Raw genomic sequence first — 144,179 nt, 5'->3', positions numbered from 1 at the left:
GCGGTAAATTACCACGCGTTTACGTATTGAAGTAGAATAAATTTTAGTTCCTATATTTCCACGCCTATTTACTGTTATTCTGTATCGTCAACCTGAGCTTTATTTACGTGAAAAGCCTTCAAAATTACTTGCATCATTGTAGTTAACAGAACGCACATGAAAACTTAACGAAACTATTACCGTATTTTTCTTTCGATTTTAGGGTGAATTTCTCTTCATTGCCGCCTTCTTCAGAATAAAGGTAAGCATGCAGAGAGCTAGAGAGAACGGAGAAGAATTTACCGAATCGATGGGAGAGTTCGCATTTTCCCTCCTCTCGTTGTCGATCGGCAGAAAAGCTGGCGGTGGGAAAAGCTTCCTTTCGGGCAGCCGTTCCGAGCCAGATACTACTCCATCGCAGTCTGAGATAAACTTTGATCGTGCTCGGTTGGAAAATTCACGTCGCTCCGTACTAGACCTTTTAAATAGGCGTTGAACATACACACAGGCAGTCACGCAGACACACGGTTTGAGCGGGTCTTCAGGTGGACTACTACTACAGGCATTCCGCTGCCCGTTTCCGTCCGCCACACCTCAGCCGAACCCGTGGCCACGTGTTGGCTGGCTCACAGCAGGCCATTCCCGGAGGTTGGACGAATCTCGGTATCCTGTGGATTGTTCGGAGTAAATTGAATGCATTCTCGTGTCTCTAGGGGAAGTTGGGGCGCGTTGTCTGGTCAGTCGTGTAGCTGCTGCAATATTTGGCATGGTAAATTTAATCTCGGAGTGAGTTTTATTGTAGAGTCGCGTGGATACTTCAAGTGAAAATGAAATTATGAAAAGATGCGGTTGGTTTACCGGTTTCGCAGTTCTTTTGCAGTAAAGGAATGTGATGTGAAATATAGTTAAATAGTGCCGTTTATTTGCATCGCTTCTTGCAAGCAGCTCGGCTGCAGGAGACTGAATGTCAACTTCAGTGACAAGAAATGAAATGATTACAGCGAGGAAGTGTGAACTACGAATGGATTTCCATGCGATGTTATTATGTTGAAAATAGCTCAATTGTGAGGTGTCAGATCAGAAAGGGGTAGCAGAAAAGTGTGCAAAGAATTTAATTATTAAGTGGATACTGCATATATGCATTATTTCATTAGTGACATGTGTTCCTATTTCAAGTGAAAATAGTGAGAAGGAATTGAAATTAGTATCAACAACTATACGGTAAACAGCATTGCACGCACAGCCACTGAATAACGTACACATCTTATAGGTAAATAATTTGGCAGCTATGGCGTTAATACATGTTTGTATGTTTTATTGTAGTTTGTTTATAATTCTGCAGATTACGCTATCTGCACTATATTTCTTTTCGAGGGTTGGCAATCCGGCTCTAATTAAAAACGGCTAGCAGCAGCAATACTTGTAAACAGACTCTGCCATACTGTTGATTTTAGCTGTTAAATTAAATAATTCTCGGATTTTACTACAACACCCGGTGCTTGCGTTCACTCTCGGAGGGGGAAGCTTTATAATACTTTTATTGGCAGTTTATCTGGAATGATATAATAAAATTAGGATGCCGACATGGTGATTATTCTACATTTGTTTCACACTGTCTTGGATATTGGAATGTTTGTTGGATTTGGAAATTCAAAACGAAACTAGCTCCGAATGCTACAAGTTCATATTTATTCTTTGTATAGTATATAGAAACTGATAATATAATTTATTACTGAGAATGTACAATGACTAAGTGTTTTATTCAGTAATTCAGTAACGATTTAGTAACGAATAATGATTTTAATTTTGAAAATTTCCCGATTTATGTAGTGAATACACATCTTTGTGTATCGTGTCTGATCTAAATATATGTAATTAATTTTGATTTTATACACGTGATTTGGAAATTAATGGATATTTTTTTATGATGATCTATATTCGTCAAGAGAATTTGTAAACTGTCAGTTGTCAGCAATATCTGCAACAATATAGTTAAATAGTTCGAAGTTTCTCCAATGTAGGTCGTGCTCTTCTGAGGTTTGAAAGGACGAATAATGTTTTCTTTTCATCAGCTCTACTAGAGAAGATACTTGTTGAAATATTCGATAAACTAACATTATCATTAACTAACTCCAACGAAGATTTCTCAATGCAAGACATGCTACAAATCGGAACTATACATATTCCTATCTTGAATTGATGTGGATTCTACACAAATGCTGCAATAGGATCAGCCAGAATATGGGATGGCTTTTCTAAAATAAATTAAAGCGAAACAAGAGCTAATGTGGGTTTTGTTCAGTACCATGCGTCTCCATTTCATTATCGAAACGTTATTTTAAAAAATGTGCATTGTACATTTTGCTATTTTATGTCAAAAGATATTAGGTTTCCAAAAAAATCTAAAAAGTAGCAGCTCTTTGCACCTTGTACCTTTGCAATACGAAACAATTATTTATTTAAATATTTTGTAATTAAGCCTAAATGATAATAAGGGGTTAGTCCCGGCGTAGTGGTTAGCATTCACGCCTCTCACGCCGAGGACCCGGGTTCAAATCCCAGCCCCGCAAAAGTCCCGAATGACTTAAGCTGTTAAAGTGACTATAATCTAACAAAAAAAAAAAAAAATTTTGGTATAACTCTAAACCAAAAGGGGGCACCAAAGTGCCAAATGAAAAAAATATGGGTCTGAAATTCCGAACAGCGACAGTTGCACAAGGTTTTAAGATGGTAAAAATAGAATTGCAGTTAAAAGTTGGATTTAAGCATAAGTTTCACCCTAAGAAATTAAACTGGAAACTAGGGCCGGAACTAAAAGAACTTAAAATCGAACTCTACAGACAGATCTACAGATGATTTTGTTGGTAAATTGAACAATTGATATTCCTGCCATAAGCATCTTATTAGAATCAGTAAAATTCTCCCTTTCAATGGTATTATTTATTTACCTATTTATTATTTTACCTGCCATTCTACCTCTGCCTTACAAGGTTCTGTATCTGTTTTGAACTAGTCAGTCAGCAGCTAGTAAAAATGGAAACAAAAGTTTCATCTTTCTTTATAGACTACAAGTTGCTTTTAAAAAATATCTATAACTACAGGTTGAGTAGTAATAACTCCCAGTAAAGCAAATGGTACCAAAAATAAGACGTTAATGAGAAATTTGAGTGTATTTGGTGTAAAGTATATCCATAATCTTTGTTTCAAAATTAGTCCTACTCAAATCTTTCTTCCTTTGATTGCTTTGATTACCAGTCGCAATCGTTGTTGAAAAGTTTTATAGCGGGTACGCACTATATCTTGTGGCATTTCATTCCAAATCTTTTCCAAACGTTGCTTGAAAGTATCCACAGTCAATCATTTAGCGCTCCCTAGTTTGGCTAGCATGTAACCCCATGCATAAGATGTTTGCATCTGCATGCATCTGTTTTTTCCTGTATGGACTCCTCACTGCGACCAGTATCGTTTGATCTATTGTGATATCGCCCGGGTGTTTGCTGTATAACCCGCACTGCATTTATTTTTGCTATAATCGCTATTGAGTGAGCGATATGCTTATTGAATTTTATGCGTGCTTGTGTGTAATTGGTTACCCTTCCTTCAATGCTTTTCTCTACTTTACCCACGTCGTTCCACATGACAGCACTGTCCCCAATTATAGCCTTGGCAGGGTATCATTTTTGCACTGTCAATAGGCCATATCGGGATAACATCGAATTCAGCATGAAGGAGGGGCCTGAGAATAAACCCATGTAACCCATGCTAAAGTTACTTTGACATCGAATGGCCTGATTCTACTAAGATTCGAACCCATGACCATTCGCTTGTCTTAGATAGAATTTATATCAGGCGAAGAGGCAGGCCACTTTCGAATATATAAAATCCGGTGAATTGTCTTCACACCAAGCCTGTGTAGTTTCGCCTGGTGAGACGGTGCAGAAACTTGTTGGAAGCAGTATGGTGCATTCTTGTAGAGTTTTTTCACGATGGGAAGCAAACGGTTCTTCAAAACACTATGGACGTAATATTTAATTGATTGATTTCAGCACCAGGTTCAATGAACAGCAATGGAATCCCCATATAATCACCCTGGAAATATTGTAGAAACTTTGAGCAGCCAGTTTGCCCAGAGAAATATCAGAAAGATGTGCTATATGTGTCCGATCATTTTGTTGGTTGTGGTGATCCTGTAGCAGGAACATTTTTTCATCTGAAAGTAGAATTTCACAATCACCTTGAGCCTTCATCTTTCGACTCTCGAAATTTTCTGCTTTTCAGTCAAACCGTGCACCCATTGTTTTTTTTGTATGGAATCAATCGAAGATCATCTTTCAGGAATATTTCATGATTGACAGCAAAATTCCCAGTTTCTTGGCGACTTTACGTCCATCTGGTTTCCGTCGAATTCGTTCTCTTACTCATTTGATGGCTTCCGGTGTCCTTACATGGCGTTTACGGCCAGACTTGGGGAGTATTTTTCAAGAACCGGTTTTCTTGTATCGCTTGATAGTCCGAAATATGAATCTTTTGTTTATTCCGAGTGGCCAACGTTTCTTTAAAATATCACAAGGTCGAAAGTTTTTCAAAAACGGTCTCACCACAGGTTCCCTTTTTGCGTCCATGATTATCACGACTTAAAAATGAATGGAAATTCAAAACAAAGTTGCAAGCTGTGTTGACATTTGAATACACTCTAAACGAAAAATATGTAGACACATCTCTGATCAACCCATTGTAAAACAGGTCCAAAGAATACTGACAGTTATTACTACTCACCCTGTATTTCAGGTTACTCAGATTTCAGTGCAAGTTGTAGGGTAAAACAAGGTAAAACATTCCCTTGCACGCCATTTTAGTGAAAAACTTGAATATCAAAACGCCTTAACTGTAGCTCATAAAAAAGAAAGAAAAATCATTAGTAGGTATATTAACGGGTGACAACAAAAATTTTGGAATTTTTTCGCGGCCCTTATGCTCAACAACAAAGGAGCTCAGAGTGAAATGAGAGTATGTATGTGTTAGCTCTCTCTCTGTTTTGTTTCTGCTTGCCCAGTTTTGCTAAAAATGGCATCGAAACAAGAAGCATTTCGGGGGTACGTTGTACACTTCTTCGAACTGCAACAGAAATCTCGGCAAAAAGTATACGGTACAACATTAAAAAAGCAAATATGTTGCAGCTTCGACTGTTTACCATATCCTAAGATGCCCAGCAACTATTCGCAAGCAAGGTAGTGGAAGACCAGCCAAAATTATGGACGCAGAAGGACATCGTTCTCTTTCTCGTTTCTTCAACAACAAGCCCTCTGGTTTAACTATCAATTAAGATGCACCAGACAAATGTTTGGAGAAAATTTTGATCCCGTTTCTACAAACACATCATGCAGATGGACAATACGTGTTTTGGCCGGATAGAGCATCATCGCATTACGCCAAAAAACACAATCGTTCCTGAATACCCATTCAATCCCATTTTTACCCAAGAACCACGACCCGAAAAATCTGTCTCAGTGTGCCCAATCGAAGATTTCTTCGGGATTTTGAGTTCCTTGGTGTACAAAAATAACTGTAGAACCACGAATTGCAAACAGTAGATTGGTAGAATCAAGAGATGCATTCGCCGCAAAGTTGACATGAAGGCCGTACAACGCTCCTGTTTCGACGTCAAACGAAAGCTTCACCGAACAGTCGCTTACGGACCGTTTTCAAATGTACACTAATTTTTTTTCAACAATGGATAATGTATCTTTAATTTCGGTAAATCAGATTTTCTTCATGTATCTCTGTCTTTTTTTGACAGCTTGAGAAAAAAATTCCAAAATTGTTGTTGCCGCCCGTTATTTAATACAATAATGAATCATGTGATTCCGTTTGCCTAAACTACATTTGTAGAACTTCTTAGCTGGGTTACTCCATTTCAAAGATGGAGCATTATCGGGTATGGCCGCGTGGAGGCGCTAGGTAGGACATTGGGACGGCCAGAGCTATGTTGAACGTTTTGTTATGTTGCCTTTCCCATTTCATACCCCGAATCGGTATTTTGACTGTAGTACAAAATCCTTGAATAAAATGGGGCAAATCAGACTTCTAGATGATGTTGTATTAAATAAAATTGTTTATAAAAACCTTTTTCCTAAAATTCTTCTGCTTTCCTTACCATAGAATCTTTATTAGAGAAAGTATATGAATGATTCTTTTCAAACTATTGAGAATAGAGGTGAATGGGGTAAAATGGTTTACTTCTCGTCATTTCCGCACGTTGAAACCATTACCAATCGATTTCTCGTGATTTTTTACGTAAAAAATGTCACTTTTTACCCCTTGAAAATAGCGGCAACAAAAAGTTTCGTTTTTTCGGTCGATTCTGCCCACTGTGCGCCGCCTTGTCTTAACCTTCGTCGGGTGAGTGTCCCCGAGATACGCACGAAAGACATCACTCAATCCAATGTCAATCGTGTCAGTTTATGAAGAAAGCCATGTTCGTGGATTATGTACTATAGCTGGACTCGATCGACTGTATCGTATGCTGTTTTGAAATCAATAAAGATGTGACAACGTGGGCACTCTAAATATTTCTGCAACATCTGTCGAATGGTAAAAATCTGCACGAGTCCCGTCTAATAATTCAGTCTAGCTCGTAATTCAGGATTCAGGATAGCAGGATCTGGGAGTGCAAATTGTCGGCGGCGTTTACCAGTGTTATGCCGCGATAGTTGCAGCCACCGAGCCGATCATCCTTTTTTGTAGATAGGACAAACGAGTCCTTCCATCCATTCCTCCGGTAACGCTCCTCCCAAATCTTGGAAATAATCGAGTTTAGAGCCGTTACCTGTATTTCTCGGCAATGTTTATAAAGCTCTGCTGGTCTTTACTAGCGGCTTTGTTAGTTATCAGCAACCCGATTTCCCTTTTGACTCCTTGGAGATCGCTGCTAGAGCGGTGCTGGGACATTGCTATCTTCCATGGGCACTTCTAGGTTAACTTCCGTTCCGCCTCCTTCTGCAACTTCGCCATTGAGGTGTTCGCCAAAGAACTGCTTCCACCTGTCGACCATCTGGCGCTCGTTTGTGATTAGATTCCCTCCCTCGTCTCTTTACATCTTCGGTTTCGGTAGCCCTTACGAAATTGGTTCATTGTTTCGTAAAACTTGCCCGTGTCATTAGCTCGGAATAGCTGTTCTAATTCTTCCCGATCTCTGTCCTTCTTTTGGCGCTTTTTACACCGTAGGATCGCGGTCTACTAGTTCCCTGTTCGTCGGTATTTGAACAATTTCCTAGTTTCACTGCTCAGATAATTTTCTGCTTCCCATGTTGGTATTCCCCATCAAACCAATCATTTTGTATACTCTGGGGCTCTCCACCTACCCATAATTTCTCGGAAGAAGGCAATGCCAGTATTCGCGCGTACTTCTCGGCGGATTGCGGGTTATCTAGCTGCCTGATGTTCAGCCGAGAAGGTCGGCTTTGACGTGTCTAGTATACGGTTGACAGTGAATGTTTGACAGGAGATGGTCAGAATCAATTTTCGCATTCCGTAGGGAACGTATGTTCGTGATGGTAGAGAAGAACCGGCAATTTATGAGAACTTGTTCAATCTAGATCATGTCAGGTGATCGCTAGGTGACTTCGTGGATATCTTTGCGTGGAAAAAGGTGCTTCGGATCACCAGGCCTCGAGAAGCTGCGAAGTTTATCGTTGTTGGCCGTTATGGTTCGTTCCGGTGTGTAGGCTATGACTTTCACCGGAATATACATTTCTTGGCGTTCATATCCCCGATAACGATCTTGATGTTGCGTGGCGCGCAGCTGTCGTACGTTGCCTCCAGCTTTCGCAATTCCGTAGTAGTTTGAGTAGTTAAGTTTCCATGCTTGGGTCAGGCTACCAAGTCTCGTGAAGGGGCTACCATATTTCATGCCGAGGCAACCCGGTGCCTCCTTCCCTGATGGTATGCGACCTTAGTTTCCACCAGAGTTGGCTATCCCTTTCTCCGCTAAGGTTGCTCGAATCCCAGGATTCCTAGGTGGTACTGCGAGAAGGTAGGGATAGGAATTGGGTTGGGAATTAGTAGACAGAGGTGGTAAATTTGCACATGTTCACGCTTTGCCAGCCGCTTACTGATTGCCTAGGAGGACTTACATTGTTTTGCATTTAAATACAGTTGTAAAAGTGTTCTGGTTAAAATTTAATTTTGAGGGATTTAAATACATTTATGATATTCAAAAATAGTATAATCCAGGTGCTAAATTCAGTTTTCGGAACGTGAACTTCTGATATTTTGTACGACATACTCGTTACCAACTGTTAGAGTACAGGATAATTGAGGGGCTAATACCTCGTTTTATTTTCTATACTATGGTAACATTTCAATTATGTATTCAGTACTCTTTCAATTCAATTTTTATTTCAATTTGACAGTTTTAAATAGAATCACCATCTTTTTTGCTTTACCATCAATCGTGTCGAAATAAGCTTCTTTCTGTCAATTACCGTAGCCAAAATTGAAACAGACACCGACTGCAGGAGGAATACAGTCATTTTTTTAGTCTGGTGGTTTAGTGGGGAAGAAAAATATAAACACGTTCTATAATCTTCTACTGTGGTTCTTGTCTCGCTTTCTATTTGAAATTTCTTTCAAACACGAATTATGAGATCATGTAGTTGTATGTCTGAACATTCGAAACTGGGAACTTATCATTTGTTTTTTGGTATGTGACCTGTGTCACAAGACAAAAAAAATCGCTCTCCGGATGTCTTGTAGATACTCTCGAGTTGGAACACGTTTTGAATAGTCTTGGCCATGAAAAGCAGAATTTTTTTAAGCGTCGAATTGGAAAAAATACCTGCAATTAGCTTTTTGCTTACCGAAAGAGTAGCCATTCAGACATTCCGGTGTATGGAAATGGTACGTTGCTACTTGCTCTCTATCAAGCTAGGTTTCAACAGTCCACTGAAGACCGACATATAGGTATGTGAGCAAACTAGTTGACCAGTTGCAGTCGAACGATGTCGCTTTGCGGCAAACGGTGTGATGCGTTCTATTTTTCCTTTTTTTCAAGAAATCTGAATTGATTCACAGAAGAAGACGATTTAGTCGACATTGAATGCGGACACTTTTCATCTCTCTTTTCACTCGTCGTTGTACGAGGTTCATGTTTATGGAAAGAAAAACTAAACATCAGCTGGAAAGAGATCAGATCTCAAAGTGCAGAAATCCAAACGCCGGCCGCTCGGGGGATTTCGCCCGTCGGCGCTGTTTTTGCTGCTGTGGCTTGCACTCTCCCAAACTGCGAGTTGTTTAGCCAAGTGAGATTGGATTACCGGATGTTTTGAAGAATACTGAATTACATCTGTTCGGATGGATTGAAATTTTGCTCCCAGCACAAGCATGGCTATCCATCCTGGTTTTTTGCTCGTCGAACTAGTCTGCGAGAGCTAGTCAGATGAGCATGAATAAACATCGGGACCTTTGCATGATAAAAGCTACTTTATTAGTCTGCTCTAGCGGAATTCGTAATTCAACACAGCTGAACGAATTGAATTCTTCTGGAGAATTGAAATTGAATTGATCTGTATATCACACACAGTCATTGCTCAATTGCATTTGACTTTTTCCAACCAATTTTAATCGATTTATTCTTATAATAATATCGATCAAATATATTACGTAGTTGTAGCTGATTCAAACTTTTTTGGTGTCATCACGCGATGCATTTCAAATATAAAAGTTTTGTCATATATCTTCCACATGCTTGTTTTTCAAGCGAAGAAATTTATCATTTTCCGCTTTCATGCTTTCTGTCGGAAATAAAGGTGATAAATGGTCATATAAACTATCACTCTTTAAAAAGTTTTAAATATTTTTACACACAAATCACAAGCTACTAGTTAGTAGATCCATCAGAAGTGATGTTTGCCACAATTTTATTTGCATTTTATTCTAACTTTTTGCTTGCAATAAGTTCGTAATCAATCGCCATGGAATCAGCACATCACCAGATTAAGGTACTCCACTTGACATAATTCAATTTGATAGCGTAATATTTACATATATGTATGACTATGACTCCTGGTGTCAACTCAAACAACATTCCCGAGTGACGATAGTATCGATTTTTAGATTTGTTTGTGCGAGATATCATGTTATCATTACTCTCTTACCGTATCATTTCAATTCCCTAGACAGAGAAGCGCCTATCCTAGCCAGAGGACTTTCACCACTTTGCCCTCACTCCGCTCGATTGGCAGTTTACTATTAACATGATATTATCTTGTGCATCATGCCGCGACAGGCAAACGATGGCACTTCGTGCGGAAAGTGCCAGCAAAGATTATCTTCAAATTAAATTAATTGATGATACGTGCCGAATACTAAGTCGACGTTGGATTGGCTGTAGTGCTCATTTTTTTATCGAGTTTGTTTTTCGTGAGGCCTGTTGAACCAACCGAATAAGCTGAAAGCGAACAAAAAAGCAAATAAAATTGATATTTCAATTGGCTTGGTGACAAGCATTGCCGATAACTGTTGGTGCCATCCATGTGAGTCCTCTATCATCTATCGCTAATGTCAATTTGATATTTTAGATGGATTGCTCTTTGTAGGTACGTTTGTTGTGTGTCGCGTGTGCTCGACAGCATAATGACAAGTACAAGTCTCATCGCATAAAAGATGTGATAGGTTTCCATCAGATACAAGTGATAGCAAGTATCATACGATTGTTATCTGTTGAAATATTGCTATGAGCAATTACATTGCCATTGTGACATTATACCCTTCGTATAGCTTTAAATCATATATGCCAATCATTTGTGTTATGTCATAAGTGTATTCAACCGCATGACTGGAACATTGTGATTAAATTGAAATTACTCAAACTGATATTACGCTATGAATATTGGTTTCGACGTCAGCTAACATCTAACTTTAAAGGATTAAATTGCAAATTTCGCCTGCAAGCAAACGACGTTTTTATGCAAAATATTGAATATCCAAGACTTTACCAGATTTTAAAATTAAATAATCTCTCCCATCGGAAGTTGCAAGGCAGAGTTAATGCAAAAACGCAAGTTAATAAAAACACCGTCTTTACAATTTGGAAAGTGTTTTTCAAATAATAAAAGTTCAATTTAGACGACTACCCAATTTGAGCTTTATTGTACTTTTATAAAGGCATTTATGACCAATTTTGGTTACGAAAACCATCATAAGGGTGTAATAAAACCTTCAATGTTACTTGAGTAGTCTTTCTCGAAATTATGACCAAAGTTCTAAATGAAACGATGCAAAAGGGGGCGGCTTGTTAACCATACGATTACAATGAATAACCTTGAACCAAACTACACTCGTAAACTGCTTATTGACATTAATTACCAAAAATTACAACAATAGATCTCAATTTGCTGGCTGCAGTGGTCTCGTCTCCTATAAACAAAAAACACTTTCAAATAAAAAAAGTCAGCGAATCGGTTGAGCCGTTCTTGAGATACTTGAGTCATCCTCCTCCTTCGAAAGCCTTGTGCCGAAGGTCGCAGAGTGTTTCGGTATTCGCAAGTCGACTTCAACCTGGTCGAGTTATCTATCACGTTGGGCTCCACCGTTTCCGGTGCCTGTGAGGTTTTTGAAGAGAATAGAGTCCACTGGACAGACGTTCGGCATCCTTGCGACGTGGCTAGCCCACTGTAGCCTACCGATTTTCGCGAGGTGTGCGATGGAAATCTTTCCGGCAGTAATTCCGGCAGTTCGTGGTTCATACGCCTACGCCTTTCTCCACTTTCGATTTACATTCCGCCAAAAATAGTCCGCAACACTTTTCGTTCAAATACGGCAAGTATAGGTTTGTCTTCCGTAAGCAAAGCTTCTGGCTCAAGTCCGTAGAGGACTACCGGTCTAATTAGCGTTTTGTACATCGCCAGCTTTATGTGACGTCTTGCAGAGGGAAAAGTAGGCTCGACTTCCATCTTGAATGCGTCGTTAAATCTCCTTATTCGTATTATTATCGCCGGTGATCAGAGATCCCAAATATATGAACTCCTCGACTACTTCCAGTTCATCGCCGGTAATAGTCACTGTCCATGGGAAGCGAACGTTGTTTTTTCTGAAGCCTCCTTCTACCATTTATTCGGTTTTCGAAGCATTGATTTGTAACCCAATTCTAGCCTCCATTTTTAGTTTGACGTATATTGCCTCCGCCATTCCAAGTTTTCTAGTAATGATGTCGAAGTCGTTTGTGAAAGCTAGGAGTTGACCACTTTTGCTGGGGGTCGTTCCTCTCGTTTCGATGCCCGCTCGCCGGATCATAACTATGTTCTATAATGTACAGGACAGTCCATTCCATTACCATAACCCTTTGCGCGATTCGAAAGGGCTCAAGAGTACCTTCGAAACACGGACGTAGCACAGCATTCGCTTCAGGGTAGGTTTGATCAGCCGCGTCGGTCCAGAAGACTGTTCTCGTGTATTACCTGCCACAGCTATTCGCGGTCAACTGTATCGCATGCTGCCCTGAAATCCAATCCAAATCCAAATTCAAATTTGTCATAGTGTGAATATTTTATCCGCAGAACCACGGGTCCTAATAAAACCTACATGACATGCTCTACAAAATATTAGGGATACATGACGTAGCAAGATTTGGAAGAATACCTTGTAAACGGCATTGATCAGTGTAATGTAGCGGTAATTACAGCATTGGAACCGATCGTCGGTTTTGTGGGCAGGAAATACCACACCTTCCAGCCACTGCTCTGGAGTTTCTCTTTTCCCATTATACAGTAAAATTATATAGTGGGGTCAATCCCAGCGTAGTGGTTAGCATTCACGCCGAGGACCCGCGTTCAAATCCCAACCCACAGTGGGACCATTCTGGAAAAAGGTGGTCAAAAGTCTTTCCTCGCTTTTCCAGACGTTTTTGAGCTTAGGTGTCTTCAGAGAAGTTCCTTAAAAAAGTATTCTGCATCTGTTGACATTTTTATACAATTGATTATTAAGGGGATAACACATTTGAAAAAATTAACTTTTTATTGGAACTAGATAGCATATTCATGTGTTCGGTAGATATTTGCAGATCTTTGAATTTCATTAAACTTTGCCGAAGATACTAAGTATCTGCATTATACGGTTTGCGAGATATAATTGACTTTCTGTCGTGACCCCCTTAAAATCAGTTTATTAAACTTTTTGTATACAAAACCTCATCTAACGGGTTTGACATGTTCTACAAACTTTATGATAGTATCAAAATACGTAACTTTCTATATGGTTTAAAAATTGTATGTTGCTTTATTTGCTTTAAAAATTGATTTGAAACATAAAATAGGCACCTACTGGCAGCTAAAGTTAGCACCGCTTGAACCGCCATAGAATATAGTATAAGTGTGCCAAAAATCACGGCCGGGTCTGCTCGGGCATTTTAAGTTTTCCTTTAATCGTTTTAGTTATTTAAATTATGAATTTACATATGAGTTGACCGGATTTATTTGAAAATATAATTGCACCGAGCTTTCAGTTCGCTTGGATAGGTCGGTCGGGAGTCGGTCCTTTCCGGCTCTATTAGTGTTTAGCTAACCGATTTTTCGTCGGATCTGTTCGAGGTCATGAACCGGGTCCCTATTATCGTTTGTAGCCACTCCTAGGTTAACTTCCGTTCCACCTTCTTCTGTTCTATCGCCATTGAGTTGTCCATCGAAAAACAGCTTCCACCTGGCGACCGCCTCACGGTCGTTTGTGATAAAAGGTGGTCGTTCCCTCTTCGGCCCTACATATATCAGGCTTCGGTGTGCATCGTTTACGAGATTGATTCACCTTATCATTGGGCTTGCGGGTGTTATTAGCCCGGAAACGTTGTTTTAGTTCTTCGCGATTTCTGTACTTCTTCTGGCGCCTTTTCTCTTCAGGATCATCAATACTTGGCCAAATTCTTCTTTGTGGTAATGTTTAAATAGTTTTTCCTAACTTTTTCTTCTTCTCCAGCACTTACTGGCAATACTCGTGAAACAGATTATTTCATGCGCTCGAGGTATCTTCACCTAGCACCGTGGTTGCGGCCTCATTGATGGCCGAGCGTATTCTGTCGCCGCGTACGAAATTCAGCGATCGGCAGTTCCAGGTACCAAGCATCCATTCCAAGCCCTTATTTCGTCACCTTTGTTCATGCCAAATGTTTCGGATCGAATTTTCTTGACTGTTGATACACTTAAGTACTTTTTTTACACGTTTTGTTTTTTCGAATATTAAGAACTTGGGTAACTTAGGAACCATTCTTTTATTTCTCAATGCTTTTGGAAGAGGCCCAACATTCGTCAAATATTTTGTAAATGGTCCCTATGCACCGTTCTTGAGTAATCGAAAAAAAAACGTGTAAAAAAGACCTGAGTGTAGTAACTTTAATTAGATAGATTGCGTTACGAAGATCACGGTACCTAGTTTCATGGTGGGACTGCTATATTACCTTTAGTGCCGAGGCAACATGTTTCTACATTCAGCCGTCCGCTCCTGATCAGACGGTGCTGTGAGCTGCTCCATACCTAGGCACCCACCTGGTTGAGAAAGCATCAATCTGCCAAGAGCCGCAATCGCCTCCCGTACCCTTCCATTCGAGAAATATATTTGATAAAATACACCATTTGAATGGGCTCTATCGACCAAGCGTAAACAAAGCGCGTGATAGTTATTCGCTGCCTGACTAACATAAGGAAATAAACTATCATGCACGTAGTTTGTTTACGTTTGGTCGATAGGATCTATTAAAAATCAGGCCACAGTTCATTAACTAATATTTAAAACATTGCAACGCATTGCTTCAATTTATTATTGTCATAAAAACCCAATAACAGCGTAATAAAATTCAAATTGCTACTTCAGTGTTGTAAATCAAAACTGTAAAGTGTAATGAACTTTAACACATATTTTTCGTTAATAATACAAACGATGAATATGTTTGGAAAAACGTCATTGTTAACGACAAGGTCGTCAGAGTCCATTTATGGTAGTCAGTATGGCACCGAATATCACCCTTCCCTTCCCTTCTTCAGTGTACCGACATATCAGAGTCCATTTATGGCAGTCAGTATGGTACCGAATATCACCCTTCCTTTCCCTTCTTCAGTGTACGAACATGCTTCCATAGACTCGAGAAACTATCACAAAAAAATAAAATTAGTTCAACTAACCTGCTAACCGTAATAAGATCTTGCTACTCGAAGCACTAAACATTGCATTCTATAGGTTCTGTTTTTTGGGGCATAAATTACACTAAATACTGAGATTTCTACCCAATTAAAATTCATCGCTATATTTTCACTTTTGCACCGTCGATTTTTCAATAATTTTTTTCAGCCGTTCCAGTCGTCACATCACTCGCGAAACTTAACTTGAGACACAGAAAACTTTAATTTACCAACCGAACAGTTATTTGGTAAGATATTACAATGATTTTGTCTAAACTGTTCACTTGAATTGACATGAAAAACTTTACTTCGTTTCGACTGCAATTCCGAATCCGCGACTGTCGTTGTTGTACGTTACCAAGGAAACGGGTGTATATGTGGAGTGATGCCATATTTACGTTGAGCATGAAATTGACCAATAATTTTCGCTATTAAATTAACGGTCGTAGAGTGTCGAAAACATACTTATAAAATTCACTGATAATAAAATTCACCATAAACAGCATTTTATGTGATAGAATTACTGTCGGATCTCGTTCAACAGCAAAAATAGTTACGCGATTCTACGTTTCATAATTGTTCATAATTGTTCATGTTCATGTTCATAACATTTATTACCTACTACTAGCAACTCTGTTCTCGTCGTGAAAGTACTGAAATCAGTAAAAAATGCAACTGGACTCTGACGACCTTCACCTTAAGTGCTTTGATAATTTTTATTATAAAACGCATTAAGGTTTTTTTGTAGTGTCTTAAGGACGCGTCGTTCTGTTTCCAATGCGAATGCGATTATATTTGGCAATGTTTGTGCTGATAGACTGATTGAAATACCGATCCAGTAAATGCAATATGTATAGATCAATGTAGTTCTAATGAATATAAATTTATTTGATTAGAATAAAGTGCTAACGATCAATATGTCGCCTATCATCAATTTCGCTAAGCAAATCTTATGACAACAGAAAGGTATACGTAAAGTTTGTTTTCGCAATATACCATTAATCGTGGATCGTGGGGATCGTCCATTATTCCTGGAAACGAATATGAAATCCCCACGACCATCCAGCGCGGAAAATGCATTCAATCCGTTGGAAAACAAAATTCTTTTATTTGCACTCCATAAATTGCATTACTTTGCCTGTTTTCTTCCATCATGTACCGCAGGCTCATCAATATGCAAACATTGAAAGAATGGTGTGAATTTGCAATGCTTTACTCCATCAGCGGTATTATTTTTCAACACGTTCACTCTGCGTGATACCGGCTGCATCGTAACTTGGAACAATTCCATGCAAGTATGGAGCTGAATAATGGCAACCTCACTGAATCATAAAATAGTAATAAAATCACAAAAAGTTATGAATTTTTGAAATTCTGAATACCAGATCGTCTCCCACGAGTTTTAATGTTTGAGCTCTTCTGCCATTTGCAACTGTAAAATCTGATATTTCGCGAAACTGGTCAATTTAATTTCGCATAATGCAATATTACTTACAAAGAGGACCCGCCGGAGGCTATGAAAGTTGTGGCAAAATTTGCTCGCTCCTCAAGTGCTCTTCATATGCTAAGAGCCCGAGTGTGGGTCGTTGCCGCCACGAGGCTTCTGCTGCGTGTTCCGCCGACCGGCATAAATATGCTTCCCCCTGATTGCAGCGAACCGGAGGATGTGTGTTTGCTCATGTGATGCACTTACCGAGTGGTGGCTGCTTGACTGCACTACGCTGTGGTAGAAAAAGTTTCTCCATTATGAGTATCACCGGTTGCAGCAGCCAGCCCGGTACGGTATGTTTGTAGGACGCTCAAGCATGTGTGACACTGACAATGTTTCTCCAATGTGGTGGTGGTACTACTGCTACTGCTGCTACTGCATACTAGCGATCAGACTGTCAGTTAGCGTTATTTATACCACTCTACCTGACCTCACTCCTGAGAGGCTTTTAAGCGAACAGGAGTAACAATTTTGGCAACCAACTTAGCTAAAATGTCTGTACCAGGACTAACTACATAAAGTTTAATGTCAATTAGAGTCAGACGGGTTGACTTAATGGCGACCTACTCTACTTACTTTTAGATAATAATTTAGATGCTTTACTGATTTCAAAAAAGTTTCGTTTGCAATTACCTTCCTAGATTTAGTTAGGTTTGCTTCAATCCGGACGATTCGTTATAATGTGTTTCAAAAAATACAGTTGAAACCATTGAGAAACATTTAAAATTTCAACTAAATTCCATGAATAACATTTTCATTTCCAAGAATGCATCTGCTGCGTATTTTTCATTATGGAAAATTGTAAGGTACAGCATAGATTGCGTTATGAAATATTATTAATTGCGAATTTTATTCAAGCTCATAAAATCTGATCCCGTCAGTCAGTGGTACATGCTGTTAGCTCACCATGAAAAATAATCCTGTATTCAAAAGTTATTAGTAAAAATCAAAACTATTCGACCGGATTCTGGATGCATTTTTAAATATGCTGCCTCTTAGTCTCAGCGTTTCATCATTCCTGTTCGTCTACTCCTATCATATGCAAGCAAAATAAAATCCAAAATGCTGGCACTAAAAGTTATTATATTAACGCACGGTATAAAACATTCCTGGGCAAGTAAATCGTTTTCGCAAAGTTTGCTCGCAGCTGGGTGCGACCCGGTACGGTTATCAAAACAGTCCTTCGAGTGAGTTTCATACATATATGGATCCTGTTTCGTGCGCCTGGAAATCGACTCAGCCATGTGAGGTAATGAATGACGTGTGGAACCGTGTTTGAAAGGGCTCTGCGGTGTCATTCATATGAATTAATTTTTCCGCTCTTGAGCACAGTACCTACACACTTGAAAATTACTGCCAGTGCTCGGTTAAATTATGCAATGGATGCCGGAGAATGCTAGCGTGTCGAATTGTGGACGGTAAAATTTAAAATTCGAATTGCTGTTGAACCCGGTCTCGGGTATTTTTAATTTGTTTTCATTTTATTGCTTATATGCTTTTCTCTTAATGTCTTTTCAACCGAGAACGTTAATGAATTAACGATTTAATGACTATTAAAGTAATCTGTTTCTTCAAATTTTATATCATTTAACCAACCGCCGAAGTTCGTAACGTAATAAATACCACAAAAAATCACCACATGTATTCATTTCACTTTAGTGACTGCGGCCGATTATCGATCCTGCACCGAACGAATTATGGTCCTCCAGGCTCCAATACTGTCGGTCCTTGGCTGGCGTTCTCCAATCCCCTTGAACACCAGCTGAACCTGCATCGTCCTTGACAGCGCACATTCATCGGGTGCGAGGTCTGCCTCGAAATCAATGGCTTCTTTCAGGTTCTCTACTGAAAATAGTTTTGGCCTCTTCCGTCGGGCAACCTGCCACATTGTACTAACTTTACTATATTAGCATATTTGTATACTTGATATAGCTTGAAACAGTGGTTCATGCGTCTGCGACACACTCCGTTTTCCATTTAACCACCGAGTATTAATCGCAGAATTTTACGATCAAAAACCCCAAGCACTCGTCGGAAAACTTCCATGATTCATGTCCGTAAAAAGGCCATCGAGAATGTTCACTACCTCATATCGTTTCCCGTTTGCAGGTCCACCTCGGGACCAACACTACTTGAACTCCCACGTTTCCAGCTGGTAACCATATACTTAGTTTTCCCGGCGTTAACAATAACTCCCAATCTCACTGCTACCCATTTAAAAGGCCTCTTCCACTGCTCTACGGTTGATTCCGATGATATCGACGTCATCCACCTCTACGGGTCTCCTCCGGTTAACTCATTGCTTTTGTTTTTTGAACACTACGATACCGACTCCACGTTCTGCACGTTTTATCCGAAAAACCTTTTCGCGAAAAGTTCAATTTAGCGGGTGTGGTTCGGACCCAATTGAAGGAAAGTAATAGAGATTAGTAGACCTAGGAAAACAAATAAACCAAGACAGAAGAGATATCTGTGGGGGATGCCCTCCCGCAGTGGCTGGCGCTTTCGACGCGACGGCGGGTCACTGGAAATACTCGCGGCCTGTTGCCGTATCATCCTGAATCATCTGGTGTTACCATAGGTAATTTTTGATGGTCTCGTTGTTAACGAATATTTTATGGAAGAGTCTAAAATTTCTCGAGTTTGATTTGTTTTTGAGTTATGTAAAAATTTCTGCTTTATTAGTATGAGAGCCTCCCATTCCAGAAAAGGGAGGAGTCTGAAACCATCATAGGAAAAAATCCTACTAAATTTGGTTTCATCTACTTGATTAGTTCTTGAGGTATGCGGAAATTTGTGTTTCATTTGTATGGGAGGCTCCTCTCTCAGGGAGGTTAGGGGTCTCAAACCATTATCAAAAAAATTCATGCCTCCTATATCCCCCACTTGCCAAATTTGGTTCCACTTGCTTGAAGCGATCTCTGACCACCATGGAAAAAAGAAAATCATAGAAAAAATGTCTGACTGCAAAAACCCCCAATTTGCTAAATTTTGTTCCATTTGCTTGATTAGTAGAGTAAGGAGGGGTAAAAGTACGATGCGGGTAAAAGTGCGATTCAATGATTTATCAGTGCGGATTCCGAGTAAATTGACTACATTGGCATGGATGGGTGAGTACTTTGACAGCTTAAATCCATCATAAACATTTGTTGTTTACGAATCATAGTTGCTGAGTTATGGGTAAAAGTTATTTTAGAACGGTTTTGATGTAATATTTCGTTGTACGGCAAATACGATATCAACAGGAGGTTATTACTTATTCACAAATTGTAGCAGCGTTTTACATCACTCAGATATCTCTCTTGAAATTGCGGTGAGAAGAATTTACAAAATATATGTTGCTTTTCCATAATTTAATTAAACCCCGTCAAGCGCCTAGCGGGGCAAAAGTTCGATTTATTGACGGGGTAAAAGTTCGATTCATGGATCGAGAATCTAACTCATTTTACTGACGGGACGACGATACTATGCAAGTCCTTGCGACTTGTAAGGTACTGCGGGCGACGCTGTTCGTCCGTCAGCGTTATAGCTGCGATTCTCAACGGGGTTGTTCGGGGAAAGGAGTTCTAGTTCTATCACGGAGCGAAAAAATTCGTTTGTTTCAAACGAAATTTTTATAACAACCGAAAAATATTTTTGTTTCGAAACGAAATTCTATTTGAATCAAGAAAATAACAGTTTCGCTTTTCCATAATTTAATCAAACCCCGTCAAGCGCCTAGCGGAGTAAAGGTGCGATTCACGGACGGGGCAAAAATGTATAGCTTATATACAGCTTTTGGCACTATATTACAGGTACTAGAAATGGAAGATCTGCAGAAAACTGTGTTCTACAGATGTTGGTCGAAGGAAAACAATGTTTTTCCGCTGATGAAACATAAAACAAACGTTTGGGAAAGTTTCGATCTGTCGTAGGCTGCAATACACCAGCGGAAAATAGGAAAGGTGTAAATTGAGAATATTCCTTACCGAAACATACCGCAGATTGACGATAATATGGTTTTGTTAGCTACTGCTGTGCTAATTTCATGAATTCGAGCTTCGCACTTTTGCCCCGCGGTAATCGAACTTTTACCCCGCTAGTGGGGTAAAAGTGCGAATCGGCACTTGTTCAGAAGAATGAAGAATTTATTTTCAATAACACTATTATTCCAGATGATTTATAGTTGAATGTAAAGACATTGAGTAGCTGCATCACTATAAAATATATTTTGTTGTTGTTCTTCTTTATATCTCGCGAAAATTGATGACAACTTCAAACATCGCACTTATGCCCCGCCCTACTCTATTCGGTTCAGTAGTTTCCGAGTCTATAAGGTATATACAGACAGACAGACAGACATTCATTTTTACTTATATAGATATAGGGTAAATCGCCAATTGTTGCACAGCTAAGCACTCGTCTTCAGCAATTTGAAGATTTTGAACAAATAAATGCAGATTTTTTGGCAAACCCGCTTACTATCCCGGTAGACTAATAAAAAATGAGTTCCCAAGCCACCTGTGTGGAATTCCTTACAAAAACGGGTAAAATACATTTTTGCATAGCAACTCTGCACCCAATTATTGCATACCAAAATAATCTTCCAATCTTATTATTGTACGTCTCACGCCTAATTATTGCACAGCTTTTGTTTTCACTTTTCCTCCTTATTACTGTGGCATTATTGCCGCATTGTTTTATTTGGGGACAGAGCCACTTACATATACATAGTTTTGGATTACACTAGTTAACAGCATTTATGAACTCAGTAAGCTGAAGGTGATTTTTCATGTAAAATTGGCCGCTGAATCCGAAAATGAGGTCAGAAAACTTCAAAGTAGGATAATTTTTGAGATACGCATTAAAGTTTAAATTTTGCTTAAGGAAAGAAAGTACATGCACATAAATACAAATTACTCCGACTGCGGTGCACTAATTTCAAATATCTTTTTTCCATATTAAAGAGAATAATAGTTGCTACCGATTAGTTGAACTTCATTTTTCTATAAGAATAATAGTACTGTAAATATTTGTGAATTTGTTCACAACAAAGCAAAAAGGAACGCATTTTTTTGGAATAATTTCAACTTTATCAAAGATTTTAGACAAGATTAACGCATTTTCAAAATTTCAGTTCATGTGGGTCTTAAAGACCGATAATTACCGTACCATCGATTATGGACCTGGAAACATCGCTGTTATTATGGAAAAAATCGTGATACGGCAAACTACGGTTCCCACTGCTTGCGTTGATGAACAAAAAGCAATACCGCAGAGAAGTGAGCTGTCAAATGTGCGTTGCAGAAACATAGAGCTTAGGACAACAAAAACAGATGTGCAATAAAATTGGAAGGAGTGTCGTACGTTGTTCCAATTATTGAACTTACGAATTTATTGGCAATTTATGTTATAAATAGCCAATCTTATCTCTTATTGAGTATACAGTGGTAACCCGATTTTGTCACTCCCCGATTTTGTCACTCCCCGATTTTGTCACGTTTTTGACCCGATTTTGTCACCCCCGATTTTGTCACGTTTTTTACCCGATTTTGTCACGCTTTTGATTTATCAAAAGCTTAGTTTGAAAATCATTTTCAAACATGTCAAATGTGTTAAAACACTGTGAAAAGAACTGTGCTGATTATCGTGGAGTTTCCACAAAAGTTGTTTCATATCTCCACAACTATAATAGCAAGAAGGTCATTTTCTTTGGCAAAGTTCTTTATAATAATCTTCTCAACAATTTTGTAGAACATTGTTTTGCTCTATATCTTACTACTTGAAAAATAAATTTTGTACCTTACTTTTTGGGGGGTTAATCAAAGAATCGTTCATACCATAAGAAAGAGCTTTTTACGCTGTGAAATTTCTCAGAACATAGTTAACCAGTATAATCAACCATTTCGGCGCAATTAAAAAATGCGTGTTTTCATACCTGTGGGCTGTGCTGTGAACAGGTGACAAATGTCCACAGAGAGGTAGAAGGAAGTGCGAAATGTCCTAAAAGTGATCAGAATGAAATATATGTAGTTCGTTCTAAGTTATCTGCAAAAAAATTAAAATTGAAAATATACCTGATTTTGTCACTGTCCCGTTTTAGTCACCCCTAAATTCATCATGGGGGTGACAAAATCGGGTCATTACTGTAGTAAGTTTATAGCAATGCTACGAAACCCCCCAGCAAACCACAAATCCTATATATAAAAATAGATTTCTGTCTGTGTGCCTGTCTGTCGGGATGTTCCTTATAGAATCAAAAACTGCTGAACCAATCGGCGTGAAAATGTGCATGTAGAGGTTTTTGGGGCTCGGAAAGGTTTTAGTGATGGTTAGAGACCCCTTCCCCCACTAAGAGGGAGGGCTCCCATACAAATGAAACACAGATTTCTGCATAACTCGAGAACTAATGAAGCAAATAGAGCAAAATTTGGCATGTGGGTGTTTTTGGTGACAAGAATTTATTCTACGGTAAATTGAGACCCCTCTCCTCTTTAGAAGGGGAATACTCTCCTCTTTAAGAGGCGGGCTTCCATACAAATGAAATACAAATTTCCTCATAACTCGAGAACTAATCAAGCAAATGGAACCAAATTTGGCATGTGGGTGTATTTGGAGATAAAATTTTTTTCTATGATGAATTGGGACCCCTCCCCACTTTAGGAGGGGGGCTCCTATACAGATGAAATATAAATTTCCTCACAACTCGAGAACTAATCAAGCAAATGGAACAAAATTTGGCATGTGAAAGTTTTCGAGGGCAAGAATATTTTATATGGTAAATTAGGACCCTTCCTCACTTTAGAAGGGGGGGCTCCTGAACAAGTGAAAAACAAATTTCCTCATAACTCGAGAACTAATCAAGCAAATGGAACCAAATTTGGCATGTGGGTGTTTTTGGAGACACACTTTTTTCTATGATGAATTAGGACCCCTCCCCACTTTAGGACGGGGGGCTCTTTTACAGATGAAATACAAATTTCCTCATAACTCGAGAACTAATCAAGCAAATGGAATCAAATTTGGCATGTGGGTGTATTTGGAGATAAAATTTTTTTCTATGATGAATTGGGACCCCTCCCCACTTTAGGAGGAGGGCTCCTATACAGATGAAATACAAATTTCCTCATAACTCGAGAACTAATCAAGCAAATAGAACAAAATTTGGCATGTGAAAGTTTTCGAGGGCAAGAATATTTTATATGGTAAATTAGGACCCTTCCTCACTTTAGAAGGGGGGGCTCCTGTACAAGTGAAAAACAAATTTCCTCATAACTCGAGAACTAATCAAGCAAATGGAACCAAATTTGGCATGTGGCTGTTTTTGGAGACACATTTTTTTTCTATGATGAATTAGGACCCCTCCCCACTTTAGGACGGGGGGCTCCTGTACAGATGAAAAACAAATTTCCTCATAACTCGAGAACTAATCAAGCAAATGGAACCAAATTTAGCATGTGGGTGTTTTTGTAGGCAAGAATATTTTCTATGGTGAATTAGGACCCCTATCCACTTTAGGAGGGGGGGGGGCTCCTATACAAATGGTTATACAATCTTCCTCATAAGTCGAGAATTAATCAATCAAATGGAACCAAATTTGATACGTAAGTGGTTTTGGAGGCAAGATTTTTTTCTATGGTGAATTGAGACCCCTCTCCTCTTTAGAAAGCGAGTTATGACCCATCTCCCTTTTAAGGGGGTGGGCTTCCATACAAATGAAATGCAAATTTCCTCTTATTTCGAGAACTAATCAAGCAAATGGAACTAAATTTGGCATGTGGGTGTTTTAGATGGCAGAAATTTTTTCTATGGTGAATTACGACTCCTCCCCCTTTTGAGAGGGGTGCTCCTATACAAATGAAATACAAATTTTCTTATAACTTGAGTACAAATCAAGCAAATGGAACCAAATTTGGCGAATTTATTTTATGATAGTTAGAGACCTCTCACCCCTGTGGTAGGGGGATATGGACTCTCATACAAATAAAACAGATTTTTTTGCGAAACTCAAAAACTAATCGAACTCGAGAAATTCGAGACTCTTCCATAAAACATTAGTCAATAACAAGACCACAAAAACTATCTATAGTAACACTAGATCATTCAGTACGAGACGGCCGCGAGTGTTGCCGACGACCCGCCGTCGGAAGCGCCGCCCACTGAGGGGAGGCAACTCCCCGCAGAAATCACTACTGTCTAGGATTATTTGTTTTCCTATGTCTACCTGGGTTTCCTGGAACGAGCGACAGCGAGTAAGGAGAGGATCGCGAAATGGTACTATCCACAAAAAAGAGGACAGGGGAGTTGTTTTCTACTTTACTGTGAGGAAAAATTGCAAATTTGTATATTAAGCTACCCATTCCTGGTAACTAATAAGCATTAACATAAGCAGCAAATCAGCGTATCTGGCATTTTATACTGCACGTTGTTGTATATTAGCTTTTTGGCTGCATAGGTGTTGTAAATTGGCATCCAAAATTGTATTCAAATTCTTTGTGTCGGTAATTAGCTGTAAATTAGCATTGTCAGCACTATAAGAAGGTTATCAGTAAAGTAGCTGTACATTTTGCCAAAATAGCATTTAAGTAGCATTTAAGGCGACTTAAATGCTTATTGGCCTACATTTGAATAGCATTGGTGATGTTTATTGGTTATCTGGGATGCTTTCAAAGTTACGTAAATCATCTAAGGTAGAACTCCTCAGAAACTTGCAAAACTCGAGATTGTGACAAAGTTCATCCGAGATTCATGATTTATGTACCACACAGGTTAATTTGTGGCAATACGAAGTTTGTCGGGCCAGCTAGTGAATCTATAAAAATCATCCGAAATATCTCTAAACCAAGCCGAAATCATACACAAAGATAATTTAAACGCACCTTAGTTTATTTTGATTTGAAAATGGTTACAACTGATTTACAAACGATTTTCATCACAGAATTGTATAGCATTATGGAACTAATCATGTAGAGTCTCATCGTATACAAATACTTATGAATGCGAATTGTTTACGTATAATTTGTAGTACGCATATAGCCTCCAAAATAGTACGTACGCATATGCTGGACTCGTGCATCGATTTTTCTAGATATATATCGGTACATATTTCTCATTTGTTACTTTGAAATACGTATGAAAATGTTTCTGGGTCATAGAATATGTTTATTTACATCTAAGATTCGGTGAAAGTGAAAACTTATTTTGTGAATCAACTTTCTGAATAATTTAGACAATAAAATCGTTTGGTGAAGGCGAAATTAGGACACATGTAAGAAAATTCATGTTTATTATTAAAAATCACGTTGATTTACAGGAAAAATCGTGACTTCGGTGGATAATGAAATAGTATATGTGATGTTGCTGTTGCTGTCAAATTACATTTAACATAATAAACTGTCGATAAAAGGCGCAAACACTACGAAGTGTGCAATAATTGGGTGGAGTGCAATCATTGGCAAATTATCCTATTTCTACAAGTTACTACCTTTGTCCCAGCAGATTTATTTTTTCCTTAATTGAAACATATGTATTCTAACGCAAATTCCATTTACAGCTGTATTTTGAAATTATCGAAATGACCTAACATTACTACTAATTTACACTCATTTCCCGGTTCAGCGAACTCAATCAGCGTGCATGGCTCATAAATAGATTAGTCTACCCTCCGTTACATCCAATCAAAGGTAAACTTCGAACAATCATAATTGGCCCATTATAGCCATTTGCATGTGTTTCACAAATACGCCTGGGTAACGAACGCATACCGACACGGTCGGCAGTCGGCCGATGAAAGTTGAGAATCGATTATTAAGCACGGTACCACTGTCTGATAGGCTTCAGGGACATTTCACTGTCCATTGGTGACAATTCAATCCAATTTCACCAGAACGGGTGACATTTAATCTACAACCGACGAAACCACAGACAGGTCAGCAGAGACCGGCCGGGTTTTGTTCGTTTCAAACGTCAACATGTGTTTGCAGTCGGAAAGGGACTGTTTGATAATTACTCGACAGATTGGGCAGTTTTGTATTGCTGGATCAATATGTATAAACCGACGATGGGAAAGCTATGAAACGACGTAGCTCTGGTGGTAAACCGTAACCAACATGAAACTAAGTTTAGCAACTAGCTACATAGTTGATTGAAGAATATAATTAAATTGACGATTGCCGAATTTGTAATTTTACAAATACTTATGCAACGTGGAAAAGAAATATTAATCTTATAGAAAAACGTTATCTTCGATGTATGTATGCATTGGATGATAAGCATATGGTAAGAAGATTGACAGATGAAAAATATATCAAAAAATATATTTAACGGTTAAGACAAAATACTTTTGCATTCCCGATTCAAGTAACATATAATTTTACCGATGTTCACAGAATTTTCAATATCAACATACCACAGATCATTAAACACGCTTTCTTACATAGTCATTTACATGCTAAGTATCATAGAAACAGCGTTTCACGTTAAAACTTAAACTGACTTAGCAACAAAAACACTGTCTTTTTAAATTATCTCTATTCACCATCTTAGACGACAAAAAATTCCTCATTTCCTGTTGAGTCTGCTTCTCTATGATGTAAGTTTCTTTACTTCAGTTGAGGAAAATGCTCCTCCCAGAGCCGAGACAAGCTTCGAAGAACAATGAAAAACTGCGAGGAAAAAAGTTCACTCCGCCTGGTAAAGAGAAGATTGTTCTTCATCACCGAAAAAGAAACCACTCAAATATGTACACTCTCGCCCACCTACCGCCAATGCAAATCGGCAAGCGCCGTGGAACCCAGTCGGTTGCCAAGACCGAACTGTTTACGTTTCACGTTCTGGGAGAATGCTGATCCTTTTTGAGCTTTTACGTTCGAGTCGAGTCAATCTTCGTCCTTTTTGCGAACGTAGTAGGTACCTACTACTAGGCACCTTCTTGCGAACGTCCTTTTTGTCGATAGTATCGACAAAAGACCAACCTGAATTTCCATTTTCACCTGTGCATGTTTTCACTTTGTATTTTATATTAATCGAATATTGATGTGTAACCCAACGGCAGACAATGTAGCCTTTTATTTCGGGCTGAAAAGGCGGGAAAAGCTTGCAGATGGTGTTGAGCTTGTGTTTCGGTATTTTAGCGATAGCGAAAACGGGGTGACTTTTTCGTCAGCGACACTTGAGCTGTTGAGACGTGAATTATGCTGTTTGTTTTGGTTTACTCGGAATACACACCATAGCGCTTTGCAATTCATATATGTATAGTTTCTTGAAAGATTGAGCAGCCGTGATGAGAACTAGAACTAGAGTTTAACTAGAATTGAGAGTACTACAGAGTGAGCCATTAAATCAGTGAAATCATTATGCAACGTTAAATGGTTGTATTAGTTATTTCAGTATTGACTTATTCTTAAATATCATGGACGCCTGTCTTCCCTACAGAATTCAAGGCTTCGCCTGATCGTAGGTATGAACGATGAAGCTATAACTCCTCTAATCGGTGTTAACGTGAAAGTATTTCTATGTTTTGTTTACCACTCCCTTGCTGTAGGGTTTTTTTTCGTGGAAAGGATAATATTATTCTGAACCACAGCATTTTCACCGAAGGCTCTGGCTCTGGTTGCGAATCGATGTTGGCTGTATTTTCGTATTCATGGTTGATAATTGATTTTTCTCCAGAAGCTTGAAAGGGCCCCAGAGGAATATACTTTCGCTACACCAGCGGTTTATTTTACGACCACCGCCGAATACTTTAAGCAGTTACCCGGATCGCCGAGAGTTTTATTGATAAAGAAAGTCAAACAATGCTAGTCATGCTACATATTTCAACCGTGATCCAGATGCTTGGAATATTCCATGAATAAACAATAAGAGCGCGCGGCTTGCGTTTGTATGAGTCCTAACGATTATTTTCAGGCATAAAGTATTTTATCCCGTGGGATTTCAATGTCAGGTATAATTCCCGTTCCAGCTGGGGATTTACTCTGTCCACAGAATTACCTGGATATCATTAAACGTAACTCATGTCTCAGCAAAAATCATTTATTTTTCATCAGATAGACAGCATAAACCACAGCTATAGTTTTTCAGGTTGTCTCTTAACGTTAACATTACATTTCATTTTAGTTTTTCTGAACGAAGGCCGTAAAATCGCTCACCAGAAAAAGCCCATTTAGTTGTAACGCTACACAATCTCAGTGCCTTTTTGGCAACATTCCGCAGTAGTCTGTTAAAAGCAGAGAGTCATCTCTTAATTGATTTACTATCCCGGGGTGATAGCAGACTTTCTTTTCTGAAAGCTGAGTTATTTACTGACGAGCGTCCTGTTGCGTGCACTGGTACCCGTAGAATGACGTTAAGTTTATTATAATCAGGAGTGAAAATTCTGAACAAAAACATTTTCCCCATTGTCCCCAAATAACTTTTAGCGATAAAGTCGCCCCTTTCGGTAGCCGCACGACCGTTATAATGTTGGTAAAATTAACGTCGACTCAGGCAAGGATGACGATGACAATCATAGAACTTGACTCCAACTAATGGCATATTGAAAGTGATAAAGGCGGCTGGTACCTCCTGGAGTCACGAAACTAATTGATGACTAAAGTTTCCCCTTCCCTGGCCGACCGCTTCGAAGAGCCCCGAAACAAATTGAACGATAAAAGTTTCCATTACAGGTCATCTCTAGGAAAAAAATTAAGCTTAGCTTATCGGGGAGATAAGCCGCAATTGAAAGTCGAATAAGTAAAAAATGTAAACCTGATAGAAACTTGCTCTTCAGCGAACGAATGCAAAATTATATTTTTTTTATCAATTAGGAGTACACTCAAGTCTTTTTTTACACGGTTTGTTTTTTTTTTGATTACTCAAGAACGGTGTAACTTAGGGACCATTTACAAACTACGTGACGAATGTCGAGCCGCTCCCAAATGTATTGAGAAATGGATGAATGGTCCCTGTGTTGCCCCGTTCTTAATAATCGAAAAAACAAACCGTGTAAAAAAGTACTTGAGTGTAATTCAGTATATTTTGTATATTCTTTAGTCTAAAACTCAAATATTTCATCAGTAGATTCGACGAAATCCAAGAAAATAATCCGAACATAACTTCAAATTTCTAGTTTCCATAATTTTAAATAATGTTTTGGCCCTTAAAACAAGTTCCCTTCTAATATCAAATTTGCAATCAATTTCGCGTTCAACGCTTTCCCCCACAGCTCTACCGAGAAAATAGCGTTCAATACGAGGCGTCTCCACCAAAACGAATCTATTATGGAGTTGCATGGTTATCTTTGATAGTCAATCAATCAGCAGTCATTGAAAAATTACATATCAAAATTTAAAAATGCTCCGATCTAGTGGTTTTTCTTTCTATAAAGCCCGTAAAAATGTCTTTTGAGACCGTCCAAACTCAGACCGCCAAATAAAAAATACACCAAATAAAAAAATTTTTATCTAAAATTTTCACACAAAAGTCATACAAACTGTGTGTAACTAAAGAGACCCTATTTTTTATATTCTGTTTCTCAAAAATAGAAAACTTCTTCAAATAGCATAACAAAAACTTTTATTTTAAGAAATAAATCTCCGAGAATGCAATGAAGACGCATGGTGTTTTGTTTTCATGTGTAAAAAAATGTACACATATGTCCCGTATGTCTTCCGTAGGGGGTTCCATAGTCGCAAGGTTACCGAGTCTGCTTTGACAAGCGGGTGGTGATGGGTTCGAATCTTAGTAGAATCAGACCACTCGTTGTCAAATGACTTTACAACGTCAAATGACGTTGTGCTGACTTCTATATTACCCGCTGAAGTCTCTTGACAGTGCAAAAGTCCCTCCTATAGTTAAGTGTACTGGTTAGAGGAAGGAATGAGTCCTCACCAGGGACGGCTATAATATGGGATAGTACTGGCAGCGAGGAACGACTGGGTAAAGTAGAGCCAGCTTTGAAGGAAGGGTAAAACCCCAGTACATACAAGCACGCATAAAAATTAATAAGCATATCGCTCACTCAATAGCGATTATAGCAAAAAAAAGATGCAGTGCGGGTCATACAATAAACACCCGGTCGATATCACAATAGATCAATGATGCTGGTCGCAGTGATGCGTCCACACATGGAAAACAATGTTTTGCGTAAGCAAAGTTACAGTCTCAAGTCCGTAGAGGACTACCAGTCTTATTATAGAGTTTTGTATATTGTGCTCATTAATCGAAGTGTCTTGCGGAGGGAAATGTAGGCCCAACTTCCTGCTTGAAGGCGTTGTTGAATTGTATTATTGTCAGCGGTGACTAGAGATCTCAAATATATGAACTCTTCAGACACTTCCAGCACATCGCCGTCAATAGTCACTGTCCGTGGAAGGCGTTCCTTCTCCGCCTACGTCATCCGAAAGTTTTTAGTAATGATGCCGAGGTCGTTTGCAAAGGCAAGGAATTGGATACTTTTGCTGAAGATCGTTTCTCTCATTTCGATGAACGCTCGCCGGATCACACCTCTAATTGCGATATTGAATAACATACGGGAAAGTTCATCCAATAACATACACGGTAGTACAGCAACACTCTGCGCGATTCGAAGGGACTCGATGGTACTCCCGGAACACGCACGTAGTACATCACCCACTCCAAGATAACTTTGATAGGCCGGGTTAGTTTTGTTGGAAAACCGAACTCGTGCATTTTCTGTCACAGCTGTTCGCGCTCAACTGTATCGTATGCTGCCCTGAAATCCATTACAATATGATGTTTGAGCACGTTATATTCCCGACGTTTCTGAGGGATTTATCGGAGAGTGAAAATTTGACCACCTGCCTGATAATGTCTGATATGCTTGGGTATCGAAGATGTAATAAACTCTGGGAGAGCACCTTTTAGGCGGTGTTGATCAGCGTAGGCTGTGGTAATTACAGTAACTGAGCCGATTGCCTGTTTTATAGGGGAAATCCATACCTTCTACAGTTGTTTCTCCTCTTCTAAAACATTTGAAATTATCCAGTAAAGTGCCGTTGCTAGTGGTTCTTTGTCATTTCATGCAATTCATATTGCACAGGAAAGCGCATGTTCCGAACATTCTAGAATGGGCGCGCAGTATTTTTCCGTAATGAACGTCATCAAGCCACCATTCATTCATCACGCTTGTGCTGTGCGAGCCACACACGCACACTAATACAACGCCACACCGCAACTAACGGGTGGCAACTAAAATTTTGAAATTTTTTTCTCAAGCTATCAAAATAAGACAAAGATACATGAAGAAGATCTGATTTACCGAAATTGAAGAATCATTATCCATTGTGGAAAAAAAAGTAGTGTACATATGAAAACGGTCCGTAATCGGCTGTTCGGCGAAGCTTCCGTTTGATGTCCGAACAGGAGCGTTGTATGGCCGTCAATCAACTATTTGCAATTCGTGGCTCTCCAGTTATTTTTGTACACCAAGAAACTAAAAATCCCGAAGAAATCTTCGATTGGGCGCACTGCGACAGATTTTTCGGGTCGTGGTTTTTGGGTACAAATGGGATCGAATAGGTATTCAGGAACGATTGTGTTTTTTGGCGTAATGCGATGATCCGGCCAAGGGCCAACACATGTATTGTCCATCTGCATGATGTTTTTGTAGAAATAGGATCAAAATTTTCTTCAAACATTCGTCTGGCACATCGTAATTGATAGCCAAACCAGAGGGCTTGTTGTTGATGGCATGAGAAAGGGAACGATGTCCTTCTGCGTCCACAATTTTGGCTGGTCTACCACTACATTGCTTGCGAATAGTTGTTGGGCATCTTAGGATATGGTAAACAGTCGATGCCGCAACATATTCGCTTTTTAATTGTTGTACCGTACACTTTTTACCGAGAACTTCTGTTCCTGCTTCATAAAGCATGGTTTAACCCTTTATAAGGCCGAGGCAATTATTTTGCCACCAAAGAAAAATATTTGTTTTGCGTCTATAATGACATCAATATAATTATAGAAGCAAAATAAAAATTTTTTGTTGGTGGCAATATAATTGCCACTGCCTTATAAAGGGTTAAGGTTTCGGGGAGGTCTTCCGGTTGACCTCGAAATACGACACTGGTCTAACAAGCCAGACGTTTAACAGACTGTTATGATCAATATATTTGGAGCTTTAGCTTTGAAATTATCCTGTACACTGACAGTTGGGTGTGCTGTTATATATTTTTTTGGTTTGCTAAGGTTTCTGGAGATAATATTGGCTAAATTAAGGCAATGAAACACCCGTTCACCCGATAAAATATATTTTAATTTTTTAAAGGGGCTCTACTCTGGAAAGCCGGAAAAATCGAATTTTACTTTTTTACATTTTCGAGACGCTTATACTTTCAGAAATGTCATGCCAAAAGGATTTTTTGATATCTGATCTCGTTGAAAACTTACGGCAAATCTTGTGGAGTCACCTCAAGGGAAATCCATTGCTGTACGAAACTTTTGAACGCGTTTTCCCCGTTCCATGTCCTATGGCCATGTTCCTTTGGCTGGCGGTACGTGTATCTCAGAATCTAGTGGACCGATTTGGCTGAAATTTTTTTTCAGCATGTAAAAATGAATTATCTATATTATAACGTAGTCGTTTTATGATATCTCAATTTTTCAATTCTTTATGAGCTCTTAATTGGTGATTTTTGACGAAAAAACACCCATTCTTTTGGAAAAATTGCCGCCGTTTTGGGAATTTTTCAAATTTTTAAAAACCGCTACGTAACATTTTAGGTATTGACCTAAAGCTTAAAAATCATCCTTGCAATCCGTTCTACGATACTCCGGTGGTTCCCGGCATGTACCGCCAGCAAGGTACTATTTTCTAGAGGGCATACACTTGCCACTAGCATAATATAAAAACCCGATTTAATCCACCTAGTGGTGAAAGGAACCTTTGTTATACGGTCTTACTTGCTATTTGAGATAGAAATCGACACGTCTTCGAAACATAATTCATCTATTGGTTAACGTTGCGTGGTGCGTTGGTTTTCATTAAATTTTTGGAAATTTAATAAGTTTACAAAATTTGAACAAAATAGCAGCACCTATAAATTTTGATAGATCCTTTTTTCATGAAATTACTGAGTAAGGGTAAGCTGGTTGTTTCTAATTTGAGTAAGTGCAAGTAAAAGCAAGTTATAAGAGGAAATATTATTCTTTAACATATACATTGCGTAGTAAAAGTCTAGTTCATAGGTTTTTGAACTACGCATAAATTTCTGTAACGCCATTATTTTTGATTGACATTAATAAAGTTTTCTTGAATAAATTTCATCAATTTCTATTAACCTTCGATTACTCACGCTGTTGCATTTTGTACAACACGTGTAGGTTTTTGAATGCCATATTGTTATAAAGTTATAAATCTCTGCTTAACTAACGTATGTTCTTCAATTACCTTGTTATGAGCAAAATGTCATAATTATGCATTAATACTTTAAATTGTTGGGCAAATAGATCAGCATAAACTGACATCACAGAAACGAAGCAATCAGCATGTGAGTTGTACCGCGATTGGCCCTGGAAGTTTCTCTCGTTTCTTCATATGTAAAAATGGTGTCTGTATGCAGCAACATAATTAGCAAATATAAAATGTTTAAAATGTATCTGTTGGTAGTCGAGTCATTCTGGGTCAAAATTAAGGCTTTTTTTTAATCAAAGTTCTACAGTACCTAAACAAACAAACATAGAGGTATACTATATTAATCAAAGTTGTGTATTTTTACTATTTATACAATTTTGTAATACATGAAAAAGGAATGCAGCAATTACAAAAAGAGCTAAAATAGAAAAAACTGATCTTACAAATTCATATACAATTAATAAGATTTTTCTCTCTTCGCTTAATAGATAGAAGGTTACTGTATTCAACAAAATTTCTTGTAATAATATGCTCTAAAACTTTGCAGAACACATCAATGTGTTATATTGAAACTGAAGAAAAATAATTTTTTTATTTCACTTATAGGGGGATTAATCAAAATTTAAATTGCACCAGACGATAGAACTTTCAATTTCAAGAAATTCTTCCGAAGGTTCCATAAACCTAAAACCAAGTTTTCCCAGTCAAAATTCTAATGCGCATGTCTTTTTGGCTTTGGACCATTGTGCGCACGAGTAACCGAATTACAAAAGTCGGCGCGAGTGTTGGAGGGTTAATATCTTTTGATCGGCAAAACCGATTCTTCTGAAATTTTGCAGATATATTTGTAGCATTAAAATCTCTAATTTGATGCCAAAATAATTCAAACTAGATAAATCATCTTAGATGAAATCGTTATAAATTATTGTAAACTTTAATGTGTTGTATTCAATTGATCATAACTCTCAAATTAAACGTCCAATCAAAAAACAAATCAATAGTGATCTATTAGGTTATGTTACCTGTCAAATGAGACTAATAGCGTCTAAATCGCTTTAGTCATTTCTAAGAAACAGGCGATAATTATTACCTTGTCAAAACAGGTTTTTTAAGCATAACTTTTAAACTACTTGTTTGTTTTCAATAAAATTTATCCGAAAAATTTAGTGTTAACAAGAGCTTTCATTCGATACCAAGATCGTTGAAATCGGTCATTTGGGTACGGAGAAAATCGTGTCACGTAATTTTTACATTTTTACTTATAACTTTTAAACGAAATGTCGCACCTCGAAACAATTCAATAGTGATATACTAGGCAATAATACCTTTCAAACAAAAGTAATAGCGAACAAATCGGTTCAGCCATCTCCGAGAAACAGGCGATAGAAAAGTTGCGCTCCGCACATACATACACACATACACACACACACACACACAGACATTGCTCAGTTCGTCGAACCCTGTCGATTGGTATATGTGGCTCGGCCCTCCGGGCCTCGGATCAATTTCATGTTTTTCGACCAATTCCTAAACCTTTGTTATAGTATAACAAAGGTAAAAATACAATAAATATCTTCAAATATACCTTAACCAATACCCAAAATACCCCAACACTTAACTATAATTCTAAAATCTGAAAAAAATTACGAAAACCTATTATTTTTCGGCCTTGCAAAGGAGGATCCCCCTTAAATGCGGTATATTTGGAGCCAAAAACCCAATGTTGTCAACTAATGACTAATGAGTACACAATTATGATATTTACCGTAGTTTAACATTGTTGCATTTGGCATTGAAGTTTGATTTTTTTTCACGCATAATTCGAATAATTTTAACGAATTTTCTTCCTATAATGGTACATTTCACTTAAACACAATAATAATATCACTCACCAGGACTGCTCTATCCGAGTGCTTGTTATATCTGACAATGATGCTCTTGGTTTATTTTCTTTCTTAGCATGTCATTCAGCAGAATTGATTCCCCCCCGTGTTCGATAGCAATCGCGATACGAATTTAAGCAAGAAAGTATCTACTTGAGCACGTTCCATTTGAATGGTGTATAAACACGAATCTCTTTTTCCCCACAAATTGCCTAACCCGTATCTACTACCAACGGCTTGATTGGGGAAATGTAAAGAGATACAGCTTGGAAACGGCGCTACGCAGTTAGTTTTTATTGATTTTATTCACGTGAAAAAAAAGCGAGCCAAATACAAAATAAATGGTCACAATTTTAGCAGGTGGCATTTAAATAGTGTGAGGCGCCAATTGTTTATCAAATCATTCACTCATTTATCAAAAATTTCTCCACTCGTCAGTGCATTGTTTGCTTCCTTTCCACACTCCTGTCATGATGTATTTTGTTATGGCATGTGGTAGCCTCGTAACGTACAGAATATATACTATTTTTTTCTTGCAATTCTTTTCGATGTCGAATACTTGCATGTTTACGCATGGGAAATGCGAATGGGAAAATAAACACATCCATTTCGATGCCGTGCAGTGTTTACTGCCGCCGATTGATACGAATTTGAATTGGAATTATGAAGAGAATCGACAATTAGTGGCATTCCGGTGTGTTTACTCTCACATTGAATTTTTGTATTTTTAGAATATTGTAAGTGGCAGCTATTGTGGGGTAAGTGTGTCGGTCTTACACTGTTACTAGCTCGGGCTCAATTCCGGTCCACTGTAGTCAGATGATTGCAACGAGCACCGAACTATAGCTAATAGTCCAATGATTTTGATTTAAAATTTGGACTTGAGTATGTATGTTCATACAAAAGACGCCATACTAACGAAGATAAATCGCTTGCACATAACATGAAGGCTTTAACATTATGGTATTCGCTGTGCGAGCCGTATCCAGTGTGCGTATTAAAACACGCGAGGAATCTTGGAAAACTATCAAAGCCAACATTAATTACTTTTTCGCTTATCTGCTTTAGCTACATGTCAGATAAAAGGATTTGCCTGTAAATTCCAATGTACTGTGGAAAGCGAGACGAGCCGCCGTTCGGTGGCTGTTAATAGTGGTAAAAGTTTTCTTGTTTTTCAACTCTAATGGAAATTGATGATGCTCCTGCTCTGGTGGGGGCAGTCGATCACGCGCCGAGTGTGAAAGCAAATATGCTGAATGTAGTGAACTGATAGCAGACAGGCAAAGCTCCGGGTCTGCCGTATTTTGCTGTATGAAAAGGAAGTGTAGTGGGAGTGTTGGGTCGGAAAAAAAAGTTAGCTCAACTGGAGAGGAATGAATTTTTTAACCATCAACTATGTATACTGCATTAATTTGGAATGATAAAGAATAAAAATTTGTTGGCTGAGGAAAAAAAGAATTTTAGTACGTGAAATTACATTAAAATTTTCAACCAAAACCAAATTTCCAACCAAATTGACCAACCACAAAAATTCCAAGTTAGTTATAATAAAGGAATGAGTTCAACAGTTGATCCAATGGATCAAACAATCATTAATTTTTTTACTTCATGGGACCCTAACCTTTCCATGGGACGGTGCTGTTGCCTCTTCCATCACTTGGCGTGTTATTGTCGATCTTTTATCGTGCGGTTTAGTCTAATCTTGCAATAAATTAAAAGCGTTTTCCCTACCGTATCCTATCGAGCAGTGAGGGCAATTTCATATTATCCATTTTTTAACTGTGTTATGTAACATGATTACAAACATGGTGAAACAGCAGAACATATTGGTCCTGGCAGGTATGATATTCGGTCGCACTATCAATGTAATGTTCGACAAGCTGTTCCCGATACTCCAACAACACTGGCTTCAAACAAAGCCGAAGGGTATTATTGTTGCTCGATTCCTAGTATTCCCCAGCATCAGTAAACTCAGTGGTGAGCCACCGTCGGGGAAGGAGAAAGAATTCCGCTGAGCTCCGGTACGTTGAAGGTATAAAGTACACGGCAATGGTGAAGCAATTATTAATCGTCCTTACTTCATCCATCATGCTCCAGCTTCTGTTGATGTCGCTGGCACCCCTTAGTCACGAATAGACGGACGTTTTAGCCCGGAGCCTGTAAGCCAGACAACCGAGTGATCCGCAAGATTTTTACTATTCGATTTCTCCTTTTCTCCGCATGCTATTATTATAACTGTTGTGAGAAGGATAAAATGCCCGAGGATAAAGAAAGTCAAAACAATCTTACCGAGCTTTGGTAGCGAATGCGGTGGGAAAACTTTGCGGAAGCTCTGAATAAATAAAAATAGCACCATTGGATATAATCTTTATCATCGATTATTTAACATTTTAAAGGTTTTTTTTTCAAGGTAGTTCTGCTTGTTATTGTGGTAAAATTTATGAACTTTGATTACGCTCTAAGTCTATGAATTTTGTTTTTTAGAAGAAACTTATATTTTTAGTCTTTAAAACCTAATCGTAAGCCGATTACTTTAATAACTCCAACGAGAATCTCCAGTATCATCATATCTATCCTAGCTTCACATTCATTGCAATGGCAATTTGTTTATTAAACAGATCCCAACCAGGCAAGCATCAGTTGATGACAGTTGATGCGATGGAGAAGGTGCCTCAAGTGGAATGGGTTTGGTTATCCATTAAGACACCTTTTACACCGTGACTGGCATTGCTTCATGACACATTCCATCAGCGCTAGGACACACGGTTTACGGCAAAGGCAACGGTAAAGCATAACAAATTCCATTCATTTCCGGTTCGAATTACAACACCCCAACCGATCCGTGATGCGCCATTGAAACATCCCAAATGTGTTATGCAATACTGATGGTAAAATTCAATTATGGTTTATCGTTGAAATGTTTGGAATGCAACACACCGGGAGAGGCGGTTGGTCATTGAATTATAATATTATGATCTATTTTAAAATCGATTTGGAAATTATCCTTGTAATCGTCCTACAATTTAACCCACTTAAACGTTTGTTATCGTCTGACGGAACAAAGAAGTTTATTCACAGCGGATTGTGAAATTCCTCCCTACAGAGCGCGGGCCTCGCCCACTGCAAGCGGGGATAACTGTGCGGGTGGGAAACCCATTCAGTCGATTAAATTGCCATTCTCTTTACTGTACAACCTCCTGCTCGTTTTTCTTCATGTCCGTTTAGTTGAACGAGCTTTGGCGGAATGGTTCAGTACACTGTCTACTAACGAATTATCCACGCCTACAAAATAAAGACAGTTCTGGGTGGTCTTTAATTGACCTTATTGTTTAATTAACACCGATTAAGAGAATTATAATTGACTGTCTCCTCAGATATCCCGGATATTGCTAATATTTATCGACTTACTTGAAGCAACAAAGTATCGCAGATGGTTAAGGAACTGCGGTGGATAATTTGTGCAATTATTTTGCGTCTGGGGGTGGCAATTTACGCTCCTCGTCGTGGGACGACTATAATTGCTCGGAAAATGAGCTTTTCAACTGCAGCTGGAAGAATAAAGTTGCTTATGGTGGATTAGATTAGAATAGAGCAAATACTTGTGAGAAATGTGAGAAGTTAGCTAGATTTTCTAAAAAACTGTTTGAATATTTCAAGCACTTTTTGTTGGAATAAATCGCTTCAATTTGTCGTTCAGTGAACAGGGAAACTTTCATACTTTTCCAGCAGAACATCAGCTGTTAGAACGATCGTCAACGACTCAACGCAGTGACATGTGTTTAGGTTTTTAAGTAGCTATTGTTTACTTTAAGTCAATTCTTAACTATCGCTAACAGAATGTAACCTAAAACCTGACCTCTCAATACCTATTGTCAATAAAACTTATTACTCAGGCTTATAGTAAATAGCAGTCTTTTTATTATTATACAGCCAAGATTCAACAGGTTATGGGCCCAGCCGTACCTAGTGATCACTCTAGTGGAGACTAGATTTTTGGACGATTAGAGTAACTAATCCTAGGAGTAAAATTCCTTATCTGAAGTAATCACCCAGCTAGCTATTTGTAGCTATTTGTATATAAACGTTAAAAATCAGCATTACGTACATATACAAAAAGCAAATCAAAGACTAGGTGCTACATTCGTTATAGAAACTTGACATTCCATTTTCATACGACAGATTTCGCAGCCAGCTGTTAGAATATAGGACAGTTGCAGGGCCAGTTGCTACGATCCTATTGACTCTAACAGCCTCTTCCAGCCGAGACTCGAACATATGATGACTGATTTATTAGGCCAGCATCTTACCTCGAGGCCAACTTGGAGGTTACGTATATACACTCAAGTCGCTTTTTACGCGAAGGATACGTCCCGGGTAAATCAAAACCGCGTAAAATCCGAAATTCACCTAAAAAAATAAAATTTCGCGTAAAAAAACTTTGTGGATTTCCACATTACGCGAGAAAGTAGACGTTTTGAAAGTCGTGTAAAAAACCGCGTAAATGCCGAAATTCGCGTAAAAACGCGTAAATTCTCAAATTCGCGTAAAAAAACGCGGAAATTCCGAAATTCACGTAAAAATGGTCCGTAAAAACAAACCGCGTAAAAGCGACTTCAGTGTATATACATGCTAACAAACCGTATTTGATGCGCGAAATTGCCATATTCGTGGTATTTTGGAGGCGATATACGTGATAAGGAATAAACATACGCGTTTCATCGAAATAAGTATATATACGATAATATTCGATTAAGCCCGACCCGCTCCGTACTGCTATACGATTGTATGCTAAATTCGTACGTATGTCAGCTATTATCATTCATTATACACGACTGAAAATCAGCTTGGGCGCACTTTATTAAGCATTAGTTACGATTCCGAGTTTATTAAGAGATATTTTCGATAATTTTTGTACTTTGATATACGAGTTGGTGCCGGCTGGGATCACACATACTTGTAACTCTAAACATGACTCAAAAAAAAAAAGATTTTTGGTGTGCTTAAACCTTTTTTATTTTTCCTTATTTATATAGTGTATAAAACTCTGTGCTGGGCCCTTTTGTGAAGTCAATAAACTGTCAGGGAGACCTCAAACATTAGTTTTATCTGACGAGACAAGCAATGTCGCCTTCAAAAACACAGGTAGAGCCCCAAGCATAGCCGTCACGCCTATGCCCGCAGGTGGATGCGTTCCGGCCCTACATGGACTCTACGAACTGACTCTAAGATCTATCTGCCAAAGGCCGGAATGTCATATTTTAAATATAATGATGATGATGATGATGATGAGAAGAAAAATGATAAATCGAATTTGTAAATGTGCTTTGCCCTGGACTTTGTGTACTAATTGAGTTGTAAAATGTAGTATAGTGAAGAAGTGGAGGGTTCGTCAGCCCCGCCTAACACCGGTTCTAACAACCACAAATGAACTAATACGAAAGACAAATTTTGGACCCTTAGTGGTTGTTAACTTATCAGGGCAAGTTTAATCTTTCATCCGCCCAGCATTTATGCACTGTCCCAAGATACAAAGTAAATTGAGCGCAGTACAACCTGGACGTTCGCGGTAGTCGACAGGAGCTTTAAAATATAGAGACGCACCCGCCTCCTTACCCAAAGAGACCAAAGAGCTAGTGCAGTAAAGCTGTGAGCTTAAACGTCTCTCTAAGACTCTATCCTTCTCTATGGACAGAGCTCGCGGCCGGCTATCAGAGTACAGGACAGCCACGGGGCCAATGCAAAAATCCTACCGTCTCAATCGAGCAGCACCGCCATGCCGAGACTCGAGCATACGACGACTGGCCCGTCAGACCAGCATCGTACCTCGAAGCAAATGGGCGGCAGCTAGTGCAGTATTTATAACGGAAATCTGTCGCCAAACTCCGTATAGCGACCGCTAGAAACACTATTATTGTGAATTAAATGTAATATAGTATAAGAATCGACCTTATTTTCCCATCTACTACCTAAGCACCTCTATTATTACCCGTCATCATTGTAGAGTTCTCCTTCGAAATCGACTAACTAACTCTACTAACTCTAAGCCCCGGCCGACCCAATCAATCCGACATTTTTCGGAGATATTTGTGACAGCTGTGATAAATAGGGATAAACCCCAGAAACATTCATCTATTAAATATCAGAGATCTCCGTGCTGGCTGTATTCCTAAATGGAATAAAAGCACTTTCTGAACAACGCAACAATCACATTTGGTAAATGTTTACCCCGAGTCCCACTTGAAATCACATGCAGAAGTAAACGTGACCGCTGTTTATTTACTGAGTAGTTAAAAAGCCCTACACCACGACAAGGTTCAGTTTTACCGTAGGGAAGATTTTTGGTGTACTTAAACTTTAACTAAAAGGCTATTACGGCAAGGTCCAAAACAGTTTGTTTCTTCTAGAGTGTACCAATTTAATAAAATAATTCCGTCAGCCTCGTATACCACCTATTGTTATCATGAATAAAATGTATTTGTTTTACAATGATGTTATTCACGCTTCGGTTCTTTGGAACCGATCATCCACCACATCAAACCGACGTTATGATTTGTTCTTTTGCCGGGCAGTAGAGCAATAAAAAAGTAGTCTCTCTATATATATTTATTTCAACAAACTGCCGAGAAATAAAAAATATTGCTTCCTGCTGCGGTAAAATTTTTTATCAAGCAAAAAAATATACTATAGGTACCACTTTATACTACTTTTTGGAAGTAAATTTTTGTTTTGTTATGGGTATAATTTTTTTTCATGTAATCGAAAAATTTCTAATAGAAAGGTCACGAAAACAGGTGAACTGACAACGATGGAATATAAATTAAACTAAAAGATGTGTTGACTATTGATTTTTTTCGAAGGCGGATATATTACATAACCGTGAATGCCTTTAACGCAATGCTCACCTAAAAAAAGGATGGTCGTGAAAATGCCGCAAGTCCGGAAGGGGGCACATTGTTTTCCCGTAAAATACGTAGTGGCAAAAGGAAATTTATAATACTTCCGGTAAAAGTTCCGGTGCCGTGTTGTGAAGCTTGTATACGTCCCACAAAATAGGGTTCCTTGGTTCAAGCTATGAGTGAGTGAGCGAGCAGAATCACCGATTTGTGTTCGGAGGGAGGAAGATGTGAAAAGTCATCTTTCGAATAAGTACGCTTTAGCTCCCGTTCGGAGCTTTGGATTAACAACTAACTTTACTTAGTTATGTTCAAATCAGTCGTATTTAGTAATTTCTTAACGATAATATTATAGACGGATTTCACGCCAATTCGACCAAAGGTTGGCGCGACCCTCTCAGAATTCAATTACACTTCGTGTGTGTACATTCAAGTCTTTTTTTACACGGTTTATTTTTACGAATTTTGAATTAACCCGTTTTTTTATGACGATTTTTGAATCAACACGGTTTTTATGACGATTTTTGAATTAACGCGATTTTTTTACATCATTTTTCGAATTAACGCGTCTTTTCAGCGATTTTTAAATTCGGGCGGTTTTTTTGGTAGTTTTGAATTAACGCGTTTTTTTTAAACGGTTTTATTTTATACGGCACGTATCCCCCGTGTAAAAAAAGACTTGAGTGTATAGAGTTCATGTACATAAGCAACTTTGCATACTTAGTGTTTGCAAAATTGGTCTAGACTAACTTTTGGAAAAGGCTTAATTTTTTTTTCCTTTTCTTAATAAAAAATGTAACTCGAAAATTATAGCACCTACAAAAGAAATATGAGTGACTTTTAGGAAATTTTCTGAATTTTCATAAAAAATGCTCATTTTAGTGTAAAAATTCATTTTAATTTTTTCAGTATTTTTTTATGAAAATTCAGAAAATATAAAAGTCACTCATAGATCATTTTTATGTAGTTGCTATAATTTTCGGAAATACTGAAATACCATTTTTTCCGGTAAGGACTTGAAAAAGTTTTTGTCAGAAAAACTTTTTTCCCTTCAATTGAACCTTCTTGTATGCAATGTATGGAAGATTTGTAGGCCACATAATTGTCTATTTTTTTGGATGCCAGAAGGGCATTGGGTTAAAAGGCCACTGCGACAGTCTTAATGATCGATAATGAAAGCTAATGACCGTTTTGGGATTAAGGCTCCATACCTGATATGGAGTAAGAAGGAAACTTCCGTAGAAGTTGTGTCTTTTGTTAAACCATCATATCACTGCAATTTTTTATCTAATAACTTTTTTGAAATCATTCCAAGAAAATTCAAAATTGTGCAAATTTGATTTACGACATATAAAACAGACGACGAGATAGACGAAACTGTGTAATTTAATACACTTAGGATATAAGATGATATCTATTGCGATTGCGTTTGAATAGATGACATAACCTTGATCTATCTATCTTTCTTTAATATATTTCCTTAAACTCTAAAACTATTAAAACAGTCAAAGAGGCGAAGGTAGAGCTAACTTACTTTCAATTTTATTAAACCAATTACAACGACACATTAATATTAAGATAGAATCTTAACTACTGAAGTATTTCCCATGCTGCAAATTTTCCTTTTTTTTACTGGTAGGCTAGTGGATTTTTTATATCCGACAAATTTTAGCACTAAATTATGATGATACCAATGAAATAAACAGTCGCATTTATCGGAAAATTACTGGTGCCATTATCAATAATGACGTGGTGCCTGTCCTGGTATAGTTCGTCTTTGCTTTGTAGAATTTCATTCGAGGGTTGGTTCGTCTCAAGTTTGTCTGTTCAAACAATGACTACGGGATTTCTTTAATGGCTATCGTCGTTAGTGTCAGGTGTGTGATGGAAAGCTGCACTTAGCCACAGTCGAAAGTACCCTTGAGGGGAAAACAAGGCAGGTTTACAATATATTTTAAAAGCATACTCAATAACATATCGATCAAGCAAAGGAGCCACCTAATTATTTAGTATCGTAGCTGTGAAAGCTTGTAGGTTGACACTGATGGAAGCAGTGACCATGCGTCCCCATTCTCGTTTAAACCGAAGGAGTCACTTTACTAAAAACTGTTGAAGTGTATATTTTATTGTATATTTTACCCGTTTTGCTGCAATAAATGAAAGTACATGTTGTTTTGGATTTTGCATTTATCATTTTTCCTAAAAAACATTAAATAAATTTGTTTTCTATCACTTTTTACCATCGGACGTTACATTATTTGCGTACTTCTGTAACTGAAACTTACATTGTGCCTTTGATTCAAATTCCCTCAACGGCTTACCACAATATCGTGCCAATAAAAGCGAACTCTAAAGTATCCTATTTTCGTTCTCTCGTCTGACGTTCACAGGTTCAGCTGCAATCCAATGCAACACCATCATCATCAGTATGGCCATCGTAGGAATCGAGTGGACTGAGTGGCACATATTGGTGCCAAGTGGAACAGGAAAAGAGCAAAACGCGACCAGTAGTAGCTAAATGTACCTATTCCAACTCGACTCACTCACACCGAGAAAACCGGGCTGTAAGCACCCACCAGGCTTCCACCGAATAACGAGCTTTTCCGGGCACTTTTAACGGATTGCTCCTTCTTATGCCGACGGCACCATAAGCCTCCAGAGTGGTAGAAGAAGCAGAAGGAACATTGTACAGTGAGGCAAGAGAAAAAAATCGCCTGTTGAACGCCTGTGCTCGTGAGACCGTTATATATCGAGCTGCAAGCCACCTGTAGCCGAAGTAAAAGTGTGAAGTTGGGTGTATACCGTAAAACTACACAGTACGGTTACTGGGCGGAAAAGCAAATGTAAAGCTCCCTACCTACCGGCTACCGACAACGTCGTTCACATAACACATAGAAACAGTGGTGGAAGGCAGCATTTGCGTGCGGAAACAACAGACTAACCATGGCCGTTTCCGTCGAAGAAGCGATTTTCAACGCACTGCGAGGGCATCACAACGAGAAAACGAAGCTACCGGCACCGCGCATTATAAAGATTTATGTTGCAAGTTTGAAGGAAGGTAAGCCATTACTCACACATTGGTTGGATTTTGCTACACCGGCCGGTCTGTTCTAGCACCTGGCGCAATAACGTAGCTGCGCTTCGGCTCGTGTGTTTCGTTCGTGTTGGGTTTTATTAGATGACTATCCGGTGAGGAAATGTGATATTTTACTTGGCCAGGTTTCTACAGCAGGCGCAAATATTCTTTTCTTGTGGAACGGTGCCATAAGCTCAGCTAAACTCATAAAGTGTGGTTCGTTTTGCTCACTTGATATTTTATAAATGGATATGCTGAGAAGGGTTCCGGCAAATTGATAGGTATATTATCGTCGGTAGTTGTTGCCCCATTGCAGAATTAATTCCCGGCTTAATACTGTTTGAGATTGTCGAGTAACATGATATTTTCATTATAACAACGAACTGGGGAGGATCAGCGAACGATGATGGGTTTCTTCCGGCAGAAATATGGTTTGCAACGAAATGGATCGGTAATTCTTGCATTGAGCTGCACTTATCTGATCCTGTCCTGTCAATTTAGGATGTACCACTTATTAACATATTCTCAAAGCCTCAGAAAACCTTCACAAAAAATAAAATATGGTTCAACTAACCTGCCAATATTAAGACTATTTTGCAACTCAGAGCATTAAACAATATATTCTATAAGTTTTATTACTGTTTGGGTTATAAATTTCACTACATACCTACTGAGATTTGTTCACAATTACAATTCACCAATATATTTTCAGTTTATCTCGATCGATTTTTCGATTTCTTTCCGGCTATTACACTCATCGGAACACTTGCCAAAGTTAACTTGATGCATATGAAATTTTGACTTTCCTTCCGGAGAGTTATTTCGAAAGATATTATAATGATATTACCTAAACTGTTCACTTTAATTGATTGGAAAAATTTCAAATCGTTTCAATTATAATCGCGAATCCACTGCAGTCGTTTGTCGACAAGTAACCAAGGCAATGGCGCATAGCCCTGACGGTGACCTAAATAATTGAGCATAAAATTAACTAGATCCTGTGCAGCGATTAAAGAAGACCACGCAAAACTAGATATTTTCTATTATTTTAGAATAACGACCTTTGCTGTTACTACCAACTCTTCTCTCTCTCTCTCTCTCTCTCTCTCTCTCTCTCTCTCTCTCTCTCTCTCTCTCAAAAAACAAAGCCATTCAAACTGTTTCATTCGAAATGTTGCCAAAAAATGAAAACAGAACAACATTATTCCTTTTGGGTGTAAATTCTGTAATAGCATACTATTCCAATACTACTATTATTGTATGTGTTTTGAATGTGTTTGTGTTATCATAGCAGGTCTCTGTAGATCTTAACGACATCGTGTTATCTGTTACTGGTTGCAAAATATGATGATTTGTTCAAAAAGAGTATTTAAAAATCAATTATGTTCAATAACAAAAAATAATCTTTCATTAATGGCACTCCGGAGGAACTTCGGAAAAAATCAATTGAATAGAGTGTTACTTTTTGATAAAATATTCTATAACTCATTAAAGATGTTAAAACTTTTTTGAAACGATGGTTCTACAATTGATGGAGGGACGGTAGGGGAAAGTAATGAAAATTTTTGGGAAAGAGAGGAAAGGAAGGGGGGGGGGGTGGTAATTGGTAGCTACGTTTAACAAGCTGTCGTTGTGACTCCTACCTTTTGTCCAATGCTGCAAGGTGAATGGGTCGAACCAAGCTATAATCAGAGATTATGTCCGGATTCGAACCCACGGCACCCGCCAGGGCGTGTGGCTCGCTTGTACCCGTGTACCTTTGAATCATAGAGGCGCTGGACAAAAGGAGACTGCGCAACCCCCCTTATTAATGTAGCGACGTATCTGGTTTCGGGTTATTTTTAGACACACAAATTGTACCTCTTCCTCCTTCTACTGTAGAAACCACCGACCGAGAAGTTTTAATCTAACTTGTTTTTACTTTCAGGACAACGACACTATGCAGGCCCTTACGACTTGCAAGATAGTGCGCATGACGCTGTTCGTCTGTCAGTGTGTTAGACGCGATTCTCTGCGCGGGTTTTCGGAGAAAGGCTCCGTTCCTAAGAAATTGGCCAAACTCGTGTTTTTAGTCTTTGACCTTGAAATGCGGTCAGGCATTAATATTAATATTCTTATTTTTTTGGTGGGTGTTGTGGGTTCGAATTCGGTTATAATTTTTCCAGTCTTTCCCAAAATTTGCATTACTTTCCCTTACAGTTCCTGCATCAATTGTAGAACCATCGTTTCAAAAAAATATTAATACATACATATTAATGCCTGACCGCATTTCAAGGTCAAAGACTAAAACACGAGTTTGACCATTAAAGATGCATTTTAGTGATAAATAGTCTTCAAAGAAACTGTGTATTTTAATCTACTAAATAACTAAATAGAACATCTAAAAGCAATAAAAATAATCGTGTGTACAGCAATAACTTGCAAAATGAGCAGAATTGATTTTTACATGCTCTTTTTAAACAACTCATTGTGTTTCGCAACCTGTAAGAGATAAATAGTTACAATAACCAGTAAAGTTGCTTATTTTAGTATGCTCTGCAACTTTTCTGGATGATTTTTTTTTTGCAAAATGCAAAATGGATGCAAAACAATGACAAAACTTTTGTAGTAAGGGGATATCGTTGTGGTTGGGTTACCTGTCAGCATTCGCCTACAGCTTCCATTTCAAAAGGAATTTTGAAAATCTAAAATATTTTTAAACAATCTCGTACTGATTTCTTGAAAAATCATAAAGTTATAAACATTTACGTAAAGACAAAAAAGTTGTCAAAGTAGGGCCATGTTTTACCGTTTGAATCACTTATGAAAATCGAAGAAATATGTATTCAAACTCAATGTTGAATGAATTCCGTAAAAATAGTATATGGGCTCTACATTTCTACAAATATTTTATTTTTAATAACAATTTTTACCGAAATTTTTACAAGATCATGATCTGTACGTGTGGCGAAACTCACAGATTTGTTCAAAATCACTGATTTTCCATCCCCGGTGATGTATTTGAATTGCGAACAAACAGCAATAGACCTTGTAGAATGCAATGTTTAGTACTTTGATCCCTCGGATCCCTCAGCTTGGGTAAATAGGAACGTTATACAAATTTAATAAGCATTGCTTCAATCACACTCCCTTACCTAATTTTTCCCTCTTTTCTACTCATATCTTGTCTCACCCTGAGATACTATTAACACTTTTATTTCATTACATTCTTCGTCCGTTCTCCGCTTATTGACTACCGATATACAGTGTGACACATATATATTCGAACAAAAACAAAGCCATATATTTTTGCAAATAAAGGCTCTATCTCGAATTTTAGTTTCATAATTTGTTTACCCATAGATACATACGGCAACAAACAATCAATGCTTTATTAAATCGTTTTTTGCCTGGATAACATGCTTCAAACGCTTTTTGAAGTCGTTACATGCGGCACGCACTACTTCCATCGGAATATCATCCCATATCTCGTTGATAACTAACTTAACTAACTAACTTAATATTTATAATCCTTGAGCTTCTGCTGCATGTACTCCCATATACAAAATTCCAGTGGGTTCAAATCAGAAGATCTTGAAAGTCATTCCTTTTTCGATATGAAATCCGTCAGATTGGCTTTGCACCATGTCTGCACAAGATTTGCAGTCTAGGCTGGAGCTCCATCCTGTTGAAAGCAGTAATATTCGTTACCATACATTTCCCGAACGTAAGACACCAAATTTTGTTCTAAGACCATTTCTAGATAGTATTTTGCATTAACTTTCACATCCTTGTCATTAAATACAAGAGGAAGTTTCCCTTTCTTTTACATGCCTGCCCATACTATGAACGCTGATGAATTTTGGTATCGTGGTACATTACGTTTGTGCTTTGGATCGTTTTCCTTTTTGAACAACCTTTTTAACTTCTGCAGTTCGAACGCTTCGTTTTCTTCCGTTTTTTTCGGTTTACAACAGATCCCGTCTCGACAAATCTTTTTAGTGTATAGTATACAAATCCTCTTTTTATGTCGAGATGTGTGAGGACACGGAAAATAGTGCCGCATGTAGCACTGTTTCAGAATTTATTACCAACGACCGTAACTCAAACATGGTACGTGCACACCGAACGATACAAAATACGAAATTGAAACTACGTCAAGTAAAACTTTAGTCATGATGACACACGCATGGTATTAGTTTGATTGTAATAATTGTATATGCTGTTGCAAGCATAAACTGGTTTTGTTCGAATATATACGACGGATTTCACGCCAACTCGTGTATGGAGTTGGTAGCACCCTCTCAGAATTCAATGAAACTTTGTGTGTGTGTGTATAGAGTTCATGTAAATAAGCAACTTTGCATACTTAGTTTTTCCAAAATTGGTCTAGACTAACTTTTGGAAAGGACTTAATTTTTTTCTGTTTTTTGTATAACAAATTTAAATCATTTATTTTAATTTAGCACCTGCAAATTTTTTTTCTGAATTTTCGTAAAAAAATACCGAAAAAAATAAAAATGAATTTCTACCTTAAAAAAGCATTTTAAAACTTCGATTCCCCAAAAAACGCCATCTCAGAAATTGATAAAAAATTTTTGAAGATAAACAATTATGTGGCTTACAAATCTTTCATACATCGCAAGATGGTCAAATTGAAGAAAAAAAAGTTTTTCTAACAAAAACTTTTCCAGGTACATAGAAATTATCTATGAATGACTTTTAGGAAATTTTCCGAATTTTCATAAAAATGTACTAGAAAAAACGAAAATTATTTCCTACACTAAAAAAAAGCATCTCAGAAATTGATGAACTTTTTTCTGAAGATAGATATATGTGGCCTACAAGTCTTCCATACATTGCAAAATGGTCATATTTAAGAGAAAAAGGTTTTCTCAACAAAAACGTATAGTTATTTGTAGGTATTTGTTGGTTATTATAGGTATTTCTTTTTTCAGTGTGTATATAAAAAAGCTTTTGTTAGAAAAACTCCATAAATTTGATCATTTTGCAATGCATGGAAGACTTGTGGCCACCTAATTATCCATCTTCAGAAAAAATTCATCAGTTTCTGAGTTGGCGTTTTTTGGGAAATCGATTTTTAATTTTTAAAGTTTTTTCAGTGTAGAAACTCATTTTTATTTTTTTCAGTATTTTTTATGAAAATTCAGAAAGTTTCCTAAAAGTCACTCAAAGGTCATAAGGTCGGAAATACTAAAATACTATTTTTTCCGTTAAGGACTTGAAAAAGTTTTTGTTAGAAAATTTTTTTCCCTTCAATTTGACCATCTTGGTATGTATGGAAGATTTGTAGGCTACATAAAATTATCTATCTTCAAAAAAATTTTCATCAATTTCTGAGATGGCGTTTTCTGGGAAATCAATTTTCAATTTTTAAAAAGCCTTTTTTTAAATGTAGAAATTTATTTTTATTTTTTTCAGTATTTTTTCATGAAAATTCAGAAAATTTCCTAAAGGTAACTCATGGACCATTTTTTTGACAGGTGCTATAATTTTCGAGTTAAATTTTTATTTAAAAAAGAGAGAAAAAAATCAAGCCCTTTCCAAAAGTTAGTCTAGACAAATTTTGTAAAAACTAAGTATGCAAAGTTGCTTATTTACATGAACTCTATACACACACAAAGTTTCATTGAATTCTGAGAGGGTCGTGCCAACCTTTGGTCGGGTTGGCGTGAAATCCGTCAAATGTGTCACACTGTAAAGAATTAAAAAATATACACTCATGACATTATTTACATGGGGGATATGTGGCGCGTAAATAAACTCCGTCTGAAAATCAGTGCTGCAATTTTTCGACTGAAAATTCAAACGCCGAACACATCTTTAAGATGCTGTTGATGTTGAAATATCAATATCATTGTGATGCTGTTAATATCATGAATGTCTAATATTAAATGCTGAACCATTATTGTATGATTCAATAATTGAGTTAGATAATATCAATGAAAATGAGGTTTTTGTAGTGATAATATTTCACTTTTTAATTTCAGGCATTCATATCATCAGCGTCTTAGTAATACTGATATTGAAAGCACCTTTCAATACGTGATAGAACCTAGTGAATGAATTCGTCACTATCAAAATAATTTTGACGAAGTAAACTGAAATAAATCTTTACTCGGGTACAGCGCGTTGTTTTCTTTTTCGATTGATATGCTATGATGACGATTTTAACTAATAGTTGCATTCATTTTCATCGGAATTTTGATATTGAAATTGAAAATTTGCAGCCCATGTGAAATTCGCGGTAATTAAAAAATAGCCATAAATAAAAACCACGTTAATTAAAAAAATATCATAAAGTGAACCGTGGTAATTCAAAAATCGTCGTAAAAATATCGTGTTAATTCAAAAATCACCGCAATTCAAAATGTCGCTTTAAAAATCAGAGGGGTTGTGCACAAGATACGACCGCATAGGTGACGTAGGACCATGTAAGTCTCTTTGTAGCGATAGTAGGATGTATCCATGTAGGTAATAATACGATTCGTCATGTATACAACCTACATACGTAATGTTTATCGAAGTAGTAACATTGTATAAGTTCAATCCTCAACCGATTTTGGAGTTATATCCATGAATTGATTGAATCTATTTTATTAAAACGAAACCAAGGCAGTAACTAAACCAAACAGTAAATAAATTTTTATGATCTGTTTCAACGTTGAATAATGCTTTTCCTCAGTTAATCGGTAGATGGTATACGAGTTTTCAAAAAATTGAAAGTTTTGCGCAACTTTTCTGCGGCTTACAAAAGAACACTGATAATGAAGCATTAACAAGCTGCAGACGTTTTGGAAGTCACAGAAAATATCGCCCGTGACCAGAAAACTTATTACCGTTATTGGTTGGTCGTCCGCAATGGTGAAAAATTCAACTTTTCCCTCGTTGACTGCAATTATGGTATTAACTGGGCAAAAAAATATAATAAACTCTTCAATCGTTGTGTGGCCCTTGAAAGGACCGATTGTTTGATTATCATAACTCCTGCTTGCAATAAACTTGCACTAACGCACTTCGTAATTCTCTGTTCGGTAAATTGAAGTACTGATAACCGCTAACCAGGCACGGCTTATTGCAACGGACCAACCGGAAAGCCTCAGCAGCTATGCGATCAACGAAGCCGTTCGTGTATGGTCTTGAATCACGATGAAATACCACTCCAAGTGGCCAGCTGCAAGTGACGTGGGATGCTTCTGGTCGTTTCGTTGTCGCGAGCAGCATATTTCCTGCCAATTCCAGAACTTCGGCAGCCAGATATTCCATCACGGCAGCGAAATGAGTATTCCAGCTCCAACACACGCTCAGTAGCCGACCGGGAACTGCAAACGTGCACGAGTGGACTTTCATTTAGCCTGGCAAACGATGTTGGTAGTAGCTCAGCTAGCGTTTGAATAATGCTGTTCGCCGGCTTACCACGTATTATGTACCAGAGTAAGCGACAAGAATCGGCCACACCTATTTTTCATGGTCCTTCATTCTATTATCTACGTTAAAAAAATGGAGCATCTCAATTTGTCTGAACAAAAGAGCAAAGTTACCAGTGAGCCGTTCGCCTTTTGCTGCCAAAGAAAAATTACGCTACGTATGATTACTGTAGCATTGGTGATGGATAAATTTGTGTTGCTAAAGAAACCCGAGTGGAAAGCCCTAAGTTCCAAGTTTCCTAGGTTTCATCAATTATCGAAAACCGTTCTTTGAAGAACGAACAAATTCTTATATGAAGATGCAAAAGATGCTAAAACTATTTCATTTTATAAAACCCATGGTTTGACCCAAAACATTTACTTGGAGCTGGTATATTTGTTGGCTTCTTTGGTACCTTCCGAGACGACCAACTTAACCAGCAGCAACAAGCCAACAGAAGCGCGAGAGGTGATCGGTTAAAATTATTTGATAAGAAGCGAACAATTAGAATAAGTCTAAAGTAAATAGAATTAAAATCAGTGAGCGAAAATTCCTCAAATCTTTATGAACATTATGTTTTGTCCTTAAAAGAACATTTTGTCGACGTGATATGTTGGAAATTGAAGCCTTATTTTCCATCTTCTGGGGCAGCAACAAAACAGCTTGGATGTTCGGAAAGACACTTCTATGAGCAGTGATGACACGGGACAGCAAACTCTTCGTTGTTGCAGATGGTCAGCTGCAAGTGACGGTAATTTCTGATCGTTTCGTTGTCGCGAGCAGCATATTTCCTTCAGGAGCCAGATATTCCATCACGGCAGCGAAACGAGTGCTCCAGCTCTAACACACGCTCAGCATCTGCAGATCTGCTCAACAATTTTCGAACGGATTCTATAGGGCGTAAATTAAATACAATCATAAGGAAGCTTAACCCATAGATTATATCGTATATATTTCTGTCATCCGTGCTAGGGAAGCACTGACGAGGGAAGGCAAAAATATGAAAATAACTCAATTTTCCAATGACGCGCATTGAAAATCAATAGTTTTCTGTATTTTCAATATTTTCCAAATCGATTTTCCGATCAATTTGTGTAAATATCTTGGATATCTATTGAAAATTGACTGAATTATAAGCCGAAGCGTGAAAACGCGTTTCTACTTTGATGACGTCATTTCCAACAACAAATCATGAAGCAAGAATTCTGGTAAAACATAGGTTCATTATTTTCAATTTTTCAATAGTTCAACATCAAGAATCCATACTTCTTTTGGGTCAATTCTTAGAAGATTTTCCGATCGATTGGTGTAAGAAGATTGCAAATCGATCGAAAAACCGCTGAGCTATTAGCGCTCAAAACCTATCATTTTTCGTGACGCACGTATTTTTCGATTTTTTCGAATGACACCCTATCTCAAAACTTGCCGTAAGACGTAGTCCTACGTCAAAACCGCGTTAATTCGGAAAATGTTGTAGCGTTTTTATAATCATTAAATGGAGTCCTCTTGTTTATCGAGATCCGCTGTACAATATGTGAAAAAAAACGAAACAAAAAACAAACAGAGATATAAATCTGTTGCATTGCCTAACAAGGCAAAATGCGCAAAATATTCTAGTTTTTTTCCCTGACCCACGGAAACTGTGTTACGTCGCCGGCTCGGATAGCGAAATTAATCATCCTGTAAACAAGATCGAAGCCTGTATCCTGTATGTATGCTCCTGCTCCATGCGGTGGTGTACCACACGACTGGGCACGGCTCAACAGGCACGGACGTCATCCTTTGTATAAACAGGGTTACCACACTGGTTGTGGGAGTAATGTATGCCAGGATTGTATGTACACAGATTAAAACACCTCTGAACTGGTATTAGTAAATAAGTAAATGGATTTTAGAATATAAATGTTTACATAAATTTGCATATACTTCACCGGTTCGCCATCTGTTTTTGATCCAAGTGCTAGAACTGATACAGCTACCCTACGTTATTCTATATTATTAGAAGCTGAACTGTTTCTAACGTTTTTTTTCCTTTTTCTCTACCCCCGTCCTTTAACGCATCGGAAACGGAAACTGGATTCTCCTACCGTGTGGATACAGACTTCAAAGAGGAACGCCGGCTACTGCTGGAGGTGATTGGACCTGATTTACAGTCGGTTTACGATGACCGGCAAATTGAGGTAATTGAGGGGAAACGGAATGGAAATTCATCGTTTGACACAACGATTGTGTTCCAGTACCGTGTTCGATTCTTTGTTTTCGTTTTGCTTGTTTGTTGTACGATTTTCCGATTTTCTGCCTTTCCATCCCATACATACATGCACAAACGCACGGCCCAACCGTACGGAACAGGTGGAGATTGTCGACATCCATTTCGGTACCGGCAGCGACAGCACCGTGGTGGAGCTAGATCCCTATGTGCTGGACGATCATCTCTCGGAAATTGAAACGTGCCATCGGGTATCGAAGAGCGTGTTTTGTATTGTAAGTATGACCGTTTGCTTTGTGTCTCCTTGTTCCTTGGTTGACCTGGATGGCTTGGTACTACGCGGTGATAAAGGTTGGCCTTTTGTGTGACAGTAATACAATCGAAGCGAGTTGTTTTCGTACATGCCACATTTCAAGTGGCTTCATTGTTTAGTATGTGATAGTGGTAGGTACATCGTTCAATAAATTTTGACAATATTGTTTCTGCTATCTATGGTTGACAAGGTGCCTGTTGAAACGTTTATTCACGTAGGGAACATGTTAACGTTTTCGCTGCGATTGGTTATCCGCGGTAGCTGTCCCTCCGGGTTCGATACTTCTCGAAACTAAAGACTCAAGATAAATTTATCCGCAACAAACATTCACATTATGTTGTTATACTGGGACAGGTCCCGTCCAAGACCACAGAATGACGTAATTGTTGCGTGCCACTGATATCTTTCTCACAATCAGAGCCCGGAAGGCAAATTGTGTTTCGACGCTGGCTTTTATGTCGAAAATATCCAGATTGCCCGGGCTTGATTACGGGTCGACCTCATTTCGCAAACAATAGGCGTTTTCCGTTTTTACACGAACCTTTTTCTTGGTTTGCTTCCTTTACTTTTCCGGTGTTAACAAAGGTTTTTAAATCGGCTGGAAATATTAACACCAATCCAAAAAAACGGGGGAAATTGCTCTCGGACATCAATCGACTTGAGGTGCCTTAGAAAAGTCCGTAGAAACATATGACGAGTTTATGTGTGCAATTATAATAAAAAATTCGGATGTCTTTTATGTTAGTTTACATTCAAAATTAACAATTTATTTACCTATGGAACCGTGGAGGGTTCCACAAAAATATTGTGATTATTTATAATTTATTGTTAGAATACTAAATGTTTATTCTACTCTAGACATCTTAACTTACCTTACCTTCCATGAGTCTGAAATTGATTTAGATGGTTTTTTTTCATTATTTAAAAAAATTAGCAGTTTATTAATCAGAAGTTCCTGAATTATAGAAAAATGCTAAGATTAAGCCGATCACTTGATAATTTTATATTGTCAAACATCAGACAACATACTGCGTTCTTCAGTTGTTAATTTGACGATATTCGCTGGTTCCTTTCTTTTGAATCTTCTTACTACGATAGGAAGCTACGGAAGAAATCTACATTCGGCATTGTGCTGCCGTGAAGAAGAGCTTGGTCCACCGAGCATCAGTCACCGGCTTATTTTTAGTTTTTACATTAAATTGGAGATTTTGTCGAAATTTTTTTAATTTCATAATGTATACCTATAGTTCGTGACAATATGAGTTATTCCGAAGCTGCTTGGTGCAAAATGGTGAGACGCAAAATAATTTCTTGGGATAACTTAGTCAAACTTTAGATATTTGTTGGAAACACGTGGATTTTTAAGTAAACTCTTTGACGGAATCATCATATTTATTTAATAAAGCATCAGTGCAAGCTAGTTTTACTTGGTAATCCTTCATTGGATGCCCAAAGCACTTATCCCGGATATTTAGGTGGATTAATTTGGGCTTCGAGTAACGTCGTTGTTGGGAAAGGTAAGGTACTGCTGAAATGAAAATTTCATCGTGCTTCATCTTAAAGCTGTATGATTTTAACATATATTACATGCGCTCGCTACCGTTAACCGCCGGCGGATGGCAGCTGTTTGGCACAGACAAACATATTCGTTGCGTTGTTGGCAGGGTCTGAACCCCTTTGTTTACCAGATCTGAACTCCGATTACATCGAGCCCGTCGCCTATCTGTTTAACAATGTTTGGTTGGTGAATGCTATAACGGCGCTGCGGAGGCTTCCTCTTCCAGATACGTTCATATTTTTTGCTCGAAAAAACGCTATCATCATCGGAGTGAAGAATATGCGGATTGAATCGAGAAAATGTACAAAAAAGAGCTTGTCATTGCTATAACGATGAACGCATATTCATCGTGATAGGCGTTCTCGGGCGATTATGGCTGGATGAAAGTGATAATCGTTTTATGTGTCGTGATTTTGTATGATAAATTTGTCGAAGGGGGTATTGTTTGTTTGCATGTTTGCGTACTTAAATAGTTTGTTCAGAACAAGCTGTTAATCGTCACGGACATCAAACTTTCGCGAACAAGTCTGCGGTGCAGTATCAAAAACTATTTCGTAAATTGTAAAGTTTTGGCAACCAAATTTCGGAGAAATATTTCAAATCTAGAAACTTATGTTACAAAACTTCTGCTGTATTGATGAAGACATTTTCAAATTTCAAAGTTGTCAAGATTTCGATAAATTTAAACCTTAAACGTCGGAAAGCTAAGCATAACTCTACGAGAAAAATTATCAAAAACAACTATAATTAAAAAATAGAGCAATTTTAAACTGAGATCATTATAAGCATAAAGAATAATATTTTTTGAAAAACTCTGAAACATACCTCAAGGTACGCTATCTACTTTCCATCGAATTTCTATAACCCAACCTGGAGTTGGCTGGCGTAAATGCGGGAGGCATTCACAAGTGAGGCGAAGGTGATTGGCGAGCATGTACATGAGAGCAAGGGCAATGACCGCTGCTCAAGGGGAACGACTTAGAACCATTGAGGAAAAGGGATAATATTCCAGTAAAATGATGATTAAGATAGACGTCAGTTTGAAATGCTGTCAGTTTAACCTGCCACGATAAAGTGCTATCGAGAGTTGGATTTGCGGACAACAGTCAAACCTTTCACTCGTCGTTCCCGCGTTAGGCCATCCCACCCATCATTTAATGCAAAGGTTTGATATGATGTTGACCGGCAGAACGTCAGCGTTTAGCTTAGAATTCGTCCTAATCGCCGCCGTTCAATACGAGCCATCGCCATAGACTTGGTAGCTTGCAAGGACGCTTAATTATCGCCATCGTTTCTCATGGATTCACGATATTTCCCGCCCATTACGAACCATATTTGTGCAAGCAAAAATGCTCGGCAGAGAAAATAGGAACTGCCGGAGTGCAACTCCGTGCTGGAGAGTGGAAGGAAGGAAACACGGCCAAGGGAACGGGTCGCCGTAGGAGAAAAAAGAAGATAGAAAAAATTGAAAGAAGTTTGTAAAACGTCAAATAACGACTCGATAACGGCTCAAGTTATGCATTTAATGATTTCCGTGTAATTGTCCCCTAGATTCTCGACGCTAAGCTTTCGGAAAGTTGCAAAGTCAAATTTCCATACCATTTGCACTCTACCTCAAAATTGAAAAAGTAAAACTTAATTTGAAATACGAACAGTAAAAAAATATTGCAAAATTAGTTGTTGAAATTAGAAAGTATGGACGTAGTCAGAAACCACTGTTGAATCTTCATCTTATATATCTACAGTGTTGGACACCGCTAATTCGCTAACCGATACAATTTGCTCGATAATCGTAAAAATTTCACTAATCACTGATCGAAAACTTCAAATTGACAGTCACTGTTTATTTTTTAACATATCGCAACAAATTATTTATAATTTACAACTATTACACGGCTTTTCTTAATAAAACTTAAATCAAAACCTATTATAATGGATAAAATGCTTTACAGTTTATTAATTTTAAAATAAACAGCGGCACTTTATTTGGAATTATGGATCAGCAACAATCCGGGTAGTTTAACAAGGAAACATTACTATCGGACACAGGCTTAGAGCTTAACCATATGCACCATAGTGTAGCCCTGTCGATCCAGAACTTCACTGGAATGCTCGGATAGGTGTAGCCTATGGAACTTTTTTGAGAAAACTTAACTTGAAATTTGTATGAGAAGGGGCTCAATGGGGGCGCATGGTACATTGTGAATATCCTAAACGTTTAAGTAACAGATCAAAATGAAAATGATATTGTTTGAACAAGGATGATTAGATTATGCAATAAGCTTTGTTAAATCCATTTTTCGTTCACCTGGAAGTGTTATTAAACTTTACTCCTCGTTAATTGCGGTACGCATGTTTGGTGTTCTGACTTGAAAATACTAAAAAAATTGTTATGCTAAACAGGAGGAAAGCAATTGGTTTACACATTTTCATGTTATTTTATTAATTCAAACAATCTCTGACTTAAACATGAGTTGTATTTGTAATAAATCGGTTTATGTTACACTGCTGTCTCCATAATTTATTCTTGGGAGTTCACATTTTACAACACGTTTGTATCCCGATGTTTGAGCGCATCAATGAAGCAATAGTGTAGCTAACAATAATAACATCTTAAAAAGCAAAAATTCGTGCCTCCTTCATTCTTAACTTACTTGACTTTTTCAGCGACAATCCGCTTATCGAATCCATGCCGAATTCGGGAACCGTCTCCACATTTCTCGGTCTTGGGCTGCCGCTCTCCAGTGGTCCCCAACACCCGGTGCTCTAGCAGCTACGTCAACAGGGCTCATCCAACGGGTACGCGGTCTATTTTCGCTGATCTCTCATCTGGCATCCTTGTAGCCTGCCGTGGTTATGCCGCTTCATAATATCCGCAGCTTTGTATATTTGGGATATTTCATGATTCATGCGCCTGCGCTACACTCTTTTGTCTAATATGCCGCTACCCAAGCAACACAGCTTGTTATAGAATAGTATAACATTACATACATCAGAACTTCTCTATTACCAGAAAAGCGCAAAAAATTGAAGTCTAATGAAACAACAATTGAAAGAAGTATGTATCAGGTTAATTCAAACCATTTTAAAACGTAATTATAGCATAAGCTACAACTTGTTCTTCCAGTAGTTTAAATTTAGTAATGAAGACATAATAAAAACTTCGTGTTGACATGTTGACAAAAACAAACATTATTCATTTGTTATGAGCTGTCAAATAAATTCATGTTATCACAAAACGTCTCAAAACCTTACTAATATCGACACATGTTTTCAAAGTACGTTTATACTACTCTTAAACGACTACTTTCCATGAATATTATTTTCTAACTTGTTTTGTGTGTTACTTGGGTAAGAAGTGATCGTAGGATTTTACGCTCATAAACACCAAGAGCTCGTCGGTCGCTTTCTTTCAATTTCCACGATTCGTGGCCGTAAAGTACCACCAGAAGAATTAGCGTCTTACAGGGCGCGAGTTTTGTACGGAATTGCAGGCTACGTAATGTCGTAATCCGCAGAAGGCACTGTTGGCAGCGTTTTTACTTAACGACTCACATCGTTGTCACATGTCAGTGACGTACCAAGGTAAACAAATTCGTCGACCGAACCAGCCGCAGGCTGAAAACCACTCTAATATAGAATTAAAAAAAAAAAAAAAAAAAAAAAATTCGTCGACTACTTCAAAAGTATCTCCAACTATCACACCGCACCACTTTGTTTTGGTAAAATTTGTGAAATTCCATATCCCCGCAACTTCTTCCTTAAGATTAACACTGATGATATCGATGTCGTCCGCAAACGCATATGAGATATCGTGATGATGGTACCGCTTCTCTACACGCCTGCCCTTCGAATAGCACCTTCCAATACAATGTTGAATAGCAAATTCGATAGTCCGTCATCTTGCTTCATACCATCTAAGGTCACAAACGAGTCCGATTTTTCACCCGCTATCCTAATGCTTGATTGCAACCACCAACAATAGAACATTTCAGCCTAATCAGTTTTGTTGGAAAACCATGTTCGAGCATAATTTGCCACACCTCATTGCGTTTAACGGATCCGTACGCCGCCTTGAAGTCTATAAACCAATGGTGAGTCTGAAAGTAAAATTCCCGGAATTTATCGAGGATTTGTGGCAAGGTGAACTTTGGTCCGTCGTGGAGCGTCCCTCTCGAATACCGCACAGATATTCCCCAACGGAAGTTTCCTGCAACGGCATCAGTCTGAGAAACAGGACGCGGGAGAGAATTGTGTATGCAGAATTCAGGAAAGTAATGCCTCGGTGATTGCTGCATTCAATGACCCTTTTTGTAAATAGGGCACATGAGACCTTCCAGCATGAGACTTCCGCCTCAGTCTATACCTTCAGTATAACCTGATGGACTGCACAATACAGCCGTTCGCGCCCGACTTTCAAAAGTTCAGCGGGGATGTCGTCCTTTCAAGCTGCATTACTGTTGTTTAGCTTTCTCACTGCTTTTCTAACCTCGTCCAAAGTTGGTGGATCCACAGCTTATCCATCATCTTCAATCGTTATCCTAATTCTGTTGACCACGCCATCTTGTTGACTATTCAACAATACATCGAAATGTTGTTCCCAACCAACGCTTAGCCACCTTCTTCATCCATTGCTTGGAAATTTCGCTGCCCATCATACCAGATTTGCTAGAGTATATTTACCAATTAGGATAATTTCCAATTGCTGTTTCATTCAACATGATACGTAAAAAAAGAAAAGGTAAATAAGAATGCTTTTTACGGCAGCAAAACTATTGTAAACATCTCTGAAAGTTTGCCTCTATTATGCCACCGTATTTAGTTAAATAGAGAGAAAATTCCGTCCTGTATCGTAAACGAATAACTTGTATCGCAATTAACGTATTATGAATATGAGAAAAGTTTAATAACACATCCAGGTGGACAAAAAAGGATTGTACATGCTTGTTGCGTATTCAAATCATCCTTTTCCAAATAATATCATTTTCTTTTTGATCTGTTACTTAAACGTTCAGGCTATTCACAATGTACCATGCGCCTCCTTTAAGTCACATGCTCATAAAAATTTCAAGTTAAGTTTTCTCAAAAAAGTTCCATAGGCTACACCTATACAAGAAGTGCAGTGAAGTTCTAGATCGACAGGACTACATTATGGTGTATATGGTTAAGCTCTAAGCCTGTGACCGATAGTGATGTTTCCTTGTAAGTATGAATTATAAGGTGTAATTAGCGATTCGCGATTGATCGGTTAGCGAATTAGTGAATTAGCGGTGCCCAACACTGTATATCTATATATTTCTTTTATCAAAGATAAAGCTCATACTTCCAAAAGGGACTATTACATATATTTAGAACAAAGTCAAAGCAATCTTAAATTTTGATAGCACTTTTCCCAAATAACAGTCCAACAATTAATTGATCTAATTTATGTCTTGTAGTAGTTTTATCAGAGCATTGCATTCAGAGCATTGTTTTATCAGAGCAGTCTATAAGCTTTCATAATAGTTTTTCTCAAGTGAATTTTGTGTTATTTGACTAACAGTTTTAAAGTATGATTGAAGAAAACTTGAAGAAACATCAATAAAACTGTATTTGCAATAAGTGTAATTCACCTTGCAAGTGGCTTAAAGGATAATTCATTCTCGTTTAAAAGCGATACTGTACTACTGCCTTAAAACATAACTATAGTTTTAACAAAGATATAAAATAACATTCTCCTGCAAGATGGGTCTTGACTATGCGGCCATAAAGCTCTTTTAAATCCGTAAATCAGGCACTTTTCGCTTTGATTTTGCTCTTTTGATTACTGCTCCTCAGCCAAGCTGAATTTGAAAAAGTGGTGTATGGGGCAGTTGTAGAGCTAGTAATTATCTATAATATTGCTGAAGAAAGCGAAGTTTTATCTTTAGTATTTACGGCGCTGTAGCACAGCAATGCCGTTGGTAGCAAGAAGAGCGTTTTTTTTTTTGCTACCAAGAGGGTAGCAGCCTTATAGCGCCATAAATACAAAATGCACAGTAATGCTTACTTCTGCAATATTGTAGATAATAACAAATTCTACAAACGCCTCATACATCACTTTTTCAAATTTTGCTTGGCTGAGATGCAGTAATCAAAAGAGCAAAATCGAAGCGAAAAGTGTATGCCAAGCCTGCCGTAAATTATTAAAAAAGAACCCTACCCTTCAGAAAGAACTTTCTAACATTGGGGTGAACCAACCAACGATTGAAAGCCCCATCAAATAGTAAATAAATAAATAAAACTTTCTAACATAAACAACTGATCTGTCAAAATGGATACCAAAAGCCGGAGAAATTTAAAAAATAAGGTTCTTTTAAATGAAAATTAAGCAAACATCTGTTTAATATTTTGTACATTCTTCCATCTGAACAGTAAGTGAAGCCAGAAAACCACAAACATAAACAGGCGTCACAAGTATGAATTCCAACCAAACAATACCCGAAAATTCGTTGGTATTTTCTTTGTTTATAACCGAAAGCACAAAGTTTATTTTGCAAAAAATCGGTTACCGTAAAACGGGGTAACATTGATTAGTTCATTAAAGTTGGTAGAAGTTGTTTGTTCCACTTATTTTTATTTATTTCACTTATTTTTGAGAAGGGTCTAACTGATCAATGTTACCCCGATGACCAATGTTAGCCCGTTTTACGGTACCTTAAGTAATTCAAATAAATTTCATTTAAGCGCATCCTAAATTCTTCTAGACTTACCTTACCGGGCTCTTTTTCTTGTGCAAGAAGTATTTGATTTATTAGCGCTTTGTAGAGGGTTCAGATAAAACTATGTTCTCGAATATCATAAGTAATCTAACTATTTTAATATTTTTTTGAAACGATGGTTTTACAATTGAGGGACTGTAGGGGAAAGTAATGAAAATTTTTTGGGAATAGAGGGGAAAGAGTGGAAAGGAAGGGGGGGAGGTAATAGGTAGTTACGCTTAACAAGTTGTCGTTGTGACTCCTATCTTTTGTCCAATGCTGGAAGGTGCGTGGGTCGAACCAAGCTATAATCAGAGATTATAACCGGATTTGAACCCACAACACTCACCAGGGCGTGTGGCTCGCTGGTACCCGTGTACCTTTGAACCATAGAGGCGCTGGTCAAAAGAAGACTGCGCAGCCCCCCTTATTAATGTAGCGACGTATCTGGTTGGGTTATTTTTAGACACAAATTGTGCCTCTTCCTCCATCTATTTTAATTAAATGCTTGAACTAGAAAAGGGTTTTCACTACAATCTGTTCAATACTTAGTACCAGCTTCAATATATAAGCAATAATAGCAAAAATTACGAATTCCAATCACAGAAAAAGCGCCGAAATCGTTTGTAAAACAATATATTACTATCCCAAATATGGTTTCTATGGCAAAACCCTTGTTTACCTACAAGATATAGCCATTTGAAAACAAAATAATCTTACAGCTCGGGCATCATGGCAACATTTGGATACTATTGCAATCAGGTTGCAATGCTAATTGTTGATACGCACGTTGCGTACTCAATAGGTTGGAAGAGGCAATTCAGTCCAATTTAATTTACGGAATTGCTCCTGAAACAATTGAATAGATTCTTTGTTTATTTATTAGCTGAAAAGCAATCTGATTCTGAATAGATCTGCATAATTATTGCCAAAGTGCTTTGTGCTGTCCAGTGGTAGCGAACTATTTGCTTGGGAGATTTTTGTATTGTTATGCTCTTCGAATGTTGATTACATTCAGTCAACGGTCAAGAGTGCTCTTCAGCAAGCAAGCAAGCTGAGTGTCGAAACGGTTGAAATAAAATTTACGTCAAAAGCGTAGAGTGCAACCATTGCTACTTCGGAAGGGAAAGAAACAGAAAATCGTAAAATCGATACCGGAAAGAAGAAAGTCTTCCACATAATGATTGGTGAGAGAAATCTGACACTGAAGATGGAACTGTTCTGTTAATCAATTTGATGAATATCGGATAGGAGTAAGTCTACTTTCTGGTGCAGCGAATTGTGATTTATAAAAATCATTCGGATTACACTTCTACGTCATCTATGGAATACCTACATATAATGATTTGAATCTGATATGCTCTGATATGCCAGTCATAACTGACATTTAATACGATACTATAACGTTACTTACTTTTCGATTGTATTAGAAAAGATTCGTGTCGCTTTAATATGGACATTTTCTCTTGTACCTTTTGAAAATGTATAATGGCAAATCAAATACCTATCCCAGCGCATAAGGGATGGTAAATTATTAATACAAACAATGATCTCTTCAATTGACTGAAGTGAACTGAAGATTTTTAGATTTTTACTACTTGCTTGAATCATTATGAATTATGAAGCCGAAGAGTTTACTTTAACTTTGGTTGAGTAAATCGATAATTTTGTTCTGAAATAATATTCAGTAGAGTACGTTATTTACTCAGTTTGTACATACATCAGTTGATAGGACTCATATTCAAATATTTGCAGAAACATGAAACCCATTTACTTGCAAAAATCTAGTACATGCAAGCGGTGAAACAAGTTTGCCGTAACCTAAAACCGTCGATTCAGTGACATGAGAAAGTTGTTTGGTTAGCGAGACAGCTCATAAGTGCGCGAAATGAAACTTTTTTCTTTTGATTTCTAGTCCTGACTTGCAAATACGCGCTTGAGAGTAAATAATTTTTTTTCGGTGATATATACCATGGTAAAACTCATGATGAATTTTAATAATTTATCACCATTAATCGTATCCGGTTCTGAATCGGTTCAATTTCCGATGCACGCTGCCTTATCAGCCGCTTTTGATTTGTGTTCGGAATATAAATGCCATCTCATTGAAGTCAACCTACTCTTCTTGTAAATCGAAATCTGTCATTAATAGATACTGGTAATATTCATCGAAAAATAACTGAAGTTTCTGGATAAAGTATCACCCTGTGCTACAGCAACCTGTGTCAACCAAACGAAACCCGCCTGATCGGATATATTTTATTGATGCTTGTTCTTTTTTTCCTATTTTGTTTGCCTTCGGAAATTGTGCTTTTCTCCTTCCCGATTCCGTTTTTTTCTGGCTTCCCTCAAACACGGAAGGTATTGTTAGGATCACGTTTGGGCAATTTTTTACTGCCAACTAGACTGAGTTCCGAGGTCTTTACCGCACTTGCCCAGCATTCAACGGCGGCAGAATGCGAATGCCTCAGGAAGTGGTACCGGCAGGACACGGCCAACGGAGCATACCTACTGCAAACACAATTCAGGTAAGTAGGTTTACGTACTATGAACGTTATCTTCCGGGAATGACTAATAATATTCGAGAGCATTCGCATTCGAGGGGCGATTAATTGCTGTTTTACGTTCTGACTGATAACTGTTTGCATATATCTTGTTTAATATTCAATTAGAATTATCTTGATGACTATTAAAATTATTTAATCAAATCACAGAAAAGATAAATAAGGTGCTTTTTATCGCAACTGAATTGAGCATATTATAAAAAAATATTGCTAAAGCAATATAGCATTATTTATAAACTTTTTTCTTGTTCAAATTTATTATTTTTTTAAATTGATAAAAACCTTGGTATTCAACAAGCATTTGAATGAATAAAATTTGAGTAGAATGTAACGCTCTTTCATCATTCTATTACCATCATTTTGATGTTATGGGTACTCTAAACAAAAAAAAAATCAGTAATCCCGATACGCCAGAAAAACTTTTTTGCTGAAAATCGGGTACCTATACTCCGACTCGCTGTCAAGTCAATCAAATCGTCTGAATTGCCACGATGCGATGGTGACAACGAAAAGTACTTGTACCGGATTTGTATTGTTGAAATTCGTGTTTTCAACCATCCTACGTGATGGCTCCAGCAAGCCTTTATTTTTTATTAGTCACGAAACCGTTCCGCTCGTTAAAGTTTTTTTTTTCGTTTATTAGCAATAAGAGTAGTTAAAATCCAATTCCCTGTCGATGAAAATCCAATTCAAGCCTCATTTTCCGATTTCCGGCTTTCACAGGGCGATGGATCGTCATGAATGGATCACGGAAAACCGGCAGCTGCGAGACATCCTCGAGAACAAAGTTGACAAGATTCTAGCGACATTCCAGGATGGTGGCGGCGGTGGCGGCGGCGGAGGCGGGGAAGATTCCGGCGGTGGGCTTTCGCTGTCAGACGGAATCAAATTAATCGATAGCGAACGGTTTGGTGATAATCTGCCACGATTGAAAACCAGAGCGCTCGAGCTGGAGATTCAGAAAGCATTGGGTAAGTATCGTCGTCCTCGGGACGTGGTGCCGTCGACAAATGGGATGAAATCTATGATGGGGAATAATACTTTGGGGTAGGAGACTGCCTACCGCGGTTGCTTGTTACTGTTTGTGTGTACAACAGATACTAGTTGCACTTGAAGAGAAGCAATTTTTTTCGCTCTTGTGACTGATGGATATAAAAAATGGAAAGAATTCAATTACTCTTGACGTTTGCGGATTTCCTTAGGTTTTACCATTCGTGAAGCTCTTTTCTTTACTGCTTTCTGATATTAATTTATTGAGTTTCAACTGTAAAATAGCTTTTGTTACGGCTTCCATTTGCGCAAAATTGATGTATAATACAATTCCCGACTCACCGCAAGGTTCACCATTTATGACATTTTCATTTTTACCGGGAGTGCAGATAAAAACAGGATACGACAGCGCCGGTAGAACCCTTGAGCGAGGTTTTATATAAATGCTGTCATCTGCAGACTTTTACGGTTCGTAAGGGAAAACAAAACGTGACTGCAGGCCGAACCAAAGCCGATCTATTTTATGACAATGTCCAAACCCAGGCGGGTAATCGTCATAAGTGGTTCGGTTATGATATGATGATTTCGATTGTATGTTTATGAAAAGTGAAAACGACCTCAGAGGATTTTCCTTTCAATTTATTTCGATCATCGACTCGATTTGAATTCATGAGAGCTAATATTGTAGTTGACGAAGAAACATAGTGCTTTAGGTAAAGTCCTATTGTTGGAATATGCAACATATACACAATGGCACAAAGGCACAATGTGAATACAATCCAATCATTTTTTTAAGGGATGATTTCAACGCTTTAATGAAGCGGAAGCTAAATCAGTTTGTCCATAGTTGCAAGTGTTGATTGACAAGTTGAACCACTTGCACTTACTGCTATTAATTGTCATTTAAATATATTGAGTGGCAGATAACAAAGCTATTGATAATTTAATATTTCCACTATTTTTTCCAATATGTTCATGTTGCCAGTTGATCTTAGTTTCAATTTAATTTCTTCTCGACACCAGTTATGTTTTCATTATCTTTTGCAAAATCAATATCATTCTAACATAAAGCCTTTCATCATACTAGCGTATATTATACTGCTCGAAATCAGTACTACGTACATATTTAAAGTGATTTTTATACTTTTTGGTAAGAAAATGCCAAGCAACGCTCCGGGCTCGTGTCAAGTTCGTGAACTTAACTTGCTTAGTTTTTGCCAGCCGACCCCTGCCGCGCGTGGTTTCACGGCGTTTTTCCTAAGTCCAATTTCACCGTCAGCTTCCAGCCAAACTTCAAAGGAAAATGCTATATCAGCAGTCAGTAGTAGGTAGGGAACAAGTCAAAGGCAAACGGCGTTAATGATGGAAGCCTTCCAGCTTTAATCAATATTGCTCTGTTATTGCAGTAGAGCAGTTCAGTAAAATCATGGTGTGCGTGCTTTGATATTAATTAACGGCAGAACTTCAGGTATCCATACATCCGCCGTATTGATATTGAGTTTTTATGCCACTTTGATGATGCGTAGGTTGGGCAACTCAAGGTGGATTTTCCCAGCCAATGGTTATATTTCATTTCGATAATGAGTCGGTTTATATCATTGAATAACTATGATATTATTATAACAATCTACTGTTTTCAGTATGGACGACATTGAAATAAATTGAGAGATGCTAATTTTGAACATAACCATTTTACTATTAATGATTGGTAATAAAACCCAAATTGTTACGTGGGATTAGAAATTTGCGTTATGATTTAGGAATATTTTGGGTTGTAAAAAAGAAAGCTTTTGGTTGCAAGACTACAATTAAGCAAATCTTCAGCATTATTCATCCCTTTTTAGAATGGCGTAGCAACGCGCGCCGGGTCCTCTACTAAACCATATAGGTTAATCTGGTTACTATACTTTTAACGCTAAAATAACCGTGAGGGGTCATTCGAACCCTTGCTTTTCAGCCGATTTTCACTACGTTATAACAATATTCTACTTTACTGTTTTTATTATCTATACCTATAATAATGGATTTCTGTCTGTCTGTCTGTCCCTATGTTCCTTATAGAATCGAAAACTACTGAACCGATCGGCGTGAAAATTTGCATGTAGGGGTTTTTGGGGCTCGGGAAAGTTCTCTCGATTGCAAAAGACCCCTCTCCCCACTAAGAGGGGGGGGGGCTCCCATCCAAATCTATGCCTATAAAAATGGATTTCTATCTGCTCTATTTTCCTTAAGAATCGAAAACTACTGAACCGATCGGCGTGAAAATTTGCATATAGGGGTTTTTGGGGCCAGGGAAGGTTTTTATGATGGTTAGAGACCCCTTCCCCACTAAGAGAAAGGGCTCCCATACAAATGAAACGCAAATTTGTGCATAACTCGAGAACTAATCAAGCAAATGGAACAATATTTTACATGTGGGTGTTTTTGGAGACAAGATTTTTTTCTATGGCGAATTGGGACCCCTTTCCACTTTAGGAAGGGGGGGTTCCTATACAAATGAAATACAAATTTCCTCATAACTCGAGAAGCAATCAAGCAAATGGAACCAAATTTGGCATGTGGGGGGTTTTGGAGGCAGAAATTTTTTTAATGATGGTTTGAGACCCCTCACCCCTGTGGTAGGGGGATAAGGACTCTCATACAAATAAAACAGGAATTTTTGCGTAACTTAAAAGCTAATCGAACTCGAGAAATTTTAGACTCTTTCATAAAACATTAATCAATAACAAGACCACCAAAAGCTATCAATAGATAATTGAGCGCAAGACGGGCACAGGCCGCGAGTGTTGCCGGTGACCTGCCGTCGGAAGCGCCGGCCACTGCGGGGGGCAGCCTCCCGTAGAGATCCCTTCTATCTAGGTTTATTTATTTTCCTAGATCTACTGACCTCTATTACTTTCCTTCAGTTGGGTCACCCCTGCGAAATGGTACTTTCTACGAAAAGATTTGCCGTGAAATGGTACATCCCGCGTAAGGTTTTTCGCGAAATGGTATTCTGCGAAACTCTAAATTCCGCGTTATGGTCAACCGAGAATTGGTGTTCCACAAAATGGTATTCGGTGAAATGGTCTGTAATGATGGCGAATATTTAAATGCTATCTGCTTTATTTTATCAGGCTAAGCAATGGGGGGGAGTTGTTTTCTACTTTACTGTGAGGAAAATTTGTATATTGAAACACCCATGAACTCCCCCGAAACTTGCAAAACTCGAGATTGTGACAAATTTCATCCGAGATTCACGATTTATGTACACAGTTTAATTTGTGGCAATACGAAGTTTTTTGGGTCAGTTAGTCTATACATATAAAAATGAAATGCTGTTGATGTGTCCGGTATAGACTCGCAAACCGCTCGACGGATTTTGCTGAAATTTGGCATAAACATTGCGTATGATGTGAGGAATGTTGTTAGTATAGTTTGAGACCCCGACCCCTCGGAACTCGGAACTAATCAATCAAATGTAACCAAATTTGGCAATTGAAGCTTTCTGGACGCTGAAATTATTTCTATGGTGGATTGAGACCTCTTCTTCTTCTAAGAGGGGGGGGGCTCCCATACAAATAGAACACAAATTTTCTCATAACTCGACTATTAATCAAGCAAATGAAACCACATTTGGCATGTGAAGGTTTATAGAGATAGGATTTTTTCTATGGTGGTTTGAGACCCCTCCCCCTCTAGAAGGAAGGGCTCCCACACAAATGAAACACATATTTCTGCATAATTTGGGAACTTATCAAGCAAATGGGTCCTCTAGTAGACCATACAGGTTAATCTGGTTACTATACTTTTAAAGCTAAAATAACCATGAGGGGTCATTCGAACCCTTGCTTTTCAGCCGATTTTCACTGCGTTGTAACAATATTCTACTTTACTGTTTTTATTATAAAATATATTTAAAAGAAATCTTTTTCTATCTATCTTTTAGCTATCTTTTTATCGAGAAAAATATTAACGAGAAATATATTAATCGACAGTGACAGCATTTACGATCTATTAGCGGAAAAAACCCGTGCAGTTCAGTTGATACGCTCCAGTGTTAACGTTTATGAATTTTTTAATTTTGTTATTACACTTCTCTGAAAACAGAACTCCTGTTCACCCCTTCATTGCTCTGACAGTGTGACTTCTATTGTTATTAACTATTTTATAAACTTCTTTTATTTTCGCTTTTCATTTTCCAATGCTCTTATTTAGCTTGCTCGGCGGAAAACATGTTCGCCGTCTTTCGCAAATGGGAAACGAAAGCTGAAAATGGCTTTCGAGACGAAGATCGAATCGAGCAAATAAAAACGACCCTTTCGGAAGTGCTACCCGAGGACAATCGAGAAGTGCTAACGTAAGTATAGAGTTCTCGTTTCCTATACATCCTCGTCATGATACCTTTCCGGTTCCTAGCCCAGTTTTCACTGTTTACTCAACGTACCTGCAGCAATAGTCGAGAGTCGCTGCACAATTCAATCGATTACGATTATGGTCGTCAATTACCAGGGCGCGGTTGTTCCATTATTACCTGTCTTTTATTGGTGACTCTTTTTCCTGTTTACGACTGCCCTTTACTATTTGAACTGTACCTTTGCTATTACTGGCAGTAAACAGTAATCTATTCCCTGCTGTGCTCCGGGAACTCAGCGTCATTAATTTTGCATCCTCTGTCTTTGTATTTTATTAATATCCCCGCATGTTTTCATCTTTTCCTTCTTCTTTCAATCATTACGTAGTGTTCCCTGGACGGCGGATGGCAATATCGACCCGGATCTGCAAAGTCACGAGGACTACCTGAATCGATTCAAAGGCAGGGTCTTCGAGAAGCTGAAAAACACCATCGATCAAAGTTTGGCTAAGGAACCCAACGGTGGAAAGGGCCGGAAAAAGACGGTACAGGTAAGTCCAATGATGATAATGGTTCCCGTCTGTGCGCTATCATTGGAGCAACAAGCCCCTCACTTCGGATATTGATTTATTTATTTTTACTGGCACGTAGGCGGGTTGTATTTTAGATATGATTTTTCTGTATAATCTTTTCGGTTGGTCGACTTTTTCGGAAGTTATGAGAAATCCTTACATAGGTATATGTACTGAAACTTGTTCATAAGAATAAATATGAGTGATTTTCATGCTATTTTTATGCAAATATTTTTACCACCCTAATGAGAAAATGAGTCATAACGAAAAGGTCCTTCGGGGTAATTTGTCACATTTCATTTGATTCCAGGGGAATTTATTATGGCTGATAAAACATCAGCTCAGTAAACACATTTTCAAGATAAATTGCTCAAGCACAAAACTTCCGGAAAGACATCTACGGATTCGTTTTCGTTCTATTACATTTGTAGATGGCAATACATTTTTTTAAATGCCATTGGTTTTTAGTAAATTTAGTAAATGTAGATTTCTACTCAGAAATCCGGTACGATAAAATTAGTTTGATGATTTGATTCGATTGATGAGTTATTTTTGAGATTTCCATTCGCAAACGTCTGCAAAGGTCAATAATTTTCTCTTGCACTGTGTCTGCTGTTTCAAGCTATATTTATATTCTTGCAAAAACAGCAATATCTACAGCTCGACTTACAGAAAATCTATAACATTTTACTCCCCAGCCATGCTTTTACGGTATAATGCTCTTGCCTTTAGAGCTCTTATCACATTTTACTATAGTCTAACACACCTCACTCCAGCCGGTAGCGGTATTTTTAGATGCAGAGAAGAGACTGCTGTGGACGAATTTGAACGACATCAAACTCTAGGGAATTAGCACTGCCAGGTGTGTCTCAGATGATATCGGGTCTATCGAGGATTCTCCGTACGCTCCGTACCCTTCGCTCCTGCTGCGTTCGTTGGAGTTAGATGGATGTTTACCTTCTAGTGATTACTTGCATCGCATATAAATAAAATTCTGATACTATTTACTCGCTTCTGCTACTGGTGCGGCAGTGGCATCTAGACATGTGGGTTGGATTTTTCTACGTGTGGAATAAGCGGACAGTAAGCGGAGGGCTGCGAGTACGGAAATGCGAAAAATATATCTTTACCTGGAAATAATGATGGCGATGGGAGCTCGCATGCTGCGCAGTGTGACAAGCTGCTAATATAAATCAATGGCTTCATATATCATGCACGAAAATATTTTTTATGTTATAAATATGTACCATATTTTACGTGACTGTGTGTAGTTAGTTGTTTTAAAAAGGACTGTTTCAATGAACTGTTATTTCTGATAGATTTTTATGATTGAATGCAAGTTGAAAATTTAAAAAATATTGTCAAGTCACGTGCAATGATGAAATGTATATTACCAGATAGAGTTTGTTTAAGTTACTCGATTGTTATTTTAGATTTTTCATTTAGCTATGTATAGCAGCAGATATCGCTGCCAGTTTAGTTCACTCGATTATGTTTTAGCTAACCGTCGATATGATATTAGTTGTAGCAAAGAAACTGAAACGGTACTACTGTGTGAGTCGCGATAAAAGCCTTCCTTTCTTCTTTCTTCTTAATCAGCTCCAGGTCGTGGTTTCCTCTGCTGTACGAAGAAGTCGTCTCCATTCCACTCGGTTCATGGCCGCAATTCGCCAGCCACGTAGTCTGCGTAGGGTCAGCAGGTCGCCTTCCACTTGATCGATTCCTCTTGCTCGCCGCGCGCCCCGCCGTCTCCTTCCAGTCGGATCGTTATTGAGAACTTTTTAAACCGGGCTATCGTCCGACATCCTCACGACGTGCCCAGCCCATCGCAGGCGACCGATTTTTGCGGTGTGAGCGATGGGTGGTTCCCTAAGCAGCTGATGCAATTCATGGTTTGTTCGCCTCCTCCACGTTCCGTCTTCCATCTGCACTCCGCCGTAGACGGTGCATAACACCTTCCATTCGAAAACACTAAGGGCGCGTTGGTCCTCCACGAGCATAGTCCATGCCTCATGGCCGTAAAGGACTACCCGTCTAATCAGCGACTTGTAGATTGTTAACTTCGTGCGGTGGCGGCGTTCTACGGAGTCCAAAGTAAGCACGATTTCCTACCATAATGCGTCTTCGTATTTCTCTGCTGGTGTCATTGTCTGCGGTAACCAGTGAGCCCAGATTCACGAGTTCTTCTACCACCTCGATTTCATCACCGTCTAAATGAATCCGGGGAGGGAGGTCAGCATTCACTTCTCTAGAATCTCTTTCTTTCATGTATTTTGTTTTCGATACATTAATGACAAGTCCAATCCGTTTGGCTTCAGCTTTCGTGTAATGATGTTAACGTCGTCAGCGAAACCAAGAAGCTGGACGGACTTCGTGAATATCGTGCCACTCGTGTCTATCCCCGCTCTTCCTATCACACCCTCCAAAGCGATGTTGAACAACAAACATGAAAGCCCGTCACCTTGCCGTAACCCTCTTCGAGATTCAAAGGGACTCGAGACTGCCCCTGGTACTCGAACAACACACATTACTCGGTCCATCGTCGCCTTGACCAATCGCGTTAGTTTATCCGGAAATCCGCAGTAGTGCATAGTCTGCCATAGCTGATCTCGATCGATCGTGTCATACGCCAATTTGAAGTCGATGAATAAATGATGCGTGGGCACGTTGTATTCGCGACATTTCTGTTACACTTGCCAAAGCGAGAAAATCTGATCCGTGGTGGTACGGGCACCCATGAATCCCGCTTAATATTGCCCCACGAACTCCTATGCAAATGGTGATAATCGACGACATAAAAGTTGGGAGAGTACCTTGTAGGCGGCGTTCGACATTGCGTTATTGCGCGGTAATTACAACAATCCAACTTGTCGCCCTTTTTGTAGATCGGACACACGATGCCTTACGTCCACTCCTCCGGTAGTAGCTCCTCCTCCCAAATGACCCCCATTGACAATGAAAATCCTTCCTGTTGTTTTTAATAAATTCGCTAATGTGTTAACAGGCCCGTGATGCTGTATTTTTAACAAATCTTTTCCACAACAGAAATTTTACGAAATATTAATGCAGTCTTTTATGTTTCCCCGGCTAAAATCTGCTGATCGGCTGAACGTCAGGAATTATGAGAGTGTCATTAGTCTTAGTGTCTTAGCTATTCGAGATTATAATAAGTAACGTCAGTGACGACATTTTTGTTCGAAGAATTACATCTTTACGTCTCAACATGGTTTTGTGCCGTGTCGTCTATCTCAAAAATGGAGCAAAAGCACAAATTGATATCATTTAAACTGATCCAAAGAAAACCGCCATCCGTATTGATTACGGAAACTTCTGAATAAAACTTTGTGACTTGCATCTACTTGTCAATCCGTTAAATGGTTGAAAAATTTACCTATAATTCAGGAGTTCGTCAAGGAAGCAATATGGGACACTATTATTTATACTGTTGGTAAACGGCTGGATAATGCCGAATATAGACCCCATAGTGGTCGTTAGCCTCTTATCCAGCAACTCCGATCCCGACCTCCTCGTGGTACCAGCCGGAATACGAGCAACCTTAGCGGAGATCGGATAACCAACCCCGGTGGAAACTAAGGTCGTATACTAACCGGGAAGGAGGTATAGTGAGTCTCGGCACTATAAGATGGCAGCCCCATCGCGAGACTCGGTAGTGTTGCCCCAGTACGGCTACACACCTAAATTAAATTTAAACTAACAACATTGAAGCATATTCGGAGCGGAATATTCGGCATCGACCTAGGCGACGGAACAAGGACGACGAATGGAGACTCGGGACTTGGAACTGCAGATCGCTAAATTTCGCAGGTTGCGAGCGCGTGCTGATTGAACAGCTAGAACCTCGCAAACTCGGCATCGTAGCTCTGCAGGAAATCTGTCGCAAAGGAGAGAAGGTATGGAAGATCCGTGGTGGAAAGGCCCAGTTTTACCAGAGCGGTGGCGCTACTAACGAACTGGGAACGGGCTTTGTAGTGCTGGGTGGAATGCAGGATCGCGTGATAGATTGGAAGGCGATCAACGAGAGAATGTGTGTATTGAGGATAAAGGGCCGTTTCTTCAATTATAGCATCATTAACGTGCACTGCCCGCACGAAGGTAGACCCGACGATGAGAAAGAAGCGTTCTACGCGAGGCTGGAGGCAACGTACGACAGCTGCTCGTCACGGGATATCAAGATCGTCATCGGGGATATGTTCATATCCCAGGTCGGTAGGGAAGAAATGTATAGACCGGTGGCCTGCACACCGACACAAACGATAACGGCCAACGATGTATAAACTTCGCAGCTTCCCGAGGCCTGGTGATCCGAAGTACCTTTTTCCCGCGCAAGGATATCCACAAAGCCATCTGGAGATCACCTGACCAACGTACAATGAACCAAATTGACCACGTTCTCATTTAGGGCCGGTTTTTCTCTAACATCACGAACGTACGCTCCCGTCGGGGTGCGGATATGGATTCTGACCATTACCTAGTAGCAGTACATGTGCGCTCAAAGCTGTCCACCGTATACCTGACACGTCAAAGCCGCCCTCCTCGGCTGAACATCAGGCAGCTAGATAACCCACAAGCTGCCGAGAACTACGCGCAAGTACTGAATGAGGCACTGCCTTGTTCCGAGGAGTTAGGTGCTTCAAACCTCGAAGACGGTTGGGGCAGAATACGCTCGGCCACCGGAGAGACCGCTACCGCGGCACTAGGTATTGAGCCTCGGAGTACACAAAATGATTGGTTTGATGGGGAATGCCAACAAGCGGTGGAGGAGAAAAAAATGCTTGGAAAAATTATCTAAGTATTGCCACTAGAGAGAACCTGGCCAAATACCGACGAGCTAGGAACCAGTTGACCACGATCCTGAGGAGAAAAAAGCGCCAAAAGGAGGACAGAGATCGTGAAGAATTAGAGCAACTATTGCGAGCTAATGACACGCGCAAGTTTTATGAGAACGTGAACCAAACTCGGAAGGGCTACACACCGAAACCTGACATGTGTAGGGTCGAGGGAGGGAATCTAATTACAAACGAGCGCGAGGTGGTCGACAGGTGGAAGCAGTTCTTCGATGAACACCTCAATGGCGAAGTCGCAGAAGGAGGCGGAATGGAAAATAACCTAGGAGCGCCCATGGAAGATAGTAATGTCCTAGCACCTGAACTCCAAGAAGTCAAACGAGAAATCAGGCTGCTGAAGACCAATAAAGCCGCTGGGAAGGACCGCCTACCGGCAGAGCTTTATAAACATGGCGGAGAAACGCTAGCAAAGGCTCTACACTGGGTTATTTCGAGGATTTGGGAGGAGGAAAAGCTACCGGAGGAATGGATGGAAGGAGTGGTTTGTCCCATCTACAAAAAGGGTGATCGGATAGACTGCTGCAACTATCGTGGTATTACGCTGGTAAACGCCGCCTACAAGGTACTCTCCCAGATCCTGTTACGCCGGCTGTCACCGATAGCACAAGGTTTCGTAGGGAATTATCAGGCGGGTTTCATGGGGGCTCGCGCAACTACGGACCAAATTTTTACTATCCGACAGATCAAGCGAAAATGTCCGGAGTACAACGTGCCCACGCATCACATCTTTATTGATTTCAAAGCAGCATGCGATACAGTCGATCGAGACAAGCTATGGCAGATAATGCACGAGTACGGTTTTCCGGACAAACTGATGCGACTGATCAGAGCTACATTGGATCGAGTGATGTGTTTCGTACGCATCTCTGGGACACTCTCGCGTTCCTTTGAGACGCGGCGAGGGTTGAAACAAGGTGACGGTTTATCCTGCATGCTGTTCAACATTGCTTTTGAGAGGGTGATCCGACGAGCGGGCATCGAAACGAGAGGCACGATTTTCATCAAGGGTAGCCAACTTCTAGGCTTTGCAGATGACCTCGGTATCATTGCCAGGAACTTTGCGACGGCGGAGGCAATCTACGACAGACTGAAAGCGGAGTCTTGGAGAATTGGGCTAAAAATAAATGCGTCGAAGACCAAATACATGACAGGAAGAGGCTCAAAGGAAACAAACGCGCGCCTCCCACGGACGGTAACCGTTGACGGCGACGAACTAGAAGTGGTAGAGGAGTTCATGTATTTGGGATCGCTGGTGACCGCTGACAACAACACTAGTAAGGAGATCCAGCGGCGCATCCAAGCGGGAAATCGGGCCTACTTTGCCCTTCGTAAAACGCTACGATCAGGAAGCATGCGCCGCCGCACGAAGCTAACAATGTACAAAACCATTATTAGACCGGTAGTTCTTTATGGACTTGAAGCCGTGACGGCCTGCTGAAGCCTGCTTACGGAGGACATACGCGCCCTTGCCGTGTTTGAGCGGAAAGTACTGCGGACAATATTTGGTGGAGGACAAACTGAAAGCGGAGAGTGGCGGAGGCGTATGAATCACGAGCTACAGGCACTGCTTGGGGAGACTCCCATCGTATATCTAGCGAAAGTTAGCATGCTACGGTGGGCCGGACACGTCGTAAGGATGCCGGACGACAGTGCGACGAAAATAGTCCTCTTCAACAACACCACCGGCACCAGGAACAGAGGGGTCCAACGTGCACGATGGCTCGACCAGGTCGAAAGTGATTTGCGACTTCTGAGACGACTAGGTAATTGGCGACGAGTGGCCCATGACCGAGTTGAATGGAGATGAGTGCTTGAAACAGCACGAGCCACCCCGGCTCTATGCTGCCGAAGAAGAAGAAGAAGAAGAAGAAGAAGAAGAAGAAGAAGAAGAAGAAGAAGAAGAAGAAGAAGAAGAAATTATTTATACTGTTCTTCAACAACGGGATTGTATAACCATCATCTGACTGCAAATTAGTATATGCTGATGACTTTAAAATCGATTTTCCGTCGTCTGCAATACTTTGTCAGCATTGCTAAATGATTTCGTTGGCTGGTAACAGAGGAACTGGCTCGTGGTTCACATTGCCAAACATGAGTTTATGACGTTTCGCCGTATCGGCTAAAAATCAGCGTAAAGAAAATCGACCAGTCCGCTGCACCTTCTGTTGAACACGGCAAGGGCGCGTATGTCCTACGTTACTGAGATGGTACGGTCTAATAAGTAAAACTGAGTAAAATAAGAGCACAAAGCGCAGGACAGCCCTAATTTTCTGTTTGACTACGCATTTAGGTCCCCTAAATACGCAAATGCACGATTAATCCTAAGTGCACAAGTTATTCTACCACCTCTAGCTCGCCGCCGTCAACGAAATCTATCCGTGAAAGAAGCATATTCGTCTCTTTCGAGCCTCTAATTTACACGAATTTGGTATACCACACATTTCTTTTTAACCAAATCCTAAGCTTTTCAGTCTAGCGTAGATTGCCTCCACCAGCGGACCACCGCGCAAAGTTATGAAGTAGGACTACTTCTTTGTTTTCTATATTGGGGTGCACTTTAGACAAACGAAAAGGGAACATGTAACGAAAAGTGGTTATAGTTTGCTCGCTTATAACTCAATCATCCCTCAATAGATTCTAGAGATATTGGTATCAATCGATAGGAAATGTTTCCTTCACAAACTTTTAAATAATTGAAAAATGTTAGCCATTGTCTAACTAAAAATCCACACTCTGTGATTGGTCGGAATAAGTAGTGCTGATTTGCCGTAGCGATAATCATGTTTCCATTTCACAAGCAGTATGGTTGTATACAACCGTACTTTACACTAATTCCAGTTTTTACATTTGGTTCTCGTTACATTTTCCCTTTATTTTTATAAAAAAACTAGCTGACCCGACAAACTTCGTATTGCCACAAATTAACCTGTGTTGTACATAAATCATGAATCTCGGATGATCTTTGTCACAATCTCGAGTTTTGCAAGCCCCCCAGTGGGCGGCGCTTCCGACGGCGGGTCACCGGCAACACTCGCGACAGTCTTGTCCTGAATGATCTAGTGTTACTATAGATAGTTTTTGTGGTCTTGTATTGACTAATGTTTTATGGAAGAGTCTCGAATTTCTCGAGTTCGATTAGTTTTTGAGTTTCGCAAAAATTTCTGTTTTATTTGTATGAGAGTCCATATCCCCCTACCACAGGGGTGAGAGGTCTCTAACTATCGTAAAATAAATTCAAGACTCCAAAATCTCCCACATGCCAAATTTGGTTCTATTTGATTGATTAGTTCTCGAGATAAGAGAAAGAGAAATTTCATTTGTATGGAAGCCCACCCTCTTAAAGGGGAGATGGGCCATAACTCGCTTTCTAAAGAAGAGAGGGGTCTCAATATACCATAGAAAATATTCTTGCCCCTAAAAACACCCACATGATAAATTTGGTTCCATTTGTTTGATTAGTTCTAGAGTTATGCGGAAATTTGTATTTCGTTTGTATGAGAGCCCCCCTCTTAAAAAGGTAAGGGGTCCTAATTCATCATAGAAAAAATGGTTGCCTCCAAAAACACCCACATGCCAAATATGGTTCCATTTGCTTGATTAGTTCTCGAATTATGAGGAAATTTGTATTTCATTTGTGTAGAAGCACCCCCTCTTAAAGTTGGGAGGGGTTCTAATTCACCATAGAAAATATTTTTGCCTCCAGAAACCTCCACATGCCAAGTTTGGTTCTATTTGCTTCATTAGTTCTCGAGTTATGAGGAAATTTGAATTTCATTTGTATAGGAGCCCCTCTCCTAAAGTGGGCAGGGGTCCCAATTCATAGAAAAAATTTTTGTCTCCAAAAACACCCACGTGCCAAACTTGGTTCCATTTGCTTGATTAGTTCTCGAGTTATGAGGAAATTTGTATTTCGTTTGTATAGGAGCCCCCCCTCTTAAAGTTGGGAGGGGTCCTTATTCACCATAGAAAATATTCTTGCCCTCGAAAACTTTCACATGCCAAATTTGGTTTCATTTGCTTGATTAGCTCTCGAGTTATGAGGAAATTTGTATTTCATTTGTATAGGAACCCCCCTCCTAAAGTGAGGAGGGGTCCCAGTTCATCATAGAAAAAATTTTTGTCTCCAAAAACACCCACGCGTCAAATTTGGTTCCATTTGCTTGATTAGTTCTCGAGTTATGAGGAAATTTGTATTTCGTTTGTATAGGAGCCCCCTCTCTTAAAGTGGGGAGGGGTTCTAATTCACCATAGAAAATATTCATGCCCTAGAAAACTTTCACATGCCAAATTTGGCTCCATTTGCCTGATTAATTCTCGAGTTATGAGGAAATTTGCATTTCATTTGTATAGGAGCCCCCCTTCATAAAGTGGGGAGGGGTCCCAATTCATCATAGAAAAAAATTTTATCTCCCAAAACCCCCACGTGCCAAATTTTGTTCCATTTGCTTGATTAGTTCTCGAGTTTTGAGGAAATTTGTATTTCGTTTGTATAAGAGCCCCCCCTCTTAAAGTGGGGAGGGGTCCTTATTCACCATAAAAAATATTCTTGCCCTCGAAAACTTTCACATGCCAAATTTTGTTCCATTTGCTTGATTAGTTCTTCAGTTATGAGGAAATTTGTATTTCATGTGTATAGGATCCCCCCCTCCTAAAACGGGGAGGGGTCCCAATTCATCATAGAAAAAATTTTTGTCTCCAAAAACACCCACATGCCAAATTTGGTTCCATTTGCTTAATTACTTCTCGAGTTATGAGGAAAATTGTGTTTCTTTGGTACAGGAGCCCCCCCTCTTAAAGTGGGGAGGGGTCCTAATTTACTATAGAAAATATTCTTACCCTCGAAAACCTTCACATGCCAAATTTGGTTCCATTTGCTTGATTAGTTCTCGAGTTATGAGGAAATTTGTATGGAAACCCCCCCTTTTAAAGAGGAGAGGAGTTATAATTCCCCTTATAAAGAGGGGAGGGGTCTCAATTTACCATGCAATAAATTCTTGTCACCGAAAACACCCACATGCCAAATTTTGTTCTATTTGCTTGATTAGTTGTCGAGTTATGCAGAAATTTGTGTTTCATTTGTATGGGAGCCCCCCCTCTTAGTGGGGTGATGTGGGGTTTCTAACCATCACTAAAACCTTTCCTGGCCCCAAAAACCCTCTACATGCATATTTTCATGCCGATTGGTTCAGTAGTTTTCGATTCTATAAGGAACATACGGACAGACAGACAGACAGACAGACAGACAGACAGACAGACAGACAGACAGACAGACAGACAGACAGACAGACAGACAGACAGACAGACAGACAGACAGACAGACAGACAGACAGACAGACAGACAGACAGACAGACAGACAGACAGACAGACAGACAGACAGACAGACAGACAGACAGACAGACAGACAGACAGACAGACAGACAGACAGACAGACAGACAGACAGACAGACAGACAGACAGACAGACAGACAGACAGACAGACAGACAGACAGACAGACAGACAGACAGACAGACAGACAGACAGACAGACAGACAGACAGACAGACAGACAGACAGACAGACAGACAGACAGACAGACAGACAGACAGACAGACAGACAGACAGACAGACAGACAGACAGACAGACAGACAGACAGACAGACAGACAGACAGACAGACAGACAGACAGACAGACAGACAGACAGACAGACAGACAGACAGACAGACAGACAGACAGACAGACAGACAGACAGACAGACAGACAGACAGACAGACAGACAGACAGAAATCCTTCTTTATAGGTATAGATAACAGATCAAAGATTCTTTACGACGTTCAGGCTTATACTAATTTGATATATCAAGTTTAGTCGAATTGAACGTGCATTTGTAGTCCTACATCCCTCGTTCGTGCCACTAGGCACATACATTCATACTTTTTTGCTATATTGCCAAAGTAATCGGCGAATCCTAAAAGTAGGCTACTCTTACCACTCGTTTCTATGCACGCTTGTTGAATCACCCTTGTAAGAAAAATGTTAAATATCATGCAGGATATGCCGTGACCCTGTCTCAAAACAGTTAGAGACTGAAATGTTTTGAAATGGTGGTTGGATGGAGGGACATTAGGGGAAAGTAATGAAAATTTTCTTGGAGTGGACGGGAGAGAGCGGGACGGGTGAGGGGGGGGGGGGGTTATTGGTAGCTTCGTTTAACAAGTAGTCATTGTGACTTTTGTCCAATGCTGGAAGGTGCATGGGTGGAACCAAGCTATAATCTAAGATTATAACCGGATTTGTACCCGCCACACCCGCATGCGGCTTGCTGGACGACCGCATGTGTGTGTGTGGAGTCCGTAGCAAGCCCGGCTTCCGTTGATAACACGCTTTTAAATCTTATGGCTGGTTTGTTACCCTCTATTGCCAGTCAGCCCAGGTATACGAACTCAACGACTACTTTAAACTCATTCCTGTCGATTACCACGGTACTGCCCAAGTCGGCCCTGTCGCACTCGGTCCCGTCTGCCGCAAAGCAGATAAATTGACTGGATTTATTGAAAATCGTGCCCCACATTTCGATTACCGCTCATCTTATAACACCTTCAAGCGCAATGTTGAATAGCAAGCAGGAAATACTAGGAAAGTCCTTGTCGAAGTCCCCTGCGAGAATGGGTCCGACAATCCACCCGAGATTCTCACACAGCACTGGATCCCATTCAGCGTAGCCATCTAACGTCTAGCTTACCCGAAAAGTCGTTTTCGTTCAAAATTTCCCATATCTCATGTCGGTTTACGCTATCATATGCGGCTTTGAAATCAATGAACAGGTGATGCGTGGGGACTCGGAATTCGCGGCACTTCTGGAGGATCTACCGCAGGGTAAAGATTTAGTGCGTTGTACACCGACCCTCCATGAAGCCTACCTGATAACTTCCAACAAATCTATCCACCTTTTCGCATGTGTAATGCTCACGTAATGTAATGTTCACGTCAAATTGACATTTCCATCCTTGATTGTTGTTGTAGAATTGTCAAGCGTACGTGAGCGTAGTTTCCAAAAGCAAAAAAAAAAAAAATCGAAAAATTATGCCTACTAGCCGCCATTAAGCACTCGAAAAGGTGGATTGGCTATTGGCGATAGTCGATGTAAGATGACTTGGGACAGGACTTTGTAGGCGGCATTCAGGACAGTGATCGCTCGGCGGTTCTCACAATCCAGTTTATCACCTTTTTTGTAGATAGGGAAATAATCTCGTCTTTCCACTCCGCCGGTAGTCGTTCTTCCGGTTCGTTGACTCCGGTTCAATTGATGCAAACATTTGGCCAACTTATCCGGGTCCATTTTAATAAGTGTTAGTACAATGCCATCCTTTCCCACTGCTTTGTTGTTCTTCAGTCGTTGGGTGGCTTTTTTAACTTTCCTTATCGATGGGGGTGGCTATAGTCTTCGTTGCTTGCTCCGCTATCATGGTCTTCTGTCTGCACGCCATTCAGGTGTTCATCGTAGTGCTGCTTCCACCTTTCGATCACTGCACGGTCGTCAGTCAAGAAACCTCCATCTTTATCTCTGCACATTTCGGCTCGAGGCACAAAACCTTTGCGAGATTCGTTAAGTCTCTGATAGTAGTCATGAAAGCGGTACTTCTACTCGAGTTCTTCGCAATGCTTCTTCCTCCTGGTGGCGCTTCTTCTCCTGTAAGAGTCGGGTTTGCTGTCTCCACTTCTGTTTGTATTTCGTCATTAGATATTACTCTTCTTTATCGACAGACTTCGCAGCCGGCTGTAAGAGTACAGGAAAATTACGAGGCCAGTGTAACGATCCTACTGACTCTATCTAGTAAGCACCGGCTAGCCAAGATTCGAACATACGACGACTGGCTTGTTAGACCAGCATCGTGCCTTGAAGCTAACTGGACGATAACGGTCACAGCAGCACAAAATCTGTATCAAAATGAGAGTAATAGTCTACAGTATTGGAAAAAATAAACTGAAAAACTGATAAAATGTTTAGTTTTTGTCGGCGGCGAACTACCGTGAGTACATAAATGATTGTCTTGAAAGTTGGGTTTTTCATAGCAAAATGAGTTTTTTATCAGAGATGCAAAAAAATTTCGATTCATCATAATTAGGATCAAACTCAGTAAAAGGTATGAAATTAAATCCAAGATTGTCTACTTTTCAAAATTGGAACTTTTTATTACCAAATACTTGTAAGGGATCACAAAAGGGAGCAATCAAAACTTGTTCAAGATGAAATGAAATTTGAGCCTCAGAGAAGTACAGGTTTTTTTTAAATTTTTTTAAATAGATTTTTTAAAAAGTGTTAACGTTTAAAACGTGTTAGCATTATAAAAAAAATCGATTTCCTTTGGCAATTTCCTTTGGAAACATGATGATATTGTCTTTCTAAACCTAATATTTCCAGAGATATAAGCAAAAGAAAATAAGAGAATTAGACAAAAACGTGTCTTTTCTTTAAAAATGGAAGTACTTCCATCAATCGAGGGGATGTCCAATCGGCACCAAACTTCGATTTTTTCTTGCTGACCTGAAATGAGCAATCTGACAAAATTTGGTACAAATCCAAGAAGATCGATTATACCACAATAGATCAAAATAATGGTCGCAGTGGTCAAATCTTCCGACAAAAAAAAGAAGATCGATTACATGGCATTCGGATACTTGACATGGAATGACCCATGTTTTGCTTAGTTTCTAGAACTAACAATGATCTGTTTTAGGAACAGAAATAGATACGTTCTGTAAGGCGTGGGGTTATTTAAGGAGCGCATGAATCTACTATTAGGAGGATCAAAATAGATTTTCAAAAGACGCATTGATTTCTGATATGTCGGCTTTAATGCTGTTTCGAAGAAATCAAACAAAAGCGAGCTGGCTTTCGTCTCTTCGTAAGCCGGAAAGCAATTTCTATCAAAGCGAAATTTTGACCAGTCATGTATTTCGTGCTTTAATCTTGGCATTTTGATCAACAGGCATTTTATTTGTTGCCTTTCCCTTTTTTTGGATCCAATTCGCAGGCAATTATGTAAAATGCAGAATTCATAAAATTGATTTTACACGAGTGTCTGATTTCGGAGGAAATCAATTACGGTGACTTGATATTATCTAAGCAACGGAGCTGTATCGCAAGCGATCTCAATTTTGGTTTGCTCCCTTCCTAATAAATATTCATCAAGCTCAAGTCATTACAGAACTTTGATTTGTTTTTGTCTTACTTCGTGAGGTTTCTTTTCTGTTGTGACATTTTTTTCTATGCCAAAGCCAACAGACACGGTATTTCGGACGACCGTAGATGTAATGTTAATTTGAAAATGGTTCTGCAACCGAGCGGAATTTCCAATAGATCAACACGTTTGTACCGTTCTATCAGTCAGAGCAGACCCAAAGTTACCTTCTTTTTTGACCCAAACGGTTCGTTCGGTCGGAAGCAATCATCAGTCGAGCCTGAAAAGATATTGGAATTATTATTTATCCGTGAAATGTTCACTCTTCGCTCAACCTCGCCGTGGAGGGTTGGTCTAAAAGCATCTAAAAACATCGACCACATCGGCGAAAAAGGAAAATTTTCATTTCCATTAATTCGACGGGAAAAACCAACGTTTGCGGTAATCCATCATATTTTCTACTTTTCTCGGTGGTTCGCATGTACCTACCCCGATGTAATATACGGTTGCTTCTCGAACTGATTGCAGGAACGAAAAACAGCGAAAAAAGAAGTATATTAACGGATAAAATCATAGCACTGGTTGGATGGTAGTACGAGATGCCGGTAAATACCGTTTCACGGCAAAAGCTGCAAAGCACTGACGTGCCCTGAAGTTATTCGCCATGAAAAACGAATTTGTTCGCTGTTTCGCCTAAGTTAATTGTTGGTGGATTTCCCATAAAAATATATCGAAGGCGGAGGCTTGCTTGAAAACGATCTATTCGGCGATTGCGAAAAGAGCGGACCATTCCTTAAAGTCAGGCTACCAGTTCTAGGTTATGTTTGCATTTGCGATCATACCTTGAGTTTATTGTTTGATTGTGTATTTAACATTGTTGGAAAGGATGGCAGACTCTATGTTGACACAGGAAATGACGGAGCACTGTCAGCGATTCAGATTGAAATGGCAAATAGAGACGTGCAATTTGCAGTTCGAATGGATAACCCTTTAAGCACGGAGGGTTTTAGTTACGATATTTTTGGTTTTTGGATCAATATAAATTTTTTTTATCGCTCGAGATACCAAAACCAGTGTATTCTACACATTGCAATAAATGTTTGCTAAATTTAGCAACCTACACAATTGTGTGGGTTCGGCCTTATCTTATACCATTGCACTATGGGCAAAAACGAGCCGAAAAAACGGATGCAATTAAGATATGGCCTGCAGGCTGATAAAATGTAGGTGATCTTATGTCAAATTTTCCGGAGAATCGCATGGTGCCCACCGCTTTCCTGTTTGTCATCGGGAAGTGCCCCATTTTGCTCATTTTCCCCTATTTTTAACATTTTTTACCCTTTTTGGACTATACCAAGCCAGGTTTTGAAAAAACAAAACATGAAAAACCTAATTATTTTGTGTAAAGAAGTCCACAGAATTGAATAGGGTTGACCCCGTTTAGTTTAGAGCGAGATCATCGCTTCGAGGCTCATAAACTTCAGCTTCTGAAGCAGCGGAACGGTCGCTACGTAGCTATGGAAATACGCGCAACTTTTTGCAAGTTAAGTTTTTACTAATCTTAATACAACAGATATACCGGAACGTCCAGATTGGCTTAAAACATTCAAATGTTGATCCAAAAATTTGTCTTAGAAAATACCGTAGTTGAATACATCATTTGCCACACTTCTGACGTGAAAAAATAATCCCACTGCGATATGAAATATCTCTGGGAAAATGGATCCCAAATTTGCTAATATATTTTTTTATTGAAGTTCAATCTAAGGTGGTTCTTTGAAGATAAGTTGTATAAAAATCGATCAAAAAATAGTAAAGATAGAGCCAAAAGTGTAACGGCAAGTACACTAATTTTTGAAGTCCCGGCGGGAACGTAAAGGTTAAAGTAGGTATGCAATAAGGCCGAACCCACACAATTGTGTAGGTATGAAAAACAATGTGCATAAGTAAGTTGTAAAAGTTATTTCGCGTAAATTTTTAATTACATCAATTAGAAATACTTATTACCAATAAATTTTTATCTAAGCAATTTCGAAATACGGATCCAATAAGAAAATACGACAGATAAAACTTTTTGCTGTTTTCACAAGATATTGAAGACTAGAGAATAATTAATCCAAACACAAAAGAAAACTTCTTTTCAGCTATTTTCTATTTTTTTTTTTATGTGTTACGATGTTTATACAAGAGATTGGCGCCATATATGTAAAAGTACGACGTTTAGAAAGGAAAGGAAAATTTTTTAAAAGTAGTCATGTCTCACCTACACAATTGTGAGGGCTCGGGCTTAAAGGGATAAAGGAAGGTCAAGCGCAGCAGGAAAATCATACTGAACATGAAAATATCTCTAGATTCATAAGGTAAAAGGAAAAGCAAACTTTGAAAGTTTGTTTAAATCATCAACGCTGACATCGCGATTGAACACAATAAATGTTTAAACCGATTTGAAATTCAGCAAGCGGTCATTTATTTATTATCTGACAGCCGATCTTTTATGTTAATTCGGTTTAAAAGTATATGATTCAGTGGTATTATACTTCTAAACCACAAGGAAGTGCAGTTTTTGTACTTTCCAGCCTGTCGCTAATAATATTCGCTTTGAACGTTTGTATTTATACCTATAAGTCTATAAGTCGCTTTAGACAAACTGTACTCCTAGTCAGAAAGTTACGTTAACATCGTTTTATTTTTTAAAGTATATGAAATAATTTGAAATGGCTTGGTTTGTAACTAATGTTCTATTACGTTATTTGATGATTGGGGCGAACCAACCAACGGTTGAAAGCCCCATTATAATGCAAATAAATAAATAAGTATTTGATGATTTGAATATAATTTAACAACTTTTATGTAATTGATAATTTTTTGTCGATAGGATAGCATTTTGTGTGTAACCATGAATGTGGCAGCTATAAAGAGAATATGGTCGCGCTTAGGAGGCCAACTTTTCAAATCATAGACAACTGTGACTTGCGTGTTCTCTGCTAGTAAATTTCATAATAAGATGATAGATAGTGATTCCATTAACGCCGGGCTGTCCGTTTAACGCTACTCGGTCCCAAAGTAAAACAAGCGACGAAGCAGTGAATCATTATCAACGCTCGTTCCACCCAGCAGCGTGTTAACTGCCGATCGGGATATTAAAATGTTTTACAGCTTAAGAGCTAAATTTCGTTTAGTATCGTGAGCTTTGGTGCACAATCTGTACAGAAGCGTAACTCACAGAAAAGGTTATTATGACAGTTTTCAATTATGCTCCCGCCATCCTTTGCTTCTCTTCCGTTCCAATGGGTCGCTGTGAAAAAAAATGCTTTTGTTTCCAGCTGCATGACGAAACTGTAAAATAGCCGGAAGATGAACTTTGAAAATGTTGAAGGATTTTCCGCCGCTGCTGGGACCTCGCAATCAGCACCGACTGTGACCTAAGCGAGTTTCTGAAGCCTGCGGAAGCTGAAATCTTTCACCCTAGCGTGAGCCAGCCGGCGGCGAGCGAAAATGAGGTATGGATTGTTAACTTTTGCTTGCAAAAGTCAGAAGCTACCAAAGAATATTGCTTTTTGGTTGAGTTGAGAAAGTGAAATGTCGAAATCACTGAAAGAATAAATTAAAATAAATTGAACTATGAAATCGATGATGAAATAACGCTCTTTTTTACATGGGCGATTTTAGTTGTCAGTTTAGATAGTTTAATATGTATTTTTCATTATTATCATTACTGCAATTGCTGGCTCAACTGATCCAAGTTATAATTATGTATATGGTAAATAATTGTGAAACGATTGTGCGAATATCTTTAAATATCACCAAATGTGACATGAAAAAGATATAGATTTATTTTTAATTGACAACAAAGTATGAAAAAGAATTTTCTACAGTTTCACCAGGCTACGAAATCTACATAGTTTATACAGTATCCCCCCGCTAATCCGACACCCAATAATCCGACGACTCAATAGTCCGGATCTCGCTAATCCGGAAAATTCCGTATTAAAAAGTATTGAACTTGACTTCTTTCAATCGAACACTACCTTCGTTTGGCGTCAGAATGGCACTCTTTCTAACTAAATGGAAATGGTACATGGTGCTGCTTCTAACTACGTTCACGTTTGCTATGGCCAAAATATTTTCATTGCTATTCTTAATAGACTGATGTGCTTGCACTTATTTCGACACTAACTAAGAATTTCAAAGTATTTTGTTGACGAAATTGAGCATTACTGAGTATAAAACATAGTTATTGCGTACTTACGACAAATATTTTCAAAAATTTCCGGAGTTGTTTACGTATGGATGTAAACAAAACCACATTTCAAACTCACGTTGACGTCAGTTTGACTGTCGGATTATCGAGTCAAAATTCGCTAATCCGACTATAAATTTGTCGGATTAGCGGGGCGGTACTGTACTCTTAATACAAATTTGTTGGCGTTATCTAAGACCTGACTGGAGTTACTTAAAATCCCCTTAAAGATTAGCTAACTTAGGTAGATGAACCAGTAAGATTTACGAAGAATCAATAGAATGGCGATAATGGTGCTTGAGAGTAGTATAACATTCTCATTGTGCTATTTTTACTGACTCAATATTTTGCAAATTGACCAATAACGACGCTGGTCACGACCAAGAGGCTGTTCTACATGAGAAAATTTAGGAATATTAGTCCGATACTTGTAGTTGTTAGAGACGACGGTTATCACTAAATCCGACACGAATGCACTAAAAGGTGTAAAGTGTCGCTAATAAAAACAACAACAACAACTACATCTGGACACCCAATAATGCTAGTTTTATTACACACTTATGAAGGATACGGTCACGGTGACAAAATTGGTCATAAAACCCGGCTTAACACATCTAATGATGAAAGGTTGTTATACTAACACGTTTATCATTCAGATAGAAATCGACGCGTTTACGAAACATAATTTAACTGTCTATTAAACATGCGTAGAAATTCGCTGGTTAAGTCAGCTCGTATGAGTTTCACTGACAGATATTTAAAATCAATAAAAAATAGAATAAATTGTTCAGATAATTTTATTCCTAACCATACTCCATAAGATTTCCAAATGATTAATTTGTAATTATTTTCATATAAATTCAAAACTTGTGGTGTGAGGGAGGGAGTGAGGGATTCGGTATCAAGTTTAATTAACAAAACATGTTTAACTAGCGTATAAACTCAGGGCATGTTTGATACAACATTTTATTGGTTTATCCCGAATTCTCAACAAAGCAAAACAAAAAAAATTAATCCAATTCAAATCTCGAAGGAGGTTTTCACTAAACTATGAGGTAAAAATATATTTTGCTCGAAAATACACAGTTTAATATTAACAAGCATAAGTGAAAATAGTCATATTGGCATCGGATCACTTTCGTGTTTTATTGTTATAGTATAGGTAACAACTTCATCCACCGTAGCTCAGTCGCGTCAGTTTGTCCCCAAATCCGTGTAGGTACATTATCGACCATAGCTGGAATCGATCGACTACATCGTATGCTGCTTTGAAGCCAATAAAGTTGTGATGCGAAGGCTCCTATGAAGCCCGCATAATAATTTCCTACGAATCCTGGTGCTATCGGTGACAACCGGCGTAACAGTTTCAAGGAGAGTATCTTGTAAGCGGCATTTATCAGCGTTGTGGCGACAGTTGCAGCAGTCGAGCCGATCACCCTGTTAACATATGGGACAAGCAACTCCTTCCATCCATTCCTCCGGTAGCTACTCCTCTTCCCAAATCTTGGAAATAACTTTGTGAGAGCCGTTGCCAGCATAGCTCAGCCATGTTTTTAAAGCTTTGCTGGTGGGCGGTCCTTACCGGCGGCCTTACTGGTCTTTGATTTCTAGTTCTTGAAGATCAAGAGCTGGGACATTACTATCTTCCATGGGCATTTCCCATTCTGGGCTTCATCGAAAAACTACTTACACCTACCGACTACCTCGCGCTCGTTTGTGATTAGGTTGTATCCCTCGTCCCTATAAATGTTAGGTTTTAGTATATAACTCTTAGGGGTCTGGGAGGGAGTATTTGGATTTATTCTTCCAGTGCCACATAGGATTAGTTAGTTACACAGAAATCGATTGAAAGCCGATGGAGGTAGAGCCGAAAGTGCAACTACAAGTAAGCAAAATAAACGGAGCGATCGTTTATATCATTGGCCCTGCTGCCAGAAACTCTTGGTTGAAACTACTTAGAATCTCTATAGTGCACAAACGGATTACCTACGAATGGCCGAAACACAAATGGCCGAATCACGAATGGCCGAAACACAAATGGCCGAAATAACAAATGGCATAATATATCTAATGGCCGAATCACAAATGGCCGAATCACGAATGGCCGAATCACAAAAGGCTGAAACACAAATGGTCGAACGTCATATTCGACCAAAAATAATCACGGCCTTCAGCCTGCACAAATGTTGGGTATATGCTGTTCTTACTCGCTGCCGCTCGTTCGGACTTAACTAAGGTATAATCCCTACTAGTTAGTAAAGCTAGGAAAATATATGCACCTAAATAGTAGTGGTTTCTGCGGGGGGGCTGAATCATCTCGTCCTGAATCATCTAGGAAACATTTGCTACTGACCCGCTCAATATGCTTCGCATCCTATAATAAACGTAAATAATTCGCGCTTAGGGGAACAAAGAATCTTCAATCATATATACTCTATCTATCAAAATAAAAAAAATAAGACGCAGAACTAAAGTACAGAATTTTACGAAAAGCTTTTCTCCTTCACTTATCAATGACGCGGATCATCACAGAGCTGAAAGTGCAATAAAAGGCAATAGAGGGGAAAATTTTAAAGGTTTTTCAGCGGGATGTTCCAAATTCGCGGAGAGAAATAGATGTAAATATTTATTCAAAATGTGTAAGGTCTCACAACATGAGCAATAAAAATGTTGTTGTTTTGGGCATTCCGGGAAAATTCGGCCTTTCATGATTCGGCCATTCGTGCTTCGTTCTTTCGTGGTTCGGTCATTCGTAATTCGGCCTTTCGCTATTCGGCCTTCTGTGACTGTTGTTGGAATTCGGCCATTTGGATTTCGGCCATTCGGTAGCAGCCCGCACAAACCCAAATTTAGTACAAAAAACACTAACGAACTAATATGACACTGGCTTTTCACTTTTGACACACAAGTTTTAGCACGCAAGCGATCACTTGCGTACAAGTGAGCGATCGCTTATGTCAAACAGCAGAGAAGTGAACAAAGATACGGGACTGAATATTACAAATTGTCAATTCTAAATGAACCGAAAGAATTGCTGCATGTTGGAAAGAGCAATGTACTAAAGGTATAAGTGTTTTTTCCTGGTTGGGTACATTCTCCACTGCGTTCACTTATTTGATCTATTGTGGCGAATTATAAGGCATAAGTTAGGTTTTGCACTTTTTTTTGAAGAGTCTAACGTTGGCTGTAGTCAATTAAACACCGAATTTTCAGAAATCGTCCATATATACTTTCTTACTTAGTTGATTTGCTATCCTCTCCGCCAGATCTCTCCACCTGGTCTAACCATCTTGCTCGTAGCGACCCTGTTCGTCTTATTCATACCGAATTTGAGGCAAACACCATCTTTACAGAGTAGTTGTCCGGCATTCTTGCAACATGCCCTGCCAACCGTATCCGGCCAGCTTTAGCCTCCTTTAGGATGCTGGGTTCGCCATAGCGCAGTTCTGGAGAGTTTATGGTTCTTAATCTGCCTCCATGTTCCGTTTTCGTGTACGTCACCGAAGATCTTTCTTAGCACTCGTCGTTCGAAAACTCCGAGCACTCTCATTCACTCTCACTCACCCTCTCTCCCTCACACTCTTTCGCATTATCTCTCTCTCTCTCTCTCTCTCTCTCTCTCTCTCTCTCTCTCTCTCTCTCTCTCTCTCTCTCTCTCTCTCTTGGGTTGCTATTTACGCTCTACGCCCGTTTATGTGGAGCTATAAAGCAATAACAATGTTTTGTCATAATCAGAAATTGACTATTTACACTATGTATGTATGTATGTATGTATGTATGTATGTATGTATGTATGTATGTATGTATGTATGTATGTATGTATGTATGTATGTATGTATGTATGTATGTATGTATGTATGTATGTATGTATGTATGTATGTATGTATGTATGTATGTATGTATGTATGTATGTATGTATGTATGTATGTATGTATGTATGTATGTATGTATGTATGTATGTATGTATGTATGTATGTATGTATGTATGTATGTATGTATGTATGTATGTATGTATGTATGTATGTATGTATGTATGTATGTATGTATGGATGTATGAGGGGAAGCCACCGTCAGTTCAAGGTCCTGTCAGTGTATGTGGGTAAACTTACAGTAGATCCAAATTTGACTGTCAAATGAACTTCACACTACAGCTGTTGCAGAAGGACCAAAAAGGGTTGGGCGGACCCACATGCAGAAACACTTGTGCGCATTCCGGAAATATAAGAAAGTGTCTTCTTTTAGCATTTCATTTCAATCAATTTTGCTGCACCGGCTTTAACCCACGTGATGGTTTGTTTGTTCGAAGAGTGTAACCTAAATCTTGTTTCAGACCAGGCTGACTCCTCACTCTATCCTCCAGCTTTCCACTCATATGATGTCCCTGCATTCTGACCCTCTCTTGAATTTATCATATAACATATTAAAAATATATGTTAGGGCTTATTTATCAACTTATTTATCGGATCGGCCGTCTGCCCGTCGCCTACATGATTCAATTAATATTTGAATATCAAAATGAGTACATCAATATGGGTATCCCATCGCCCAAATTAGGGTTAAATAACATTCACCGATAATGAGGTCATGACCGGTCACGCATTAATTCAATTTTATAACAGAAAGTAATGAAGTAAAGATGTTCAAAGGAAGAAGGAGAAGGGAAAAGAACGGAAAATTAAGTAAGAAAGGATCGATGAAGCAACGCTTATTAAGTTTGTATAACAATCCACTTTACCCAAGCTGGGGCGTCCGTGAATCGAACCTAGCTATAATGGGAGCCATTTATATCTGGAGTCGAACCCAACTTCTCCTTAAACCTTCAAACCACAGCGGACTGGATCCATACCATTTTTCGCGCTTTCCCCTTCACGCTGTGTCCCCCCTGAGATCAACGCTTTTGTTTCATTACTTTCTTCGACCGTTCGATTGATTCAATTCAATCCATCGATTGTAAAAACTGCCTTTATAAAAATTATAAAAGTAAACAAAATATCTAAAATTAAATAAAAAGAAGAAAACTTATCCAATTAAATTCTACTATGTATGTTTTATTCACGACAGATACGTATTTCGCCTACGACTCGCAGGCTTCGTCAGTGTCTGTTTTCGAACTTCGATACCACAATAGATCAAAATGATGGTCGCAGTGGTCAAATCTTCCGACAAAAAAAAGCCTGCTAGTCGTAGGCGAAAAACGTATCTGTCGTGAATAAAATATGCATAGTAGAATTAAATTGAATAAATTTTCTTATTTTTTTTTAATTTTAGATTTCGTATTCTACTAAGACGCTCCAAAAACTTCAAACAAAATATAATTTTCGACATACAAAAGTATCATATGGGTTAAAGCTGTCATGCTCTTTGTGCAGCTATCTTATGAATTTTGATTTATTTGACCGTACCATCTTAGCCCAGTTGAAACACATTTGGGACATATAAAAATCTTATTATCATCTACAAAATAGCATGGGTTATCATTTTAGCAACGACTCGTAATATTGACACAGCTTTTTCTCAACTCAATTTGTAGAGTTAATTGGTGTTAAAAAATGCAATCGCCTTTAATTTCATTTCGCATACGAGGCAAGCAGCCAACCAGTGTGTGCAATAAGGACCAATTACCACAGGGAAGCCCACTGCTGATGTCTCCGAGTATTGCAATCCAATTCCCTCAACGTAATTAATCATCATCTCTTCATTCTCTCATGCTTGTTTCATTTGTTGCAGGAAATATTCTACGAACATTCGACCCATCTGATGTACTTGAACGAGCACTTGGCAGCAAAAAAATACATATCATCAAAAGTCCCGGAACGGATACGGCAGAACGTGCTGTTGAACTATCGTTCCGGCAGTCGGCATCCACCATATTTCATTTACGGTGGCCACGGCAGTGGCAAGAGCGTTTTGCTGTCGCACATCTACACACAGCTAACCGATTGGTTCGAGCATGTTAAAGTTCATCGAGTGATTCGGTATGCCTCCGCTACCCCCCGGTCCGCCTACAACTTGGAATTGCTGAGAGTAATCTGTCAACAGTTGGCAATTATCCTCAACATACCGGAGGGTTATTTGCCGAAGGATGCGTCATTTGATCCGCTCTACATAAATAATTGGTTTCAGAACTTACTGAAACACTGTGAGGATCTGCACAACGAGATATTGTTTCTCTTTATCGATGACCTGCACAAGCTAAATCCGCTGGACTGCGACATCGTGGCCGCCCTGTCGTGGCTTCCAATCAGTTTACCGTGGAATGTTTTCCTGGTTGTCTCGACCACTGTGCCAATAGAATGCCTCAAGCTTACACCTATCCAGAAGGAACGGTTCAAGTGCTTAGACTATTTCTTCGATCTGTCACTGGAACAGAATGAAACTTCCGTGCGGAAGGCTGACGGCTGTCAATCCTTCGAGGAGTACGTGAACAACATTTTTGATGCAATGGAGCACCGCTTCGGAGTCAAGGGGTTCAGCAAACTGGCAATTTACATTACGTGCTCGGAGTACGGACTTACCGAGACCGAGTTTCTCGAACTGCTCATGCCCACCGCCGACTCGGAAGCCCTAATCGACTCGAACGAGGGTGGCTTTAATTTTTCCACCTTCCGCACCGTCAGAAACGAGATGGGTACGTGATTCCATGTTTTTGCTGTGTCATAATGTGTAACCGCAGATTTTCATCAGTTGATAAGTTCAGAAGCGTTTTGTGCTAGTATAACAAATACTTCACAAACAGGTTGCATTTGTGGTAACGGTAGTTTTTAGATGCTTTAGTTTCAAAACAAATGATTTTTGTCACGCACGCTGTGCTAAACTAGCTAGATTGTGTAAACCCTCTTTAATTACCTTAATCTCTCTTCTTGTTTCATCGCGTGGAAAAACTAATCCGAACTTTAATCCTCTGTGTTGGGCTACGAAAACGAACCTGGCCGGCGGTGCAGGGGTGCTTCTGCGGGAAAAACTAATGTCCGGAAAGTTGCTGATTGTATGGCGGCACAGTCTCTGCTCGGATATCACCAAAGTGCGCTACATGACACCGGAAATCTCCCGGTCGGTACATTCGGAAATAGTGAATCTGTTTTTCCCGCCGGACAGCGATGAAAGCGACGAGATTTCCAGCGAGCAGCAAAGCAGAAAATCCAGTAAGTATACCCAGCCGGCTACCGGTATTCCCACACCACCATCCACCCGCTGCTTTTCGGTACACTGTGTGCGGCGGTTATGTTTCAACCAAACCATTAATGCTTATGACTTTTTCGGAGCATCGACACATGTGAGAGTGCTTTGGGAAATTAGGAAAGTGAAACGATAATGTGTGTCGACGAGTTTGTACTGTGCTGAGAAACGATTCAAACAACAAAGCTCAGCTGATGTGCTGTAAACTGGCGGTCATTGTTTATTTACTGAATAAACTTAAGTATTTTAATATTTTTTCAAATATTTTAATAAACATACAACGGTAAATTCAATTTATTTTGGTTGAAAACATAGGAAGTATCAAATGTAAGCTGCGCTCAAATGTGTCGAATGACTTTTTAGAGCGTAAATAATTTGGCTGGGTACATAGAGATTTGAGTTTCAATTTTATATTTTCGTTTAATCGCTTTTCGGTATATCTTGAACATTACATAAAGTGGCGCAACTGCATTAAAATGGTGACATAAGACGTCGAAGAAACTTCATGGTCGTCAATTCGCCCAATGCGAAGGACAAAACGATAAAAAGAATAACGAATTTTCCCCTCCACCTCCCACGTCACTTGTCTTAAGTTTTTTAATGGTTCTCGCACAATTCCAAGTTTCCGTTTTCTTGCTTCGCTTCAATTACATTGCAATGTCATCACCGTCATGGATTAGTAACGCTAAATTTAAGTAGAAATCTGCTATGTACGCTATGATACTACACCTTCGAATCTTTCGAATTTCAGAGCGCTTTTGTAGTCCGAACAGCATATCAATTTGTCATGTCTTTGAGTACTGCGACGATTAAGTGTGACTTCTTGGATTGCTTTTATCATGCTCATCGTTTGATAAGTTAGTGGCCGGAAATGAGAAAAGTTTCATTTTCCTCCATTATTGTTTCACTTCCACTATACACAGACTAGCACGTGTTGTATAATAGTAGGAAAAAAGTTTCCAGATGGAGGCAAACTCATGGGAAAGTTAATTGATTGTAATGGGGAATTTCAGCACCCCGGAGATCGGAAACTTATCTTGGGTTGCAAGCAGAGTGAAGAACAAAACATCCTAATTGCTCTGGTAGTTACAAGCTGCCGGAGAGTGGGTTGCGTGATATTAGATGTCATTTTGATATCAATTAGTGTAGTTGTGATATCTAACGGTAATTGAAGCTGTCTGAACGAATATTGTTCTGAACAAATGTGGTGTCCGAAACATAATAAAAGTCATATTTCGAAACTCTAACAAAAGTCAATTTTCGAAATTGTTAGTTTGACAGTTTGACAGATTTTGTTAGTTTGACAGATTAATGTAATATCTACAGCCTGAATTTGACAACTGAATAAGTTAGTTGAATTAACAACAGATTTTAATCGCAAAAATCGGCTTGGTAATTAACGAGGTTTTTACGACAAATGTGCATCATCAAAGCAATTTTTTCATCATCACATTTTCAGCAGTTTCTATCCTACAAACAACGCTACTCTTTGACTATTGAATCCCTAGTGTAGTGCATTTAATGTCCTAGATAAAAATACTGTGCATGAAAAAAAGCTCATTCGCCGAGAGCTCTACGAATGCAACTGGCGCTTATATTGAGCATCCATTCTTCAATCTCTTAGGGCAACATTGTTAGGTAACAGAGACTCTGTTTTCCTTGCGAATCTCTAACACAAGCACCTACTGTTCCCACTTGTGCAACAATAGATCCAAGCTGCTGTCGGGCGACAATTGGCGAAGCTGAACAGAACTGTGTCAGTGAGGCAATAAAAAAGATTATTCTATCCTGCCCGTAAATAGTTAACAATGGAGAATGTAAAAGGTTATACCGGGGAAGTAGAACGTGGCTTTTGTTGGTTTTAGCTGTACTCACGCTAAATGAAATTAGTGTTTATACAATGGGTCAACTTGCATTTGTAAAATGGAAATAAGCAAATTCGAAATGGAAGAATTAGTTATTGACCTGTGCGATGTAATAGTACAATCCAGGTTATACAGAACATACTAAATATTAAAAATCCCACTGGCACTAACTTGAAACACAATTTTATGTTGACCAAAAATTGACTCGACCGACTCCTGAATATTATGGCCCATGAAATACCAGCCGAGGTTAAAAATTTCGGTATGCATTTCTTGACACAATTTTTTGAATCAAGAATTTTTCTCTAGTCTCTACTGTAGTCTACTGTACTCGGTGCTGGGTTACTCGGTGCTAATTCTTTGAGCATCTCGACACAAGCATCGGCTTTAACCTGGTTGTGCCATCTAGCACGTTGAACCCCTCTATTCCTGGTGGCTGTGGGGTTCTTGAAGAGATCTGTACGGTACAGTCGTCCGGCATCCTTGCGAAGTGACCGACTTTCGCCAGGTGTACGATGGGAATCTCTCCAAGTAGTACTACAGCTCACGGTTCATATGCCTCCGTCACTCATCACTTTCGGTTTCTACACCAGTATTGAATTAAATTTCAAGTTCAGTTTAAAACCTAATTTAAACTTAATTTTAAGTCCAAATTCAATTCTAATGTTATGCCCAATTTCAACACTGAATTCAAGTCTAATTTTATGTCTACCTAGTCTTAAGTTCAATTCCAAATCCGAATTCAATTGCTATTAGAATTCAATTTATATCTAAATTAAAGTCCATTTTTAATTCGTACTTTAAGTTTTATGTCAAGCCTAATTTCATGTCCATTTCCAAGTCTGTCCTGATTACCCAGTTAGCTACGGGGTACGATGCTGGCCTAACAAGGTAGTCGTCGTATGTTCGAATCTCGACTATGTGCTGCTATTGAATCAGTAGGATCTTTGCACTAACCCCGTAGTTGTTCTGTACTCTAATAACCGGCTGCGAAGTCTGTTGATAAAAACGTTCTTAAGGACGTCATGGCTTTACTTTTTTTTGTAAGTCTAATTTCAACTTTCATTTTAAGTTCAACTTCAAGTACAATTTCAAATCCTCTTTCATGTCCAATTTTAAATGCTTTTAAGTTCAACTTCAAATCCTATTTCAAATCCAGTTTCAAGTCCAATTTTAAACCAATTTGTATTCATTTTAAATTTTGAATCCAGTTTAAAGATAAGTTTCACAAAAAATTACCGATGGGTCTAGAGGTAATCAGTCTCTTACTGGTCCTGAAAAAAAAACTGGAAAAGAACACGGGGAAAAACGTGACAAAAACTGGACAAACGGGATAGAAAAAGAAGAAAAAACGCAAGAAAGAGAAAAAGAAGAAAAACTGGCATGAAAGAAAAATGAAAAATGAAGAATCGTTACACAATGGGAGGAACAATGGGTCGTAAAAAGATAAAAAAGTGGAAAGGAAGAAACCGGGAGAAAAAGGGTAAAACGAGGTAAACAAAGAGGAGACTGGACAGAAAAAAGGGATAACGGAGAGAAAAGAAGAAAAATGAAATAAAAGATGGAAAACAAACAACGATGAAGAAATCGATATGAGAACAAACTGGACAGAAAAGAATAAAAAGGGTACGAAAAAAGAGGAAAAGAAAAGGAAAAAATACGGGTGCACGGAAATAGAGAAAAGAGAACAGAAAAAGAGAGAAATTGACTGAAAAAAATGAAAACGGAATACTATCCGGATGGAACGTGAACTGAACTGAAAAGGAAGAAAAACAAGATATAATAAGAGGTAGAACAGAACAGACAAAAAAATAGAATAGAATGGGATAGAAAATAAAAAACGAGAGTGGAAAAAAACAAAAAAACGGGACTGAAAATGGAACAGTAGAGATAAAAACAACACAAAATAAATGTGACAGTAGCAGCATAGCATAGTTTGACCGCCCGTGAGTTGCCCGCGATTGGTCTACATAGATCACCTGAGATTGCACAAAGAACCATCAAAATGATGCTTGGGAGTAGAAGATTATTCTCAGTGTGCATTTCCTGGTGATCTAATTCCTTGTGATTATCAATAGCAAAGCTGGCCACGCCGAAGCAGGTCAATTTGGGAGGGAATGAAATGTTAGTCCGACACTTGCTGCTACTAGAGACCGAAGAATCCTCTGCATCATCCTTCAAGTGTCACAGGAAGAAGTTGTTGTTAGTGGAAAGGAATTGATCTGGATCCACCGAGACAGGTGGTGCGATCACTGTCACTCGAGCTCACGTACGATTTGAGGACGTTTTTGGTGCAAAATAGGTAGTGGGGATCCGACATACCGATATAAGAAAAAACTATGAGAAATCAGTTTACCATACCGAAAGTTATGTGCTATCAACACATTCGATTCGTTCGAAATCGCGCGAGGTCAGTTAATAAATACCGATAGACATTTGTTGCTAGGCACGAAAGCTATCGCGAGACAAACGTGTCTGATTGGCAGTTCATCAAAAACATTGATTGCGCGAGATACCTTTAGGCATCCTTCGGTCATAGAACTTGCTTAAAAACTCTGATTACTTTATTAGAGAGCTGTATAAAAGCTATCATGCTTTTGATACTTTTGATATTTAATAATCATATGATAGAAATAACGCACGATGTTCCTAGGTAACCGATTTCACGATTAAAATGTACGTTTATAAGATTTCAATAAAAGTTCCGGTTTGTAAACGAACCATTGCACAGTGGTCCAAACAGCGAAATACGTGATCGTTTGATATAGCGCCAAAACGGGAAGTTTTTCGCATGTAGTGTCCTTAGGAACATTTTCTGGTATAACAAGCCCCTTCTTGTGAGAGAAATCTTTGGGTGATTAATTCCCTTAAAAGTGAGATACTAAATTTATTTTCTCGTATATTCGAGATACAGGTCTGGTACTTTCGGAAAAGTTATAGTAAATATCAATACAAACAACTTTGTTAAAGACACCATACTTGTATCTCTTCATGAAACTTATCTATGAAGCGTTATTCCTTTAAAACAGTTTTTAAACCCTGACTTATTCTGGTTAACTTTTACGTGTTCATAGTCTTCTAGAAAATGGTTTAACTTGCTAAAATCAACGTTTTTGTAGACCATTATTATAAGTGAATTTCTTCAGTTTCGGAGATTTTGAGCATTTTTGATGGAAAATAGTACTACTTTGTGCTTAAATATTTCCTAAGGTGGCAAATGGTGGCAGATCAAACAACTCGTACTTAAAAGTACAACAAAAAGATGTGTTGCTTATTTTATTTTTTTTTTGAGTTATGTTAATTGTCACTGCTTGTCAATTCGTGTTTTCTAATTAACCCTCTAACGGGCAACACCGTAAAAACGATGCATTTTTATCATGATAGTACACACAAAAAAACCTTAAGTTCTGATTTTCATGCAAAAATAATTATCAGCAAAAGCGCCAGGTAAGAAAAAGTCCAATTTCTCTTTTTCTTTTTTCATGTCTAACGCTCTGCCCAGATATTTTTTCAATTCAGATATATTACAAAATTAAAACAATGCATGAAATTTACTCATAGAAAAATTTCTTAGGTCGATCATTTTGTTCTAGATGTCCGTTTCTTTCAAAAGTAAAAAAAGTAATATTCGCGCAATAATTATTTTCGGAATTTTTCGGAATTTTTGTTTTTGAAAGATGATAACTTTTGAATGCATGGTCAGAATGTTATGATATTAGTATCAAAATGTCAAGAAATCTGTTCTGAACACATTTTGCCTATTGCCAATTCAAAACAAATTTCGTATGCGGCTCTCGAGTTCAAAAAGCGAAGGCCGTCTACAGACGGTCTTACCCGTTAGAGAGTTGAATAGACTAAAAAGTCATTCCGAGAAAATTCGGTCTTCTGTGACTGTTGTTGAAACTCGGCCATTCGTGATTCGACCATTTGTGTTTCGGCCATTTGGTACCAGCCCATTATGAGTGGAATCTTTTGAAAAGACACCAATCGAAGGCATTGAACAAAATAGACTTAAGTTAGTTATTTGGAAGCTTTTCTCTTATTAATTGCGTCAAATAATTTTGAGTCTACATTCATTTTCGACTCGAAAATAGGCGAAAAAATTGCTGGTAACTCAACTTGTTAGAAAGAGATTGTCAACATAAACAAAATGGCGTTTATTGCATTGCGTTGTTACAATTATTCGATAAACATGACTGTGAAGGTTTTTTAAAACAACTATAACTTTTGAGGATACAAACAGATACAGTCAATTGAAACTTGATTTTAAAGGTTTTCTGTTGTACTTTTAAGTACGAGTTGTTTGGTCTGCCACCATTTGCCATCTTGGGAAATATTTAAACTCAAAGTAGTACTATTTTTCATCAAAAATGCCTAAAAAACTTCGAAACTGCAGAAAATCACTTATAATAATGTTCTACAAAAACGTTGATTTTAGCAAGATAAACAACTTTCTAGAACATTATGAACACGTAAAAGTTAACCAGAGTAAGTCAAGGTTTAAAAACTGTTTTAAAGGATTTGTCCACGCTTAATAGATAATTTCCATGAAGAGATACAGGTTTGGTGTCTTTGACAAAGTTGTTTGCATTGATATTTGCTACAACTTTGCCGAAAGTACCTATCCTGTATCTCTGATGTACGAGAAAATAATTTTTTTATCTCACTTTTAAGGGAATTAATCACCCAAAGATTTCTCTCACAAGAAGGGGCTTGTTATACCAAGAAATGTTCCTAAAGACACTACATGCGAAAAACTTCACGTTTTGGCGCAATATCACACGATCATGTATTTCGCTGATTGGACCACTGTGCATTGCTAAGTGTGCTCAAATGAATTCAAAATGGTCTTCTAAAACAACCGCTATAGGAAAAATGCAACGAGCGAGACACGAAAGCAAACGATGCTAAATTACCACCATACGAAACGATTCTCTGTATCCAGGTTAGTCTCATACAACCAGTGCTTACGGTTGTATGAGACTAACCTGGATATTCGGAAATTTTCTTGTTAAGCCAGTAATTAAGAAAATAATGATCAAAAATACACCTTTTTATAAATAAAATATAATGGTGATGGTACTACATAATGAATCATAGTTTGAAAATTTATATCGAGAAATATTATGCACATGTGAGATTTACGGTGGCTCGAAAACCTCGTGACAAACTTAAATTTATTATATCCGAAATTAAAAATCAGTCACAATGAAGCGTGCCAATATAGTCCCTAAGTTGATAAGCATTTCCTCCTATCAACACTAATATGCAGAGATATAGCACCCTGCACGCGTACAAAAAATAAACGTGACAGCAAAAAAGATAAAAACTGGGCATCTAAAAAGGGAAAAACGAAACAGGTCAAGACGAGACTACAGAAGAAGAATTAGATTAAAACGAAAACTGGAAAAAGAAAATTACAAAAAAAATTGAAAAATAAGATGAAAAATAAGAAGAAAACAGGAATTAAAATGAGAAAAATGGGACAAGAGAATCCAATTGCACCTGATTCCTCAATTTTCCTACGATTCCTCAATTTTCTACGCCAAAACATTCTTTTGAAAGGTTGGGTTCCCCACCTTTTGTTTATGCTTAGGCACGCTAGTATTTGTACTGCATCAAAAATAGTCCGCAGCAGCCCTCGTTCACGTAGGGCAAACGCACGTATGTCTTCCATAAGCAAAGTTACAGTCTCAAGGACTACCGGTCTGATTAGCATCTTGTACATCGTCAGCCTTGTGCGGCGGCGTATGCTCCTTAATTGAAGCGTCTGGCGGAGGTATAGGTAGTCCCGACTTCCAGCTTGAATGCATCGTTAAATCTCCTTACTCGTATTACTATCGTCGGTGACCAGAGATACCAAGAATAATGAACTCATCAACGACTCCCAGTTCATCGCCGTCAATAGTCACTGTCCGTGGGAGGCAAACATTGATTTCTCTGGGGTCTCTTGCTTCCATATTGCGCCGTCTGGCACTTCGCTAGATTGACCCCCGCTAAGGGCGCTAGCTCTAGGGTGCGCCTAAACTGGCCTGAACCTCAGTAAGGTACATCCGAGTGTAACGAAGTATTGGGTAAGGGGGTTGAACAAATCATCACAATCTAATTGTAAAAAATAATAAACTTCTAACAAACACTTATGTAAGAAACGAGAGCTTACCAAATCGGACCTTCGCCAGGGCCGCCACAATGTTACGCTACGGCTCAGGAACCAGGTCTAGTTTTTGGGTCCAAAATGTGATTAAAAATGTGGTCCAAAACATGGTCCACAAGCTAGTTTAAAACTGAAACAAGCAAAGCAAAGTCACGGGTATAAACGACCTTAAGAATTGGACCCTTTTTAATTTTAATTTCAGAGCTAGTGCAGCGATCCTACTGACTCTATAGCAGCAGCACCCAATCGAGATTCGAACATACTTAGGCTGGAATCGTGCCCCGTTGCTAACTGGGCGAGCAAAATCTGGAACAAAGTTTGTTAAAAATGTAGTCCACAATATAGTCCAGGTTCAAAATATGGCCCAGGCTCAGAATCTGGTTTAAAGTCTGATTCAAAATCTGGTTACTGCTATTTTAAAAACCGATTAAAAGTGTGGCCCAAAATCCCTACCAGGTGCTAAATCTGATCAAAAATGTGTTCCAAAATTTAATTTATAATCTGGTCCAATTTGAGAATATGGTCCAAAATCTGGACCAAAATCTAATGAAAATTGTGCTTAAGCTTTATGTATGCTTTCGAGTTTGCTTAGCAATATAGACATTTGCCTCTATTTAGACGACCCCGATTCACATAATTATCACAGTCGAATCTCGCACACGATTTCGCTCAAGGAAAATGAAGTAGAAAAGAAGGGCAAGAAGGAAAAAGAAGTCAAACTCATAAGTTGATTAAACTCAAAGCCACTCTAGTGTCAAATTAACAGTGCAAGAGGGGGTATGCTTCATTAAATGATTATCACAGTAGTCTTAATAATCATAAAAGGGGTAATACCTATCCCTTGTATGATAAGATCTGCATCAAAACTAGCAACACAAAAAATGGTATTTAAGGTGAGAGGGTGACACAAAATAAAAAAAAGTTATCTATGGTTTAATTAGCATGAAAAGTTGTAAAATAAAAGTGATTAACAATTTTCAAATTTATTAATTTTGAAAGCGCACATTGGTGGTATGGTGGTTACAAACTATTACAGATTTTTTTTTGTTAAATATCATATTTCCATTTTAAACTGATAACTGAACCTTTGCTTTCGATCTATTTACTAACCACACAGGTATTCAAACGCAACAGGACGATAACGTAACGCAAATCATTACGCTAGGGCCAGATATTTCCTACAGTATACGACATGTGGAGGAATCGTGGCATCATCTAATTAAATCCGACGACACGAAAAAGCTCAAAGAGATTGCCGTATGCAATTTCGACTTTCTGCTTGCTGCGGTAAGCTAGATTTGCTAATTATTTTCGCTCGTTTTCGACATCAAAAAGCCATGCGAGTGTGATACCTTGTACTATACTGTTTTTTCTCTCTCCGTTTCTATTTAACTAATAGGTACAAACTGTGTCAATTAGCTATCTGCGATGTTTAATCGAGCACGTACGTTGCTACATTTTGGATAGAGATATAGAACTGGTATACTACACCATCCGCAAGTCGAGTGACGTTCTCACTAGGGATCCGATGCAGCTGGGAGCGCAGGTATGTACTTGGGAAACAAAACTTTATGATTCAGAAATAATCTCTCATATTGGAGTCATTTCGCAAAATAACAACATAATACAATAAAGCTTAAAGATAGGTTTAGATGAAATGATTTTGTGGTTAATTCAATTCTTGCGGTATTCACACACCATGCCATTCAAGATAGCGTATTCAATTAGCTGTGATATTTTATCCATTCTCCAACAAAGTGAGTGGATTGAGTTAGCATTATTTAGTTAGCTAATATCTGGTTTCTGGAATTTTTACGTTATGTAAGAGAAGACCAAGCAGTGAGCTAACTTTTCGTGCAGAGCGTGCAGACTGTCTCAAGGATTGGCCATCCGCAATTCTTTTTTCTTGTTTCGCTTCCTGTCGTTTTTCGTATTTCCACCGAAACGAAATATTCATGGATTAATTTCTGTTTTTTTCCTCAGCTGATATCTTGGCTGAAATCAGTGGCAGCTCACGAGGGTCCTCAAGCTCTACTGAGCGTGACCGTTCAATCAGCCACGGCTTGGTGCGACGGCTACACTGTTCCGCTGTTAGTGCCGCTAACCGGTTGGCTTCCGTCACCGCTGCCATCGCAGATTCGTTGCATGACCGTGCCCGGGCCGGGTCCGGTGCGCTGTATCGAAGTTTCGCCCTCAAAACAGCACCTAATCCTTTCACCAAAAGTGGGTGATCCCCAGCTATGGCATATTATGAGCAACAGTCTGGTTCACACATTCCGGGGTAAGTATTGGGATTTAATTACTAGATAATATCCATCGTGAAGGCGTGAGGAGCTGCGGGTGCGGGTTTCCCTTCTGGCCCATCCGGTCTTTTTATTGCGTATTTTCTGTTCGAATGAGAACGCCTGCAGCTTTTCCGTCAGGGCTTTTTACGGCGTGTGAACGAAAAATAAGCTTTGGCCGCTCCACGCCCAATGAACAGGCAGTAACCATAAAATCTAATCATTGAGTAATCTCTGAAAATACCACTTGCCGGTTATGGTAGTGGTTGTGAGTGTTTTGTACGATAATGATCACACTAATGAAGAAAACAAGCGCCCTTACTGTGTGCATAAGCGATACCGTAGCATAATTTTGGGGCTAGCGGAAATTATTCCGAATTATCTGGTTCATATATTTCATTGTTTCATACAGGTGATTTTTTATTCAAACCCATTCCGTTCCATTTGAGCTTAATCATGGAAAATCAAAATGATATAATATTAATGCGTGTTCAAAAAATAACTACCAGACATTCGTGACTGTTTGTAACGGAAAAACCCACACTAAATACCTCAACGTAACATAGTGTTCGGAATTCCCATTTTGTAGGCGTGCATAAATATACTGAATAAATTTCGTTCTGATAGACTGCCCAAAGATATAGTACACAAAGAACACGAGCCCCTATATCTGTAGAGTCCATATATTCAACTGATACGAAGTCAGGCACACGCCACACGTTAAGCTCACTGGATCAACAGGTTCATTTTCTCATTATACCATTCTACCTTGAAAAGGAGCTAATAAGTATTCATTTCCCTTGCCGTATCTTTTAACGACAATTCAGCTTGAAAATTAAAGCTTGTGCTGGGAAAACCGCAAAACGACACTCAACAGGTTTTAGTGAAAGGCCCTTAAAAATCTAAGCAACCTGTAACCCATGCTATCGCTACTCAAACGCAGTTGCCTCACCTACGGTAGGTTTTCCTCTCCTTTCTTTGTTGGGAAAATTTCCTCCTTTTCGCGGGCCAATAAAAAGTATCGTTGTAGGAAGCAAAATGTGCTCGGTGTCTATGCTCAACTGAAAGGGAAGAGTAAGTTTGAAGGTGAAAATTTATAATCTCACTGTTAATTCAATAAAACTGAGTATTCGTTCGGAAGGGTTCTTTTGGGGGGGATCGCCGACGGTGAAGTTAGTAATTCCATCTTTATTAGAATTCGTGCCAAAGGATTACTCGAGGATGAACTGTGTACGCTGTATGAATAATGAAAATCAAAGTTTAACCTTTTGGTTGTGGTTCAATTTGGCGTCAAAGTCTGTAGTAAATTTTAAACATACAAATATTTATACTATTTATATGGAATTTTGATACTGCATTAATAAAGATAAATAACTTTTTAATTCAACGTACAGGTAGTTGGCGCTGCAATAAAAAATGGTGACACATTTAAAACTATCAAAGCATATTGAACATAAGAGTTTTCTTGAACTAATTACATACAAAATAATGTGATCAGGAATATTCATTTTATAAAGTGGACAGTTGTTTTTCAATGGTTCCAGGTTAATTCTTAACGAAAGGTATGAGAACTATTTCAGTGTGTATTTAAAATGCTCATTTTTGCAACACAACTCATAAATGTCAAAATAAGTGCAAGAGCATGGGTCGGATTCCCATGTCGCGACGCAGATTAATTCTGCGCAAATAGTGCTCCAAGAAGCTATCAATACGCGAATCAGCGAAAATCGTGAAGTGACTAAAGTCTGTGATGTTCAAAATCGTTTAAAAGTATGGAGAAACTTACACTGTAGAGGATTTACTGAAAAGCTGACGTAGGAAGGGATCATCAATAAGGAATAAGGAACCTCATAACATCAAATGTTACGCATTCTGCTCGCCATATTGCCATAAAATGGAGCATAAGCATCAAAATTGAGCAAAATATCACGAAGCGCTATAACATCAGAACCTACAAGACATAACAAGCACCTAAAAGCATTTCTCCCAAGTAACAATTTGGGTTTTATTGCACTTTTATGATGGCATTTAAGACCAAAATTGGTCTTGAAGACCAGCATAAGAGTACAATAAAGCTCACATTGTTGCTTGGGCTGCACATCAATTTCCTCAAAGAAAAGGTAATGGACCTTGTACAAGTAATAATTCAGAAGTTCCTCAGGGAAGGATCCAATGTTCCTGGTTATTTATGCTTTTTTTTTCAATGACGTCACCTCCCAAGTAACAATTTGGGTTTTATTACATTCTTATGATTGCATTTACGATCAAAATTGGTAATGAAAACCGGCATGAGGGTATCATAAAACTCACATTGTTGCCTTGGCTTGTTACTCGCACCGGGCTGCAAATTGGTGTATGTCGTCGACGAACTTAAATTGTATCCAGTATTTCGAACTATAGATGATTTCCATCGTATGCAGGCCGTACTGAATTATTTCGTTGGCTATCGTCGAAGAAACTGGTTTGTAATCAGAATGGCCAAGTGTGAGGTTCCCATCGATAAGTGAAGTTAAAGAATCTATCTAGCGGCTGAAGAACAACAAAGCAGCAGGAAAGGATGGTATTGGAGCGGAACTTTTTAAAATGGGCTCGGACAAGTTGGCCAGCTGTTTGCATCAATTGACTGTCAAGATTTAACATACAGAACGACTACCCGAGGAGTGAAAAGACGGGGTTATTTTCCCTATCTACAAGAAAGGCGATAAGCTGGATTATGCTATAACCCTTTAAGCCCGAGCCCACACAATTGTGTAAGTGAAACATGACTACTTTTAAAAAAAAATTCATTTCCTCTCTAAACGTCGTACTTTTACATATATGGTACCAATCTCTTGTCTAAACATCGTAACTCGTAGAAAAAATAGAAAATAGCTGAAAAGAAGTTTTCTTTTGATCTTGGATTAATTATTTTGAGCCAATCTGGACATTCCGGTATATCTGTTGTATTAAGGTTAGTAAAAACTAATTAAGGTTAGAAAACTTAACTTGCAAAAAGTTACGTGTATTTCCATAGATACGTAACGATCGTTCCGCTGCTTCAGAAGCTGAAGTCTATGAGCCTCGAAGCGATGATCTCGCTCTAAACTAAACGGGGTCAACCCTATTCAATTCTGTGGACTTCTTCACACACAATAATTAGATTTTTATGTTTTGTTTTCTCAAATCCTGGCTTGGTATAGTCCAAAAAGGGCAAAAATTGTTAAAAATAGGGGAAAATGAGCAAAATGGGGCACTTCCCGATGACAAGCAGGAAAGCGGTGGGCACCATGCGATTTTCCGGAAAATTTTACATATGATCACCTACATTTTATCAGCCCGCAGGCCATATCTTAATTGCGTCCGTTTTTTTCGGCTCGTTTTTGCCCATAGTGCAATGGTATAAGATAAGTCCGAACCTACACAATTGTGTAGGTTGCTAAATTTAACAAATATGTATTGCAATGTGTAGAATACATTGGTTTTGTTATCTCGAGAGATAAAAAAAATTTATGTTGATCCAAAAACCAAAAATATTGCAACTAGAACCCTCAATGCTTAAAGGGATAATCTGCTGAACTACCGTGCGATCACTATCCTGAATCGCCAATAGCCAATAAATTCGTGGGAAGTTATCAGATCGGTTTCAGGATTCTGCACCCCGTGACAGATCCTCCAAAAGTGCCGCGAATTCTAAGTTCCCACGTATCACCTCTTCATAGATTTCAAAGCCGCATATGATAGTGTAAACCGACAAGGGCTATGGAAAATTCAGGACGAAAACGGCCTTCCGGATAGGATCCAGTGCTGTGTGAGAATCTCGGGTGGATTGTCGGACCCTTTCGAATCTCCCAGGAGGGGACTTCGACAAGAAGATGGCCTTTCCTGCCTGCTATTCAACATTGCGCTTGTAGGTGTTATAAGATGAGCGGCGAACAAAATGCGCGGCCGGATTTTCAATAAATCCAGTCAATTTATCTTCTTTGCCGACGACGTGGATGTGTCGTTGAAAATTTGAGGCTGTGGAATATGCGTACAGACTAAAACGCGAAGCAGAGAAGATAAGATTGGAGATAAATACGTCTAAAATGAAGTATATGCTGGCGGGCGGGAACGAGCGCGACAGGGATCGCTTAGGCAGTGCCGTGGTATTCGACGGAAATGAGTTCGAGGTAGTCGACAAGTTCGTATACTTTGGCTCACTGACAACAATACCCGCCGTGATATTAAAAAGCGTATTATCAGCGGAAGTCGTGCCTGCTACGGACTATACAAACACTTGCGGTCGAAGGATATGAACCTCCTTACAAAGTGTACATTGTACGTAACGCTAATTAGATCGGTTGACCTCTACGTGCGCGAAACGTGGAGGCTGCAAGAAGAGGAACTGCGAGCACTCGGAATTTTTGAACGGCGGGTAATAGGAACCATCTTTGGCGGCGTGCAAGAGTACCCAGTTTCCAGAAAGTGGTTAAAGCTGGACACGTGTCCGGGCTGGACATGTTGCTAGAATGCCGGACAACACTACCCTGCAAAAATTGTTTTCACATCAAATCTGGTAGGAACAAGACGAAGAGGGGTACAGCAAGCGAGGTGGCAAGACCAGGTACTGAACTGGAGACCAGCTGCCACGGACCGAATTAGATGGAGAAATTATGTTACGGAGGCCTTGTCATGAGACTAAGGCCAACTAAATAAGTTAGTGTGAGGTTATAACGATTAACCGTATTTTAAAACCAGCTTTGTTCGATTATTACGTCGACGAATTGCAATTGAGAAGCGCCGACCATGTAAAAGATCGTAGTTGTTTAAGGTCCCCAACAAGGAAGAAAAGATCTCTATTGCTCTCTAGTTCGTCCAATATTGGAAAACTGCTATTTGGTTTGCTTTCCTTACCTATCCTATCCAAAAAGGTTTGTCCGACTTTGTATTACGTGAGCTTCCATGGCGTGACCCCGTTAACCTGTCACCGTATGCAGATCGTTGCCGCCTACTCGGAATTGATATTTACAATCAAGCGCTATCGAAGAAATTAACAGGCAATTTTTATAGCAAGAATGATGAATGGTAATATTGACTCACTAGCGCTTCAGTCTTTCCTCTAATTGACAGCCGTATGTGCAAGTTTAGAGGATTAGAAGCCGGTTTTTCAACCTTAGCATTAACAACGCGTATAGCTCACACCTAGAAAGTGACGAGAATGATAAGGACGCATTTTACGCGCAGCTTTAGCGTGAATACGACAACTTCCTAAGACATGACATTAACGGTGACGATTTTGATAACGATGATTCGATAACGATTTTGAAGTAAGTAATTCTACCAGCAGCGGGCTGGGGTGACTCTTGCCGTATCAACAACTCTTCTCCACTGTTTTCGATCCTGGGTTATTCGTCGCCAATTCATTTAGCGTCTCGATACACGCAAATCAGTTTCACCCTGGTTGAACACTCGGCCCCTCTATTCCTGGTGCCGGTGGGGTTCTTAAACGGAACGGATTCAACTGCACAGTCGTCCCGCATCAATGTGACGTAGCCGGCCTACCGTAGTATCCCCACTTTCGCCAAGTGTACGATGGAGTCCGATTAGAACTTTGCGGAGGGAAAAATAGGCTCGACGTCCAGCTTGAATGCGTTGTTGAATCTCGTTACTTGTATTGTTTTCGGCGGTGACCGGATAGCCCAAATAAACGAACTCATCAACCACTTTCAGTTCATCGCCGTCAATATTCACTTTCCGTGGGCAGTGAACATTGTTTTCTCTGGTGCCGCTTTTTATCATATACATACTTGGTTTTCGACGCATTGTTTTGTAACCCTATCCTCCCAGCCTCCGTTTTTAGTCTGACGTAGATTGCCTCCGCCGTCCCAAGGTTTCTAGAATATCGAGATCGTCTGCAAAGGTTAGGCGTTGGCTACGCTTGCTGAAGATCGTCCTCTCGTTTCGATGTCCTCTCACTGGATCACAACTTCAATGTTGAATAACATACTTGCAGCTCAGGTTGGTTAGGAGGAGGAATTCAAACCGGTTATTGGAAAATTCAGTGCACACCCGCGACACACGCGCAAATCTACGTTTTAATTGATGGAAGGCACTCCTCGGATATTATGGACGTTAGAATCTTTCATGGCGTAAACACTCGATTCGGACCACCACTGATGGTTAAAGTGAGCCAAAAATTGTCCATTATTACCAGCATTCGGTATTGTCTCAAGCTTTTTTTTTTTGTATGGGCTTATCACTTTGACCACAACATTATTGATCTATTGTAATGTTGCCCGGGTGTATGCTGTATTCTGCACTGCATTTCTGTGCTTTATCGTTATTGAATAAACGATAAGCTTATATTTTTTTTACGCGTGCTTATGCGTTGAGGGTTTTACCCATGCTTCGATGCATGTCCTACTATACCAAACCTGTTTCGCCTCGTTATAGTTAGCACTGGTGAGTCCTCCAGAGGTTCAAAACCATTTCCTCATTAGGTGCTCATACCAGTATACTAACTATAAGAAGCGTCTTCGGGATAATGTAGAACTCAGCATGAAGGAAGGGTGATGAGGGGCCAGAGAATAAACCCATGCTAAAGTCACTTTGACATCGAATGGCCTGATTCTACTAAGATTCGAACCCATGACCATTCGCTTGTGAAAGCAGACTCGGTAACCTTGCGGCTACAGAGCCCACCTCAAGTTACCTGAAGTCCTTACGAAATACGCGCTAAGCCTTGAGGAAGCGCTGCCAAGTGAGGAAATGCTAAATGAAGCCCCCGTCAAGGACTGCTGGGATAGTGTTAAAGCAACGCAGCGAAAGACTTTGACATTGGGTTCGCTGGAAGGAGTCGCCGTAACGATAGGTCCAACGAGAAATATCTGAAGATGTTAGACGAGAAGAATGCAGTGCGAGTGTTACTTCGGCAGCGCGTCAAAACGTAGAGCTATATAGACCGAAACGAAGGCAGCAAACCCACTTTTTCCAGGGAAAACTGGAGTGCGAGGACATGAAACAGCTGTATCGCTCTCAGGAAACACGTAAATGCTACAAGAAACTGAACGTATTCCACAACGGTTTTATGCCGCGGGCCGAAATATTAGACGAAATACCAAGACAACAGGGGTAATGACTACATCACAATAGGTAAAGTTATCGAAGCCATCAAGCAGCTCAAGAATAACAAGGTAGATGGAAAAGATGGCAGCGGAGCTTATGAGGATGGAACCGGACAAGTTACCACTGGATACGTTAGCAGGCACCAGCAGTGCAAGAAGGGGGTAATATGCCGGACATACAAGAAAAGCGACAAGATGGAATGTGGGCACTACCGAGCGATCACTATTCTCAACGTAGCCTATGAAGTGCTTTCTCTGCCGTCGCTAGCAAATTGGAAGCTAGCTGGGAAGCTATCAAGCCGGGTTTGTGGACGGACTATCGACAACGGACCAAATGTTGGTGTTGCGGCAGATCCTCCTAAAGCGTCGCTAACAAGTCCCTACACACCAGCTATTCATTGATTTCAAGGCCGCTAATGATACAATAGACCGTGATGTTCTATGGAAAATAATGGACCAAAACGGTTTTCCCGGGAAGCAGACAAGATTGATTAAGGCCACTAAGGACGGTGTGCAGTGTTGCTGTGTAAGGATATCTGGCGCACTATCCAACATTTGAAACATGCATGGGACTTCGACAAGCTGATGGTGTTTCCTACCTCCCGTTCAACATAGCGCTGGTCTGTTTCGCTGAAGACGTGGACATTATCGGAAGGACATTCCAGGTGGTTCAGCTGAAACATGAAGCAGAAGATTGGCTTAGTGGTGAATATGTCTAAAATCAAGTAACTTATAGCAGTAGGAACCTAGCGCGATCGAGCACGCATAAGCAATAGTGTGGTAATCGATGGGGACGAGTTCGAGGTGGTGGACGAATTTATATACCTCGGGTCGTTGATTACATCGGATAACAATTGCAGAAGAGAAATACGTAGACGTATTCTTGCCGCAAATCGTGCTTACTACGGACTTCGCAAGGTCTGGCAAGCTTCACCCTTGCACTAAATGTGTCATGTACAAAACGTTAATAAGACCGGTAGTCCTCTACGGGCACGAAGCGTGAACACTGCTCGATAGGGAAATTAAAAACACAGACCGCTTTTGAACGTCGTGTGCTGACGCAGCTGACTTCGGCGAACCCTAAAGTTTCCTAAAAGTCGTTAAAGCTGGAAGGGTAAAATGTGGGAGGGTAATGTTGTGAGAATACTGACAAAGATACTGGACAAGAGCCTACAAAAATGGTGTTCGCCTTGAATCTGGTTGGTACCAAACGCAGAGGTGCGTAGGGTACTGGATAGTTAGAGCAAGTAGAGCAAGAAGTGCAAGACCTGGAAAGTGTGGAACACCACAATAGATCAAAATAATGGTCACAGTGATCAAATCTTCCGACAAAAAAAACCTTCATCGACGAAACCTATGTCTTGTGTACAAATAAACTTTCCGGTCTGAGATTTTCTACATTGTACAAGAGAGCAGTGTTTTTAATAATAACGTACGATATATCAAAACAGAAATGTTTGTAAAGAAGTCCCTGGTATGGCAAGCAAACTGCTCGTGTATCGAAAAGTTCTTTGTGTTTTACAACGCGAACGATCAACGACGAGGACTAAAAAGGCATTTCAAAAAGAATGGTAGAGAAGCTAACTCCATTGAAAGTTACAAGAAAATGTAGTCTACAGCAGTGCGAAAAGTTTCAGTGGACGTTGTGCAAAACTTCATAATAGGCATCACTAGAAAAATCAGAGCATTCTACATAAATAAGTAGTAAACCTTGTATTTCACTTGATTCTAGCATAGCGTACAATCATTTTCATATATGCAACCCAAACTTATAAATTATTACGAAAATGAGCAGTTTCGTACTAAAAATAGGTGTCCACTTTATAAAATGACCAGTCCTCGACGCTGTGCGTTCTAAACTTTATTTTTATATATGATTTCAAAATATATAACACAAAGAACTCATCATGTTAAATATTTATAAATTCAAAGCTTATTCTTATGCAAAGTAGTAAATTAAAATGTTTAATTAAATCCTTACCCTCTGTTGCGAATTCACAGTTTTATTGAAAAACTAGGAAGTTCATTTCCATTAACTGTGACAGCGATATTACGCAATAAGTTTTTCAAGGCAAAACGCACTAACATTATTTTATATCGTTGCCTCATTGTCATCAACAATGCAAATGAGACTGTAATACTGTTTACAGTTAACTTCGGGATCCTACACTGCACTTGTTATGAAACCATACTCTACCAGTAAGTAATGTTTTGCATTTCTTCTGTCTTCCCTACAGGACACAGCGGTGCGGTGACATTCATGAAGGTACAATCGCAGTATCTGCTCACAGCCTCGGAGGATACGTCCGTCATCGTGTGGGACATGCAAACACTAACGATGAAATTGAGATTATGGTAATGATGCTGTTGTGTGTCGATCCTCTCTATACACCCTGTGCAATCTGAGAGTCCGAATAGGATTTGAGGACCTTTCCCAAGCCTTTGTTCAGTTGACCGCAGTGTTGACCGAGCTGTCCTTTCCGCAAAGAGGTGACCGATGAAACTTGCGTGTTAGTGTCCGAATGCAAGAGGGTGTCAGCAAAATGCATCCGATTTCAGAATCTTCAGTCTGTGCCAGAGTACTTTCAGTGTGCATACAAATAGCTGCTCTTCAAAATTCAGTCTATGTGAACGTCCTAGCATTCCCATTTTACAAACTACTGGCATCAATTTACAAACAGATGAGGTTTATCTTTGCGACTGGAAATTGCCTTATTTGCTGCATTTTTGTATCATTGTGTGATGGAGTTTTGGTGGTAAATTGAGGTGAAATACCAAGCCCTCTGACCAACATTTCTCATGGAAAACAAATATTGTACCCCGAGAGCCGGGAGCCATTAAAATAATCTATTTAATCAATTCCAATTGATTCTATCCAATTATTCTCAATCATGAATCCACTTAAACGGTGACACATTCGAGAAAAACATATTTAAAATATACGACCCAATAAAAATAAAAATTGAATTAACTTGTTTGCAGTTCCACTCGGTCACCTTCAATCTCTGAAAACATTTCTCTCTTTCATGCATGCTTCCACCGCACGAGTACCGCAATCTATTCCTTACTGACGTATCGATCCGACTGAACCATAATCCTTCGCTACATTTGGAAGGTATAAAACGCGGAAATGTCTATCTCTTAGCTTAGAGCATGTCAGTTGAATGCTGTATGTGGGGGGGTTGTGGTCTTAATACATAAACAAAGAGATATTCAACCCGCCACATTGGCCTTCCGGAAGCTGATGTGCTTTACACTTTCACTCGATGGCAGAATGAAAGTACTGTAAGCTGTGAGTGACGATACGTACAGTTAATTCATCGTTCAGCAGCTATAAAATACAAAAATGGGTTGACCAAAATTTGCTTTTCCAAATAAGTTTCCGCTGATTGTAAATTTACTAAATGAAGCGTTTCAAAGTTTTCCGATCCGCGGAAAATTTACGTACAGCATAAAGGCTATAATGACTGTACGAACATCAATTGCTGTCAGGACGAGTATTGTGTGTATCCTTTTTGCATTGTTCTGCCTGAAACCAATCCTTCTTCGGAATCCTACCCATCCCATCGAGTAACAATGTCTCACTCCATGATTGCATTCTTTTTTTTCCTTCCCAACAGCGAACACATAGCACCAGTGATCTGTGTCACATTAGCACTGAATAACAAATACATTATCAGCGGCGGGGATGACTCCAGCATCATCGTGGCACTGCTCGAAAGCGGGAAACTGGTAAATCATTGTGATTTTCTGTTTGACATCGTTTTGCACTTTCTCCGTATTTGCATATGCTTCACATTACACAGTACATGTTTTCAACGCTGTCATTTGGTGACTTCATCAAATTACACATTACTCTCGATAGCGAGCAGGTTCGCTTATACAAACATGTTGTAAATTAAATAAGTTTAAAAATAAGCACAAAAATGGATGTTTGCGAGTACAGTTTCGATTTTTACACGTTTTTAGAGCTGGCCGGTTTAGATTTCGATTTGAATGATTTGTAATGATTGCTGCAGACTTTGACCTGAAATGAATAATTTTGAGTGGGTTTTATAGATCGCTTTTTAATTAACTATACCTGTCAATTTTCTTACAAACAAATCTGTAGGACGCTATATCTCTGGCTCATTTAATTGTGCCTGATTTTTATTCTCTGGTTTAAAAAATTCAAGTTTGTCACGTGGTTTCGAGACCCGTAAATCATGCAAATAATCTTCATAATCGTGTCGGTAAACTAATTTCTCGTGGTCCTTTCTTGTATCGATATCTCGGATTCCCACTACCACAGTGGCCACGTAACCAAACATGTCCTCAAATAGTATGCGAACTTGAATGACAGTGATCGTCCCACCTACCACGGTGGATCCAGATCAATTCCTTGCTATTAACAACAACTCCTTCCTGTGATACTTGTGGATGATGCAGAGGATTACTCGGTCTGTAGTAGCAGCAAGTGTCGGACTAACATTCCTTTCTCTCCCAAATTGACCTGCATTTGACGTGACCAGCTTTGCTACTGATCATCACAAAGAATTGGATCACCAGAAAATGCACACTGATAATGATATGCTACTCCCAAGCATCATTTTGATGGTTCTTTGTGTGATTTCAGCTAATCTAGATCAATCGCGGGCAACACATGGGCGGTCAAACTGTGCTATGCTATGCTGCTATCTGTCAATTTTCTGACAAATATTTTTACACGGCGGATAGATAGTAATCAACGTAGAGTAAAGCCTTGGGTATGAATGTATTTATGACTTAGCCCTTCTTTATCGACCGACTACGTAGTCGGTTATTAGAGTACAGGACAATCACGGGGTAGTGCAGCGATCATTCTGACTCTTACGCGTAACGCAATCGGAATCTAGACGATACCGATGATTAACGGTAGATACGTTCATACCCAAGGCTTTGCCTTACGTTAATTACTATCTATCCATAGTGTTTGTTTCAAAATATTTGTAAGAAAATTGACAGAATAGCCAGATAGATAGATAGTTTGACCGCCCATGTGTTGCCCGCAATTGATCTAGATCCGCTGAAATTACACATAGGACCATCAGAATTATGCTTGGGAGTATGAAAGCCGACACAACGACACCCCGAACTGTTCATACCGTTCGTTGCGACGGTAGCACAACAGTGATAGGATGGAGTATTGCGAGAAGCTTGTTCTGATGCTGGGATAAGAGATATTCTGCATCAAAGTTATTCAACCCCCACATCTCTTCTCGTCTCACAAGATAAAATATTCTTATTCTTCTTATTCTTATTAATACCATGACAGCCATAATAAAGGATTCCTGGAAATAATTTTAATTATTTCTAATTATAGAAATATTTCAAATTATTTTCTTGTCTGTATTTACATTTGCAAAACGTCTAAACTGTATTACAAAAGTCAAAACGACCAGGCCAACTGTGAAGTATTGCCGCAAAGACGATTATACGAAATGAATCCTGTGTGAATAAATTATTCAAACATAGATGCATTTCTAAATCAACAAAGGAAGAAGAATCGGGGACGTCTCGTACCAACCGATTCTGATTGTTTGCAATTTTAATTTCGTTGGGAGTATTGAGCTAGTAAAGTTTAAATAATTCTCGGGACCCACGGGGACGGGGCACGTACATTTACTTACTTACTTTTTCTTCTTCTTCTTCTTCTTCTTCTTCTTCTTCTTCAGCATAGATCCGGCGTGGCTCGTGATTCGATGTGGCTCGATTCATACGCCTCCGCCATTCTCCGGTTTCAGTTTGTACTCCACCAAATATCGTCCGCAGCATTTTCCGCTCGAACACGGCAAAGGTGCATATGTCCTCCGTAAGCAGCGTCAGGGCTTCAAGTCCATAAAGAAGTACCGGTCTAATAAGGGCTTTGTACATTGTGTGCATTGCGATCCCAAATACACGAACTCCTCTACCACTTCTAGTTCGTCGCCGTCAACGGTTACCGTTCGTGGGAGGCGCGCGTTTATTTTCTTTGAGCCTCTTCCTTTCATGTAATTCGTCTTCGACGCATTTATTTTTAGCCCGCTTTCAGTCTAGCGTAGGTTGCCTCCGCCGTCGCAAAGTTCCTGGCTATGATATCGAAATCATCTGCAAAGTCTAGAAGTTGGCTACCCTTGGTGAAAATCGTGCCTCTCGTTTCGATGCCCGCATGTCGGATCACCCCCTCAAGAGCGATGTTGAACAGCATGCAGGATAGACCGTCACCTTGTCTCAACCCTCGCCGCGTCTCGAAGGGACTCCAGAGTGCCCCAGAGATGTGTACAAAACACATCACTCGATCCAATGTAGATCCGATCCAATCTGTATCCAATGTATGTGTCTGATTAGTCGCGTCAGTTTGTCCGGAAAACCGTGTTCGTGCATTATCTGCCATAGCTTGTCTCGATCGACTGTATCGTATGCTGCTTTGAAATCAATAAAGATGTGAAGCGTGGATACGTTGTACTCCCGACATTTCTACAAGATCTGTCGGATAGTAAAAATTTGGTCCGTAGTTGCGCGAGCCCCCATGAAACCCGCCTGATAATTCCTTACGAAACCTTGTGCTATCGGTGACAACCGGCGTAACAGAATGTGGGAGAGTACCTTGTAGGTGGCGTTTACCAGCGTAATATCGCGATAGTTGCAGCAGTCTAGCCGATCACCCTTTTTGTAGATGGGACAAACCACTCCTTCCATCCATTCTTCCGGTAGCTTTTCCTCCTCCCAAATCCTCGAAATAACCCACTGTAGAACCTTTGCTAGCGTTTCTCCGCCATGTTTATAAAGCTCTGCCGGTAGGCGGTCCTTCCCAGCGGCTTTATTGGTCTTCAGCAGCCCAAATTCTCGTTTGACTTCTTGGAGATCAGGTGCTAGGACATTACTATCTTCCATGGGTGCTCCTAGGTTAATTTTCGTTCCACCTTCTTCTGCGACTTCGCCATTGAGGTGTTCATCAAAGAACTGCTTCCATCTGTCGACCACCTCGCGCTCATTTGTTATTAGATTCCCTTCATCGTGCCTACACATGTCAGGTTTCGGTGTGTAACCCTTCCGAGTTTGGTTCACCTTCTCATAAAACTTGCGCCTATCATTAGCTCGGAATAGTTGTTCTAATTCTTCACGATCTCTGTCCTAATTTTGGCGCTTTTTCCTCCTAAGGATCGTGGTCAACTGGTTCCTAGCTCGTCGGTATTTGGCCAGGTTCTCTCTAGTGGCAATACTTAGATAATTTTTCCAAGCAGTTTTTCCCCTCCACCGCTTGTTGGCATTCCCCATCAAACCAATCATTTTGTGTACTCCGAGGCTCAATACCTAAAACGTCGTTTCAATGACACCCCTAAAACTTGGCAAAAACACTAGCATCACCTGGTGCAGTCTTCGCGCTACGCAGAGTAGCTCGCTATAAACTTAGCAGTGCTATAAATTTACTTGTATATTATCTGACAACAGCGCCAGTGCAAGCGTGCGGCGTTCTCGCGCAGCGACTGTTGTTTGAGTCTTGGCTTAAGTGAACATCTTGGCTTAAGTCAGCAATCATTTCATTGTTTTTCTTGGCGATGGAATTAGGCTTCAGTGCTACGTCTACTAGTCTGTGGTAAAGCGGTTTGGGAGACTACGCAAAAATATCCCCCTTGGAATGATTGTTATGTGTTCAGAACGGGCGTCTTGTAAGAAAAGATTAACTACATGTAAATTTTGTGTTTTGTCTTCGCGTTCTCTGATTAGGTATAACCCCAATTCAAAAATGAAATGAAATCAACCAATTTAGTTGAAATGCACAGTATTAAAACTTACATATTACGTTGAGCGTCAACCAATTACCACATTTTTTGGTAATTTGACCGTAAGCCAGTTTAAGAATCATTTGAGAATAATTTTATCGCAGTAGATATTGTGTTTGAAGGCTGAATCTCCTAAACAGTTTTATGGAGTTTTATGAACTTAAATTAGTTCTAAAACTGACAACCCAGATTTATTTTGCTCTGAAACCTGCAGTACATTATAATTTTTTCTTTGCATGAATACTTGCCTTTGAATAAATTTTCACTTTTCATTCAAACAATGAAACTAAAAAAACTAATCAATCATTCAAACAATGAAACTAAAAAAACTAATTGTAGCATATAATTCGAGCTGATAATACACAGACTTGGTATCAATTGCATGTTGAATTAGCATTAAGGGAATAAAGTGTACCTACATTCGCAGTGCTACGCTGCCGTGATATCCAAAAGTGACGTTAATCCATTTTACACATTTTTCAGTAGAAGCAAAAATCGTAAATTTAATGCATTTTTAATCCAAAAGCCAATTTTGGGATTTTGTACAAATTATTGGTTTGCTGTTGCATTGCTGTTTGCTTAAATGCAAGCGTTTACGTCACTTTTGTGTGTAAATTCAAATTAAATTTTTATGTTTCGCTGCGAAAGTGACGTCGGCGAACAAAACGGTAGAGACAGCAGCATACAAGTGCGTAATTTTACACGGATGGTGTCTACGGAGAAGTTATTTAAACAAATATGGTCCATCTTTTCAAATCATTATGATGATCCTATATCCACCCATATTAGAGTGATAAAAATTTGGTTTTCTGAAATCCATACAAAAATATGGCAATTTCATAAACAATTCGGAACACACCAAAAAAATCAACTTTCATGAATACTTCAATTCTTTTGTAAAACATAATGACTTGTTAAATAATTTTAAAAATCATTGTGTAACTATAACTTTGAATATGCTTTTTTCTGTGCATTCAAATGTTCTAACTTCATTCAAAAATGAACATACCGACTGTTTTTATTTATCAATGGTCGTACTGAACCATTTAAATCATCTATGGTCGTACCGAACCATATACTTCATTCAACAACGAACGTACCGGATCATTTCATTCATCTATGGTCGTACCGAACCATTCAATTTAAAACCATACTGAACCACTCTAACACTTTCTATATTTCTTCCACATCTAGCTCTGATACCGATTCACACTTAGTGTCTCATTGGGCACCAATTGCACTCATTGTTCTTGCCCGGCTAAGCAAATGTAACAGTCTATAAGGTTCACGGACGATTTCTCAAGGAAGATGTCGTGGCCAGACATTTTGATGGCAACAAAAACTGCGTCTAATCGTGTTAACTATGACCAACCAAAAGAGTAGTTCTGGTATAGGGGTTAAGACGGTTGCATTCTGTTGGTCATAGTTAACACGATTAGACGCCGTTTTTGTTGCCATCAAAATGTCTGGCTACGACAGAAGACACTTCGGCACTCCGTGCCAATCCACTCGAATTTGATCCGTCTTTCTGGGACGATTTCTAAATAGAGCTCACTTCACCACTCCATGTCTACTCTTATGAATACGATCCGTCCTGCTAGAACGTTTCACGGGGTCAGGAGTTCGACAACTGCATAACACGTGGTACCGTGACTTCAGACTTCAGAATGTCCTGTGACACAGTACGATCAGGTTCGCGATCGCCTGATCACGTTTATCTGGCTGGACACTTGGCTATTAACTACGAGACTGAGGTATCTTACACTGTAACACAGTGGAAGCTGATTTCTCTTGAGCGAGCGTGTGAGGAATGTGGAAACGTGTTATTAGGCCGTATGAATCAAAGAGTTAGAGCAAACGCTCCCATAAGATTTACACGGGAAAAGCTATGCGAACTGTTTTATTCATACAACTTATTGTCAAATGACAATTGTAACGCATTTACTCTAGGTTTGCGTTTCGTGTGATGACAGTAGCCTTAATAATTTCGGGTGCAACCTCCTTTTGTTGTCTCCGATTTATGGTTAATTTTGTACATTGTTGCACTACACCACTTTATTTTCCAGTAGTCGTACTCAGCCATTTTATTTACCTATGGTAGTACCGAACCATATGTTCCATTCAACAATGATTGTACCCGATCACACCATTCATCAATGATCGTGATGATATCTTTCTATTAAGCCGTGGCTGTAACAAACGAGTTTATGTTTTTTTCTATCAACCTAATTGGGCATGTAAATCGAGTCTTTTATTAATAGAAACAAAAGAAGCAAAGTAATAAACAAGCTGCATTATAAAACACACAACGCAATAATATAGAGCAATTCCAGCTCAACTAACAAAACGATTTGTCTCGATTATTTTGGATTGGAATGAAATTTTGCTGATATGCTGGATACCACACAAGGATTCATTTTCCATGAAACATAGTTTTTTTACGTCAAAACTATCTCTTCAAATGGGCGTATTTAGAAATGAGGTTATTTTTTTTAATCATATCTCAAAAACTACTTATTTGATCAGAATGCCGTCAAAGAAAATTTATAAAAAATAAGTGTATTTTCAGTAAAAATTTCACAGAAAGAAAAAACTTCATGATTTCATGAAAACTCATGATAAAAATCACAAAAAGTAAATTATCTTAAAACGTGTCCCCTCAGATTTTTGGCTCATATTTGTTTGTAAAGATAGTCTAAATTATGCTCTAAAATGTGGTGAAGAGCTGTCGATGGACACTTTTTCGGATTAATTTGATAAATTTTTTCGAAAATACCTAAGCTTCAATTTTTTACAAAACTCAAACAAAATCAAATTCTGCGCATAATTTTGAACAAATCTCTATAAATAGGTCGCATTTAGCTGAAACTTGGTTAAAACTCTTCAAAACACCCTTAAAGTGAGCAAAAGAGAGATTCTCTTTGCGGCTCCTCTCTTACGCTTCTCTTGGGTTGTATCGCATTTCAACCCAATATTTCTTAAAGATTTACTAGCCAATAACTTCATGCTAAGCAAATGCATTCAAGTTCATTTGCATCAGTGGGATAAGCGTAAGAGAGAAGACACGAAGAGAATCTCTCAATCGTACATTAGATCCTTTGACATGTTGCTCGAGAAATGATTAATTTGCATAAGATAAAAATTTGCAATAAATAGCTGCAGTTAGAAAAATTTAAATTGAATGTATCAAAACCTTCAAACCGACATTGAATGATTCAGGAAGCTTCCAAGAAGCGTTATTATTATAATGCGTTTCATTACCCACACTTCCGCAAAACAATTACTAAGACAGCGTCCGTTTCCAATGCTCTTTATGAATCAGCCGTGTGCACTCACACGGTGTGAGGTTTTTAATCACGCCATGAATGAAGTTAATGCGATTATTTTCTCGTGAAAAATATCACAGCACGGCTGATTTAATCAACGTAATTCGAACGATTATTGGCGTAAAAATGGCTTCATTATAAACACGACCAGATGTATGAATGGGATACGTGATAGAATTATGTTAAGACTCAATTACAATTATTACGCTGAACAAATACGATTTATGAAGCGCAATAATTAGCATTTTGATGGTAATCAAATTATGCCAACACCAATAAAATGCAGCAGATCATGCCAGTCGGCTTCAGTCGTTTGCTGTTTAGGGGACTCTCCGTTAAAACGAAACCGGATGTGATGTGAATATGTAATGAATTAAAACTCAATTGCATTCAACGTTACACAGGATTCGTAATTGGAAAAGTGCTATACGATGTTATATCAACTTTTATGACATGATGTAATAAAAAAATAAAACTTGCGTGCGATGTTCATACATTAGGACTAAAGCTATTATTTTTTAAACGCTTTTACGTACTTCCACAGGTTACGAGAATAAACCACCACCGTGGTCCGGTAACAGGACTTCACGTAGCCATGCCGAGCGAAGTTTTGGTTACCTCCAGCCACGATGCCACCGTATGCCTGTGGTCACTGGAAGATTTTACTCTGCTGAACTGCATCCAGTTGGCACATCCGGTGCATAAAATTCAAATTTCCTGTGATTCGGTAAGAGCAACCAACACTCATAACAAGCAGTCCACCGGCTGCTGGTTGCAACGTAAATTAACTTCAACACGGAATGGTACTTTGTATCCTTTGCAGATCTTTCTTCTGGCATATTGCGACGATAATGGACTCTACTTGCGAGCGCTGGCAACGGGAACTGATTTGCATGCCTTGAAAGGACACAAGTCGAAGGTAAGCCGGTGAATAGTGTGTTCCGCTTGTGGTTTTTCTCTTCATTCGGGAAGGCTGATCCGACGCCTTGCTCGTGACCGTAAATGTTGCATAAAATTGAAGATTAACGTATCATAACAATATACAGTAATATGCTTAAATAAGATACCCTAAGGTGCATTTGGTGTTCCTCGACAGGCTAAGTTAGGTTAAAGAAGAGTAAGATATAAATTTACATGTGCAATTTGTCTGCTATAACAGACACGCAAGCGATAAAGCTATTTGTGAGGATGGCAATTTGGGAGTTCCAATGAGCTTAGTGTGAATTGAAAGCTTTTTTACAGTGTATCAAAGCAATTGTTAGGAAACGTTTGGAATTATTTACAACTATTATCCTCGTGAAAAATATATTTATTTTTTTGTTTTTTGATTTCACAAAATTGATGCAACTTATCGAGTTTATTCCCATCATATTTTTTGTTTTTGATCGCTTTTACGTGGTTTAATATTTAGATGACTTGCAGCATATCTCTCGAGAAAATAGCGACTAAATGGACGTTTACCACACTATGCCCAAGACCGTATCCATCAATTTCTAATTCTTTATAATTTTTATTTTTCTCACAGATTCGGGCCCTCTGCATCGCCATGGACAGCCAGCGAGCGATCGTCGGTTGCGATGACACTCGCGCCCAGATCTACGACATGCATTCCGGGCGAATTATTCGCTCCTTGCCGCCCAATCCGGGACCCGTTACGGCCGTTTACGTCATGGAGAAAGATGACTACCTGGTGACGGCCGGTGGTAACAAAATAACCTTCTACTCATTCCGCAACGAGGATTCCGTCGTTAATTTCTACCCGAAGAAGAAAAAGACAATGAAGAAGTTCGCCAAGAGCCGAGCCGCACTGGCGGCAACGTCCAGTCCGGTGGTCTGTTTCGATATTTCACGTGACTCCACAATGGCTGCCGTTGCTTCTAGTCGATGCATTCAAATATGGCAGCTGAATACGCCAGAACTGACGGCGATTCTGGAAGGACATACTGGAGCGGTCACTTGTGTGACGTTTGCACCCAACTGCGAGTTCGTAGCTTCCGGTTCGGAGGATAAGACTGTCAATGTGTGGAGTCTCGCACTGGGGACAGTAGCAGTGAGTTTCAAGGGTCATAACACATTCATAACAACCGTGACGTTCATGATGGACTCGAGGCGAATAATTTCCGCTGATCGTGATAGCTGCCTCTTTGTGTGGATGGCTGATTCCGGAACGATTCTACAAAGTGTCCAAGGTCCCTTCAAATGTTTAGCTGTCACAAACAACATGAAGTTCGCGGTTTGTACTAACGGAGACACGAGCTTACGAATATGGTCACTTACGAGGGAGGATGAAAAGTTTACTGTTTCGCATGCCGCAGAGATTACTTGCTTTGTGATTACGGCTGACTCGCTTTATCTGATATCCGGATCGAAAGATATGTCACTCAAAGTGTGGCAGGCATCGGGAGGAAAACTCGCTCAAGTGTTGGTTGGCCACACGGATGCCGTTACATGCGTTGCCGTTTCGGTAACCAACAAAAGTCAGGTTATTTCAGGCTCGAAAGATTCCAACCTTATTATATGGGATATTCATACGGGAGAGGAAATTCACACGTTGGCCGGACATTTAGCGCCAGTGACGTGCGTTAAAGTGGCAGCGGATGGTAAGTTGATTGAGAAAATTCGATCGAAACCAGTACCTAATAAGTTATTTTTAACCCACAGGATCCACAGCTGTTTCCGGCAGTGACGATAAAACATTAATTGTTTGGGAAACCAAAAGGGGTCTTGCACTAACGTCACTTCAACTGCACGTTCAATTTACTCGTTTTGATATTAGCCTGGAATGTTCCAGAATAGTAGTACAGCTGGTGGACAGCTCGTGTCTTCCTATAATATGCCTGCACAACTCTCCTGCCTCATATATTAAACTTCCTACCTACTCAGCACCGGCGAGAGACGTGGAAGATTTGCGTCCTGCCGGACCAAAGCGGCCCGCTCGACGGTTACTCAAAAAGGAAGTATCACTGGACACCTACACCTGGCAGAAGAAGTATGCACATCTGACCTCGTCGGTCATGATGGCCCAAGTGGACGAAAGATTAAAGCGGCGCTTCTCGGTGTCCGCCAGTATGGAGGAGATATCGAAATTGGCCGAGACGAAAACTCTGGAATCGCAACAGAACCTTGGACCAGAGCAAGCCGCCCTTGCACAGTCGCAACACTTCGATCAATTGGAAGCTTTGTGGAACAAACGTTCACCACCGAGACGACGACTGAATGCAGTGAGTTTTTACGATCTGTTTCTGTGAAGTATAACAACTGTTCATTAAATTGCTTTGCTTATTACAGTCGCTTTCTCGTCAGTCATCACTTGTGGAAGATCGCATAGATTCGTCTGACGAAGATGAATTCCTAGAGGAACGTGCAGGTACGTCTAAGCAACTGTCAATGCGTCCTGTTTCGCTTCCAGTAGATGCATGGAACTTTTCTAGTGTTTTCCACTCGTCCTTCACCCACTATCACAACCAAAATAAACTCCACCAGCCGCAACATCAACCAGATCTGCTTCGGGAGGTCTTGCTGCTTAAGAAGCAGGCGTCCGTTCCGGGCCCAACGGTGCCGCATGACGACGCCGATAATGGACGCAAGTTGAAATTGTCCTCCACCGAGACTGACTTACAGACGTTCTTCGGTCACTGTAGTAGCTTCGGTAGTTTGTACTGCACGGGACGACAGCGAAAGGCACCCCAATTGAGCCCAGAATGCGAGAGCAAGGCCTACGTACGGCGTCGTCAGTCGAAATCGATCGAAAGCTTGCAATTTGATCACGATGCGCGTCTGAGGCGAAAATATCGGTCCTGTCTGATGCAATAGATTGATTGCTGCTACATTCTATAATTGTAACTCTATAGCCTGTCATTACATTCATATTGGCGATGGATATTGGCTATTCTTAGCCTATGTATGCGTACCGATGAACTGGATGTTCTGGGTGGGATGTTTTAATATTGTGCCGTAGGGTAGATGCTCCAGTAATGGAGGGATTATGTCGAGGGATAGTGCTTAAAGACAATTTGAACGCTCAATTTATCAGTTTCCAATTGAACTACATGATAAAATGGTGCACCATAATGTTAACTTTAAAAACATACCAAAATTATACCATTCTGCTGGTTGATATATTTAAAATATTGCTTTTCCTGACATTAGTCTGTGCTCCTGAAGTAGTGGATGTTCCTATAATAGTGGAAAATTTGCCTATAATAGTGGAATTTTGTTTACCGCCCTTAGTAACGCTTGCAGTGAGCATGGCATCAGGTGGATAACAGCGTAGGCTTGTTAAAATGCTATGGATTGTCACGAATTTCTTAAGCAATTGCACTTTATTGGTCTGCTCAAAAGGAATTTGTAATTTTTGCACCAACATCTTAGATTTTAACTGTATATCTTAGATAAAATTGTTAACAAATATATATTTAACAATAGATAATTTAAATTATCTCGAAATCCGCCAAAATTATGGTATATTTCGTGTTTCCACCACTACTGATACTACCACAACTACTGGAGCATCTACCCTACCAGTAATGAAATTTACTGTTGGTTATTGATCTGATTCAAGAAAGTTTCGAAATTTATTCAGAAATGATTATCATCTTCTCTTGTGATCAAATTTGTTGTTCTAGATTAGGTGCGACATCAAACCGTTATATTGATTGTTTTTAAACAACACAGAAGAATCATTTTACTACTTATAAAGAAACATGCTAGACTCTAAAGCTGTGAAAAATTTGACGAAATTTTTAATTTTTGGGTTAAAATTTGACAGTTCGATGGTTTTTCGAAAATAACCCTGCTCGAAAGCAGGGTTAGTTTTGACAGTTCGATGGTTCGCTTCTGAGAGCCGATGAGATATGCCACAGATGATAAAAGAGCTTCGATGTGTTTCACTGATTTTTCCTTGATTTTTTTCCAATGTATGGATGTTTAACATACAACAAATTTGTTTATTCAACCCGAAATGAAATGAGATAAAATTTATCTATCACATTTCAAATAGGAGCAAATGAACACCGAAAATTCAACTAATTCCAACCTGGACAGAATAAATAAATTCGCTGTTATAGAAACGTATCTTCATCCTCACCTTATAGATGCTCTCTTTGAGTAAAATAACTATCAATCTGTCAAATATGAAATGATCCAGCGCCTCTATGGTTCAAAGGTACAAGTACCAGCGAACCACATGCCCTGGCGGGTGTTGTGGGTTCGAATCCGGTTGTAATCTCAGATTACAGCTTGGTTCGACTCATGCACCTTCCAGCATTGGACAAAAGGTAGGAGTCAAAATGACTACTTGTCAAGCATAGCTACCAATACCCCCCCCCCTTCCTTTCCACTCTTCCCCTCCTTCACCAACAAAATTTTCATTTCTTTTCCCTACCGTTCCTTCATCAATTGTAGAACCATCGTTTCAAAAAAAAAATATTAATATATATGTATGACCTCATTTCAAGGTCAAGACTAAAAACTTGAGATTAGTCTAAATATGAAATGGTTCGCATTTTGAACTGATTTTAACCACTCGAGGAGAAATAACCATCAAACTGTCAAATTTTAACTAGAAAGTTAAAATTTTCGCGAAATGGTTCACAGCCTAAGCGTGGTCTAAGCATTTCGGCAAATTGTAGTCGACGTAATGCATTGTAATGCACGTGATATCATATGTGGCGTTGTCTCATGAAATCACAGGGTCACCGCTAGCAACCAATTTTTGGAAGTACAAAATTCGTGCACATTTTTGAAAAATACGATCTAAAAACGATACCATAGGTCCATAACACCAAAGACTACAGCTTTCAAGACTGGGCATTCTGTCAAATCTCGACGGACAGGGTTGGTAACTTTTAGGTTGTATATGTGCCATCACTCTAGCATCACAACCACACTGACATCGTTGCATGATATCATATATCAACATCACACGCATACATTCTTTCAGATGGTTGCAATCACTAACACTTATAAGCAGTAGTAACTTTCTAGATATAAGAGATGGCGTTAGTAGTATCGTCTTTTGCTGTGTATATGCAAACCTTCTCCTATGCCCAGTCTTGAGTTCTGGATTCTTCGATAACACGTATCAAACAGTAGGTACCTGATCGGATTATAGTTGTCCAGTCCAGTATAGTTGGTGTTGGGCAACTGTTCTGTTATCACCTTGATATAGAATGAATTCTTCGACTATAATATATCGTGCTCCATCTCAACGACAACTTTATTAAAACTTCAACGCTTCTTGCCAGCCTATTCCACTTTTAGCAGCTTAAAGGCGGGGTAACCCGTACTGTATTAACAACTTCGCTCTATCGTACTCGTTCTTGGGGTACTCGTCCATAATTTGTTGAGCGTCTAGTCACACACTAGTCGGCTTCATCCTGGTCGAGCCATCTACTACGCAGGGCCACTCTATTTGCTCTATTGCCAGTCGGGGTTTTGAAGAGAACGCATTTCGCTGCACAGTCGACAAGCATTCTTGTGAGGTGGCCGGGCCACCGTAGCCTCCCGACTTTTGTTTCATTACCCTCAGATCTTCAATAGCGATGTTGTATAGCATATAAGACAGTTCATCCCCTTGTCGAAATCCTCGACGCGATTCAAAGGAACTAGAGGGGTAGTTTTGATCAAACGCATCAGTTTAAACGGAAAACCGTGCTCATGCATTGCCTGCCAGAACCGACCAGTAAGCTTCGAGGTACAATGCTGGTCTAACAAACCAGTCGTCGTATGCTCGAATCTCGTCTGGGCGGTGCTACTAGAGGCAGTAGGATCGTTGCACTAACTCCCTAATTGTCCTGTACTCTAATAGCCGGCTGCGAAGTATGTCGATAAAGAGGGTCAAGTCTTTAAAGACATTTAACTCAAGGCTTTGCTTTACTTTTTTGCTGCCTGTCATAGCTCCTAATAGCGCTAATAGCTCGCTATCGTATGTTGTCTTGGAATCCACGAAAATCTAAAGCGTATGCATGTTGTACTCCCGACATGTCTGCAGGATTTGTCGGAGTATAAAGATTTGATCCGTAGTTGCACGGGTCCCAATGAAGCCCGCATGATCTGAGACAGCACCTTGTTTCCATCCACTCCTTCGATAGTTTGTCCTCCCAAATCCAGCAAATTATGCAATAAAGTGCCATTGGTGATTGCTCCATTCCATACCGGTTTTATACAGTACTGCTGAGAGTCGGTCCTTCCCGCGGGCTCTATTAGTCTGCAACTATTCTATTTTTCTATATTTACCTTATTTTACAATTTATCTGACATGTCAGTCTTAATGAACTACGCAATAATAAGTCAGAGCATGCAATCATTCGCTTAAATTTATGCAAAGGTTCACCAAATTCAAAATATTGTTCAACACGACAAAACGTTCCAGTACACGATGCAATCGGTTCATTGCGGCCAAATCCAATGCGGTGAAAGCAGTTGGTCAGTAGTAAGAATGGTCGCAGAATGTTTTGTACTGCGCGAAAATTCACCAACGGAAGTAATTGCGTAAACCAATCTCGCTATGTAACAGTTTTGTCATAAACAAAGCTTGTTGCATTTTGCGTCGACGTTTTAATGTATCTAGACCAAGAAAGCGACAGTGCTCGAGATACGGAGGTAGATTTTGCGGGACGCGCCAGGACAAACTACGCAGGGTCAATCTTATGAACCTCCTCTGCACTTGTTCAATTCGAAAGTTCCAATAGAGTTGATGCGGTTTCCGAATTAGGCACACATTTTCGAGGAGGGGACGAAACTAGCCGCAATACAGTGCTTTAATGCAGTGCGGGTCTTTAAAATCTTAAAAAAAATTGCAACTGGCGAATCGCTTTTGAGATTGTCGTTGTACGGTGACGATCGATAGTCAGTTTTGGATCGAAAATCACACCAAGGCCATTCACATGCTCAACCCTTTGCAGTACCTGGTCGTCAATTTTGTAGTCAAAAACTATAGACGATTTTATTCGATGGAACGTCATAACCTCGATCTTAAAATCGTCGGCATAAACCAGTCTGCAGCCTCCTTCAAGAACAGAGGCAGCGTCGTTAAAAAATAAAATAAACAAAAGTGGTCCTAAGTTACTGTCTTGCGGTACACCAAATTGATTCGTGAACGGGGACGACACCTTCACGAAGCCAAGTTCAAGCCAAGTTTCCCTTGTAAAACTCTGTCGCACAAATGCGAGCGTAATCATGTGACAAACTATTGCGAAACACCCAGTCGTAATATTTTATCAAGCAATATGCGATGATTGATGTGAACGAAGGCAGTTTTTAAACCAGTATAGGGCTTATTTCTAATTCCCGTCGTAGTAAGTAAAGCCATTCTAATTTTCATCATTTGTTTGATGGATTAAATTAATACTCCAAAAGTTCTTTTGCTGATTTGACTGAAACACACTTACCCTTCCTTCATGCTGAATTCTATATTTACCCTCTGAAGCCTCTTGACAGTGCAAATGTCCCTCCTATAGTTAAGTGTACTGGTCAGAGGTATGAATGAGTCCTCGCCAGGGACGGCTATAATATGGGATAGTACTGGCAGCGAGCAATATGTGGGTAAAGTAGATCAAGCTTTGAAGGAAGGGTAAGCCCCAATACACACAAGCACGCATAAAACTTAAAAAGCGTATCGCTCATTCAATATCGTTTATAGCTAAAAGAAATGCAGTGCAGGTCATACAGCAAACACCCGGGCGATATTACAATAGATCAACTAGACTGGTCGCAGTAATGAGTCCACACATGGAAAAAAACCTTCCGATCCGTGAGCTTTGAAATCACTGAAAAGCGATTATTAAAGCATATTATTGAAATTACGCAACTGACTTTATTTCTTAAATTCGTCGTACCGTTTTAAAATCCGTCCATTAAAATTTTTCATCGTCCGAACTAAAAATCACAACAATGTTTACGAAGCTAACGCGCATGTATTTGTGTAGGACGGCATGACAAATGTTAGTCTGCAAAATTTCTGCAGGTAAGGCAAGTTTTCCTGGCTGTAGAATAACGACAATGCCATGCGTGAGTTATTTTCATTTATGAATGACGGAAATTAAAACGATTAGTCGACATTTTCTTCTTCGTCGTACGAAAAAACGTAGGAAATTTGGCTGGTAGGACTTCTTCAATGATAAAAAGCATTCAAATAGATCTCAGCTCACTTTGATTGATCGCGTATGATAAACAACAAACTAAAATTTTAGAGAATAACTAGTTTTGCATTGTGTGTCATAAAAATGCTGATATTTTTAATAATTTGTGTTGGATAGGACGGGAATAGGTAATTACGACGAAGCAGCAACATACCCTATATCACGTCTACTTGCACCTTGCGCTCCATTTTAGTAATGCAATTGGAAGTAAAGTCAAGTAGGTTCGTCATCATAGAGTGACCTGCCAGGTCAATATCTATGTTGGTTAGAAGAAATTCGCCAAATCTCTTCGAGATCGCGAGCTGGGACGCTATTATTATTTGTGCTCGTTTATGATAAGGTTTCCCTCTTCACCGCTCGATACAAGGTTAAATTTTCCTTCGTGACAATGCTTTCCCAAGTAACAGGTATTCCAAACTCTTTTTTTCCTCTCCAACGCTTATTGGTGTTCTCTTCGAAGCTGTCATTTTATGCACTCGGGATTTCTTCACCTTGCACCGAGGTTGCGGCCTTATTGAAGGCCGAGCGAAGCCTGCCCCATTCGTCCCGAAAGTCGAAGCACCTACCTCCACAGAGGAAGCGGGATCCGTCCAGTAGGAGCACGTCGTTCTGGGTAACTTGCGGATTGTGTAAATGCCGAACGATTAACTGAGGAGGACGGCTTTGTCACGAGGTGTATCTGTATACCATCGATAGTGTTTTGAACGCACAAGTACTGCTTCTATTATTGGTGATGTGGGCATACATTCTGCAACCTACACATTTGTGAGCGCTCAACATCGTAGCGTCTTTCTGCACAGCCTACTCATGAAGCAACAGTTCGTGAGCTGCCAAAAGGCCGCTAGCGTAAACGATACACTGCAATGAGTCTGCCACACCTTTCGTTCCAATACGGCAAATGCATCTAACGTCTAAAGGATTACCGGTCCAATTAGTGCTTTGTATCACGTCAACTTCGTGCGGTGACGTATGTTTCTTAATAGAAATGTCCAATTTCTGTTTGAATATGTGGTCGAGTCTCCCAACTCATGTTGTTGTCGGTGATGACCCAAATCCCAAATATAAATATGAACTCATCAAACACTTCAACTTCATCACCGTTCCATATCTGTACAGCTCTGTCCGAAGTCGGCCCTTTCCGGCGGTTCTATTTATCTTCAGCAGGTTAAGCACACTTATTTTGGTTGGTATTCTGCTCATTTGACTGTAGCGCCTTAGTCGGACAGAAAATCTATAAGTTAAATATGGGATACTTATGTGTTGGTTGCAACTCTCTTAATTACTTAAATTATAAATTCTTGTATTGTTCTGGCACAGTATGTAGAAATTCACTTGTAACTCGGTATTTCTATAATTTAACATCGCGGTGATAGTCATGCCTAATTTGTGAAAGAATAAGTGATGTTTTCAGCGTGATATCATAGACGATCCAACTAGTTCCGGTCTCATATTTTTCTACGAATCAGATGTAGCAAAAATTAACTTCGATGAACCTTTAATTTATCGGTGGAGATTTTCCCAGTAGTGAATCTGAACTATACCTTCATAAAATTACAAGGAGAAAATAACATTAATATAGAATGGGTTAGACGATATTGAACAATATTAGATGTTAATGGAGACGCATGGTGAAAATTTTGATAATCGTTTATCAGTCACCGTAACCTTTATGAAGAAATCTCACAGGATTCCACGATTCTGAACCTTTAACATGCATTCACTAGTTTTTTTGTATCCTTACTTGACTTCTCAACAGTTCCTGGCTTAACACCGAGCGGATTGTTATGCGATACCTACATACATATATTAAGCGGTCTTCCTTAACCAAACTGTAATCCTTATTCGCTTCAGCATGAGCTAAATTGCATCACTAGTATATCGATCTGCATTCTTCTTAAGCTTCCAAACGTATGGTTAAGATAGTAAACATTGTAGTTGCTCGTGTTAAACTTTCCTATTCTTAACTATCTGCTTCCAAGCAAATTGGTACTACAAATATTGGCAGTTTGATTGCGTCTGAGAACGAAACCTGTTAGCGTAGTAATACCGCCTATATGCTCTTTTACCATTAGCAAGTAATCAATAAATAGCACTACCTAACTTTATTCGCATGTTCATTTTGGTATACACATTTTATAGCTTAGTCCAAACCGAGAATACTGTAGTTTATAGTGGTTTTTTACGCTTATTATCACGTAAGTAGAACTTATATTAGTCATATCACGTTCTAGATTTTGAATATTAAACACCAGTAATTATAATATCCTCCACGCGTTTACTCAATTGCGATTCGAACAAAACCGCTTGTATTCAGTCTACTAATATCGATTTCAATGCTTTCTTCCAGACGTTTTAGCGGATTAAATAGGTATACATAACGAACAAAAATATCTCACGTTCCTTGAGTGAATTTTCAGTGCAAATGAAAACATTCCATGCCTAGTCCCATCCAAGCGATGACAGCGCCACTGTGTGCATCATTGGCATCACCGAAAGCTTTCTCGAGAATTGAGCTTTACTACGTGTAGCACCTGCCATCTATGGCCAATGCCACTATTCATTGGTGTCGCTTTGTTTTTTTACCAAACATCCACCACCCACTGTTTAGCCCTTTCGGTATTACCACCCCCTCAACCGAGCGCGTGTTTGTCAGAGTTTAGGTAATCGTACGCCACGTTTGTTCATTACTACGCTTAACTGAACAGTTCGTCGGAAGGAGATTCTTGAATGGGCCGCGCATATTTTAGCAATCGTAGTGAAACAAGTTTATCGAAAGCTCACAAAACAGGCCGTGAAATTTTGAACTGCTACTTGTTGGAGTTACCGTAGACAAGGTTAGTCAAGAGAGGTTTTCTGACTTCCAAATTCGTTTTTCACCCCCGCTGGGTTACCCTTGACGATCACCGAAATTTTCAAAGCGGAAACTGTTGAATGTTTAAACAACGTCGATGGTTGCTAACCAATCGTTCCGCGCACTTCTGTTCTACAAACTGTGAAAACTAGATCACCTATTTTAACTCACCTTGACCGTAGAGTTAAGAAAACAATTTACTGTCACTGGAAGGGATTAGACGTTCTGTTCAACTTAATGTTTAAGTATTGGAAGTTTAGAGAGATAGCAAAGGTGAGTTTTTAAACAGACATACAAGATATTTATTGCATTAAGTTTCTTTATGAGACATTCAGAATAATCAGAAAGATTAATCTTTTGAATTCGTTTTTCATATTAGACCATACACACTTAAAACAGTAGGTATAATGTACAGCTGTTGTCTAATAATTTTTGTGAATGAATTACTCAGCCAGTCCGAAAATTGTTGTCTTATATTTAGGAATTAGTATAAAGTATAGATATCCCATCGTAATTTTAAATGTGAGATAACTTTGATAGAATCGTTTATCCATGGCTGACAGCTTCCCGATTATATCACAATAAATTTGATTCGGTTTAATTTTTTTTCTCAATTTAAAATAACAAACTTCATTTCAATCTGATTAATCTTTTCTGTAATTCTATACAAATACATAGAAGACTATTGAAGCAGCCACATTATTCAATACTCAATGTCTATTAATTAATCGACGCTAGAAAGAAGAAAAGCAAAAGCTAACTTGTTATAAGAAACACAAACATACTGTTTACTCCATGAACAGTAAACTGTATTGTTTGTAACATTTACCTGCAAAATTCCAATACTAGTGCCTCTAGATGCAATAACCAGGCACCCGAGAGCTACGAAGACGAAACTCAAATTAAAATGCACAAGCCACAATGCGAAGTACTTTTAGTAATAATGGACAGCCTCAAGGAATTTTGCCGACAGAAACAACCCGTTAGCAGCTAGAACCAAACGATGGAAATACTTCCATCCTAGCAATAAATGTGGCAATTAACTCACACAGTTACAGCTAAAATGCAAAATAATGTCAAATGAAAGATAAACGTATATTATAAAAGCGTCAGCCATGTTGTTCGTTCAATGTGGTATATTCCTTCAATAATAGAAAAATAAGCAAAATCCTTCGATTATTTGCCGCCGTAACCTGTTAGACTAATCCAAAAACTTATGTGATCTGATTTTAATTGATACGGGCGTATATTAGTGTACGAGTGTAGTAGCGAGAAGAAAAAAAAACGTAACAGAAAGTAGTGCCATAGTAAACCATTTTCTAGCACCGACAATCATTTAGTCTGTTGATCCTTTTCTAAGTGCAAAGTACATTGATAAAAGTTGTTATTCTTCTAAACTGTGGTAGACTGTAAAAATAGTTCGATAAGAATGCAGTACCTCCTTTCTATATACACAACAACAACAAAAGAATGACAATGCGTCATTGCTTTTCGTTGCTCACCAAGCGCCTCCATTGTTTCAATCATCACAACATTGTTGTTAGTTTCCTATACTTAATCTATAATCTGTTATATTACGACTATACCTGCTTGATCTCGGTACAGTTCACCTATTTACACCTTGATAACGAGTGCTTGAAAACTGAGTCAATCTATTTTTACGCTTCGAATAATTCACTTGAAGTGCTCATTGACGAGATTTTTTTTATTTTTTGCAAGCAATTCTCGAATTCTTTAAATACAAGTTACATTGATACTTAAGCCATATTTACTGAATTGTGCAATAACTGTAAGTGACAAATTTTTAATAATGATTACAATTGTTTAAATTTTATTTCTGCGATAACTCATTTCTCACCGTCACCTAAAATAAATAGAACAAACATACACAAAGCGAATGTTTTATGTCGTGGATACACATCAATGTGGTAGAGAAAAGCAAATATGGAAATAAAAAAAATCCTATAAGCCCAACAAAACTTGAAATTGCTCTCCAAATGGTTCGATTGGTAATGGAATTGAAAGAAATAGCCAGTTTTTTTACGGGTAGCAAGCTTCTAGAATTAAGTCTTTTTTTGTCTTGAAATTCCATTGTTAAGTTATTTTATTGTGAACTCCAGTATATTTGTGTATTTTAATCAAAATTACCCAGACGTTTGAAGATAAATAAATTTATTGTCGTTCTTGCCCATTAACCGGGCTTCACTGAAATAAATTCTGCTCATCAATTTAAAGCATTGAGCCGTTGGCAACCCTATAGTTTTGTGTGGCTATTTTAGTGTGGTATGTAACCAGGTACAGTAGGATTTCGAATTTGGCAACAAATGCGTGTCGCCTTTATTGCCAAAATCGAGACCCTTTTTCGATATGAAAAAAATTAATGTAAATGCTTTAGAAATTGACTAAATATCATTAATCAAGGAATGCAACCATTTTATGTTTATAAAGTCCGCCAAGAGCTATCCGTCCGGTGCAAATAAGTTCCGATAAACATCGACGTCCAAAGCCGATCATTTTGGACATTGTGCGGCTATTGCAAGATGAAGAGTTTCTCATCAGAAAACACGAGCTCCTGACCAGCGTGCCGCGAGCGTACAAGTGCAGAATACAAAGCTCTCAGGCAGTATGGATCGTTTGTAATTCTCATTATGAATCCCAGGTTCTTGCTTTGAATATGGTGCTGCTGTAATGGTCCTGGAATTTAAGTTCGGTATCCAATAGAACATCAAGATCCTTGACGACTGTTACGCGTTCAATATTCTGACCGTTTAAGGAATAATTGTATTGGATTGGAGCCTTCTTTCTGCCCTATTCAGGAACACTCGCCAATGTTGATGTTGAGCCAGTTGCATACAAACCAGCCATAAAACATATCGATCAGCTTTTGTAATTCGATACAACCAGGATCTGAGCGAACTGTTAGGTAGATTTTGCAGACATCGTTGTAGTATAGCGAAAATAGCAAGGGTCCGAAGGGACACGCCTGAAGTACTCCGGAAGTTGCAAGATTCAGTGCTCACAGAAAGACAGCGATTTTCAAGGAAGGATTTCAACTACCGAACAGAAGTAGCAATAGCACCGAGATGCTTTATTTTGGCTAACAGTATAGCGTGCTCAACACGATCGAACGCAGCTTTGATGTCAGTATACACCGCGTCGAATTGTGCTCCACCTTCCATATGTTGTGACAAAATGAGCTGAACTCCACCAGATTTGTGCTAATAATCAGTTGAGATGTATTGCGCAAAACTTTTGTGCAACGAGCGACCGATAAGCATCTCACATAATTTTGAGCCGGCGCAAAGTAGCATAATCCCGCGGTAATTGGTAATCTCGTTTTTGTTTCCCATTTTGAACACAGGAAAAAATATAGGATAGGGTAAGGAACGAGTTAAGCAGCGTCACCTATTTTAATCAGTTGAAAATAAATGAGCCGAAAATGCACTTTTTTATTCATATTTTCAAAATCTTTTCATAGGATCATCTTCACAAATCACTTAACCATACATTTGATTCACACAAACACAATTTACTGGGTTTCCGACAAGAAATATGATGAATTAAAAATTGTTGTCCAAAAACGTACATTTTTCAGCTGCTGAAGGCAATCGCCACCTCGCTACTAACGAATCCATCACATTTTTCAGCACTGATTACAACCACTCTAAAAGTCAAGCACTCAATTGTCACATACCATATTATCCGCTATCTTTTTTTTCTATTATCTAAGGCTTTATCACTAGCTGGAAGTTTTATTATTTTATAACAAAACTGAAAATAAATTCTGAATTGACGGAACCTGTTCAGCAGTAGCAGCAGCTGCAGAAAAACTGATGAACTATCGTATTACCAAGACACTGTTTCGGTTCTGGAAATAAGAATTATAGGTTTGAAATTAACTGAAACCTCCAATGGTGAAAACGTGGTTCAATACTTTCAAGAGAAATGTATGTTCATAATTAATTTTTCTTTATTAAAAACAACAGAAAATACAGTTTTTCAATAATTTTTGAAGATTTTCTCAGTGATTTAATGAAGCAACGGTGTGTTTCAATGTTATTTGCTTTGACAACACTGTTCTGAGTCGGACCGTGCGTACTGCTATGTTTACCTCTTTTGTTCTCCCACCATCCTTATGAACAGCGAGCGAGACGTTAAACTCGCAATTTCCCATAAGAACACTAGAGAATAAAAGAGACGACGAATACCGCACGTCAAGGGCTGCAGCACTACTACTAGCCAATCACTAGAGAACTGCTGAGCAAAAAGATTACAGATGTCTTCAGTATTGCTGGCAGATAGATCACGACACCAAGTGACATTTGAGTAGGAAGTTCAGTTGTCTTGCGCTTCTCGTTAACGAATGACCAAAAACGTTTGAGATTTTGTTAAAATCCTGTTTCTTTTGCGAAACATATCTCGAGTAAAGATGGCGGTTATGGGTTCTGTATTGACGACTGGCTCTAACAAATTCTTGTTTGGTGATCGTGTTCCGCAGACAGGAGTACTTCTTCAGCGCAGCAGATCTCTTACGTTTTAAACGACGAAAAAAGGATACAGCCATATTCACATCAACCCCATCCAGAACCGACCAATCCGTTGAATGCAAAGCTTCGTTCAGGCCAGAAAAATCGGTGCGATAGAAATCAAACTACTGTTCGTCAAGTAGCTTTGCATCGAATGAGGGGCGGACAGCTAAGAGTAACAATCGAATAGTAACAATAGAATTCAGCATGAAGGAATGGTAATGAGGGGCCTGAAAATAAACCCATCCTAAAGACATTTGACATCGAACGGCCTGATCCTACTAAGATTTGAACTCACGACCACTCGCTTGTCAAAGCAGACTCGGTTACCTTGCGGCTACGGAGCCGCCCAGCTACTCTGGTTACACTGTCATCTTTTGCCAGCAGGTTTGACAGTGGCTTCGAAGAGGACCACAAGATGAGTGCTCTTATAAAACTCTCCAGAACCCCTAATAACAACACAAAACCTGCATCTTGGTGAGTGCCTTTCCACAATCTCTTCTTCAGCACTCTCCAATCTTGATGCTGCCTATGAATACTTGCTTTTCACAAAATTGTTCACTCCTTAAATTATTACAGCTTCAGCCATTGACTGCAACGAACATTTTTATCTTTTGAACATGACCTCTGCAGGCAACTTCGGAGCAAGTTTTTATATACCGCCATCCGGGGTGAGATTGTGCCACGGGGGTGAGATTGGGCCAAAAACCAAAAATGTTTATTTGTGAAAATTTAGTATATCTATAGAAACTGGTGACCTAAATTCAAAATGATGATGAAAATAACATATTTATTCATAACTTAGAATGGAACAGAGATAATATTAGCAAACTATTTAGCCTAAACAGGGTTTCAAAGTTCGCGATCAAAAATACTCGGAAATAAGGCTTGTAAAAAATGTCCCCCATAAACCAACCCAAACAAGAAATCGCATCAACTTGCTATTTTGAAGGTATATAAACTAATCATTTACAATGTATTGAAAGGTTATTATGCTTTGGATAAATTTTGATTACGGAAATAATATTTTTCGAAACTTTGTACTTTTCGAGCTTCACTGGGGTGAGATTGTGCCAAGCCATAATGATCGATTCAATTTATGGATTTCACATACACAACAAAAATACGTCAGTATACACCAGTACACTCACATTCTTTACTATTGAGCACACTATTTTGATAGATTAGATTGCATCATCCATTTTGGAGCATAGGTCTGCTAAATAATTTAAACTAATTTTTACTTTTTCTCTGGA

The 144,179-nt window shown here is 39.1% G+C and overlaps 1 protein-coding gene across 1 annotated transcript; it reads left to right on the top strand.

Moving 5' to 3' along the window:
* The first annotated feature begins 45,677 nt into the window (after window positions 1-45,677).
* Window positions 45,678-130,219, top strand: LOC128736342 (protein qui-1). The gene is made up of 20 exons (XM_053830819.1): window positions 45,678-45,792; window positions 55,318-55,397; window positions 55,570-55,701; window positions 66,378-66,544; window positions 67,304-67,551; window positions 71,768-71,909; window positions 72,292-72,454; window positions 96,468-97,368; window positions 97,682-97,882; window positions 107,053-107,222; window positions 107,335-107,481; window positions 107,919-108,216; window positions 117,537-117,654; window positions 118,920-119,031; window positions 126,951-127,133; window positions 127,230-127,325; window positions 127,932-129,006; window positions 129,068-129,627; window positions 129,695-129,773; window positions 129,816-130,219. Exons 1-20 carry the CDS (start codon window positions 45,678-45,680, stop codon window positions 130,217-130,219), a joined length of 5,391 nt encoding a protein of 1,796 aa, XP_053686794.1.
* Window positions 130,220-144,179: the final 13,960 nt, after the last annotated feature.

This window comes from Sabethes cyaneus, chromosome 2 (genome assembly GCF_943734655.1).
Source record: "Sabethes cyaneus chromosome 2, idSabCyanKW18_F2, whole genome shotgun sequence".
Lineage (NCBI taxonomy): Eukaryota > Metazoa > Arthropoda > Insecta > Diptera > Culicidae > Sabethes > Sabethes cyaneus.
This window is presented reverse-complemented; position numbering and strand designations above follow the sequence as displayed.

Bases quoted from the DNA above. Each gene is read 5' to 3' on its own strand.
- LOC128736342 (XM_053830819.1), top strand. From the start codon at position 45,678: ATGGCCGTTTCCGTCGAAGAAGCGATTTTCAACGCACTGCGAGGGCAT. The intron at 71,910-72,291 runs GTAAGTATAGAG...ATCATTACGTAG, and splicing joins GACAATCGAGAAGTGCTAAC to TGTTCCCTGGACGGCGGATG. The intron at 117,655-118,919 runs GTAATGATGCTG...CCTTCCCAACAG, and splicing joins ACGATGAAATTGAGATTATG to CGAACACATAGCACCAGTGA.